General features: G+C 41.1%; 6 protein-coding genes across 11 annotated transcripts; 2 read left to right on the plus strand and 4 right to left on the minus strand.

The window, feature by feature from the left end:
• Nucleotides 1–345: 345 nt before the first annotated feature.
• Nucleotides 346–13,977, minus strand: kif11 (kinesin family member 11). 4 transcript variants are annotated; one of them, XM_029521063.1, is made up of 27 exons: nucleotides 13,843–13,977; nucleotides 13,590–13,673; nucleotides 12,776–12,905; nucleotides 12,011–12,108; nucleotides 11,736–11,814; nucleotides 11,222–11,407; nucleotides 10,974–11,098; nucleotides 10,797–10,887; nucleotides 10,500–10,645; nucleotides 7,703–7,799; nucleotides 7,509–7,604; nucleotides 7,298–7,386; nucleotides 6,376–6,463; nucleotides 5,586–5,659; nucleotides 5,131–5,245; nucleotides 4,663–4,734; nucleotides 3,759–3,894; nucleotides 3,352–3,524; nucleotides 3,080–3,205; nucleotides 2,731–2,886; nucleotides 2,238–2,377; nucleotides 1,928–2,088; nucleotides 1,714–1,832; nucleotides 1,228–1,447; nucleotides 980–1,122; nucleotides 757–867; nucleotides 346–653 (listed from the first exon to the last, which is right to left on the minus strand). In XM_029521063.1, the coding sequence occupies exons 2-27, from the start codon at nucleotides 13,661–13,663 to the stop codon at nucleotides 543–545; spliced, it is 3,156 nt and encodes a 1,051-aa protein (XP_029376923.1). In that variant the 5' UTR covers nucleotides 13,664–13,673; nucleotides 13,843–13,977; the 3' UTR covers nucleotides 346–542. The 4 variants fall into 4 exon arrangements, with proteins under 4 accessions (XP_029376923.1, XP_029376922.1, XP_029376921.1 ...); XM_029521062.1 differs by having other exon boundaries at nucleotides 346–656; XM_029521061.1 differs by having other exon boundaries at nucleotides 971–1,122.
• An 8,418-nt stretch (nucleotides 13,978–22,395) lies between these two features.
• LOC115055841 (E3 SUMO-protein ligase EGR2-like) lies at nucleotides 22,396–23,762 on the plus strand. Its single transcript, XM_029521866.1, has 2 exons — nucleotides 22,396–22,567; nucleotides 22,684–23,762. The coding sequence occupies exons 1-2, from the start codon at nucleotides 22,396–22,398 to the stop codon at nucleotides 23,760–23,762; spliced, it is 1,251 nt and encodes a 416-aa protein (XP_029377726.1).
• A 2,556-nt stretch (nucleotides 23,763–26,318) lies between these two features.
• On the minus strand, nucleotides 26,319–28,907 carry LOC115055418 (2-aminoethanethiol dioxygenase). The gene has a single exon (XM_029521203.1). It carries the CDS (start codon nucleotides 28,826–28,828, stop codon nucleotides 28,067–28,069), a length of 762 nt encoding a protein of 253 aa, XP_029377063.1. The 5' UTR covers nucleotides 28,829–28,907; the 3' UTR covers nucleotides 26,319–28,066.
• Nucleotides 28,908–45,006: 16,099 nt separating this feature from the next.
• On the minus strand, nucleotides 45,007–58,807 carry znf365 (zinc finger protein 365). 3 transcript variants are annotated; one of them, XM_029521890.1, is made up of 6 exons: nucleotides 58,675–58,807; nucleotides 57,045–57,736; nucleotides 56,556–56,865; nucleotides 56,102–56,273; nucleotides 55,309–55,358; nucleotides 45,007–51,185 (listed from the first exon to the last, which is right to left on the minus strand). In XM_029521890.1, exons 2-6 carry the CDS (start codon nucleotides 57,724–57,726, stop codon nucleotides 50,963–50,965), a joined length of 1,437 nt encoding a protein of 478 aa, XP_029377750.1. In that variant the 5' UTR covers nucleotides 57,727–57,736; nucleotides 58,675–58,807; the 3' UTR covers nucleotides 45,007–50,962. The 3 variants fall into 3 exon arrangements, with proteins under 3 accessions (XP_029377750.1, XP_029377751.1, XP_029377748.1); XM_029521891.1 differs by lacking the exon at nucleotides 58,675–58,807 and having other exon boundaries at nucleotides 55,309–55,355; nucleotides 57,045–58,189; XM_029521888.1 differs by lacking the exon at nucleotides 58,675–58,807 and having other exon boundaries at nucleotides 57,045–58,189.
• Nucleotides 58,808–58,979: 172 nt separating this feature from the next.
• sult6b1 (sulfotransferase family, cytosolic, 6b, member 1) lies at nucleotides 58,980–80,137 on the minus strand. Its single transcript, XM_029521219.1, has 7 exons — nucleotides 79,795–80,137; nucleotides 72,787–72,899; nucleotides 64,943–65,032; nucleotides 64,396–64,519; nucleotides 62,018–62,112; nucleotides 60,478–60,634; nucleotides 58,980–60,368 (listed from the first exon to the last, which is right to left on the minus strand). Exons 1-7 carry the CDS (start codon nucleotides 79,988–79,990, stop codon nucleotides 60,241–60,243), a joined length of 903 nt encoding a protein of 300 aa, XP_029377079.1. The 5' UTR covers nucleotides 79,991–80,137; the 3' UTR covers nucleotides 58,980–60,240.
• Nucleotides 80,138–86,468: 6,331 nt separating this feature from the next.
• Nucleotides 86,469–133,922, plus strand: slc30a6 (solute carrier family 30 member 6). The gene is made up of 15 exons (XM_029521238.1): nucleotides 86,469–86,652; nucleotides 87,194–87,240; nucleotides 88,177–88,263; nucleotides 95,633–95,717; nucleotides 109,375–109,417; nucleotides 110,235–110,300; nucleotides 112,266–112,346; nucleotides 114,039–114,074; nucleotides 115,832–115,926; nucleotides 120,192–120,240; nucleotides 127,282–127,401; nucleotides 128,618–128,720; nucleotides 128,813–128,860; nucleotides 129,175–129,243; nucleotides 131,974–133,922. Exons 1-15 carry the CDS (start codon nucleotides 86,469–86,471, stop codon nucleotides 132,595–132,597), a joined length of 1,737 nt encoding a protein of 578 aa, XP_029377098.1. The 3' UTR covers nucleotides 132,598–133,922.
• Nucleotides 133,923–144,179: the final 10,257 nt, after the last annotated feature.

The raw sequence follows: 144,179 nt of genomic DNA on the forward strand, positions 1-144,179 counted from the left end.
TTGTTTTTGGGGTTTTGCATTTTTCTGTACCAAATATGAACTGTGATATTAGCAAACCGGTTCACCCCTACAAAATTTTAATCTGGCCCAACATGTGTGTCTCGCTCAGAGTCTGGAAAACAAGCACGTGGGACCATCAGAGAACCCCTCAAAGACCACTGAACTAGTTAGAAAATAGGGGACATTCATTACTGCACCACTTACAAACACTTAACTTTTGATATTTGGAGAGATTCTGTTGATACTCATTGATTGTGTCAAATCCATGTCTTTCCTCTCATAAAAAAAAAAAAAAAAAAAGCCTGTTCGCACATGTCTGAATGGACAGTACACAGTGCAGTTTTCTACTCAAATTTAATTGCCCATAATCAAAACAAAAACAAAATATAACAAATAAAAAAACCTCTTTAATATTAATATCAGTTCCACATGTTGACATTTGCATTACTGAAACCAAAAGACAGTTCATGAGACAGCATCATAGCTTTTAAAAGAAAAAAAGATTAGCAAAATTAGAATGTAAGAATACAACAGTAACTGCTTTAGTTCTGACTGCGAAGCGGCAGTCTTGATTCCTGAGGTGTAGATGCATTTTCATTCTCCAACCCTTTTTGTCTAGTGGGGATCTTCGTCTCCTTCTTGCTTCCCTTCTTCTGCTTGAGGATGTAAAATTGGAGAGACAGCTTACAGTTACACTACATCAGTTATAACAGCTTCCGCTGTCAAAGTTGTGATGTCATATTCCCCCCTACTCACCTTGAAGAAAGGAACACGTTTGTTCTCATTGAAGACAAGGTTCTCATCGATGAATGACGGCTCTGTGGCTATGCTTTCTTTACACATACTCAGTTCTTCTTCCAGAGAGTCCTAAACATACATGTGAAGTTTCATTTACCAGTAAAAAGAAATAAAATCTAAATGAAATTCATATTTAAGCATGACGTTCTTTTAGTTGGGGTTTTGTATGTACATGGTCAACCTGGCTGTGTTTATCTTCATCCTCCTCCTCTTCCTCTTCCTCCTGCTTCTCCTGTCCCCTTAGGATCTCCAGTAGTTCGATGCGGGTCCGTGACTTCACCAGCTGCCTGGGGTACACAAACTCCCTACGCTGAGGAGTAGTACCTAATGGACAAAACAGAACTAGTTCACGCTTTGATACTTTATCTTATTAATAGTACAATCTGTTTAAAAAAAAAAAAAGAGGCTGACAAGACAAATATAATTCACCGGTGGGAACGTCCTGCTGCAGCTCATCCTGCAGGAAGCGGTTTAATAGCTTTCGACTCCTCTCCATGTGGTCCTGCATCTCAGATTCCTGCTGATCCAGGACGGTCTGATCCAGGATCTGGTTCTGCACAGCTGTCAGAGCCTGCTTAAGCGCCTTCTGTTGGCAGGAGAGCTCCTCCTTGGCTTTGCAGAGCTGATCGGTGCAGTGCGTCTCAACACTCTGGAAGAAAAAACAGAGGATTAGAGCAAGGTCTATATAGCAATAATCATGTAGGTAGCTGTGTTTTCATGGACTCATTAAGAGATCTTACACCTTCATGATTGATCAGACAACTTCCTCTACATTACATTTCAGTGGCTGTGAACACCACAATATGTCCAAAAGAGTCCATTTATTTACTTGGTCATTTATTGATATTGATGCCATTTGAAACATGCTGTGATAACTAGTAAAAAGGATGGCAAAATGCAGAAGTAAATTTTTACCTGTTGCAGGTTCTGAGCTTGAGTGGAACACCTCTTCATCACAGAGAGGAGTTCATGGGTTTGAGTCTCTGTGTGCTCCCTGGCTCTGAAGCTCCACTGGAGGTCACGTTCCACCAGATCTGCACTCAACCAAAGATAGCATTAAACAAGAACTTACACTACACGTGTTGCAGATGTGAGCTTAGCTTTTGAATAAGTGAAAAGTGATCAGTACCAGACACACAGCGGTGGAGGTGAGAGCAGCAGTCTGTCATCTCCTTCAGTGTCTGGCTGCTTTCGTCAGCACTTAGGCGCAGCGAAGAGGCGAGGGAAGAGGAGGTGGAGGAGAGAAGGTCTGCCTGGGTTGAGACCTGGCTCTCGACTACCCTGCAACCACTGCGCACAGGAGACATCGTTAAACAAATGGACACAAAAAAGTTTAAAATTTAGACCACTGTCTAAGGTTTGAGTTTGAGGGTTTGGCTTTATTCAAGCACACGTCTTGGTGAGCCAGTTGCCATTTTCCTGTCAAGTCTCTGACTCACCTGCTGAAGTTCTCCTGGAGGCTCTGGAGAGGTTTCTGTACAGTTGTGGAAGCTGAGTGCAGATCAGTGTAGTCCCTCTGGGTCTCCATGGTCGACAGGGTGAGCTGGTCCTTAAGGAACTGGATGGTCTGTGTCATACGCTGACAGTGCAAGTTTCACATACATTAGAAATGTCTGAGCCATATGGCAAAATTTTGATATTTATATGCCAATATGAACCTATTAAAATAAAATTAAATCCTTATTGCACATCTTTGTTCTTTAGTTTGTCCTTTCATGTAAGAAAGGCCAATTTCACCAATGGATTCATAATTTTTTACTGCACAGTCAAACTAGTAGCGAAAGGGAAGGATAATCAGTAATCAGTTTTTTAAAAAAAAAGAAAAAGAAAGAAAGAAAAAAAAAAAGACCTAGAATGTATAAAGATGAATTAAACTCAACTGTGACAGAAGCAACTTGAAGAAAACAAAGCATCAACATGAGCAGCTCTTACCGCCTGGTGTCTCTCCTTTGCCTGTTTGATCTCATTTGCCAGTTGGTCACGTTCAGCTTGCAGGGTGCTCAAACCTTCCATGGAGGCCTCCCGCAGCCGTGCCAGCTCCTGAACCTGGCTGCTGAAAAACACACCCATCTCCTTCATGGCCTCCACCTGAAAAGGGATGGAAAAGATGTTAGGCTCCATGACAACTTAAAAAGTGGAAAATATCAAACAAAAATAGCAAAAACTAAAAAAAAATCAAATTTATATACAAGTTTTTCCAAATGATGAAATTATTCAAATCCTAATAGCTTTAATACTAATAGTTCACTGTGAAATGTGTATAGAACTTATATGTTCTAACCTTGTTGGCCAGAGCTCGCTGCATCTCTAATGAAGTCACCAGAGTGTCATTGAGCTCCTTGATGGCTGATAAACCCTTCAGAGTCTGAACATTTAAGATCTCCTCCATGTCCTGCTGATGCTCTTCCTACAAAAAATAAAAAAACATTCAAACATTCATATTAAGGAGTGCAGTTACTTATACTTTGTATCCCTGTTAAGCATTAGACAACCTGTCAGGGTCATTAATACTCTTCTGTCAAGCTGTCCCTGTGTATTTGATGTGGTCCTCACCAGTAGCTGCTGCAGTTTCCCCTTGTCTTGTAAACACAGGGTCTCCTGCTGCAGCACTCTCTGCTGACATCGAGATACACCCTCAGCCACCAATTGCCCAATTCCGCCCACAAAGGACTCTATAGTCATCAGAGCTCCCTTCAGGGCCCCGTCGTTCATACCAAGCAAACCATCTGTGGGGAAAGGGCAGAGAGAATTTTATTGTTTGCCTTTTATTAAGTCGTCAATTGAGACAACTATGGAGAGGTTTCCAGCTACAAATTTCAGCATATTTCTACTCCTCAGAGACTGAAGCCTTTAGACCTTCACCACCAACCTAGGCCAACTTCACGTCTTCAGCTGTCCCACCATTCAGAATCTGAAAAGCTCAGCCTTCAGTGTGCCCTGAGTAAAGCCTAGCACCTTACCGATAGCCTGCGAGTAGCCGCTCAGCATGTCACGGTGTTTGGTCCCATGCTCCTGAACACAGCGCTGCATGTTATCAAGCATTCCCTCCATACGCTGAGAATAACTCTGCTGGATCTGCTTGTTGTGCTTCTCCACCTGTAACATGTATTTTGGTCCACATTAAGGCATGTCATTAGGACAAAAAAATGACACATACATCTGACTATTATTAAATCTTAATAATTAATGATGAAATGGGTGTTTAGTGTTAGACCATCTAAACACTGAATTTAGAGAAACAAAAGAAACTCGAAATACCAATCACAAGGTAGCACATCAATTTTTTGGTTTCCTGTTGATATGTACAATATTGTAGAGTTGGACTCCTGTTTATGGTTCAAAATAAAATCCCATCTACTTTGGAGAAGATGAGTAGTGTGTAATTTTTGGTCTGCAGCAATTGTGCGCAGACATACATGATGTTGTGTCCCAGCTGAGTGTCCTCCCTCCCTGATGTCACCAAATGGTTCATTAGCTGCGTTTTTTAATGTATAGGGAAAAAGGTGGAACTGGGGAGGAGTGAGGGACTAGATCTGATCTGCCGTGTAATCTATTCTGATTTTCAGGTGGGTCATATGTGGTACATTCAAGTTTTTACCCCCTTAGGAGTCAACACAATCCAACTTGTTTTTCCAATAAATGGGGTTGCCCCATGTTTGTCATTAGACAGAATGCAGGTTTAAGAAACTCCAGCTTCACTTTTCAAATGCAAAGTCTTTATCTGTTATAAATGTGTGTGTGTGACTGGCTCCACCCTCCTTTGTCTAGATGTGAACTTGTCTGCTCAGAAATGTGTGTGGTGAGGCTGCAGGAACTCATAGTATGCCAACATTTTTAGATCACACCATGCAGTTAATGCGTCACCTTCTTCTTCCTGTCCAACTTATCATGGAGACCCGACACATCACTGGTGCTGGAATCAACTGTGTTCAGCAGCTGAGAGGGGAAAACATAACCACAATGTTTAAATCCTCAGCTGGACAGAACAATGCAATCATTTTTAAAATGATGTTACCAGTTGACCATGATCGCTTTTTTAAACAGCTAAATACATAACAGTAAAACATCCCAGAGGGGATGTTAGGTCAAAGAAGGTATCAAAATATGACGCTACAAACTTACTTAGTGTCATACATTTATTAATATGAACAGAATCAAAAGTACATAATAAGGAAGGAGGAACTGCATGCAAAAGAAAACATACATATACATATGTATATATACATACACATATACATACATACATACATACATAAATACACACATATACATACATACATATACATATATATACACACATATACACACATATACACATACACACACCCATACCTGCCCAGCTGTGTTGTAGAGGCTTTCCTGGGCTGAGGTGAGCGCTGAGCAAATAAACTCCTCCTGGTTCAGCTTCTCTTTGGTCTGCTGCAGGTTTCGGCTAGTCTCCGCTAGCCTGAAAAAAAAAAAAAATAATAATAATAAAAAAAAAATTTAACAGTTTGTGAACATTGTCCCTAAGTTTACATGGAAGTCCTCAACTCCGAAGCTCTGTTGAAGATGGCGATATTGTTTTGCAGCAATTGCTGACAGATGCTCATACCAATTTAATGGTCTGATTTTGCTTTTACAGTGGAAGAAGAATCACTCTTGGAAAATGGTGCAGTATTAGCATGAAAAGTGTGCATGGTATTGGACTTCCACAAACACAGACACCTGATTGCATATTGCAGGCAGAATCAGAGGCATTTCAATGAAATCTGAACAAGTCTGGTTAAAGACAATGAGCCCTTTACCTCTGCTGCTTGTCATTCAGGTCGACAGTGCACTGCTCCAGTCTGGTTTTACTGTCCGCAAACAGCTCTGTCACCTGCACAGAGATTAGTGTGAATGTGGTAAATACAACAGCAGATCTGATGATTATGACCATCATACAACAGTTAAAAAACCTTCAGTGGTTTGTGGCTTTGAAATTAACTGTAAAGTTTATTTAGCCTTTGTAACAGCACCCACAACTCCCTGCTAACCCAAAAATGCACAAAGAGTAGGAATCAAGACTTCAGCTGGGCAGCACAGCAGCAAAGTGGTTAGCTATGTATTTTGTATTAAAATTATATTAAAATTCTTATACCGCAGAAGAAAGCCATTATTTATTCATCCACATGATTTACAGTGTAATGGTTTGATTGACTTTAAACTGTCAGATCAATAGATCACAGATCAATAGCCGACAATAACAGTGTTCAAGGCTTTGAGTTCTCCAAGAGCCTCTTTGAAGGTATAGGAATAATTAATAAGTTATAAAGATGTAGTTTACTTAGTAAAAGTTTGATAATATAGTAATAAATCTAAAATCAATTATATGATCATTAATGTTACATATATATATATATAGAAGGGCACTTTTACTTTGTTCTGTTTGACTTACTCGATATAATTAAGTTTACTTCTTGTTTTGTCTGATGATACATTGGCCTGTATGGTGAGTGTTTATTCAGTTTATTGAAAAGCTACTCAAAACACTGATTCCATCTTCATAATGTTTCATAGCTCACTCAAACTAATCTGGAAGCCAGACTCTCCTACCTTCTTCAGCTCCTCCTCTATGGCAGCAATCCGGTCTGTGTACTCTGCTATCTGTTCCTCATGAGCAGTGATCTGGCCCATCATACCCCTGAAACATAGACACAGACACAGACACAGACACAGACACAGACACAGACACAGACACAGACACAGACACAGACACACATACACCTGTTATGGAGCATCACAAACAATATTCAGATTTAAAGAAAAGATGCATTAAGCTTCTCTAAAGGTGAATGAACATCTCAGTAAATCTGATGCTCCCTTATGAATCTTAATTTATCAATCCCAGTTTAAACAAAGGCAGTAAAAACTGATGCTTTGAGGTTGAACCCAATTCGTCAAGAATTTTTTTTTTCCCCTTTTTGAATAAATCAAAAAAGTATAATTAGAAACTAGCCAGAATCTTTAAGACATATACAAGAAGTGTTAAGCGTGTTGTGTGGTCACCAGAGAGAGAAACCACATGTGTAAATAGAGCCAAATGCTGGAAGCATCCATTGAGAACTCAGAGCTTTGAGTACATAAATATTAGTATAAAGCACTTCGACTTTCTTAAACAGTCTATGTATTCTAATCTGGCATCATTCCAAGAAAACATCTGACATTTCATAAAATTTAATCCGTCAAGTCTACAGAAAACATTCAAAACTCACCAACTGATCAAATGACAGACAGAAATGACAGATTTTCCATCCTCATCCTTTGAGGCATGAGCATTTTCTACTTTTCCATCAGCTTATGCAGGTTATCACCGTTTAAAAACTTTTGCTGAAATAATTGTATTGATTAAGATGGCAAAATGTCATCTGGTCTTCAGTTCAGAAAAACAAATCTATTGTTCTTTCTCACATTGACATTAGCTTCACAGGTATTATTTATGGTGTGAAGTACAACCTGTACATGTCATGTGACCTACTCATAGTTTTCTGAAGACAGGTAAACTCCATTCTTATCCCTTGTGGCAGCCAGGTCTCTCTTCAGACGCTCAATCTCCTCTGTGTATTCCTGAACAGACAGACATTTGAGTTCATTCCCTGACAGCTGAATTCTGGCATCACAGAAACACAATATCTACCCATCCTGAGGAGCAGTGAAAATGCAGATACTCTGTACTCAGGCTTGTCTACCTTGATTAGCGTCCTCTTGGTGAGTTTCTGGTTGACCTCAGGTTTGTTCATGATGTTCTTGGCTCTGCTCGCATATTCTAGCGTGCTCAGAGTCTCCTGCACAGACAGAAACATCATAATGATACAAACAATTAACAGGTTGTGTCAGAAACCTATGCATTTCATCATGGGCAGTAAAAGCACATCAGTCATACTTCCAAGTTGCTGGACGATGGCGACACAGTGGCAATTATGGACGTTTTTGTACGTCCTCCCAGTGAATCCTGCAAGATCCTGGTCAGCTTGGACTCTCTGTGGGAAGAACACGCACAATTTACTGATCAGTATTATATGCTGTTGGACACAAGTGCAAATTTAGGGCACTTTCAGACCTATAGTTTGATTGTGTTGGTCGGCACTAGGCAGAGAAATGCTACAATGTAGCAAACAGACGCTGGTAAGGTTCAGTTTCACATATGCATATTTCTAAATGAACCAGAATAGACCAAGGACAACTTCCTCATAGAAAAATGTGCCACTTTTGGTAAGCTAGCATGGAGCGATTGCTTTGTGCTGTGCTCCTGGGGTTGATGCTCACCTATTAAATTGTATGTGTGGGTAATTTTGAGGAGATGTGTCTGATAATTCACTTCCTAAAGAATATTAACAAAGAATAAACTGTTGGAAAAGTTCCATATTGTTAACTGTTATTTTTCCTTTCAATAAACTTAATTCAAAACTATGATGACAGTTGGATTGTGGTAAAATTAATTAATTAATTAAATAAATAAATCATTCACCGGTGAACATCTTTTTTCACTGTTAGAAAAAAAAAATGATAAAATTGAATAAAATTGAGTTGATTTGATAAATAACTGGATATTTCATCATACAAAATAGATATTAGATTTAAAATTCAATTAAGCTGCTTTATTTTAGGGCTTTGGTGAAGGTGGGTCATTTTTCACCCATAGGACAAGGGGAGTATACAGAATATTAAGACTGCACAAGGGTTAATTCAGAATAGACAAGAGCATGAGTTTACACGAAAAGCAGTCGAGACTCATTCCATGGCTTCTGCACACTTTGTCGATGGGATGTCGACGTAAGCAGTCAGGAGAAAGCTGCAACTGAACAGCATGTGTGTACGGAGAAACAAAAAGGTCCTTGGTGGGATGGACGGACGGACGGACGGACGGACGGACGGACGCACACACAAAAAATGCGATACTTTATGAGCAGTTGAATGTACCTTTTTTTTTTTCTTTTTTTTTTTTTTACATGCTCCTTTGTTGTTTATACAAAAGGTTATTTAGGCTTTTTTTTTTTTTTTTTTTTTTTTAAATCATGTATGTTACCTGTTATACAACAAATACGGTGAACAAACAGTTTTTGACTTTTCATTAATATTTTTCATATTCAGCTACACAAACATCTTTAAACTACACAAAAGTGTATTGTAAATGACAGTATACTAGACTCCTATCTACACCGTAGTAATTTATTGAAATGCTGCTCTTGGTGTTATGGAAATGGTCAGCCTACTAAAGCAGTGAGTGTCAGATAAAGCTTGTGCTTTTGATGTTTTCACTATCATGTGATGATAGCACAGCTGTTAACTTTTTTGCAGGGAGTTGATGATCATTTTTGCATTGTGGAGGAATTGCTTGATCTTCGGAGTCTAAAGAGGACAACAACTGGGAAGGACATTTTTGAAGCTGTGTCAGATGCAGTTGGTCAGATTGGACTCAAATGGGACAATCTGTGTTGCCTTACAACAAATGGGGCTCCAGCAATGAAAGGGAAGTGCAAAGGAATGGCATCCGTGCTATGTGCCAAGGTGCGAGCGGAGGTGAGGCTGTCCAAATGCACTGCATCATCCACCAAGAAGCCCTTTGTGCCAAGACAGTTCAGCTAGGTGATGTTATGAACACATTTGTGAAAGCTGCCAATATAATTGGGGCACGGGGGCTCTACCACAGAGAACTTCAAGCGTTCCTTTCTGATGTTGATGGTGAATACGGGGACTTACTCTACCATTCTGATGTGCGCTCGCTCAGTCGTGGCTCCTTGCTGCAGTAATTTTATTCCCTGAGATCAAATAGACACATTTTTGCAAGAAAAGGGCACACCTCTGCATGAGCTCGGTGACCCGTTATGGTTGGCAGACCTGGCTTTTTCTGGCAAAGACCAGCTGGTACCACAGCTGTCGCTGGGAGAATGACCTGCCAACCTTTTTGTAAAATATAAAATGAAAATCTACCAATGCTGTGATGCAGCTGTGATGGAGGCTTTTTTCTTCAAACATGTTCCGATATCTAACGTAATTTACCTGTATTTGATTAATTTTACCAATATTAGTGCATTAGAAGTGAGGTCGTATACCTCAGGTCAAGTGAGTGGCCCGGTCCTTTGTATATTTTTCTGTATTCTGCCTTCAGGAAAAATGTTTTGACACCCCTGATTTAAGTCAAGAGAAATATTTACACATTCTTGGTAAATACTTTGAGGCACAGAGAATAAAAGAAACTAGCCACTAATTTACATAATTACACAATTCATCCAAAAAATACCTGGCCAAACATTTATAACATTAGTTGCAGTCTAAATCCATCTAGGCTCCTGAAGGAAGCAGGGATCAGAGGGCAGGCCCAGCAGAAGGCAGTCAAAGAACTTGCCATGCAACATGGGCTGCCAAATAACTAGGCGGTGCCACTGTGTGGCACACATTCAGGTCCAATCAGCCTGTGGTGGGCCAACCTCAGCAGAGGGTGTCTTGTGATAAGTGGATGAAACACCCAATGATGTCGGGCACGCAATTGATGGTGTGTCGTGCTGGTGGCACCACACAATCATTGCTCACCCCATCTCTGACCCAATTCAATTTCTGTGCGGATATTTAGGGATCTTTAACAACCAGTCCTATTCAGAGGTCATCCATGACTGTGAAACTAGCCTTTCTGTTTAATTCCACTGAAAGGTGTGACATCTCATCTCGTCTGCAAGTCTCACCTGTATGGGACATGTGGCCTCTTCTCCACCAGAGCCGTGATGACTCTGCCCAACGTCAGCAAAGACTGGTTGATATTTCCTGCCTCACGAGCTCGCTTGTCCACTGCACCTGAACGTCCAATGTTCTCACTGCCAGCAAGATCCACCTGCAGAGGTTTTAAGACCATTACGCCTCATAGATTAACTAATTGTCCGGTGGGACTATTTACTGTTATTTCCAGTATATAACCTCCCAGGTTTAAAAAAAAAAAAAAAAAAAAAACAAAAAAAAAACAAAACCCAACAACTTATTGTTACCAGATTGAGTTTGCCAATCTTCACCAGCTCCTCTCCATCCAGAGTGATCTCCTTCATGTGGATGGTGACCGAGAACACAGAGTGGGAGCGACTGCCCAGACAGAGGAAGCACAGGATTAAAAATATGGTGGGTGAAGCAGCCAAGAAGGTAACTACTGCTTTTCTCCAGATGTGCACCTGGAGTAGGCGTTCATGAGGGTGGAAGCTGTCCTCCTCTTGGCTGCCCCTCTCTCTAGGATCTGATACACCTCATCTTTGTTGTGAACTGTCACCTCCTCCAGACCCTTTACCACCACGCCCCGCTGCAAAACACAAAACTACAGTCATAAGGGGGCATGATAAACATCCCTATTTAGAAAAGATGCCATGTTTGAACAAAAACAGCAGATATTCAGTTGTTTCTCTAAACCCAGTCTGACAGCAACCTTGTTACGGGGGTCATCAAATAGTTGCAACCGCTCACTGACGTCCTCACTGGGGCTGAGCAAGTCAAACAGCTCCTCGTTGTAGATCTCCAGCAGGGAGACTTTAACTGAGAACTCAGTTCCATTTTCAGAGAGCTTCTCAAAGATCTGGTGCAGTGTTCTAGGGATGATGCCTGCCAGAGGGTCCTAACAAGGGGATAAGGACTTTAGTAGATGCCCGTTTTTTTTTTGTTTGTTTGTTTGTTTTTTTATAAATATGGATGTGCACTACTTTTTACCAACTTGTACATAAAATGCTTAACCATCTTCATTCTTCACATTTAGCTTTTTATCATTTTCTATTAATTGAAAATATATTTGTTATATGCCTATGGCTCACAAAGCAGATTCTGTCTCTCTGCTGATGCAGCACAGTTATAATCTGAATGGATTGGGTTGTGTAATATTTGTCTGACAGTTTCTCTAACTCATTTACATCCCTGTTCAAAGTTCCTGGAGCCAAGATTAAACTCACCTCCTCCCAGGTGAACTGCTCATCAGGGCTCCTCTCTCCCTCCATGGTGAAGGTCTTACCTGTTCCAGTCTGACCATAGCTGAACAGAACAGAGGCAGCACAGTGTTTTATGACAACCTAATCTTTTGTTTATACAAACAGAGATTTCGTATTAAAACCAACTAATCCAATTTAATCCCATTGCCATTTTAATGCTTCATAGATGTATTCAATTTGAACAGATAACCGCATCTCTTCTGAGCTGTTACAACTTTAAAGATACACAGAGCACTTACGCAAACACAGTACAGTTGTATCCCATAATGACCTCATCCAGAATGGGACAAACTACGCTCCTGTACACATCGATCTGCTTAGCAGCTGGACCAAAAACCTGGGGAAAACAATGTGCAGTATTGCGTAGGCTGTTGTGATGTAAATACAAGTTTGTCCATAGAGCTGCTATGAGTAGTAAATCCATCATCTGGAAATTAGGCAACTCCAACAAATTCATTATTATTTTGCAGATGTCGTAATTTCTCAGACCATTGAAAATGATGACCAGATCTGTTTTTACCTTTACCAAATAAACATGTTCCCTCACAATAAGGAAATACGACTTGTATGCAGGTGCCACTCACTGGCACCAAAAGAGTTGTAGTGCTAACAACGCACAACAGTGTGTATTTTACTTTATTCTTGCTTACTTTAATCTAAGAAAAATGGCGGCTCTTGTGATTGTACTTCAATCCATTGTGCAGCCCTAATTTGATGGATTTGATTTGATGCTTTCAGGAAAGTTAATACTTTGGCCTGTTGGTCAGGGAAACATGATGATCTTACCTTGGGCGATGGTGAAATTTTAAGCATCTTTCACTGGTTTCTGTCATCTTATAAACAAAAGATAATTTAACGAGTCGGATAATTGATATTTCTTTTCCTTGCTTGAACAAGGACTATTACGAGCAGTCTCAATATAACCTAACTGCTATATTATACTATTAAACAAATCACCAGAATTAGTTTGTCAAGTGTTAAAACAGCACCTTTAATCCCCTCACCATGTCAAAAGTGTAGGTCTTCCGTGATGCCTTGTCGTTGATCCCTCCCGTCTTCACAACCACCTCTCTTCTGCTCTGATCACAGTCAATGACGCCATAAGATGACTTCCTCTCCATTGTGTTAAAAGGTCTGGAAGAAAAAAGGTAGTAAAGACTTGTTGGATTAATCTTAAGTTTCATAAATCACATGTTTTAGGTACTGATAAGAGATCTGGTTTATGTTCAGAAGCAAAAAGTGAAGCAGTTGAGAAGAAGTGTTAAAATTACAAATGATTTCTCAAACTGCTCTAGGGATTGTTTGAAGAGTTGGGGAAAAGTGTAAAATCTCCCTCTGGGTTTTTAAAATACAACACATATGCTTTGATTGAGATAGCATTGTAACAAGAGCACAGGACTCGCATTAAACAGAAGCACATTGAGTTTGTAACAGTTTTCTAAATGTCACTCAAAAACCTTTGGAAGAATACATTTTCAGGACATGCTGGTTATTGACAGGCTTTCTGCAGGTTCCCAAAATGAAAGTTCAGACTCAGACCTTTTCATTAAGACTCTTCTACAGGCCAACTTAATACAGGTTTCACAGCAAAAGCAGCATTAGACACAACATGACTTATTAAAGTGCATAGATTCATGCATAATCCTAACAGATGTTTACACATCATCACAGTTATAAATCCAATTCCTCCACAGCATCTTCAGGGCTGAACCTGCTGATCCCTGGCAGTTTTGTTACCCAATCCACCAAATCAGTCACTGTCTGATTCCTCGGAGTGCGAATTAAACAAACAGGAAAGGACAGGTTTTGCTTATTTACCTGCATCTGACAACGACCTGGATGTTCCTGCCTTTCTCCTCCCGTTTCGCTCCACTTGTGTTGTGTGAAGCCATGATGGACGACCTGAACACAACGGGAACACAAATGTTCCTATTCACAGCCGACACACACAGTTACGAAGGGTAGTTACAGTTTAAGGACAGGAGAGACACAAAATGTGTCACCCTCCAACAAACGTCTTCATATTTTGTGCCAGCCAAATCAGAACTGAAGTGAATCCCAAATGACTTACCGAATAACGGGGCTGGTTTATGATCCTCTTCCTTTGCAGGGTATCCGGTAACAGTTTCCTGCACTAAATGATGAATAAATTGTATATTTACCGCCTACCAGGCGCATCGGCAGCTCGGACTCTGCTTCGCTGGCGCTCTTTGGCCTCTGACGAGAAACAGTTCAAACTGTACTTTTAAATTTTGACGAGCCAATAGCAGAGAAGTGATGGCCAAACAAACGATACCATTGGTTGATGAGAACCCACGTGACCGTTTTAACGCGCAGCATCAAGGGAAGGCGAAACATATAAGCAGACGTTTGAGCAGCAGGTGGCGCCATTGCTCTGTGAACGTTTCCACGCCGGAGCACCGAGGAAGGACCACTTATTTCAAAAGGCTAATTTTCTGCTTTGTGTACGTTGCAATATGTAATACATCTTATTCTGAAACTGCATTTGATAACAGTGGTGGGAAAGTAAAAATGCAAAAGTATAGAAACATGAAAATGTAGTTAAGGTTCCTTAAGTGAAGGTCAGCCTGTGTGTTATTTTTATGAAACTGAATGAATACATGTGGGAACAGCACCGTGGAGCAGCTACACACCTCACTGAAGTACATCGTTGTTTTCTTCTGGAACCTCACACGCCTGGATCCATAACCCCAGCCTGCACCATGACTGTGTGAAGCTGCTCCACCTCCGGACCTGTATCTGCCCCAGCCTGCACCACCAGTACCATGACTGTCAGAAGCTGCTCCACCTCCAGAACTGTATCTGCCAAGGATCCTGTCTCTGGCAGAGAATTCAGTTTAACTTTGCTCGTTGTACTGTTCAAATTATAATGTTAGTTTTTGGTGATGGTTATATTTGTCTTAATAATTCAAAAATAAATACAGGATCTCAAATAAATGTTCATAAAAATTGAAGTCTAACATAGCTGAAAATGGAAAGAGTCAAGCGCAATAGTGCCTCAAAATTGTACTTCAACATAATAGTAAAAGCATTTAGTTACCACAATAAATCAATTGTTGATCTGCTTTTGCAAGAGATGGCTGCGACTTAAAGAGGAAAAATTAGCTAATCTACAAAGAGAGTTTTTATAAAGGAATCATAGTCTGCAATGAAAGCTATTATCTTTCGAAACAACATAATTTTCAGATTCCACTGATACCGAAATAAAAACAGAGCACCCAGACACTGAGCTGTTGAGGCCTCAGGGGAGCTGTAGTTGTTTCATGTTGATTATTTTCTGATAAGGCATCATTTATGGAGGGTTCACATCTCAACATAAAATCCCTTTAGAATCACAGATGATTTTTCCCAGGGGATGTCCAATCAAATTAAATAATAGATAAATTACAACAAAGTAATACGATTTCTAATTTATTCACAGACTTTGTCTATTCTAGGTTTATGAAGTGATCAATGGTCTGCAGTAATCCATCTGGACGGTCCACCCACTCATCCCCCTGAGGATGAGGGGGATGCCCTTTTTGCTGTGACAACCACTTAAAAAACGCAAACACTTTGATTCATATATGGATTCAAAGACACACAAAAGTGAAAAGAGTAACATTACCATCTTCAGCAGATTTAAACGCCTATGTGAACTGGAGGTTGATTTGTTTTTTGTTTGTTTTTAAGTTTCTTATCTGTTTCCATCAATTAAAACACAAAGTAGAAGCTTCAACTCGAGCACTAGGTTGAGTTCATGAGTGACCTAATTCACTAATTCACCAGATTCTCATCAAAGTCAAGTCAAAGGCTTGGAAGAACAAACAGGACCTAAAGAAAGACGATGACATCCACTGTGTTTCCATCTTTTGTTGTTTGACTGTATTCTTAATTTGTAAATGAAAATCTAAAGAAAGAGCAGAAATTAAAAAATCTATATTTAAGGCTGAGGCGGAGAAGTAGTGAAAACGTTTATTGATAAAATCACAGTGGAAAGAGCAGCAGACACGGATGAGGAGCCTTCAACACAAGAATGAATTTCTCTGGTAAACAGGAAATAAATAGATTTATCAAATGGATAGATTGTTTTCCTTTGTTTGCCCTTGGCTGGAGCTCTTTTAATGACCTAATCTCATTTTGTCTTCTTCTTCCACGATTTAATAGCAACAACACAAAAGTGTAGCTGGTTATCTCAATGAGTAAGAGTGGAGATTGGACATGTTCTTGTTTTTTTTTTTTTTTTTTTTTTTTTTGGTCAAAATACTAAATTCAAAATTAACAAAATGTTGTCAACTGGCCTCTGCAATAAATCGACCATACATATTCAGGCTTTTGTCTATTAAATGAACTGTATCATAAACTCTGTTTTTCTAGTTCTCAAACTGTTACAGGCTACACCATTTACACCATTAAACCCCTCACAGCTAATAGTGGTGAGCCGTTGCTTCTGGCATAAAAACAGCAGCTCTCTGTTCTTTCCAATTTAGCTCTCTTTTTGGTCTCCTCCCGAGGAAACATCTAGTTTCACAGCTGCTAAGAGCTCCACCACGTTTACTAGCAGACATCAGACGCTGCTGTTTCCTGCCCAGTACAAAGCGGACAGTGGATTACAATGTTACCACAAGAGCAGTAACTACACAGAAGAGAGTACTGCTGATAATTCTCTACCTGCAGGTCAAGCTTGTCATGTCACCAAACTGCATGTTTAATTATCTCCGCTTTCACAAAAACTTCTAATTTCTCCTTTAAGGTATTGTTGCCATTATCAGCGTTGTCATCTTTGCTCCAGGGTGAAACAGGGCTGGCACGAACATCTCCAGCCTCCATGTCCTGTCCAAGAAACATCTCTCTGTTAAAATCTGCTGTCCAGCAAAAAAATCGAATTCATTACCATAACAATTTTACCAGAGAGAGAGGAAGCAAAATGAGGTGGGAACAATTGCATTGTTTCTCCCCCCTACACACTCTCTCACTCCCTCTCTCTCTTTTTGTCATTGGCAGCCCACTCAGACCCCGGGTGACGATGACCCGTTCCGGGGGCAAGCCAGAAACTCAGAGAGAAGAGTGGCTAACTTTGTGGCTCACAGACAAACACTACACTGCGTTCACCTCCGGAAGCTTCTCAGATCCTTTTCATCTACTCATTTGCTTCCCTTCTCTCTGTTTCTCCAGAGAGTGAGGAGACGGCCCAGTCCGCATCGTCTTGCTTGGACCCCTGACAGAGGAGAAGGAGGCTTTCTCTCCAGTTTAAGGTGATTTTGATGCTTCATACTTACACATCACTTGCACATAAGTCTGCATGTCTAAGAGTTAAAACTACAAGTAGTACTACAAGTAGTACAACTACTACTAACAATTTAATTTTTCAAAGACTCAAACAGATTCCTACAAATATTATAGCTTAATGGCATTAAAATGGAGAAAAATGGAGAAACACAAGTGAAAAACATTTATTTGATGATTTCCATTCAGATTAGTTGCTATGTGTCCTCTGACGATCAAGCTTTCGATGCATCCTATTAACAGTAATTATATTACATGTAAATATTTACATGTTTGTTCGAGGAGAGGAAAAGATCCAAATAACTGCTAAAATATCTGGAAAATGTGCTTTTGTTTCATATCAATTTAAAGATTTAACTATTTAGAGGTAAACAATGGGAAACTGATTCTGGTCAGGTTTGGTCACAGTCCTTACAAGTGTGGCATCGATTTGTGTAGTTGTTTCGTTCTTTCGATGCATGCTCTGTTTTCAGTGTTAAAACTCAGTGCCAACTTTAAGATTCCTAAACTGTGACAGTGGTTGGAGTCATCAAAAGGCCTGAAATAAGCCATTAGATGTGAACTTGAATATATATATATATCTTTGCTTAGCTTTGATAAGAAATTAGTTGAAACAACAGACCAACAGAGAAAGGATAGTGAGCAGCGGTGGTGTGGCCGTAGCGTGGTTTTCACATTGTACAACATTTCTGTAATATTCAAGCCTGTTTTAGTAACTTAGTTCACAATTTCACTGTGGCGTTTTCCATCAGTACAAATGAAAATTGAAGTGCAGCTTTACTCTGCATCTTCAATTCATTGTAAGTGTGACTTCTGACTGATCTACATCAGAACAGCATGGCCTCTTCCTCTGTGACTGTATCATCCTCATTTGATATCAGCTAATAACACATTCTGGCTCCTAAAGATAATGATGAAGCCTTCACTGGAGCTGCATGGTCATTGATGTGCCTGTCTATTATCCAACACTCAGGGGTCAATACGTTTCCCATGAATATGCAATCGCCTCTATTGACAAACTTGGTTAGAGAGTTCATCACATAAAACCTTCCAAAACCTGACTCATCCTCAGGCTGCTCAAGAATTTTATTCCAATATTAAAAAAAACCCATTAGTTTATGTGAAGCTGGTGAGCATGTCAGGATTAATTCTGGTGCTTTATTCATCATCTGATTGGAATTTCCCTTAACCAGCATTAAACACAACTTCCAGCTTCACATGAGTTCAGTCTTAAGGTACTTTCATAACAGAGTGTTGGGTAGTTTAAGGCTATGGTGAAAAACGCACCAAACATTTATTTGTGCAAGTGCATTGATGTCGATTAGTGCGGGATGAGCCCGGAGAAGCATTTCCATCCTAAATGAATCATCAGTCATTTAAAAAAAACGAGAGAGAAAAAAGAGGGGCAGAAAATCCAAATGATTTATGGCACTTATTTAGAGTCGAAGGGATTTATCCCACCTGGGCCACATCGTTCAAAGGGCAGACAGTTCTTTTCAGAAAGAGGCTCAGTATAGTAAACATTATAAAAAAAAGTTTTTCAAATGAATATACACATACATGAAAAGTAAGTATACATATAAATACAAAATAAAGCATATCAGACACATAGATTGAAAGTAAATAATTTGCAAATGAAAAGTAAAAATGTTAAATAAAAGCATGGAAATAGGGAAAAGTGTTGAGAGTGTTTGTTCAGGCTTTCACAGACAGCTTTGCAAATTTTATGACTAAAACGCTGTACTTCCCAGCAGGTGTTTATAAAGAGTGGGTGACTGAAGCAGCTAGCAATAGTTAGAATTGGATAAATATGAGATAAAAAAGTGAAGTGTAATTACTTCAATGTCTTTGGCTTTTACCGAAGAAGACCTGCCTATTGTTGTGTTATTGCTATAATTTTGATGATACAAATGTGACATGCAGCAGCAGCAGATGATGACCTCTTGAAACATTTGACTGGTAGAAAACACACTGAACAGACACTGAAAACAGCAGTTTGGTTGCCTTTGTTGTTTTTGGTGCTGTTTGGTTACAAAACTGGAAATGAAGGCGGCAGGCGGTTAGCAGGCCGATGGCCCAACCTGAACGTTGTTTGAGGATGAAGACAAAGATCCATATTAACAAAAACCACAGATGACAGATGATTAATCAGCGTGGTGGGGTCTGCTGAGCTGCCGGACCCCCGGTTGACACTTCCAGCCACCAAACACAAAACCAAAAAACCCCCAGAGTCTCAGCAGCCCAGAGGAGCGTGGGCGAAGGGTGCAAGCAGGGCACCGTCCCCACAGAGCAGTGCCTGTGTGTGTGTGTGTGTGTGTGTGTGTGTGTTTGTCAGTGAGTGAAGAAAAAGAAAGATTGTGTGTGTGTGTGTGGTTTTGTGTGTGTTTGATAGATTCTGACAGAGAAAGTGTGTGTTGGTTAGTGTATGTATTTTTTATAAAGACTCACTAAAAGTAGTGTGTGTGTGTGTGTGTGTGTGTGTGTGTGTGTGTGTGTGTGTGTGCGCGTGTGCGTATGCGTGTGTGTACATGGACCAACCAAACCCCCATCTGCCACAGGGTGGGCGGTTCGCCACACAACGACAATACACACCAACATTTTTGTAGCCGTGGGCGTTCAAAAGGCTGGAAGAGCTGCAGTCCTCCTGCTCCTCCCAGAAGGCTACAGCTTCATCAACTTTCTAATCAGCACATTAAGGACTCAAACAGACGCAGCAGCACCCTTTAAATATGCTCTGCTCACAGGACTCACTTTCTGCTATCCTCACACTAAACAGCAGAGAGGAGACAATGAGGTCCAGAGTCAGAAGAACATCCTCAGGCCTCTTTTAAGCATGAACAAATATTTGGCATAAAAGGGTCACCAAAGGCTTTAATATGTACCTGCGTGGGAACACAAATAGCCTCTTTTTGGTTGCAACCACCATATTAATTGGCCCAATCATGGTGTGGCTCTGCAGCTTTTCTCTGTTTCTAAAAGTTATCAGAAATGATGTGATTGCTCAGCGAAACTTCTATTTGTCCTCTTGATGGGCTGGCCTGTCCTCACCACACCCTAACACCCTGTTTCTTGTAGCTAAGCGTCAAGCATCCAAGGCTAACACTGACTCTGTCCCCCCAAAAAACTGTTCGAACTTTATGGCATGTTTAAAGCCTGGAACAAGAAGCTCCCTTCATGACATCTGAACAGGAATAAATGTCGATGTAATTCTTCTGTTGAGGGTTTGAGCCACAAACTGGGATGAACCAATGTTTTTGAAATGTGCACCCATCTTGTTGCAAATATCTGGATTAGCTGAGAGCTCGGGGTGGAGTCAGGCAAGGCCAAAATGGCAACAGTGGAGCAGCTTACTCAACATTTCAAACCTGCTCTTTAGAAACCTCGCGCACACACAGACATCAGGGAGGCTACATCCGTCTTTATTCACAGCCTAGTTGTAGAACAAGATAAAAAATGTTGCCGGATTTGAGCCAGTTCACTGAGACAAACATCCATGGCACAGTTTGGTCAGCTTCCAACTGTGAGCGCTGAGGCCGTGCTTGAGCACAAATGTTCTACCAGCTTTCAAACACTGAAGTAACACATGAATCAAACTGCCTGAGTCACTTGCTTACCAACACAATGGTTGGTAAGCACAATTTATCTGAAGCCCAGATAAATGTGGCATAAAAACTGTTGTCAAAGCAATTAAGTGAGCCACAGAGCTGAGAAATCTACAGTTTTTCTGCTTATTGCGTCAGGACTGTATAAATATTTAAGCTCTCAGAAACTTTGAAAACAAGTCAGAAAATGTGAAATCTCTAAATTTAAATTTCCTAGAAAAGTCTCCCTCCTCCTTTATCAGTCTGATCCGGCAGGGCTTTCTTTTTCATCATGAATCACACTTATCACATTATCAATCGGTTGTCTTCGTCAACTGTGATGAGTGTGTGTGTGTGTGTGTGTGTGTGTGTGTGTGTGTGTGTGTGCGTGTGTGTGTGCGTGTGTCTGTCTAACTGTTTGTGAATGTTGGAACAGAATAGGGGTCATTTTAGGGTCTATGTGATTTCTGTCAGCAGCTGATGTTAGACTGCTCCTGCCAAGCGTTACCAGTTACCCAGGGCTCTGCACAGACAGTTTGGGAGACAGATGCAATAATGAAAAAAGGACAGCCTCATCATACAATAATTACATTAGGTTTTTTCACATATTCATTCATTCCAATGGCTGTACACTTTCAGATGTTCAATGCAACATTAACAAAAGCACAGGCAACCACAATAAGGCAAGGTCTCGCACCGCTGCTGTAGCATGAAAGACAGAATTCAGTCAAGAACTGCTGCCATGAGCCAAATAAACCAAAAAAAAACTTGATATAAAATTAGTGGAAAATGAAAAGCTCTTTTATTTCTAGGTGCTCCTCTATTCAGAAGCCATAAGTTCAGCCGCTTGAGGTCCATCTGGCAAGTGCCTGCTGTTACTTGATTGGCTGTGTAATTCTTTATTTTTAACAAAAAGGCATGGTAGAATGAAAAAAGGCAGGGCTTCCCCACTTTGTTTTATGCTATTTTTAAAAAAGAGAAGGCGGAGGACTGCTGCTCTGCTGCCAACATTACAGAGGTGCAGGACAACAGAGGAAGTTTTAAAAAATCCTTTTCTTGAATTGGATCCTGAAACATCTGCAACTGCGTGTGGCTGTTTGTGTCCTACATCTTCTAAAGTCATCTGAAACATTGAGCAGCTACTCTGAATGAAATGCTCATTGTGCCTGTTGAGCAGCCTCATCTATGTTCCATCAGAGCTGTGACCTGCTCCTGACAAGGCAGCACAGAAAAGCAGTGTGGGCTCATCTGGCACAGAGACAACACAATGTAACACAATTTAGCCGGATACCGGCCATATAAGCAGACGGGGATCCTCACCGGAGAATCCTTTTAAGGAGACCAATCTTTCCGGTGTGACCGGAATTCCGAATGATGGCGCTTTATCTTTACAGCATCGTGGAGCACATGCTCGTGTTTGTGAGGGATGTCAACACAAAGCCACTCAACTCGCGATGCTTAAATGTACTCATCTTAGTGTTTTTATTCCGTTCTATTCTTATTTCGTCACGACCACCTCCAGGAGACCTATTTCTGGAGTTCCCTCCTTTTCCTTTTTTTTTAAGCCCAAGTCCATATTTGGTAAATGACGTAACAGGACACCTAGAGATTTCCCTTTATAACCAAAATGCAGCATCCAGGCGCTATTTTCCAGAGATGAGAGGCGGCACGCAGAAATGTGAGGGTCAGTCGGAGTCAGTCAGCGAGCCAGACTTGAAAACACATTATTCTAAACCAGCTGCCCCTCTCAGGACACAATGACCGCCAACATAGTTGATGAGGTGTCCGAGTCTCTCGGCGCTGCTGTGGATAATGTTCCTAAAGATGTGTACCCGGTGGAGGGGGGGGCGGCGGCACACACGCTTGTTTTTAAACAGGAGGCGGTGGGGGAGGACGAGCAGGACGGGAAGCCTGGTGAGAATGAAGTCGGTAAGAGTTTTTGTCATTTTGTGTGTGATCATCCCATGATGACAAATGCATCAACTGTCCAGGTGAGTGTGATGCCGTTTCTCCGGCCTCTCACTGACTGAACCTTCCTGTTTCAGGTCAACTTGTGTTCGAAGAGAAGAGTGCTCCTGAGTTGTCGCTCCAGGGAGATTTGGCACAGTACGTGGAAACTTTACGCACGCAGCCTTTGGCGTTTACAGGCAAGTTCTCTGTGGACTCCAGCGGCGCAGGGGGGGCGTGGGCGCAGGGGAGCGTCATCAACGTGGTCAGCGCTGACATAGCCAACCCGGGCCCGGCCGCCGTGTCCAGGTCGACCCCGGCATCCCCAGATATTTACTCAGCAGGAGGAGGAGGCGCAGTGGAAGCGGGGGACGGCAACATGGCACACGGACAGCCAGACATCAGTCACATGTATGCGGCCCCACACCCCCACCCACACCCCCACCCCCACCCCCACGCGGCACCGTCCTACACTTGCAGCAGTGACATGTACGAGGACCAGACAGCGGGGGGTTACCTGGCGACGTCCACTTGCGCCGTGTCCTACCATCCGCCTGCATCCTACAACACTGCGCCCAAACCGACACCTGACGGCGCCGCGCTGCTCTCCATCATGCCTGAGTACGGAGGTTTCTACCAGCAGAGCTGCCAGAGGGACATCCAGACGGCTTTCCCGGAGAGGAAATCCCTCCCGTACCCGCTGGACTCTCTCAGAGTACCTCCACCTCTCACGCCTCTCAACACCATCAGGAACTTTACGCTCGGCGCGCCCTCGCCAGCCTCAGAAGGTCCAATGGCCGCCGCCTTCCCCAGCCACCAGAACCTCCCTCTCAGACCGATCCTGAGACCCAGGAAGTACCCGAACCGGCCGAGCAAGACGCCGGTCCACCAGAGGCCGTACCCCTGTCCGGCGGAGAGCTGCGACCGCAGGTTCTCCAGGTCGGATGAGCTGAGTCGGCACCTGCGCATCCACACGGGCCACAAACCCTTCCAGTGCCGCATCTGCATGAGGAACTTCAGCCGCAGCGACCACCTCACCACCCACATCCGCACGCACACTGGGGAGAAACCCTTCTCCTGCGACCAGTGCGGGAGGAAGTTCGCCCGGAGCGACGAGAGGAGGAGGCACATGAAGATCCACCTGCGGCAGAAGGAGAAAAAGGCCTCCACGTCCTAATCCTGCCTGCTGAATGGAAACTTTCTGAGTGTGGACATGAGCTGGTCATCCTGGAGGCCGCTGTTCTCTGGAGAACAGGAGGGAAGCCATACCTTCAAAAGCGGGGAGAATCAGGCCCCTGTTGTGTTTTCTTATTTAGCACATTTACAAAAACATCAGTCTGATGACTGATGACAGTCATGACTCAGTGGTCCAGATTTTAACACAACTGTTGCCCACACGGGCCAATGCTCTTTAAAACACAGCCTGTTTCAGAATGTGCCCAACTGCTGAAGCTTAATCTAGTGCTCTGTGGCAAGGCATTGTGTGTCTGCTGTCTGTGCCTCGTGCTCTCAGGGATTCAACCAAAAGGCTCAGGAGTGTCCTATGCTCCAGCTGGGGGTGACTGCACTCGTGTTTTTGCACCCTTTGAGTTTTGTGCAGCCACTTTCTTTTTCTCTAAACACAATTTCAATATCAAAAGCAAATAGTTTCACAAGAATGTCTGCTCAGCATTCTGGGTTTGCAGTTAGTGAAATGTGATTAACTGGATCTTTACACCCTGTTCTGTTAATGATATAAACATAAACATGAAGGAGTGAAGTTCACTTTGCAGGTTTTATAGCAGACACATACAACCATTCTCTCCAGAACTTAGATTAAATGTTTAAATGAAATTTGACATTCTTCTATTTTTACACTGCAACAATGTGGCCCACAATGTGAAGATCTGGTGGGGGGAATGTCGATGCAGCAAAATGGAGCCATTTTTTACCGTGGTTTTTGTATCATGTTTGAGATGTACTTCATGGTCTGAGAGCTGGCCTCAGTTTTACACGAATCAGGCTGCTGGCTTGGGGTGGGTGAGAGTGATGATCGGTCTCCCTCCAGGAAAATGTTTTCTCTTTAAATATTTGCGGGTTTTCACACAGACCTGATATACTTGTGAAGAAGATCTGAGCAGCATTTCTACCCGATGTACGTGTAATGCACTGAGGAAGAGAGAGAGACAAGTGAAACTTCTGTTTTTGTGTTTTATCATTTTTATGCAAAAAAAGCTGAGCACTAAAGCTTTTATTCTGCTGGAATGATGCTTCTTGTTGCTGCAAATAAATGTTTTGATCAGTTGCTCTGCTATGGCTGCTGCTCTTTTTCTGTCAGTTCATTAACAAGTGTGAGCTCTCTGTGATGACACCCTTTGGTTTGTGTGCTGCTGTTTTAAAGAGTTTGAAATTTATGTGACAGCCATCTTGGCCGGTACAGCTTGTCAATCACACTGTAGCCACGCCCCCAATCCACACCTGTTTTCTGGTCTATTTTCCTCTGAATGGGACCATCATATAAAAACATCACATTGTATTCAAGACTTGAAACTAGAGACTGAGACTATAAACTGAAATGAGTAAATAAATCAAGGGCAAAGTAGGGGGAATTTTCCCTTAGACTTCCATACAATCTGACTTCTTACAGCCACTGGCATAGCCTCTGATGGTCATTAGATACAAGGCTTAAGGCTCAAAATGTATTCCACCTTAATGATCCAGAGTCTTGGTCCATTTCTCTGCATTTGCTCAATTATGTAGTTGATAAAACAATATTTACCCTCATGTCTACACACTTCTGGAGGTTTTTTTTAATCACATGACCTTCAGTTACAATATAGATGGAGTTTACACAGTTGCCCTTATTTGTGCATGTTCAAATTTACTTTTGATCTCTTGATGCTGTCTTTCATCCATCTACTGATGAAGATCATGTGGATGCAATCAAAAGTTCCAGTAACCTTACTAAATGGACAGAATGGAATGAAAATCTTTAACACCTGCACACAGAATCCTTTTTAGGTGTGTTTAAGACCCCCTGAGACTTAAACTATGTGGACATCCCAGATATTTTTAACTCTCGTTCCGAATTTACTTCTAGACTGCATGTTGGGTTAGGGCTACAATTAAAATCTGCAAACACATCTCAGTGCTCATGTAAATGGCATGGTGGAACACCTGCTCTCCATGCAGAGACCGTTTGTGTCTCCCATGGTGGCAGACTACCCACACTTACCCATAACACCCCTCATGAACTTCATACATCATTAAAATGAACACTTTATAAATCCAGCAGCATCTCTCAACAACTCACTAGCTGCTATGTCACACTTTGAGTTTTAACTGCCCAACAAAGTCAGGTCGTGACCTTCTGTTGTTATCATGCTTACAATAAAAACACATATAGGGCATTGCTGTCTTCGTGTACCTTGGTTGGCTGGCAAAAGATAATGACAGGAGCTAAAATAATACTTTTTGTTCATGGTTACAATGATAAACTGTTGTGAAAAATAGAAACAAGGCAAAATGCTACTTTGTGTCACTGTTGTGTTTTTTTTTTTTTACCTGTCATCCACCCAAACCTCCTTCTAATGTGAATTTTGTCACGCTATATACATGAATGCACTTTTCCCTTTGCTGCTGTCATCATCACCGTTGACCACTAGATGTCACCTAGCAACACGACCTAACTATGAGGTCATACTAATCTGATTGATGAGCCATGGACTTGCTTTTACTGGGGATAAAACTTTGGGTTTTATTGAAAGTTAAAAAAAAAAATGTAAAATACCAAACAACAACAACAACAACAACAACAAAAAAAAAACAACCTCAGTTCAAAAATCACAAGGGAGGGTCAACCTGCTAATTAACTATTTCTTCAGCTCATCATCACATAATAAAGCAAATAAATCTAATTATTTTAGACAAAAATAAACAGCAGATTCCTGAACAGAGAGAAAATACTCATTACAGCCAGAAGAGATGAAGACACAGATACTGTTCATCTGACCCCAACCAAGAATCAGACCACAGTCCCGGTCTGCTTTACAAGAGCATTCCAGTCCACTTCCCCACACTGTTCAGAGACTGAGAATAACCAGCTTTACTTTCACACCAATACCACTTTTAGAATGAGTGTAATTTAATCCCTATACATGTTTGAAATCTCAGAAATGAGGCACAATGTTAATTTTAGATTGGATTCCAATTGAATTAGTTTCTTTTGCTTCAACTACAACTAACAGAAGGTTTCGCACTATAAACTTTATTATAACCCTCCAAGCAACACGCTGACGTGTTACTTCTGATGAAGCCCCACCTCAGACTGACAGAAACATCTTTTGTGAATCCCACGTACACTTTGGAGCCTGTAGCCCTAACTGGAGAGGGAAAAGCAAAAATCAAATATTTGTGGTAAGAAGGTGAGTGTAGTGCAAATTTCAAACTAAAAAAAGACTGTTTTAGTGTTGTAGAGTGTTCGTCATGGGGCGGCAAAATAAAGGTGTGATGCAGGAAGCCAGTAAAACACATGGACACTGCCATTCCACAGTCTCAGCTTCAGGTGGCTCTGCCTCTAATGCTGTATTTAACATGCAGGCAGGAGTCTGCAGAAAGATTATAACTCCAGGTGTGATGTATCAGTGTTATTATGCAGCGCAGCCTTCACGTTACAGCTGATATGTCAAATAAAAGCAAAGGTAACTGTTGGTATGATTATAGTATAACTGCATTTACCACCAGCAAGGCCACGTTAAGACTGAGGGCTCATGCAACATTAAAAACTGCAATCTATTGTGTTTAAATGTTTTGTTGAACCTGCACAAATGTACATGTTGGAATCAAAACCTGAGGCAAAGACTTTGATTATGAAATGAAAATCAGCAAAAACAGACTTGTCTTCTCTCAAATGCAGCATTACGCTCCTGCACATTATCAATTTGTCATTTCTTGGAAACAGCCTTCTCTGGGGCCTCAGTTTACCCTCCTGTTCACATGATGAATACCTCCAATTTTGGTGATTTTCATGTCCTAACCCTTTCAGCTGCTGGTGGACGTTTGCTCCTTGCTGGAAAACAAAAACTGCCCACTTAGTCTGACAGAAAACAACCAGAACAGAAGAAAATGAAGGATTAAAGAACAAATACATGATGAAACCATTTGCGGGGGTAAAAAATCTCATTTCATTTTGTGTCTCTACCACACAGAACCAATTAGAGCATGAAGAGGATGAGTGAGTTCAGTCAGTGATCTGTTTCCTGACTACACAAACACTACACGCAGGATGTTAAATGTTGATTGGTGCCTCATTTTCTTTGCGGAGCTATCGCGTTTCACAGTCACCTACACCTGAGTGATGTCTCCCTGATGACGAGGAGCACGTCTCTGCCGGGACCTCGTCCTGCAAAGCTCCCTTTGGGTCCTGAGCAGAGCCCACCCGAACAATGCGTCCAGGATTTAGACTGACCCCACCATGTCAAAGCCTTGTGTCCGCCAGGTGGATCAGAGGGAGACCTCAGGGCCCGGGTACGGCTCCCCCCCGCACCAGAAATCTGCTGGTTGGGAGATCTCCATGAGCCAGACCTCCTTCTCCTTCTGCTCCGGGCCGTTAGCCTGCGGGTCGGTCAGAACTCTGTAGTAGTGACAGTCCCTGCCGTCCTCCGGGTCGTACGGCGGGGCCAGGATGTCCATGAACGCAGTCGGGCCGTCCACGGCATCGATCTGGTGGAGATTGTCCCGGTCGGGCGAGAGGACGCACGGGCCGTTCTCCTCCGTGTACTCACCGATGGAGCGGAGCACGGAGCGCCGCAGAGCGCCCTTCTGGGTCCCGGGGAGGGGCGGCGCTGCCTGCGTGCCGCCGGCCAGCCGCTCCAGCCGGTCGAAGCAGCTGATCCTGACCTTTCCGTACATGACTTTGAGCACGCCGTGCATCCCCGGGTGGTCGTGCAGAGGGATGGAGGCGCCGCTTTTCAGCAGGAACACCCCCATACTGAAGTGGTCCGTCTCGCAGATGTGCATGTAGGTGACCGGGGGCGCTGCGTGCTGGTACGGGCCTGGAGCGGGCGAGCTGTCGTCGGCTTTCCGCGGAACGAGCTTCAGGTCGGCGGCTCGCACTTCCGTCATCAGACTTGTGAGTTTGCTGTGGTTCTCCAGAAAGGACTTGGAAGCGTCCTCGCCGGCCCGGGGGGAACTCCTGAAGGTGAACAGGGCCTGTCGGGCGATCCTCTGGACGATAGAGGCCATGTTGCCGTCACCGGGCATCATACCGGAGCGGAGGGAGTCACAGCCGGGACGCGGCGGTCGTTAGCTGTAGCAAAGCGCTAGCGCCAAAGGTCGTCGATGAGAAAGATGAGTCACTCTGACTGGTATCCTCCTGTCTCTTCTTTCGGCCTTCCCCTGACGTTGCCTACGTCCTTTCTGACTTTCTTTCTGACCCCCCCCCTCCCCTTTGACCTCTGTATGATCACAAAATATAAAAGACACGGCCGAATAAATAAATTAACAAAGAAAATAAATGCCCACTTGTTCTTTTCAAAGGTGGTGGTTGTTTAGGGTAACAAAGCCATGAAGTGTGTGTGTAGCTGTCACTGTTCTGGTCGGCCGACACAGGACGGAGTGAGACTTCGGCTCTTTCCGCCTCTCTCTGATCTACCTAACGGCCCGTTGGTAGTGCTGGTTTCTGCCCTTCACGTGCTCATTCATTTTTTTTTTATTTATTTATTTTTTTGCTCGTGGCCACGTGACGTTTGTGTGCAAAAAATAAAACAACACAACAAACGGGTGACAGCATGAAGGCGTGCAGGTGATTTTCTACCCCATTTTGATTAACTGTCAAACACGTCCGCACTAAACGGCACTTTACAGTTTACACCTCGTGGATTGTGGGATATGTAGTCAGGGCGGCCGTGACTGGCGCGTTCAGTAACGCCAGCCGTTGTTTAATGTCGACACCGACCAAACAGAGTAGTTCGCGTTGTGACCGACCATCATACAAACACGTCGCTCCTTCTGTGAAACACCACATATATTTCAAACTCAAGCAACAGCCCAAAGACGAACTACAATACCCAGCAGGCTACCGAGTGTTAAACTGATTGAGCTTCCGTCCCAAGTTATTAATTACTCAAAGGGCAAACACACGTTGAGTCCCAGTGATGGGAAAACCAGACAAAAATAAAGAGTCGTAACAACAATGACAGTCAAATTAAGGGTTTAAAAATAAGGCCAAAAGAGATGAGAATAAACATCTTACCTGAAACAAAGCTGCTCTGTGAACTTTTGATTTTTTTATACCCATGTCTCTATACGCAATATCCGAAAAACATTTTAAAATACATTCTTTAAAAAAGAGACCGGGCTGATATAATACACTGATTTTCTGAAATTTTCAGGCTGTTAAACAAATTACAAGCTGGTTTCTAGCAGCAAATGAGTTGACTTCCTACAAATAAACATGGCAGATCATTAAATTCAGTCATTCATCAACAAAGCTGTCCAGTAGGGGAAGCACCATGAGGGATACTGAAGCATCAACCCTAAACCCTACTGCAAAAATTAAATCCATATCTGATACCTTCCACAGTAAAGGAAGAATCGCTGAGAATGGACAGTGTGCTGATCTTAACACACTGAAAAGTTTTCACCTACAGCCACAGTAATGATGGGGTGAGGGGCCTGAAGTCACAGAGAGGGTCCAAGTGATGTGTTTTTTCTCTGGTTAAAAACCATCATTATGAGACACATTGCAGTTAATCGGCAGCATGGACACTGAACATGGAGATTAAAACCTGCTACAGTAGTAAAATGGTGTTGCACAAAACTCTCTGTGGCATACTGTGATATTACTCCTGGCAGGTAGGTTGGAAAAAATATTTCCAAAGATCTTCTTTATAATAAGACAACATATTAACAGCAGTTCAAATGGCATGACACCAGATGCCCTTTCTGTCTCCTGAGTGGGCACAATTTTTTGTTTATGTCAAAATATATCAACACAACACTATTTACAGTCAACTGAAGGTCGAGTCGAAGAGGAGTCAGGCCTGGATCTCCCCTGCTCTGTACTCTATCCTGACTGGGTGATACAGTAGCCAAATGCATACCATGCTTTATGGTCTGTCTGGATCATTATGGATCATTATGGATCATTAAATAGGATCACCCTTTAAAGTGAAGATCATTTTGTTTTGAAGACTCTTTAAAAATACAACAATATTATAACAATCACTGTTGGTATTAACAGGTTTAATTTCAGTTTAAACCTTTCATCTGGCATACAAATCTCTTGTTGTTAGCGAGAGAAATTAATATTTGTTTTGAAAATGAATAATTGAATGAATGCTGGCTCAGCTGCACCAAGATGTTTGGTTTTGCTCCAAACTATTGTGTCTGTTTTTATGTGGCAAAATACTGTAGGACATTTAGAAGACGTTGGGTTGTGGTTCCTTAATGTAACAACTAAAAACCAACAAAATACAGCTGTAAAGTTGCCATTCACTGTTGTCCTGACAATGAATTGTGGGCAGCTAGACAGTATGTTTCTGTCCATCTGTGTGGCTGCAGCTTCCAGTGCACTCTACTACCCAAACAGAAATAACTCCAGCGCTTGTTGTCATCTGCAGCCCGATCTGTGGATGGATCAACTTTGACATGTTGTAGCGCAAACAGAGCCAGATTTCTTTAGTCCTGTTCACTGGGCTTGTCCACCACCCCTTGATGGCAATTTTTTAAACTTCACAATAAAGCTAGCATTATCTCAGAGACGGTGTGAAGGAGCTGCTGGTGGCCATAGGGACTCAAACATCCCACCTCAATCCCCATCAGCCCCACAATGCAGCCCACATCTGCTTCAATCAGAGTGACTCCCACCTACTCAAAATGTGACACAGAGGCTTGTTTGTGCACCAAAAATACTCCCCAATGTGTTTACAGTGAGAACCTGACGTCATTATTCTCCTGGAGAAACATGTTGTTTTATCAGTAGGAAGTGAAGGCGGGCTGAAAATAGAGGCAGTGATTCAGAACTTGGCAATTTTAGCCCTCATGTGGAGCCAAGCCGAGGAAGCCCTGCGTGGGTTGTCCTCCAAATCAAATAAACAGGATAAATTATTATTCTGCAACAGGCTGTCACATTCCTGAAACACTACATACACATACAGAGCCTTGTATATTTATACCACAACCGTAAACAACACTGTCTCTTTTGTGTTTACTGTCAACTAAGTCCTGTCACTGTCACCGAGTTGTGAAGAGCTGCTGATGTGAAACTCCTTTGATTGATCTCAGTGGAACGATGACAACTGTGCTCCAGACAATGTGGTTCTTTGGATCAAAAGTCAAAGCGAGACAAGTAAAAGGAAAATGTAAGGACTTAACTACAAATCCCAAGGTGCATTTTGGCGGTAAACATCCAACTAAAGGTAACAGAAAAAATGATAGATTGTATTTATAACGCACTTCACATTTAGAACAAATCTCAAAGTGTTCCAAATATACAACTGAGTTACATTTTCTTTGTTGTTACTTTGCATGTCATGGCAGTTAGAATCTCTTTTTTAATTGTTTGACATGTTTTGCATGTCTCTTGTTTTGAGCATCTTTTTGGAGTTGTTTTATGCCTGTTTTTTCTTATATATTTTTTGAAATATTTGTTCAGTTTTTGTGGTTGTTAAGTATCTCACAGCTGACCCGTGACCCCTGACCCCAGAGTGTAACAACTGGCCCTGCTCAGTAACCGCTGCATTCCTACAGAGAGGGTGTGTATTTCATTATTCCCTCTGTTTAAAAATACGTACACATAAACACGTGCACCCGTGCACACGCATATACACCCTGCTGTTTGCTCACCCTAACCCTCCTGAAGAAGAAAGCTCCAATATACTGTTAAATAATCAAATGTATATCATAATCTGCTGGAGCATGTCCATTCATTGATGTCACACTGTACTTCCATTCATCAGTCATATCAGCCTATGAGTGAAGGTGGAGGCCGCTTGCTCTCTTCCTCATGCATCTGTTTTGGATTTAACTGGATAACTACATCACTCAGATGGGATCACAAAAGCTAAACTGAGCTAATCTGAGGTTTGTATACCACTGTTCCTCAGGCACTTCAGTCTGAGTGGCTCCAAATGTGTTTTGTGACAGAGGATTTGGTCCACAGGGTATAGACAGGAAACTGGATGTGGAGGCCAGAGACTCTCAAAGGGAACCTTCACATGCAGCCACTGACAGCAGATGTAACCCTGAACAAGGCCTGAAGTCTGTCAGCATCAGTGCCTTTATTCTGTTGTGAGCAGTACAGTCACTTATCACTGCACTTTCTCTGTCTGTGACACAGCTCAGGTCTGTGTATGATGCTGATCAGCTGTGTGTCAGTTCCCCTCACAGCCTCAGACTGCAGATGCTTCTACAAAATAGTTCTCGCGTCAAAGTGCTGATGGTTGGGTGTGTGGGCTGAGAGCGCTGTGTGAGCCCCCGCTGACGTCAAAGCATCATGTTACTGTGTTTACGCTCTCCATGAAGGACCCACACCGGGGTTTGTGTTTATTGACACACTGTAATGTAGTTAGGAAGCATAACACATCAAACCATTTAACATTCTGCTGGGGCCTCACAGTTCAGCTCCAAGACATTTCTCTTCAATGAACAGATGGTTTGATTAATTAGATCAAAATACAGCTTTACTACAGATGAAACATTTTATTTTTAAAGGCACAAGATGACAGTTGCTGAACACTTGAAGACATGAAGACATCTCTGTACCAATGATTAATTATCTACAGTGTTTCTTAAAGGTCCACATAGTCAGATAAACCTCCATGGTCTAATTAAGATCAGGTCCAGGTTCTATATTAACCAAGTGAAAGTATCAAAGTCTCAGCCTACAGAGAAATGTTCACAGCCTGTATTCAGAAGCTCCTTTTATTTTGTCCACGTGTTTGTGTGTCATGTTTTGGGTTGTCTGGTGTTTAGTGTTCGGTCTGTGTCACTTCCTGTTTTATTTTGAAGTCCTGGTTCTGTTGTGTTCCCTGTTACTTTACTTCCTGGTTGTATGCCCTAATGTGGATCACCTGTGTCTTGTCTAGTCACTGTGTATTAAAGTCCTGTTTTCTGTTTCGTCTATGTGAGGTCCTTGTTGCTTGTCCCTTGCATTCTTGGAGGTGTTTGGCCTGCTTTCCCTCCCTTCTGACCTCTGCCCGTCTCTCTGCGCGTCTCTCTGCCTGTGTCTCTCTTCCCGTGTCTCTCTGCCCGTGTCTCTCCACCTTTCTCTCTGCCTGTATCTCTCCCTGTGTCTATGCCCGTGCGTCTCTGCTCGTCTTTCTGCCCGTTGTCTCTTCCTGTACCCCTGCCTGTTCACTTGTGTTATTTTGTAGCTTTGATTTTCCTATTAAAAAGTATTTCAGTTTCCACCTCAACCTGGTTCCTGGCTCCTGCAATTGGGTCTTCATTCCCACACCACCACCCTCAACACTGCACCTATTGTGTGTGTGCTTGTATAATATCTGCGCACTTAAATTATTTGGAGGTATAATTTCCTGTCCATCTGTAATGCCCCCTCATTTCTGTTATGCTCTCATGGTGCTAGAAGTGTTATATGAATGTGGTTGCTGTTAGTATAATTATTATTACTATTATGTTTGATCTTAATGAAATGATGAAAGATTTAACGGGTGAAAAATACTGGTCAGAGAAAGCTTTTTCAGAAAACTGCTTCAGTGTAGACGAGGCTGAAAGAAAAAAGAGTTTTACCAGATGTCTGTGTTTTCCCTCAAGAATTCAGGCTTTAGGAAAATTTGGACATGAGAAACAATCACCAATGCCTGGGGATAATCTGTGTTGTCATGGCAATCTCTTCCTTACGTGCTCACACAGCATCTCACTGATGTGCACACTTCCTTCATCCCTCCTACATCCAGAAACTGACCAATCGTCCCATCGTTCGTTGCCTGTCGCCCGTCGTCCGTCGCCTGGACGAGCAATCCACGTACAGTCATGCTGTCGAAAGCCATCCTGGTGAAATTTCCGTTTGGAGAACCGATTGAGCTTGATTCAGTGAGTGTGTCTGTATATCTGTCTCTTTGTATGTCTGTGTATATGTGTGAGTGCGTGTCTATATCTCCCTCTATTTCTGTCTGTGTATATGTGTAAGTGCGTCTGGATATCTGTCTCTGTGTGTGTCTGTGTATATGTGTGAGTGCGTCTGTCTATCTGACTGTGTGTATGTCTATGTATATGTGTGAGTGCATCTGTATATCTGTCTCTATTTGCGTCTGTGTATATGTGTGAGTACGTCTATCTATCTGACTGTGTGTATGTCTATGTATATGTGTGAGTGTGTGTCTATATCTGTCTCTGTGTATGTCTGTGTATATGTGTGAGTGCATCTGTATATCTGTCTCTATTTGCGTCTGTGTATATGTGTGAGTACGTCTGTATATCTGTCTCTGTGTATGTCTGTGTATATGTGTGAGTGCATCTGTATATCTGTCTCTGTGTATGTCTGTGTAAATGTGTGAGTGCATCTGTCTATCTGACTGTGTGTATGTCTGTGTATATGTCTGAGTGCGTGTCTATATCTGCCTCTATTTCTGTCTGTGTATATGTGTGATTGCGTCTGTGTATGTGTGAGTGCGTCTGGATATTTGTCTCTGTGTACATGTGTGAGTGCGTCTGGATATCTGTCTCTGTGTGCGTCTGTATATCTGTCTTGTGTCTGCATCTCTATATCTCTGTGTGTGTCTTTGAGAAGAAATCATTCAAAGTGATGGCCATAGGCCACAGACAGAGTGAGATGAGACCAGCCTGACAATTGATCTGTGATTGTGTAGTAAGCGTAGGAGCTATCATAAAGCCTATTGTCACAAACAGAGTTCAAAGTCTTCTGACCCGTTTAAACTTTGAACGGCGTTTCTGTGACAAAGTATGACAAAGCAGTGAGGCTCCAAAGTGGGGTGGGTTTGATCCACAGACCTGAGCTGAGAGAGATGCGGTCGTCACGGTGATTTGAGAATTCGTTCGGGTCAGAGCTCAGACTCTCCCGAAAACTCTCTGAAAAGTGGCTTTTGACCACGTCCCGAACTACTTCGAATTGCGAGTAAACTGTCTCCGGTCCGAAAAACGAAAACACCGTGAGAGACAGAAGAGTCTGGAGATTCCGAAAGTCTTTATTTGATTTGAAAAGTCCTTAAAATGAGCGTGTAGGGACAGTGCGAAGTCAGAGTGAAATTGTTTTTAGGAAAACCTTGATTTGCACTACTTCTACTGTGTAGAAGTAGTGCCCTCTGAGCTATAGCCCGTGGCACTAAATAAGTAGGGGCGAAGAATAAATAGTGCCTCTGTGCTTATAGCCCGTGGCACTAAATAAGTATGGAGAAGATTAAGTAGTGCCTCGTGCTATGCACAGAGGGCACTACTTCTACTGTGTAGAAGTAGTGGCCCCTGTGCTTATAACCCGTGGCACTAAATAATAAGTATGGACAATATTAAGTAGTGCCTTGTGCTATGCACAGAGGCCACTACTTCTACTGTGTAGAAGTAGTGGCCTCTGTGCTTATAGCCCGTGGCACTAAATTACATACGTTATGTTTAGGACTAGGTGGGACAATCCCCTGTTTAGTTTGTTTCGCTGAGATGTAAGTGAGTATCAGCAGGGATTCAGACAATCATAATGCCCCTTCTCCACACTAAAACTGTTGGCGACTGGCAACATGTTTCGCAAAAGCAGCATCTAGCATACGGTCACATGGTTCGTGTTCAGTGAAACATAACTTTGCTAAGCTGGACGCTTCAAATAATTCAACACCATTGCATAATTTACAATGAGGGGATAGTCAGAAAAATGTTACCGACAGGTTGAGGTTGATGAAGTCTCTCCATGCGATTGGCTGAAAGTAGGGCTGGACAATATGGAACAAAATCCTATCACGATATTTCATATCAGCTGTTATCACGATATAAATCAAATAACTATTTCTGTCAAGTTTAAAGGTTCCTTTTTACTCCTATGTGAGATGTAAAGATATCACATAAATATCAGTATAAATATTATTTATTTCTGATTATATAATAAACTAAAATCTTAACTCTGACCAGGCAGAAGCTTCAAGTGTTACAGGAGAACACAAACAAATCGACAACATTTTCTGCCATTTTCACGTATTTCGCTCCCACTCCTCCCGGGCTGACATGGCTGTAACTCTATCCAGCTGTGTGATTGGCTCGGAGCTGTGCTATTCTCATTATCATTGGCTGTTCGTGTTGTCTGTCAAAACAGGGAAATTCACTGCCTGTTTTGACAGACAACACAAACATTCCATCATGGTGTGAGTTCTGTCAACCAGGTTTCATATTTGTAGCACGGAAAAATTATTTTGCCATAATTATCGTTATCGTTTTATCGCCCAGCCCTGGCTGAAAGCAAACACACCTGATTGGCTTCTGAATCTGTCAATCAGAAACATACATTTGATTGACAGCTTTATCAGCCAATGGTGATGTTGGTTGACCTATGACGTCAGATCAGTCTCAAAATTCAACATACAGATTTCGTAAATGCACATTCAGTAATTCGTATGCTCCGTGAATTTATATTACAAGTGTGCCTCAAAATTATATTTGTGACGTTTAAAATAAAACTACGAAACAAAGCATGTGCATTCATGAAAAGCCCTGCGAGAGTTCATTCATTATGAGACTGTTTTGACTCCATAGGGATCTGTTGGGTTCTCCTAAAAATAATTTTATAAAGAGTTTGGTCTAGATCAGCCTTGATGTAACTTTGCTAAATAAATAAATCTGATTTGATTTGATACACTAGTCATTAGAGTTCTATATTTCTGCAGTTAAACAGCTATTCAACCATGTAAAGGAACAGGTTCTGTTGAGATAAATCTCAGAGCTGTAAAAATGGTGCTTTGATTTTAAAATGAAGACATACAGTACAGCAATCACCTATATATTTCTATATATTATATCTATATATTATATATACCTACATATTTCTTCATCTGCAGTCAAGCTGTCACTCATTTATTAGTTTTCATTCTCAAATGGTTTATGGGATCAAGTACTTACCTTGAGGTTAGGGTTAGGACAGCTGATAGACTGTTTTTTTTTTTGTCTCCAAGGTTTCTGCTGTTTCTCCCTCTGGTAGAGTTGTGGGTTGCCAGTTGATGTAACCATAGTTGTTAAGTTCAAATCTCTCCCTTTTGATGGCAGCATCACCGCCGCTGGCTGTCGGATTCAGCTGCTGACATTGTTCGTTTACCTTTTTACATGTTCAACTCTTGTTTAAAGTTGTTTGAGTAGGGAATAATAACTGCAGCCTACCTGCTCACTGTCTGCAGTCTTATCCACAAAGGTGGCAAGATACTTAGAGACATGTACTCACATTCTTGGGAAGCCATGCCACCTCGTGCCACAGCCTGTGAGAGTCTCGCCAGCATCTTCCAAAATGACTAATGTCCAACTATTTTCAAGACAGATCTTTTATGATTTATGACACCAATATATTGTCACCTTTTCTGAAGTCTTTGACTTTTCATTGGCATCAGGAAAGGCTTAATGTCATCAGATCTTCTCTGTTTCTGACACTGATAATTTCTCTTAGGTGCTCAGTAAGTGTCCCTGCTGTCTCTTCATCCAGTTCAGGTAATACCAGGTTAATTGCATGCTGTAAGCTGCTGTCATCCATATCTGATGATGATGATGATGATTATGATTATAAATTATTTAAGAGGAGGATATTAAAGATACAACGATCAAGTCTGCAGCGTTACACAATGGCAGAGGGTAGTAATTTTTTTCTTTTTTCAAAATCTTCCGTGTAGGAAGTGAAGTCCAAGATTGATCAGTAACACATACTGAAGCATGTCCAAAACAAAGTTTACTTGTTTGTGAATGATGAAGATCACTGAAATTTTTCAAAAGATGTGGCCATGTTCATTATGACCCATCACAACAAGCCCTTGTTGTGACATGCTGCTCTGACGTAGTTTCCTTTGTCAAGCCAGCTACCCTGACAGACTCCTGAATAAAAGCATTGTACAACTGCTCATCTTATTCACTAGCTTCACCAACTGCTTGAACTGCAGAGGCAAACAATGAGCCACTACTGAGGTATGCCTGAAGCAACTGGTGCCTTTCTGCCAGTGTTTTAACAAGATGAACAAAGTTCTGCAGTTTTTGGACGAATTCCTAAAATATGAATGCTTACTCTCAAACCTGAGAGTCCACAAATGAATAAATGGCCCAAAGTGTGAAATGAGGTCACTATAGTGAAGCAAATAGTGATGCCTGGGCTTGAGTGAGTGAATTCGGGAAGATTGTGTGTCTTAAATGCTCATACTCCTCAGTTATTATCTTAAGGTATGCAATCTGGTCTAATGGATTTTGGGAGCACACATGAGCTCAACCATTTCCTTGAACTGTATGATTTTTGGATTGGTGATACTGCTCTCTAACAAATGACTGCCTGAGGAGGGATTTTAATGTCTCTTTGATGGAAATGCACTGAAAAAGTGTTGCCAGATAAATCTGTGTGGATTGAATATAGTCAAAATACTGCTTGTGAAATGTTTTCATTGTTTTGTCAGATTTGAGTAATCCTTTGTCATAAATTGTGAGGAGATCCTCTTTAGAGAGATAGTGAATGATATTTTCTATCTCAGTTTGTGGTACGTTTAGCTCAGAAAGCTTGCCTTTCAACTTTTTAAAAAAGTTTGACATAGAAGAGCTATGAACATGCTGAAATCCGTCAGTGATGGCAACAGCACTTTTGCCTGCATTTTTAGGTATAAAAAATCCTCTACATGATCACATGAAATTGGAGTTTGATTCGCCTCAGGAGGCTGAGTACAGCCTTTATTTTCTGGCAGAGTTGTTACTGCCTGCTTATGTTTCCTGACAATGGATGAGCTCACTCTTAAATATTTGTGGCAGTCATCATGGGGGTAGACAACCTTCTTGCCATCATTAATATGAAATCTCAAGTGAGTGCATAGTGCTGAAAGATTAACTGCCACATAGGGACATGCCTCAGTCCCACTAGATTTCCCTTGAACTGACTGTGTTTAATCTGAGGCCTGCAATGGCGGTGGTTCCTGTGCATGTTGGACCTGAATGCAGAAAATGTTCGAAAGGAAGCAGGACATTGCTCTATTCCACATGTAAACCGATAATTAGCTATGTGCTGATCTTTCTTCACATGACAACTAACAGAACACGCTATAGATTTTGTGTTGCAAGCCTTTTGAGCAGTATCATTTTTGAGAGCACACTCAGTATGAAGTGGACAATAACATTCAAACACACACACACACACACACACAATCTTACTCTCTCTGTCATTCCCCATACACACTCAACACTCTTCACTGCCACTTTTCATTTAACTTTCCAGTTAGTTTCAGGACTCACAGCAGGAAGGCACCAAAGGATTCACAAGAGGATAAAAGCTGGAGACGGAGGAGGAAAGAGACTCATGTTTGATGATTGGAAATGGTATGAAGTGTAATGGTCAGTCCATTTATATTTTCATATGTGTTTAGATCTAATATATATATCTTCGATTTATGTTAAAGTGCCACCATCTACATCCTCCTATGTTTTAATCATTTAAGCAGTTGTTTTTTATTTAATAAATTTAAAAGCAGAGTTTGAAAATGAAGATGTTTCAGAATCTGAGTTTTCAGAATAGTGTGAAATCACAACTCAAGTCTACAGATTGCATTTCCTTACATATAGAGTTCATTACATAAAGTAACTAAACATTATTACAGCATACTTCAGAATTTAAGATTCTTGCTGGATTGATCAGAGGATTAAGAGAATATATCGTAATTTCTGGACTATAGAGCACACCTGAATATAAGCCGCACCAGCTAAAACCTGCTAACCTAACCCTAACCCACAAAACAACCAGTAAACCCACCTTAAAACATTTTTACGGTTAGTTACCGTAATTTGCTTTGCATTATGGGTATAGTGCTCTTATTTACAGGATCTTACTGTATTTTTTAAAATTGTGTTAATGTACTGTTAACACATAAGCAGTAGTACTGTAGTACTGTAATTATATGATTTGATTTGAATGATTGATCATAGGCTGTTTGTGTATTTTTACTATTTTAGTGGTTGGTTGCAACAATGCATTACATTTTAAAATATACAAATCAGAATTTACCGATATAATATATCTTACTGGTTGACATTGTTTAAATGTTTAAACGTAAATGATTTCCACCAACCATTAGCTTCAGCTCTTTGCAAGACAAGACAAAGCAGCAGGTAAAAATACATTGTTTTTAATCAGATTCAAAGGAAAACAAAAAGTTTAGAGACACACAAGGAAGGGCTTTGCTGATGTTATTTGAGTTAGCTCAGTATAAAATTTATTTTGAGTGTTTTCTTTTAATGTTAGTTTGATAGGCCCTCCCAAAAATGTCTGTTAGTGAAGTGTTTGAGGGTCTGTTATGGTCTGTGTAGAGGCTAAGCCATCGCTTTAAGCCACTGAGGTACGTCCGACAGGAAACCTATTGGATGTGCCTCCATTTTCTGATGCGAGGTACCTAATAAATTATTCATTCTTACATAAACTCAATTTATTTGTATTTACATTGTCAAACGTCTTTCATCTCAATAGACATCTTTCATAACACCAGCATCGTGCTGCTTTGCAAAAACTGTTTCCTCCTTTCCCTCGGAAACACACCTCCCAAACCAATAAAGGTTCCTAGATGAAATAGGACAGACCATCACACAAGTGAAATCAATTAACACCCATCACCACACTCTGCTCCTACAGTTTGTGTTTAAGTCAGTAACAGTTATCTTCAGATAGTTTTCCTTTTTTTGACACCATTTCAGCTATGAAGATACCTTATTGAATAATATAACTGATAATAAATTGAGACTATTTTTGTGAAACGCTGTTGATGTGTTTATGCCATGCAAGTTAGGATAAATTCAGACACATACAGGTTTAAGATTTAAGATTTCTTTTTTATCTAACCTGCAGTAATGCCTTCAACAACAGGCGTGGGATGTGCTCACACCCTATGAAGTCCATTACAACAGTGACTGTGCTGAGGATCTTGTGTGTTCATGACTGGACTAGTGATGCCTTTCCCATTCATTTCACAATGGTGTCTTCAGCTGGGAAGAGACATCCTTCCTGACAAGCTTGGGCTGAACCTTTCGCTGCTGGACTCCACTTTCACATTTTGATGCTCAATATCTACAGCAACGGTCTTTTCTAGCCACCAGTGGTCTTCATACGCTCCTGCTAGCCAGTCTCCGTTATTAACCCTCTCAGCTCAAAAGGATCTGAAAGGTTGCTAACAGTTGTTACTGTCATAGTACCCTCAGGACCTTTTAGAGGCTCCTCATTCCCCCTTCCTCCATTGCATCTTTCATCTCCATCTCATTTTCCATTTCCTTCACCAACATGGCCAATGGTCTTCTTTGCCCTACTCGTCACCCCTTATCGCTCTGTTCTGCCTCCAGCTCAGCCTGGTCATTGAACCTTTTCTGTGCCTCTTTCCTTTTCCCCCTGTCTCCCATCTCCTTCTTGGTATTACTTCTTGTCTTGGACTCTTTTCTTTCACCTGTGTCTTTCTCTGTCTTCTCTGTTTGCTCTCTGGGTCACTGTTTATTGTTCTTTGGTAAAATCGAGAAGTTGTAGTGTGTAGTTTTTGGTGACATCTAGTGGTGAAAATAAACATAATGGATTTGGCAGAAATTGAATATATCCTGATATCCATATGCATGTTCTAGTATAATTCCATGAAAATTTGAAATATTTCAATTTCCTGACATTAGAACTAGCATCTGTCTGTATATATACACAGAAGTGGAACTTTCACAGAGGCCACCATTCAATGTAATATTCAATTTCACAACCACATGCTGTGAAACTCTTTAATCTTCAACCGTTTATCCATTTCCATGTCTTCGGAAGGTGGAAGGAAACCGGAGTACCCAGAGGAAACCCATGCAGACACGGGGAGAACATGCAAACTCCAAATAGAAAGGCTGCAGGCCTGGGAATCAAACCCACAACCTTTCTGTGAGGAAACAGCGCTAACCATTATGCTGCTGTGCTTTATTGGATATACAGGTCCATGAAAATCACTTTACAATTGAAAAAAATATTACAAATGCAATTGATGAGACATCTTAGTCAGATTTGTTGTGTGGTTATCAAAGTTTGTGTATTTCAGGTACTGTGTTGATGTTGTTGTGGTAAATGCCCTAACACCAACCCTAAACCTTGGAGGGGATGGCCCTGAGCAATGCATGCAACTACTTTCTCCATACAGGAGGCGTTTGAAGCCGTTATTACCAATGAAGGCTTTTCTACAAAGTATTAAATACATTTAAGTTATGGACATCTAAGGTTTGATTTCTTTGCATGTGTGGGTTGCATCTGATGAAAATTTAATGTAGTAGCACCTTCAGAAACATATTTACTTATTTTACCGGCTGTATGTTGTCCTGACTCAAGAATAAGTGAGTTGTTCAGCATTTCTTAGTCGTTGTTTAGCGTCATTCACACCTCTTCAGTCTTAAAAGCAGTTCACCAAATGTCTTTGGACTGTGGGAGGAAGCTAGGGGGCCTTGGGGTGGACCACTGCACTGCCATGTCCAGTTTATCTGCAACAATCATTTGGAATTATTCCATTCCACACGGTGTTCATCTGGTTGTCATGTTTTTCTTTAATCTCCAATAGTTATCATAGTCCAACAAGTTTCAACATAAAAAGTATTCCAGGTCGTCACAGTATTGCATTTTGCACAGTGTTAAACAGACTACAGAATTTGAGTGAAGGCACAAAACTAGAGATTACTTTTGCAAATGAAATCCCTACTGTACAGACTAACATGATGAATTCGAACGGATCAAACTTGGTTGTGGAAACAGTTTCACACAAACATAAATCTTACTTCATCTCTACCGACTGACGGCAAGAAAGGTAGTAGTGTCATAATAATCAAAGTAACATTAACTTCGGTTAAGATACATGTTTGGTTATGTTTTGACCTTTTTTCTCTCAGTTTCAGAGGTCGTGGACATTTCTTGGACAAAACATTTCAAAACAGTAACACATGTAATAAATCTGATTTTCCAGACTTTCCCAGACCAGTGTGAAAACCCTGCTGATTGTCCGGGAGACAACACTCCCTCCATCTGAAATCCAGAACCTCTAAGCTAAGCGCTATTGGTTGGTTTAGTGCAACTTTCCTTCAAATACCATTAAAATAGACCTTGCTCTGCTACAAAAGTACACACAATAGTACAACATAACAGTATTTTAAATACTTAGCTTTTTTTTGCTACATATGAAGCATGCTTTCACAGTAACACAACAGCTACATATGTAGTAGTAGTAGTAGTAGTAGTAGTAGGTCTGCATCATGCATCTTCTACTACCATCCAGTGTCTGAGCATCAGAAACTCACAACAGCAAACTGTTCACCAGATGCAAACCTGAACGCTGCACACATTTACTCACACACACCTTTCAAGAGTTACGCTGCTGATAATAACCTCAGAAGCATCAGGCTGGACATTGTTGCTCAGGGTGTCATGTATGAGGACATTAGCTGTAGTCCAGATTGGTTTTGGATCAGGCTGTAAACACGGTTATTTCTGTGATAAAGTTGGACATTTTAACACTGATGACACTCCGCCTTCATCCTGTTGGTTCATGTTTGGCAATCCGTTCTCCACTCTTTCAGTTACCCAAGAGCAAAATGAGAGAAGGTTTTTAATTGACATCAGCAGTTGCACTCAGTTTTAGGTTGATCTGTTTAGTCAGAAACAGACCTCTAGAACACAGTGGGCAGATCAGCAGAGTTTACCCATGATGTTCAAGGGCCTGTGAAGCTATTAAAAACTGATTATGAATGTTTTTTTTTTTTTGTTTTTTTTAAGCATTATATTCAATATATATTCCATTTAACATTCAATGTGGGATATTAATATTTCAGTCAGACGTAGCTTGTTAAATCAATGAGAAAAACCCAAAGCACACCGTTTTAAAAAATGATGGGCAGTAAATATGTAACAAATCATGGCTGGCAACACGGATGGGTAGTCTTTGTGAGGGTGCCTGCAAACTCCCTTGTCCTATAGTCCTAGTTAAAAATGTAAACAAAATCAACTATAAAATGATTGGCACAACCATAAAATAATCACAAACACACACACACACACACACACACAAAAAAAAAAAACCATCATGGCGAAGCATCCAGAGGCAAACCAAATGTTGGTGGCCCCTCAAGGGGCCAGTGCCCTTTATACTGGCACATATTTGCAAAAACTATGAGCATCCTTAAACCTCATAAAGATCCTTCATGATGTGTGCTGTGGCTAATATTAACCCATCTCTCTTTTAAAACCCCCAACCCCTCCAGGGTTTAGGATTGCCATTGGATTTTTTTTTTTTTTTTTTTTTTTTTTTTTTGGGGTGGGGGGGGGTACCTCTAAGTTCAGAAATAACACACCAAGATGCATGTTTAGGGCTTTTAAAACAGATTTCCGTAACTTGGAAAGACTTGACTTTAGTAAGCATAATTGAAGAAATGTTAAAGATTTTCACAGGACATGCAGACACCCTGTTGAAAAATTTAATAAAGACAGGATTGGGGTTTTTTTTCTTTTGGCCAAGTTTAAGTACTATAAGACTACTACTTCCACTTGACGACACATAATAGCTTTGTATACAAAATATCTATTAACACAGTCAATAAAACTGAGACCATTATCAGAAACAATATATTTTACACTGAATATCATCCTTTACATGTACATTCTTATGACTGGATGGGTGCAAGAATGAGGTGTAAACAGATCATACGGAACGATACAGAGAGAGGAATGATTCTATTAAACAAGCTGTCGTGAGTTTGTTTAGTATACTGCTAATGAACTGTAAGCATTCACGGCACTGGAAATCACTTTGGATGAAAGCGCTGATACGTCATTCGTTTTTGTGATCGGAGAATCTCCACCCGTTTCTGAGTGAATGAGTGCCAGTTTAAGACATGACAAACGTCAGGTGCTAAAACACAGCATCTCTTTAGTGTGAGCTATGCATTAACTCAGATTACATTCGTTATGTGTGGTGTCGTCCATAGCTGGGTCAGGCTTGGCTCGTTTCATCTTGCAGTGTAGTGGAAGGTAAAACATTAGATTCCTTCAGTTTCCCCAAGCCTCACAAACAGGCTTTTTAAATTTTAAATGTCACAGATATCCTAAAAGGTAAATGTTTATGCCTTCTAATTTTTTAGAAGGTCTAGGTTGTACATTAATTCAGTGAAACCATTAAAGGTCTCAGCCTGCAGAGAAATGCTTGCAGTCTATATTGAGAAAATGAGCCTTTAAACCAGCTGTCAGGTCTTCTGGGACTGGATCATTAAGCCAGAAGAGTAACTCAGAGCCTCCCCTCTTATTTGCTGACTGATCTGTTACTAGATCTAGAGAGAAAAGCCTGAGAGAGGAAATATAAAACTACACAAAGATGGTTTTGGGTTCTTTAAAACACAGATATATCTTCTGATGAACACATGAGAAGAGAGAAATATGGGACCATTAAGAAGCTGTAATTAAATGATAAATATAGTGTTATATATTTTTTCTTATTGTCAACAAATCCAACAAAAAGGCCCACACACCAAAGTAATAAGAGTCTGCCCAGCTTATTCATTAAAAAAAAAACAAAAAAAAACCTGACTGGAGGGACTGGAGTATTCACCAGAGAGTATTTTTAGTGTCACACTACATGATGTGTGTAATTCATAAAAGATTGTACCCTCTGAGCAACAGCTATTCATTTATGGTATTGGGTTTTTATGAGATTTGTTGACTAGAATACAAATATGAATTCCCACCATTACCTTGTTATACTTGGAAATGTGGAGAAGTGAGAGATGAAACTCAACTATCTTTCAATAGGATTTAGACAAAATGGAAAATAAGCATTACGACTGATGCTGTACTGTCCCTTTAAGGAAAGGTTAAACGATTGTGTAAACTGTGTAAATCTATGTTTACCCTCCACTACACCTTTGGATTAGTGGGTGATAGGCCACTTACAGTATGATCACAACTGCCAGGAAAAATAAAGAAAGTATTTTCGGCATAAGTAAGTCAACAAATGCAACATTTCTCTGTATACAGTCTTCTGGCATTATCTGGTTTGGTCTTACTTTAGTTGGCAACACCCATCTGGCATCTGAACCGGCTCAAACAAAAGCCAACATTTATATGTAAAAACTGATCTGACCCAGGTCTGGTGTCTTCACAGTCTGTGCTTTACAAACCAAATCAGTGCAGAAAGTATACAAAATCTATCTGCATTACAGAAAGACACAAATCTACTATCATAGTGCATACAGCTAACAAGAAGGGCTAGTTGTGAAAAATCCACCAACGATGAATGGATTCATGGTCTTTGTTCTAGGTAAAAATATGCTACTTCTGCAAAAACGCCAGAACTGTGTGTCTGACTCAATAAGAGGAGGCTGCTGGTGAAGGAAATTCCAAATCAAACAATATTTCAGTTATGCTCAAAAACCCAAATAATTCAACTAGCAACACTCTAACCCCCATTTTGTTAATTATTCTTTTGTTACTTTAATTCGGCTGATAGAGCAGGTTTGATGTTGGAATCAGCTTCACAACTGGTGCAGTTTGTTGTCTGTTCACTTTGTCAAACGCTGACCACTATTTCAGACAAAGGTAAATAAAGCTGATTTGTCTGTAGCTAATTATCATATTATTATCTCGGTGAGGTGGATAAAAACCTTGTGTCTAGATGCTCTGCTTGTGTGCGTGTTCTTTAAACTGTAGCTGTATATGCTAATGTAGCATGAACACCCTTAGCCTTGGAAGGTGATACTAATGTAGATAGAGTTAGCCAGACACACTAACTTTTGTATCTTACATTAAGCGCAAGTACAATGCTTGGTTGTACAACTGTTATATACTGTAGGCCTTAAAACCTTCATATTACTCAAAAAAGAAAACAAAAAAAAAAATAAATAAATTGTGTTTAGGTTACTAGGTGACGGGAGCTGTGCAGGAACAGTTCAACAACTAACCCATTAAACTTAAATTTGGCCACAAAGTACCAAGCCTTCATAGGCCAGGTCCTAGAAAGCATGTGGCTCTGAACTGGAACATGGTTATTGTGCGAGTTGCATTAACTTTATTAGTTAACTTAGTTTAAATCCTGTCTGCTTCACCACAGTCTGTAACGTTTGTGCCTACTGACTGACCATAGGTTTGATCTTGTGTTGAACCAACCCAGGTAACCCAGGTAACTCTTGTTACCCTGGTTACCCTGCCTGCAGCCACAGTAGCTATGTTTACATAGACACAAGTAATCAGATCAAAAACCTGACTGGAATAAATATGCTTCATGTAAACACACCCATTGGAAGATTCTGATCCGCTCACACTCAATCAGATTTATTTCTTTACTTCTAGTCTGTATTGGACACAAATACGTTATTGGAAATATTAAAAACTTAAATTTTTTTAACAACTCAAGTGGTACGACTAGAAAGGCTAGAAACACTGAGTTGTTCATGCAAGTGTATGAATGGTTAAAGGTAGCCAGGAGCCATTGAACAGATAAAAGAAAGTTTTGTTTCCACTCTTGTTCTGTAAACTCTAAAAGTACATTCCTTTCCCATCAGTCTTTGCTTCTCACCTTTATCCAGTGGCTCTTTGTCTTTGTGGGAGGATTAGGGGTTTCAATTTAATGCAAAAGGGCTGAAACAAGTGTTTCCCTGCTGTGTCTGTTTGTCATATGAAGAAATATATACTGCTGGGATTGTAGCTTCTGGAGCTTATGGACACCAGCAGAAGCAAAACTACAGCCTGAAGAACACGGTACAGATCCATTTCAAAATGAGACACAAGGTGGTGTTTGTTTACATCAGAAGTAGCTTCTTCTTCTACTACTGCTTCCATAATCATTTATTCAATTCAAATGTGAGATGCATGGAAACACACATCATGATCGGATCAATTTTTTTAGGGTCCATGTAAAAAGTAAAGCTCTAATCTGAATTGTAATCAGATTGAAGAAATTTTGCGCATATAAACATAGCTGATGATGACAGACAAGAGGCAGCACTACTTTAAACAGAAAGTAGAAGGGGAAAAAAGAGTAATGTAAAGTAAGTAAAGCTGTAGCCGCCTAGCCTTTTGGTTTTAGCCACAAGATGAATGGAAATGAGGGTCATTACACTTCATAACAGACCTTTTATCAGCAGCCATGTGGCAGGTCTGACTGTTAAAGAATGTTCTGGTGTCATGAAATGATCTAACCCAGTTTTGGCCCTATTTATTATTATTTATGAGCCAGTTCAGGCCCAAATCCAGTCAGCATCATCTCTGCTTTAGAGCTGACCAACAGTTCAATCTATTCCTCACACTTTGTCACCTTTGTTTTTGGTTTTGGAAAGGGGCAAATTTGACAGACCTGCTGTGTCTAGTTCTGATCACTAAGCTGACATTAAACACATGCTTGTTTGGATGAGCCAGTGAATGGTGTCAACAATCAAGACAACTGATCAATGATCAACACTGTTTGGCCTTATAAGCACAGACAGAAGATAGACAACATGACTGATCAGAAGGTTTTGGGAACCCAGGCCAAGAAGGGAAGGTTGAACCAGAGGAGAGGACCAGTCATCAACATCACTGGGAACTATTTACATTCAGTTCATTTGATTCAGGAAGAAAACTATTGGTTTCCATTATCACAACTGAACTGAAACTAAACCTCTACAAATACAAAAATGCATTGTTACCTGAAGACTCTCCAAAACACACAGGAAAAAATTCTGAACATAAGTACCACTTAAGACTGAGTTCGTTTCTTCTACTGCACAAAATATTAAGAATTGTGCTGTCAAATCTGACCAAAAATTAAAAGCTGTTGTTCAGTTTCTGTTTGAATAACTCCATCCACATTTACATCCTTCTGAGAAGCACCCAGTGTAACTGTTTTATTTCAGGGAAATAATCTATGGAAAAGCACAAAATACAAAAAAAAAAACAAAAAACTGTGCTGACAATAAAAAATGTTCGTGCATTTATATCTATTATTGCATATTGTTCTCAAACCCTGTTACTCAGTTTTAAATTTTGTGATGTGTAAAGTTAGTCTCGTCTGTATTGATTCTCTGGCCAGCAGTCACTTAAGAGTTCTTGATTAAAATTATAGTTTCACTTTATCTTTTATTATCAGTGGTTTTCTTTATCATTTATTTAGGGCTGTAGATGACTACTTTCATTATTAAGTGAAAAATGTTATGTAGAAATGATGATGAAATGCATTAGATGTTCAAATCTGAGAAGTTAGACATATTATGGCATGCCGTTTGGGAAATTAGTGAATATATGGAATGAAAATTTGAATACATTGAATGCAAACTGGCGTCATCACAGCACTGGTGCCATCTTTTGTTCTGATGCCATTTTGTACAGCTGTTGCAGTGAGAGGTGTGTGTCAGTATGAACGAGTCAGCAAAAAATGTAATTGCTGTAATACTGAGCAATGAAGAAGCACTCAACGCCCTGGCGATTGCGTGTAAAGTTAGTGGCCGAAATACTAGCCCATACCATTCAACCAATGAAGAAATGAATTCTTTGTTCAATCAAGGCAGACGGAACAACCTCTCAGGCCAAGCAGTTCCTGCGTAGCATTATAATTATAAACCACATTGGCTATACATCCAATGCTGTCCGACGTTTTTGTCCTCTTTTTTTTTCTTTATCAAGTAGACTATACCTGGTGATAAGATTTAACTTAATATTTTCATATTTATTTTACATGCAGTCTTGTATTTTCTTTCAAGAAATGACTTACAGTATAATGGTTTTAGAGATGCATCTCTAAATGCACTGATTGATCAGACGCCGATCATGAACATTTTGCAAAACCAGGGAATTCAGAAGGGTATCAGTCTGATTTCATTCAATATATTCATTAATTTCCTAAATGGCATGCCATCTCACACACACACACACACACACACACACACACACACACACACACACAATTGAGGTGCTAGTTGAATGGCTAAAATGGTAAGAACATGAATTTTGAGGTAAACAGTTTTTTGTCAAAATCAAAGGGGTTCAGTGAGTTTTAGCTTTGTGTCAGAGAGGAGTTTTTATATATTTGTAATTTATATATATATTTTTTCTTTTAAAGCAATGAAGTGGATGTGTTTCATTATAGCTCCTTCACAGAGGCTTGATGTGACTGTCACCTTGTAGTGCTTTTCCACAGCTTACCACACTGGAATAAAGTCACTGAGAAAGAGATTTTACCCACTGATGTCTCCTCTCCCTGGTGTTTCCCTACAGTTCTAGGCCTCATACCCAGCAGAGCGGCGGTGCTGGTGGTTCCAGATGTCGTCTCTGTGTTCAGGTCTGCAGAACAGCCTGGATGACTGGGCCAGCCGCTCATGGTGTTCCCGTTCCCGGTCTCGTTCTGTGCCAGGTTTAGCAAATACAGGGCGGCTGCCAAACTGGGAAGAGTGGGTCCTGTTGTCATGGAGACCAGACGATGACAATTGACCTCCTGCTGACCTGGGTTCACAATTAAAACACAACTAGGCTGTAAATTACAGGAAAAGGTTACAACTGACAATTTGTCATTTTTTTGTCACCATTGGTCAATTTACTGATTCCAACCACTCCAACAACTCGAAATTTATATAATTCTAGAAATCTACAAAAGACAACGCAGGTTAGGGCTGATTTCCATGGACCTCTGTTTAGAGCTGTGGGTCTTTCACACTGAAATTTCAGTTAAATCCGTACAGAGGAAGAAAGTGTACAGTGTACAGAGGCCTGGGTGTAGCCATGAAATTGAACTCAGCTTTCCATAATAATATTATTAATCACAGTTACCTCATCATTGAACAAGGGTGGCAATTACTTTTTCACACATGATCATGTAGATTTGGATCGTATTTTTCTCTTGAATAAAATCATCACAGAAAAACTGCATTTCATGTTTAATATTTAAATTTGTTTGATGATCTGAAACAGTTGAATGTGACGCAGATGCAAAAAGTAAGAAATCAGGAAGGGGGCAAACACTTTTTCACAGCACTATATTGTCGCATGCATTATATTAGATGCATGACATCAGAGAAATGATTTGTAGTTTTTGGTTGATAACACTGACTGACATTAGATGTTCTTTTTAAAAATGTAATACTTAAAACTAAGACATTTTCAGTCTAATGGTGTTTTTTCTTCCGATAGTGTATGAGAATAGCTGTGTAGTATTATTACAGATTTGTAAGTTCAGTGAAATTTTTTTTTTCCAGAGCTATGTGGATTGCTTTTACAGTAATTACTATAAAGGTAAAAGTAAGTTTGTGGAATAAAGGTATATTCATAGTTTCCCTAGTTCTAATAAACCATTGATTGTATTTTACACTCTGGCCCGATCGATGTTGGTCTGTTAACATGAAGTATCTAAGGCCATTTGCTAGACTGGTTCATGAAGCTTCATCTCAAATTAAAAAAAAAAGGGAAAAGGAAATATGACAGGGACCTAACTGAGACAAAAAAAAAAAAAAAAACAATAACAGACGATCGAGAGGGATTTTGGGCCCCATGAAAAGAATCTTTACAGGGCCCCCAACACAGGCGAAAAAATGTGATGATATTTTACATAAAACTATGGATTTTGATGGTGTTTTTGACTGCGATTCCTATATTTGTGAATAAAGTACATCATGACAGTTGACACGTAGGGGAAGCATTGAGCACTCTGAATACAATGATATTTAAATATAAACTGAGTGATGCAAATAAATAGCAATTATAATCTGTGTATAATGCATAATCTCACCAAAAAAAACCACTATCAAAAAACAAAATGGCCATATATGATTTCTCATCATTTAAGTAGAACTTAATACATCAAAGAATGGCAAAAATATAACGTTGCTGAGTCAAGCTTCCTCTTGCAAGCCCATTTTCAATCACTGGTCGTTGCTCAACCTTTCTCACCAAAAGTTTTCTTGAGCCAACATGGGGAGAAAAGTGAGCTAGCTTACAGACCACAGACAGGAACAAAGTTTCCACCACATGAAAGTTGCACTAACAAAGCCACCTTTCTCCCTTAAAGAATACTGAATACTATATACTGTCGACCCTTTAATTCCTTCTGCTCTCTTAATTTCCTTTCTTTGTGTTTTTGGCTGCCTGATTTTTGAGGCATATTGCCTTCTCTGCCCCTGTGGCGCTGTCTGTGATAAACAGGTGCACTGCCTGCAGCTAATTCGGTCAGACTGAACCATTTTACGGAAATAAAGAAGGCGGAGGAGGAGTTTATCTTTCCAAAACAAATAAAGTTATTGTTTCCAGGACATTATAAATAAAATATGTGGGATCATACGTTATTTAATAGCCATTCTTTTTTCCAGTATTATTATTTTATTAGGGGCCTCTCCGGGCCCCTAGAATCCTTCTCCTTTTTCCCTTTTTGGTGCCCCAGCAGACGATCATTACGTTGAGTTGATTAATGCCACTCGAAACACACAGACACACAGACACACAGACACAGACACACAGACACACACACAGACACACACACACACACACACACACACACACACACACACACACACACACACACACACACACACACACACACACACACACACACACACACACACACACACACACACACACACACACACACACACACACACACACACACCAGTGACAGAGTGGAAGGACAAAGTATCATATGCTCAGGGATGCGCGCGCAGCAGTTCTCTTACTTTCTGGCTTTGATTCAAACAAGATAAGAGTTCACCTGTTAGTCCGGTCACAGAACCACTCATGCTGAGCAATAAGCCTTTAACAGCTGAATCTGATTAGTTCCCAGGGTGAGCTCTGCCAGCCTCTAAAACTGGAGGGAGCTCCCATAAACCCTCTCTAGAAAGAAAATGGCTTAAAAACTCAAACACAGATTTGAAATCCTAAATAGATGTTAAGAATGATTTGGTATCTAACATGGATTCAAGCTGATAAAGTAGTGCTTTTTGAGTAAGGAGAGGTCATCATAGTCGAGGGCCATCCACAACAAAGTAAGGTGCATGAGGTATAAACAGGTTTTTCTTGGAAGACTAAACTCAGTGTTGCTCAGATGTTAGAAGGGCAAATTGATTTCTCCCTACTTTCCCTCCACCGTGAGGGAATTTAAACCTCAGCAGAGCGAAAATAACATGGCTTCCTCTACTCTGGACTTTCTGATATGACTTTTTCACAGATAAGAGCTGTTTGTGTCTGTGTTCAATTAATTAAAAACAGACAAATTTCAATAATGTAAACAAAAAGACACAACAGAGATATAATCTAAAATTGAAACATTTAAACTCAATTCAGATTTATTAAATTCTGAGTTTGAGGAGAGGGTCACAATACAAGATGGCCTTCAGGTCAGTCCTTCGTTTGTCTGTTTGTCAATGTGTTTGGAATTACTTTTATTTTGTTATTTATTTTTATATATTGTTTTGTGTCTGCATTCATCGTCACAGTTAAACACCACGGGGTGTCAACATTGTATGAGATTGATGCAGTTATAGTCTTATAGCTAAATATTTTATTATTTCAGTGCACGTCTGTGACCATCACCAGCCCTCCCTGGAAGCTAGTTCATTGATCTTTTTTGTGTGGCAGTGAGGGCAGTGCTACACCTCAGCGAATACGGGGAATAAAGATGGACAGGGGAAGGGAAGCAGGTGGTGCTGGTAGGATCTAGTGGGGTGAAGGATGCTGTGCTTTTCCTCTTATCTCACACGGCATTAAGAGAGTCCAGAGGGTTTATGTGGAGAACTGTGGGGAGATGGAAGGTGTCCCAGCAGAGGAGCCGAGTCAAAGGTGGGATACATAGTGACGCAGTGAAAGAACAGCTCAGCCCATTCTAGGCAGCATTCATCAATTCTTCATGATGTGACCCAACCCGAGCTGGCAAGTGACACCACACACTGGAGTGGTCATTCCCTAAATATGAGTGAGACTGTCACCAGGTCCCAGCTCCCCATGCCCACCACCCTGATGCAGGAGTGAGTGAGGTATCAAGCCCAGTGCGCCACCGCAGCCACATGGTGCGCTGCAGTCACCTGTGTTCAATGTGGGCGACAGCAAGCATCCCCGGACTGCCCAAGCAAGTGTGCGCCATAGCGGAGCAGGAGAGCCCCATGCCCTTCCCACACCGTCTGCATCCGCCACCAACTTCACACACCTTGGACCCCACCCCACATCCCCTAGACAAGCCAGAGGTACCTAACCGACTGAAGAGATCCACCCAGAAGCCCCCATGGTGCCCCGGCAGCCAGACCCAGGCGAAGTGCCTGAAGGTGGAAGGACTACAGGGGTGGAGGGCCATGGTGCTGAAACCTCCATCTCTGAATAAACGCGAAGACTAAATGCCTCACTTTTAGTCGGACACATGATGCCTCCTGGTATCATTTATCTTAATAGTCGCTCAATCTTGATATGTGGCAGACAGTCATCTCATTAGCCTTCTGGGCACGACCAACATAAATTTTATTTATATAATAATTTCAAATGATGTTTATTCAGTTCACATTTGCCTTTCTTAAAATTCACTGTCTAGTGATTGGGCTGAGATCATTTCACTTCAGTCTTAACATGTGCTGACATGAATCCTGTTGTAACTTACCTGCTTTTAGCAATTCTGTGAGGTCCATTACTACTTGGCTGCTGGTGCTGCTGCGGAAACAGAAAAGGTCACAGTTCATAGTGTCATTTGATAACACCAACAGCTACTTCTTTAAGGTTCAGTATATATATATATATATATATATATATATATATATATATATATATACATACATTTCATTTGTTCATTTTCAGTAATTTTTTTTATTATTATTATTTTATTATTATTACAAAAGTAATAATAAATAAATAAAAATTACTGAAAATGAACAAATGAAAAGCAGGCATTGCTTATGAATTTCATTAGTTTGTTTTAAACGGAAGGGTACCAACAATTTTGTCCACGTCTAAAGATTATTCTCCCACAGTCCAAACACGTGCAGGCTTAAGTTAGTTGCTGACTCTTAGGTATGAGCTTGGCTGTGAATGGTTGTTTTTCTCTATACGTTGGCCCTGCGATACACAGGTGATTTGTCAAGGGTCCAACTGGGATTAGCTCCACTCCCTCCATTGCCCTGACCAATATGCAGTATGGATAATGGATGGGTGGATGTTGCTAATGCTAGCTGTCTAACTTTCAGTATTGCTGTGAAACATATTACAGCAACATAATGGAAACCATGGGCTAATCTCTGAAGACACCTTACTGACTAAGAACATGAAGGCAAGAATGGCTGGAAGGGTAGGGGGTTGTGGCCAAACAGAAGCAGGAGTGCGTCTGATAAAAAAAATTGTTACATGCTTGTGGGCTAGAGGGACAGCTCTTAACTATGTGAGTGTGTGTTCTGCTGTACCTTGTAGTTGTTGCACTGAGGCGAACTGCTGTTCACCTGGTAATACTCCACCAGTCTCTCAGCCAGAGCAATGCGTCTCAGCAAGTTTTCGATAAAGCGCTGGATCCGAACTTTGCCGCAGGTCTCCTGTCGCGCTGCAGCTTCTAGGAACTTCTGGATGGTAATCACCTCCCTAGAGAACGAACATTAATGTTAGAGAACCAGAGAAAAACGAGGTTGCTTCCAGCAATAGGAACCAGCAGTCTCCTGATAATCAGCTAATAATTAAACCAAGAAAATACTTCAAGAATAACTAAATCCAGCAACTATATCAAGTTAGCCCTGTTGGGGTATACGCCTCTATTAAACGCACAGTTGTGATCACCATTTCTTGGCTCTGTCAGAAGTTCACAGTTTTAAGATGCCTTGACATTTCAATGCACTGATGGTCATCTGTTCAATAACACCTTTTTACCTCTCTCGTCGTTCCAGTTCATTTTCTGATGCATTGAGCTGCTCCCTCAGCGCAGCAATCACCATGACAGCCACGTCCACCTGCCGACTCAGCAACCTCTCCCGCTCCGCAACCTCCTGTCTTTCCTGAGCCAGGTGCTGTGAGTGAGCGCGCTCACACAGGAGCTCTGTGTCAGTCTGGGCCAGCTCTGTGCTCACCTTGGCAAGGCGGCGCTGCATGGTGCTGTCTGCTGCCTGGAGAATGCTTGCCAGCCGTCGGCGCACCGCAGCTGAGGCTGCCGCCGTCTCTAACCCAGAGTAGGAGTTCTGCTCTGATGGTTACAATAAATGACTCTATTGTTAGATTTTGCATTCATCAGTATTGATCGCTGAACCATTAGTATACAACCTCAACCCTACACTTTCTGAAACTGTTACATATATTTCTGTCACTTACTCAAAACCAGCACATATGAATAAGCATGAGGTGAGTACATAAATCGGAACGCACCAAGTACGTCGAGATCTAGGTCCAGGTCCTGATCCAGGTCTGGGTCTGGCGAAGGGGCAAGTGAAGCCAGAGGTGGGAATGGGTAGTGATGGTGGTTGAGCTGATGATGGCCTTCATCTAATTTCTTAGTGGAATTTTTTATATCCTCCACAGTTTTTACTCCATGTCTCTCCTCACCATTGTCTTCCTCCTCATCATCTTCTTCTGCATCTTCATCTTCTGTGCAGCCTTCATCCTCCTCGTCATCTTCCTCCTCCTCCTCAGCCTGTGTCCCCACTCCAACACTCTGCGTGCGCCTCCTCACGCAACTGTAGGAGTGGAGGAATCCTTTGTCTCTGCTGTCACTAAGGGAGCGTGCATGAGGAGGCCGTCCTGTGTTCTGTTGTCCCTTGCGGGTCGGGAGGCTCATGTCGTGCCAGGGTATTGCTGCTGTCAAAGTGTCAGGCAGTTTGCCAGTGATGCTGAAAGCCCCAGTAACCACGTCTGGTGAGCGGTACGAGTGGCGGTACTCCAGGTGAGCACGGAGCGAGGCCAGGCTGTGGAAACGCTCCTGTTCCCCACAGCGGGGGCAGCGGAATGGGAGGTCACAGGAAGGGACGCAGTCCATGACAGTGCCACAGGCCTGGCTGTTCCTATCCATGAGGAAAGAGCCAGAACCTCTGGAACACAACTTCTGCTGCATCACTGTGCACCTGGGAAACAGACAAAGACAACTGGACCAACTAGCCGTGAAACCTTTAATTAATTAGACAACAAACTAATTGAGTTTGCTTTATCAAGAAAGGGGTCTTTAAGTGTTTTAGGGCCATTTTATGTCTTTATTATCTAATCAGACACTGTAAAGAGAGAGAAGAGAAGAGTCCAGCTGGTGTAGAATGGAACCAGCGACTCGTTTGCTAAAATAATACATTTCAGGTCATGTCCCCAGCCAGGTGGTGGTCCAGATTAGATGGGCTTGAGGATGTTGACTGTTACGTTGTGACATCACAAAGTCCCAGCTGTCGTGACAGCTGGTTTTAAGGTTCAGTTTTTGAATACCTGCTGTGAGAATTTTCCTGTGGACAGAGGCCTTTGATACTTTCACTGATTTCTTTATTTTTTTTATTTTATTTAATTTTTTTTTAATAGACAGTGCACAGTGCACTCTGCATTGTGATGCATTCTATATAATTTTGCATCATTGGCTTACACAGAATAACAACTTTAAGAATGATAAATCAGTTCCACAGTCTGGTAAGGTCTCATGGTAAAGTTTCTAACGCTGAACCTGAGGATGCCTCAGACATCATTTTACAGCGTGTGTGGGCCAGCAGCACTCACACACACAATGCCTCAAACTGAATTACATGGAAAGTGTATGACTGTCACCCTGAATTAAAGCCAAAGGGCTGACTGGAAGTCAGCAAATCAGCGGAGGCTTTGCTCCCCACACACAAACGCCATTGTTTGTGTTTTGTTTTGGGGTTTTATTTAAACGGGTTTTCTCTGCCACCTAACAATCTGTAGCATCATTAGCCGACTCCAGTTAGCCCCGCTCTGCACGCACAGCACAGGCTAATGTTAGCTAGCTGCGGAGAATCAGCGCTGAATCATCACCGGACATGAGCGGGATTTACCGAGCAGGTCTTACCGGGGTCGTCTAACGGCGGACCGCGAATACACGTCTAACGTTCACTGTCCGGAGGCGTCATGTCGCAGATGGAAACCGACAGCAGCCCGTATGATGTCATTCATTCAACAGAGGACCCCGCGTCAGGTTGGCGCCACTTAGTCACAGCGAGAACAACCGGACTTCCGGTCAGACCTTTCAGAATTGAAGTTTCTTCCCGTCTGGATGTGAAAAGTGAGTGAGGACACTCGCCAACATTTCTATTTAAATGGTCGTGTGATTCTAATACTGATTGTAAAATATGCACTAGACAACTGCACAACAAAGACAATTTCAGGGTTTTATTGAGCACAAAAATGTTAGTTTCATCACCTAACAAAGATGGACTCAAACGATCAGTCACCTGGAAATGCGTTTTATTTTCATCATGATACGATAGTGTTGTGATTTCAGAGCTTCACAACCGATTTCAGTCAAGTTCAGAGTGAGTTCAAAGAGAATCAGCATCAAACAAACTGAAGGCCAACATTCAGGTACTGATGGAACAATCTGACACTGGAGATTTCAGCTGACTGAAACTGCACTCTGGTTTGGCTGGAAACAAAATCCCTGTGATTCTTTGATAAAAAACAAAAAACAACAACAAAAAAAACCACTTAAAAACAACAACAACAACAAAACAATCATTAATCCTCGCCCGGATTTCTATTAAATGATTATTACACCACTGCTTTCCCCTGTATTTTACCATACAACCACAAGGGGGCACAAATGTTTTAGAAGAGCATGGTTAGGCTGCATGGTCTCCACGAACTGACCAGATGATCCTTCACAAATGTCAGTTTTATTGACTTCAAGAAATGTCTTTCTTTTTTATCTGCATGTGAGCATTTTGTTAGTAATTTTATCCCAAGAAGATTTCAAGCCATTTCAAATTGGACTACGTACAAGCTCTTAGAATGAAGTGTTGGACACTTTTGGAAATACAATCACTGACCGAGAAAGAGTTAGATGAAAAGACTAACACTACTATCATGTCTCAGCTACAGCCTGAAAACCACAGACTTTTCTTCTCACAGGTCTTGGAGGGAAAGGTGGGATGACAAAGTAAGGTGTCAGGAAGTTGAGGTGGATTGATTGGATGGATTATGTTTGACCATAAATCACTGTCTGTTACTAAACCTAAAAAAGCCACGCTGTTTTTACTTTCAGAGCTGTGTGTCAGACTGTTTCTGGGCATAAGAGTGCCACTGACCTTCTGGAATGCCGAACTATTGCTTTGCTTTTCCATCAACAAAAGGCTACAAAATGCACCTTTTCTCTTCTTTCTCACACTTCTTACATCTTTGCTTGGACTTAAGTGGGACCTTTGGTCCTGGGCTGAGCCCTGCAGATACTGTTGCCTGTCAGTTTCAGTATGTCCAACAACCTCCTCCACCGGTTCAGGCTCACATGGTTACATGGCTAGTTAGGGTCTGTCTCAGCTACAGGCTAAAAAAAAGCCTTTCCTCGCTCTTCCTCTATTTAATCCTCTTCCCTCACCTCCTTCATTTCCCTCCTCATCTCCCTCTCCTCTGACCCCGGTTCCTACTGACAGTACTTTTGATAGTTGAGTTTGGCTCCCAGCCTGGTTCCTTCCAGGTGTTCATTGAAGGCCTTGTCCATCTCTTGGCTCTGTTCTGGTGTAAAATGTTGCTTCCAGTCCCCAACCTCACCTGCTCGGGTACAAAGGCAGAACACAGTTAAATGTTCTGTTTTCCAGACCACTCACACTTATAAAGCATGAAACCAAAAGGTTCCTTGAAAAATAACTCTGTAATAAACCTTTTCTGAAGATGACGTTTCCCATGTTTCCATGTGAGTTGGCAGAGCTCTCCTTCATGGCATTGAAGGTGCTCCCCTCAGCGATTTGCTGGATTTGAGTCTCAGTCAAGCTGAAACCAAAAAAGGTGGCGATTTGGTGGATGCCCTTGCTGAGGTCCTGCAAGATAGGAACCGTGACATACAGAAACACTCTATCACTCATTTGTCCATATTGGTCGTTGGTTGCACTCAAAATGTAAAAAAAATACAGAATTAGATATTTGTGGTATTTAGAGAATGAGTCAATGTTTCCTAAAGTATTAGTACAGGTCAACACCAACTTCCTACGATTCTGTGGTCTGCTGGAGCAGTGGAACTTCAGGGAGGGACAGGAAGAGGCTCAGTAAGCTGATCAGAAGAGCCAGATCTGTCCTGGACTGCTCTCTGGACTCCATTGAAGAGGAGGGTGAGAGGAGGACAACTCCTCCCATCCACTTCATGACACCGTGGGAGAACTAAGTAGCTCCTTTAGCTACGGCAGGTCATTCATTCCAGCAGCTATCAGCCTATTTAACACCTCTGTCGCTCCAATAAAATCTGCACTCTGGACTAACTACAGCTACATTACAGTGTCTACTTCCGCTGCTTGACTGGCACTTTATCATTATCATTGCAACTTCTATTTTTTCTAGTACTTCTATTCAAAATTCCTATTCTTGTATTTTTTCTATGCCTGTGGTTGCTGCTGTAACAACGAATTTCCCATACGTGGGATAAATAAAATAATCTTAATCTTACTGTGACACATGCACTTCAACAAAAATCTCCACAGTTCTAGGGTTAAATTTCTATTGCAATGAATGGCAAATATCTTTGCTTTTTATTTTTTAACTGTTCTAGTTGTATTATTTATTTGTCTCCTTGTCAGTTCACACACTTTAGTGTTTTATTCAAACATGTCTGTGAATGTTCTCATTCATCCAGGTTAGAGTTATTAAAAAAATGTAATCGAGTGCAGCTGGACTTAGTTATAAATTCGTGAGGGATTAGAAAGGCACGAATTGATGAAGCCTCTTGGATAAGAGGTGACACATCTTCATGGCTATATAACCAAGTCCATTGGCATATGATTCAATCTCTTTGGATGTTTTATTCAAAGCAGCCCCGTATTCTGCTCTTATTGCCATTTGATTTTAGTTGTATGTCTGTACAATAACACGTGTTCTGAGGTTTTCAATAAATGAACCAAGGAAGAAATTATTTAGTTGGCAAAAACTATTAGAAAGCACACATGAAATTATCAATTTATAGAAGTGATATGATGAAGTGACTTATTTTCTTGAGCGTAGGCAAAAATTTCACAGCCTTGATGCATTATTTGTGTAAAGAAAAATACTTTCTCATTTAAATTTGGGTCACTAATTCAAATTCTCAAGAGGGTAAATGCAAACATTTAAATTGTAATGTAATTGTGTGTGTTTGTGTAATTCTATATTTTTTCCCCATATTTTTAAGTAATCACTTCACTTGCAATAAAAGCTAAATATCAGTGTGTAGACACCTCCTTTAGGTCCTCATAGGTGACAATCATGATGTTAGGGTCATCAATCCTCTTCTCCCAGGCCAGGGCGTGGTCAAAGTATGAACCCCAAGAAACTGATACACACAAACACACAGATGACAGCAACCAATCAACAAACAAGTTTACCCAGCGAAAGCAAAAAAGGTCTATTGTGACTAAAACTGAGCAAAAGGTCAAACAGTAAAAAAAATATCAGCTGTCAGTAACTTTTGAAAAGGTACAAGTATTCCAAAATACACTAAAAACACTGTGATGCTGTTGAAAACAAATGATTGTGGGTGAATTAAGTATTGACAACTCTTTTCTACCATGTTAGCTCTGATATCTTGCTATATACAAAGGTAATCTAAACATTTGATCAAACAAAGTGGGTAACAGGCGATGTGCTCACTGCAAGATGTTTCAATGTTTCTTTACAGTGGGTCAGACTATCAAAAGTTCTATCACTGTATCTGGATATTTGCATTCTCACACACACATACTTTCTGGGTTGTTGATGGTATGATGTGAATGTCTTTACAGCTCTATAACCTCTGACCAAAGTCTGATAACGGTTTACAGATTGTAGGAGTGAGTAAAGGCTAAAGCTACATGTTGAACTATACACTGCTTTGTACTTGACCACTTCTGTTAGGAATTGGTGTTCTATAAATGAACTTTGATTTGAATTGATATGACTCTTTTCCTCTTGACTTTCTACTCCACCACCTTCATATGACTGTCAGTGATCTGTATCAGTTTGATTCATCTCAGTGAAGACAGACTGCTAACACCAAGGTCACATTTTCTACTGCTGCCGTTTAAAAGAGGATTTTCATTAGGAAGCAGTCAGAAGACAAATGATGTGTTTGATATAATATAACTTTTTCTCTTGTTTTTATTATTACTAATATTAATTTTGAATTAAGTTTCTACACATGGCCTCTTCTAGTGACAAGTGGGTGATAGCTGATAGCACGTTCAAGTGGATTTTGAACCCTTTTTATTGAAATATCAGCTACTCTAACTTAACAAATGTTCTGATGAATACCGCTTCATAACTTGAACCTGATTGTACCCATAACCATAACCAATGGGCAGCACAGCGGGAAGCATAACTGGAGAAACGAGGTAAAGTCTGTCCTTGCCCCAGCTCATTATTCAGCAACAGAGCTTCAACGCTGCTATTCATTGCCATCAAATATATCAGGACTGAATTATTTAGGATCATATATCAAAAGAGTTGACAAAGAGAATGCAAACAAATATTATGCTATTTATTATCAGTATCAGTACTATGATTATCCAGTTCTACTGTCTTCTTAATGCTCTGTTATACTGTAAGCATGACTGAATCAGTCATAAACCCCAGCTGGATTAAAGTGTCTCCAGTGCTGACTTGGCTGGATTTGTTGTTTGTTGGACCATAAATCTAGTGGTGTTGCAAAAAAGGAGTTGGTGCTCTATGGTGGGGGTCAAAAAAGTTTTCCATGGATTTAATAAACAGTGACACATGGACACATGTCATGTATTGAATTATTTAAAAAGCCCCAAAAATCCCCAACAGTTCCCAACAATTGCAATATTTCATGTTAGTTTTGGATAAAAGCTATACAGAGGAGCTGTTTTAGGAAACTTCAGAGATTGATAAAAAAAATGCCTACTGACCTCTATGAACAAAAATTACTATCACTGTTAGCTTTGCTCTATGTTCATTCCATGCTGTTACTGAGTTTCTGTCAGGTCTGTGGATAAAGAGCCAATTACTTCCCGCATAGTTAAAGTCTTTGTGGGAACTGTTACTGAGTCTCTGTTGTGCATTTGGGTCCACATCTTTGTACCAGTCTGACACCATGTCTTCTTGTCTGGGACAACACCATTGGAGTTTTTAATGTGCTAATAAAAAGACGTTTATGGAACATCAGAAATTCATTTCATTCTAAACGTTTACATCTTCATGTTGTGACCCTGCAATGGACTGGCGGCCTGCCCGGGGTTAGGGTTAGGGTTAGGTTAATATGAGCTGGGATTGGCTCCAGATAAGCTGAAAAAGATGAATAAATACATTTATGAATCTTCATGTTGAAGAGAACTGCCAAATGAGAGATTTAAAAAGTACTGCAATAACCATACAGTGTCACAATATGACCAATAAGACAAATTATTGTGACATTTTGTTTTTGGGACACATTGTGTCAATTACCTCATTCAACCTTAGTTTCTATGTTCTCAGGACACATATGAATCATTCCATAAAAGCTATCAAATGTGATCCATTTTGACAGGTTCAGTGATCTAAGAATCAGCCATTAATTTTTTAATTATTATTATTGTTATTATTGTTATTATTTATTTATTTTTTTTGTCCATTGCTCTACCGTCTCCACTCAGGAAGCTGGAGTAGAAGGAGTCCCAGGATTGGATTGGGAGGACTGGGTTGTTGTTGCAGAAATGATAGTAGGAAACCAAAGTGTCTTTTGGATTCCTGAAGATCACCACCATCTGCACAAAACACATTACAATACATAAGACATATTTATTATGCACTGTACATAAACAGAGGATCAGTGAGGAACCATGTGGAAGACTACAGAAGTAGAAAACCCTTAAAAAAAAAAAAAGAACACATAGCACATTTGGAAAATGAAATTAGGGAAAACAATAGCCAGTCAATAAAATAAGAGCAGAAGAAAAAAAATGTTTCCAGCAATTACGAGGACATCTAGATTTTATATGTTGAAAAAGTAACAAGTTAGGTAGACAATACAATTTGTGGATAACATTATAAAGCATTATTTATGTTTTTTCTTTTACATGTCAGCAAAACAAACTTTACTTTCCATTTGGGACACTTTTGTTACAGCAGTTCTATGAGGAGAATCAGCTTGTTGACTGAATTAACACTGCTAAACACTGGAGACTTACTTTAGTTTTCTTTTCATAGAAGGATGTGGGGATGTTGTCAGGGTGTAGGTGAGTCCCCAGAAATCTTGGAGACGGAGCTTTATCCACAACCTGAGAAAATAAATAACATACAGGACACACGGCTTTAACTCACTCTAGTTATTTGAAACAAGTCAAGGTGCTGATGTATTTGATGTTGTAACATTAAACTGGTATCTTCTTAGCTTTAACCAGCGTTTCTGTAGCCATAACCACACATGAACATGCAGACTATCCCTTTATCTTTGCCACATGGGTTCTCTGAGTTTTCAAAGTGCAAAGTTCAATATATAATGACTGAGAGCATGGCAAACTGTTGACACATCCATGAACACACTTCCCTGATCCAATAGCTCCCTGTTTGAGTTTTGGCCATGACCATGTCTAAATTCCATGGAGCAGTTTACTTGGATAGGTGTGGTTGGAGACGTTTAGAAAAAGGGGACAAGAAGGAAGAGACATTCATTTATAACTGCAGCGTTAAATACATACTGAAAGTATGAAAATAAGGTTCTTAGATATTATTCAAATGGGATACAGAGCTGCAGTATCTGGCTTTGAGTGGGTGGTTAGCTGGCAACCACACCTTGGCTAATTTAGTTAGTAATGATTAAATCAAAATCAAATCAAATCAAATCAGATTTATTTGTATAGCGCCAAATCATAACAAAGTTACATCAAGGCACTTTACATATAGAGCAGGTCTAGACCAAACTCTTTATAAATTTATTTAAAGAGACCCAACAGATCCCCCCCTTCCTTTAAGAGGCAGAAACCTTGGGCAGAACCAAGCTCGGGGGGGCGGCCATTTGCCTCGACCGTTTGGGTTGAGAGAGACAGAGCGGGGGGAGACGGAGACAGAGAGGAGGCAGAGAGGCAGGGGTGGGGGGGGTTGTAGAGTAGGGAGAGAATGAGAGCCGGGATAATCAAAACAGGTGTAGGCAGGAACATGATGCTGCATGAAGTTCATAGAAATGATGCTGGATGGAGTTTATGAAGATATGAGAGCAGCAGGCAGCAGGAACATGTGATAGTGATGATTCACCACCTGCAGGATGAGGACAGGAGGAGGAGAGGAGAAGAGCTGGGAGAGACAGAGACTTTGGAGAAACATGGTTAGTAAATGCAGTACACATCCTTTGAACTGGGAAAGACAGGGATTTAGGAGAAGCATGGTTGTTGTCAGTGCATGTAAGGGGGGAGGGAGAGAGAGAGCTGCTCAGTCCTTCCCCCAGCAGCCTAGGCATATAGCAGCATAGCTAAAGAGTAGATGAACTATAACTTTTTTTTGTAATTCAAATTTTTATTTAAACACAGTAAACAAAAGCTCACAGTGGCCAGGAAGCAGAAAAACACATCTTTTAGTAGTCCCTGTCATAAGGAGTTTGACAAACAGGCAAAAAAAATTACAATAAGAAAATAAGAAAAGATCACAGAGAGAGGAGAGGGGGAAGAAAAAAAAAATTAAAATGATAATCCTTGGTAGAAGTAAGATGATCCATGAAATAATACCACATTCCCAGTTCCCTTTGCCCCTTAATCTAGCCAGCAAAACCTCATACGATGCATTCTCACTCATTAGGATTTTCCACTCTTGGAGTGTTGGGCATATGGGCATTTTCCAGTGGCTACTCCCACCCATGTCTCCAGAAATTTCAGCATGGTTCAACCATGGAGCATTTCCAACATGAGCTATTATTTATTAGCCCAATAAAAGCGTCCAATAATACCAGTGCAGGATTTTATATAGAACAAATCATCCTCTCACTTCTCTGACATATTTGCCATTTAGTGCTATGAAATGACTCCAGGTACCTTTACTAATTTCACAATTAAGGTCTCTCTGCCAGATTATTCTTAAGTTACTGATTAAATAAATTGAGTCTTTATAAAATGCTGATGCCTTGTGATTAAGAGGGTTATCTAGATAGTCAACAATTGGATTAGCTATTCTCTCTGATTGAAACCTTTTAGTTATACAGTGTCTAATTTGCAAGTATTTCCAGAAGTCTCCTTTTTCCTGTAACTCATAATGTTGGACAAATTCATTAAATGACATGAATGTCCCCTCCTTATAGAGATTGCTTACTGTATTTATGCCCTTGTTTAGCCACCCTTTCCAGAACACTGTCTGCTCCCTGTCTTCACCTCTGGGTTGAGCCAGAGTGAGGCATAAGGTTGTTTGTGGTGGGAAATCTTGTGCAACTTGTGAACCTTTGCCCAAACGTCTTGAGAATGCTGAATGACCGGGCTTATGTCCTTCTCTTTAGGGTTAGGGTTAGGTGACAGCATTGGGATAGTACATTTATTGGATGAAATGGTGCTGCCAGATTCTTCTCTATATTAGCCCACACTAAACCAGATATTGCTCCCCTCCAGTGATTGAATATCTTAGCCATCTCAAATGACAAACTTTAGCCGAACATCTGGGAGACTAAGCCATCCTTCTTTTTGGGCGCACACATCTTACCCCATTTGAATCTGGGCTTCCTCCCTGTCCATAGAAATTCTCTAATTACACTCTCATATTGTTTAAAAATGTGATCAGGCTTACTGAGGGGCAACATCATAGCTATATTATTAAATTGAGGCGTTATTACCATTTTAATGCTGTTTATCTTCCCCCACAGACTTAGGTTTAACTTTTCCCATTTGCCCAAGTTTGTTTTAATGTTTTGAAGGAGAGGTTCAAAATTAAGTGCCATCATTTCACTAAGCTCTGAGGTTAATGCCTTTGGGAGTCCATCTAAAAGTGTATTGTTTTATTATATGTGCGTGACAGTGCAGATATAGGCATTGCCTCTGATTTAGTCCGACTTATTCGACAGCCATATCTAATCTATTGTGTCCATTAGCGCAGGTAAAGAGTTTTGGGGATCACTTGTCAGGAAAAGAAAATCATCCACATAAATCAGTAATTTATGTTCACTCCCACCACTGTCCACTCCTTTAATGGCAGGGTTTGCTCTTATGGCCACTGCAAAGGGCTCCAGCACAATTGTAAACAAGAGAGGCGACGGGGCAATCCTGTCGCGTTCCTCTAGAAAGATCAAACAGAGGCGAGGAGAGACCATTTGTCAAAACCGACGCCTTAGGTTTGTTGTATATTATTTTTATCCACTTTGCAAAACCAGAGCCAAAACCAAATCTTGATAGGGCTGAGTGTAAAAACCCCACTCGACCCTATCAAAGGCCTTCTCAGCGTCAAGTGAGACAGGTGCTACAGGTGATATGCTGGAGCCCTTTCACCACATTAAGTGTACAACTCTTCTCAAATTATCTGCGGAGGACCTGCCCTTTATAAATACTACTTGATCTAGATTTATAATGTGTGGTAAGATCTTCTCAAGTCTTAGGGTCAGCACCTTAGCCTATATCTTCTTGCCAATATTGTCTATGTTAATCAGACTGATTGGCCTAAAGTTTGCAGGATCTGTATGATCCCTTCCCTTCTTAGGAATCAGAGAAATGAGTGCTTCACTGAGAAATGGTGGAAGTGAGCCACTTTGAAAAGCCAGTGTCGGAGTAATTATATCAATATATAATCTACAGGAAACCCGTCTGTACCTGGTAATTTTCCTGTGTGTTCCTGTGTTCCTTGTTCATCAAGAAGCGCCAACTGATCAAAAGATAAATTTGGAAGATTTATGTTTGAGAAAAAAATCTCTGCTCTCATTTACAGTACCAGATGATCTATACAGGTTCTCATAGAATTCTTCAAAAACATCATTAATACCTTGAGAAGATGTTACAAGAGACCCTCCTGCTCTTATTGCTGGTATTACATGTGCAGAACTCTGCTCTTTTAACTTCCTGGCCAAAAGTCTGCCAGTCTTTTCCCCTAACTCATAAAATCACGTTTTGAGACTGAACCTATTGAAGCCTATTCTGCTTTTTTATTGAAAATATCATGAATGACTTTAACTTTTTAACTATAAGCTCTGTCATACAGGAAAGTTTTAAGTCTGGTCTTGAAAATTGCTAAAGAGTCCGCCCCCCGGACCGATACTGGAGTTGGTTCCATAGAAGAGGAGCCTGATAACTGAAAGATCTGCCTCCAGATTTACTCTTGGAAACTCTAGGAACCACAAGTAAACCTCCATCTAGAGAGCGGAGTGGCCTGCTAGGACAGTAAGGAACTATGAGCTCTCTGAGATATGATGGAGCTTGGCTATTAAAAGCTTTATATGTTAACAGAAGGATTTTAAATTCTACTCTATATTTTACTGGCAGCCAATGAAGAGCATCTAACAGGAAAGATATGATCTCTTTTCCTAGTTCCTGTTAATATTCATGCAGTAGAGTTCTGAATTAACTGAAGGCCTTTCAGAGATTTGTTTGGACATCCAGATAGTAATGAGTTACAGTAGTCCAGCCTAGAAGTTACAAATGCATGGACTAGTTTTTCTGCATCATCCTGAGAGAGGATGTTTCTGATTTTCCTAATGCTTCTCAGGTGGAAGAAAGCTGCCTGACTAAGCAGTTTTATGTGAGGGACAAAGGACATGTCCTGGTCAAAAATTACTCCAAGGTTTCTTACAGTGGAGCTGGAAGCCAAAGTGATGCTGTCCAGACTGATTAGATGATTAGATAGTATATCTCTGAGGTTCTTAGGGCCAAGTACAATAACTTCAGACTTGAGAAGTAAAAAATGTTGGGTCATCCAGACTTTTATTTCTTCAAGACATGTCTGCAGTCTGACTATCTGAGTGACTTAATTTGGCTTCATTAATTGAATTGATTGAAATACAACTGAGTGTCGTCTGCATAGCAGTGGAAGTTGATGCTGTGTTTCCTGATAATGTTGCCTAAAGGAAGCAGATAAAGAGGATTGGCCCAAGTACCGAACCCTGTGCGACTAAGGATTTGAACCACCTTAGTGCAGTTCCTTTAATTCCAATTTCATGTTCCAGTCTCTGTAGTAAAATATTATGATCTATGGTGTCGAATGCAGCACTAAGATCTAGAAGGAGAAGTATGGAGGCTGATCCATTGTCTGAGGCCATTAGAATGTTATTGGAGACTTTAACCAGCGCTGTTTCTGTGCTATGATGGGCTCTAAATCCTGATTAAAACTGTTCAAGCAGACTTTTCCCATCCAGATGGTTGTGTAATTGGTTTGCTCCTGCTTTCTCAATGATTTTAGAAATGAATGGGTCTATGGGTCTATAATTGACCAACATATCTGGATCAAGATTCAGCTTTTTAAGTCTGAGTTTGATGACTGCAGTCTTAAGAGTCTGAGGTACATAACCCAAAGGTCAAATTAGGTCAAATTAATCAGATACAAGATGAACGGCTTAATTTCTTTTAAATCTCTAAAATCTCTTTAAAGAGGCTAGTTGGTACTGGGTCTAATAGACAGGTGGATGGTCTGGATGATGAAACTATAGAAGCTAGCTGAGAGATTCAGAGGTGAGAATGACTCCAGATGTAAAAGAGGCGTTGCAGTAGATTCAGTAGCAGATTATTGTCTAATGTAGGTAAGAGCTTATGGATTCTTTTTCTGATTGTGAGAATTTTATCTGTAAACAAAGTCCATAAAATCATCACTGCTGAGAGCTGAGGGGATCTATTTTTTTTCCTAAATTTAATTTTAATAACTAAAAACTAGAGGTGACCGCTCTGACTGAGGCGCAGAGGAGCGTGTTAAACTGCGGCTCTGCCTCCTGGTCTCGACTCAGGATTGTCAGGGTTTTGGATTTCTAATAAAATCGGCCATATTTCTAGAAATGAGAGCGGCCCCGTCCACGGTGGGATGGACACCATCTCTCCTAATCAGACCAGGTCTCCCCCAGAAAGACTTCCAGTTATCTATGTAGCCCACGTTGTTTTCGGGACACCACCTCGACAGCCAGCGGTTAAATGACAACATGCAGATGTACGTGTCATCACTGGTCCGATTGGGGAGGGGGCCGGAGAAAACTACAGTGTACAGTTAGCAAAAGTACACACCGATTCCACATTAATTTTTGTGACGACACTGAACGGAGCTGCTTTTGTGAGTCGCCGGCAGAGAGGACATGCGATCAGTCACACTCACTCGGAAGGACCGTCCCTTTCTGCCGTCACACAAGCACTGCTTCTGTTACCATAACCTCATAAAGTGGGGCAGATTTGAAACTTTGGGTTCTAAAAGGCTACTTTAAAGCTTAGGTTAGGTTAGATGATGATCAGGTAGTTGTAAATATGCCTCTGGCCGGTCAGTGGGATCATTTCTCCATGAAAATGAATACAAACAGAAGGGACAATGTCAAAGACCCACACAGGTGACTTTTCTCTGGTACCTCCAGAGCAAGCCTGAGAGATGTAAAACCACACTGAGAGGGTTTTTGGTTCTTAAAACTACAAATATATCTTCTTACAGAGCTCAACCCTTAAAATAAAACACAGGAGAAGTTAAAATAAGCACCTCTAAAAAAAAGTATATTGTAAATGTATGACTAATGAATTCTGTGCTGCTGTGCTCTTTCTCTTTTAAGAGATCATTTTAAGACTCTGATCATTTGAATACAGAAGGGATTAAGACATATTTGTGTTTTTTTTTATGATTTCTGCAGGTAGCAAAGCAAAAAGTTTGAGGCTGTTGAAAAGTGAGAAGTTCAAACTTTTACAAACTTTTTGCATCATCTGACACAACTGACACAAACCAGAGGTCTAGACTGGACAGGTTCTACTGGTCAAAGATGGTTTTGTGGAAAACATGAATAGTAATGTTAGACAGACGACAATCTTTGATGATGAAAGTCAAATCTAGCACCTATTGTTTTTTCAGGTTCACAAGCAGCAGACAGTGTTTCCTTTAAGCTTACTGTATACTGATCAGAGATATGTCATAAATCCATTATAAATTGAATTGTAATAAAATATCTTCAGCGCTACCCAGTCAATGACTGGCTTCTCTGATCTGACCAGGACAGTGTGTGTCCACAGTGTTTGTTGTTGTAAATTAAAAAAGCCTGTAACAGTCTGAATATGAATACATACAGCCGTGGGACTTTTCACTTTTAGGCTCCTGTGGATTTGATCAAAAGGGTTCCATTTTGTGCATCAGGTGTGTCCTTACCTGTTGTCTATATGTCTTAAAAGATTAATCAAAGGATAATCAGTGCAATCTAAAATTGTTCTGTGGTACTCGACCACATTCTGAATGCAATGAGACGTCACGCAGTGCAATCATGGCATTTTTAAGAAAGTCGATCCGATAAATGTCTATTGCAAATAATAACATGTTGGTTTGAGAAGTGAGCGCATGTGATGAAGCAGCTTATAGTCATCATATATACAACAAGATGTCAGCTGGTTTTCATTCTGTCACAGTTGGGTTTTGTTGCTAGGTAACATCTAGTAGTCATAGTGATGATGACAGGAGAAAAAACTGGTGATGTAGTGATGCAGTTTGTAGAACGACAAATGTCAGGTGGAGGTAAGGGTAAATGGATGGGTCAACAAAACACAGGCATATCACAATGTGATATTCACAGCGAGTGGAAGAAAAGGCCTACTGTATGTCAATGTTCAGGTTGGAACAAAAGCTAGAAATAAAGTTACACCCAGATCCTTGGGATTTTAGTGGCAGTGAAAACCGTGGATAATCCAGCATATAGTTTAGTTCCCAAGATGTTTGGGAAAGTGTTGGGAGCACCACTAACAAACTCCCTTCAACACTACTGTGAAGGGATGGAGGCAGAGTACACAAACCTCAGCTCGACGTAAAACAAGATAAGCTGCTCCTTCATTAATCCCATCGAGGGGAATATACCAGGAGAGTAAAGAAAGAAAAGAGAAATGTCAGTTTCAGCTCATTGTACCCCCCCAATAAGTACCTTTAAGACCTCTGGTCCAAAAAATTCAATAAGCGGTGGCATCTTGGCCTCAGTTTTTGTCCCTGTGGCCTCTGCAATGATCTTCCTCACCACCCCCACCATCCAGTTGAAACCTGCATACACACAAATAACAACATACTGTCATTTCAGGATTATAAAGTGCTACTTTTTTTCACACACTTTGAACCCTGCAGCTAATTTATGGATTTTTAAGGGTAACGAGCTTCATGCCGCCAATACAGTTAGCATCACATCAGACCAATGAAATTACCCAATAGGTCACAGTGGACCAATGAAATTGTTTGAATTAAATTAAACACACCCACACTAAATTCTTCAGATCAGTCATTTGTTTTGTGCTTCATGCACACACCCTTATCACGGAAAACACATGAAGCAACTCATATGATTTCAAGTTAAGTAATTCCTGCCCTATGCCATTTCCTCCCATATTTCCAACACCTGCGGCTTCTAAACAAGAGTGGCCCATATTTGTACAAAACAGTTTTTCTCTCTGAATTTAGCGCTCTATACTCCAGAAATTACGGTAAATTTGCAGCAGACAGTGTAACAAGTAGATACTATATACAAAGAAAATGTGTTTGTGTCACAGCTTGCAGAAAAATCATGCAAATGAGAAAATCCCATAAATCAAGGGGTTAAGGGTGTTTTCTTTATTTTGTTTCATTTTTGGGGTTTTTAATGCCATTATTCAGCCAATAAGTGTCAGAGAGGCTACCAGGAGAGGAAGAGAGAGGGGAATAACATGCAGCATTGGTGCCGTGGTTGAAGTCCAACCAGGATGCTGCAGTAAAGTGGCATGTGTGGTAACCACTTGACTCCCTGTGCTGCTGAGCTTAACCTTTACAGACTCCTTTTGACATTTGACAGCAGGAAAAATACCCTAAAAATCATTCTTTTGGCCTGAAATTTGACGCCTTTTCCTAAAGTGACCCAAAGCACCCAAAAAATGTTATACTTTTGTAGTGGGTGCTACAAATTTTTGCACACAGAGTCCAATCAGAGACTGCACTTATTCAGATGGATTAGTACTATTTTCACATAGAATCCCTGACAGTACCACCTGGGCACCTCTCTGGGGTGGCTGTGATGTAAAAATGGCATTATTTCCAGTAACCGCAGAAAACCATAAACATGAGAGTGTTGGGGTGAAGGCTAGGGTAGTTCTCCTCTATCACACTCATACATCAGCGAGATGTCATGGAGTCATTATCATCAGCAGTCTACCGTGTAAAGCTGATTAAACTGCCAGTAATGGCAAAAGAAGTCCTTCCACTGGCTCAAGTGAGGGAGGGTATGTGCAGTCTCAGATAAATAGCTCTGTTATCCCACATGGGCCCCATTCCAAATAGGCCTGTACAAGCATTGGTAATGCGGGATGGGCGTGTGTAGTGTAGCATTCCTCCAAAAGGTGATTAACTCGTCTTTCTTCATGCTGACTCTTTGCCTGCTAGTTACCGTGCAAAAGCCTTTTCAAAAACTAAACACTTCCCTCATCACATTCCTTGAATGCATCGTGGTGACAGCAGGAATGTTGTGCTCTTCATCCGTTGTCAGCGCGCTGTGATGCAAACAGGAAGATTCTCTGACATCAATATATCGATCTCCACATTCACTCAGGTGAAAATTTAAATTAGAGAAGGACTGATGATTCCTGACAGTTTTGAGATCGGTCAGTGAGGGAGGAGAGGTGCTGATTTCCTTCTTTCAACACCAATATTTCATTGAAGAAATCAAGGAGTTAAAATATTCCTATGCCGTCTGTGTGTACATGGCACCTAGAGAAATCAATCTTTGTAGAATTCATTGAATTATTTGCTTTGTTGCTGAGATTTTTAAATGATCAGTGGATGTCAGTCTATGTTGAAAGAAAGAGAAGTTTATTTAAATATAAATATAAATACATTCATTAAAGTAATGCTCACACATTTATCTTTTTGTGGCACATTTAGTTCATTAAAATCTGCACCAATCACAATCAACATTACGATGCACTGGATTTGTCATTTTCACTATAGCATTGACAATTATTCTTAAGACCACAAGAGGAGACATTGCAAGCTTGGTCATTTCCACTAAGACTGTCATGCGTTTTAGTTGCTTAATCTTACATTATGGATGTCTGAATCTCCTTGAATGCACCAACAAGAAAGGGGGGGTTTGAATTAGTCCCCTCTCTGGGCGGCACTGCCACAACACAAAAAGCACACTGAGTGTAACAGGTTTTTATCTCCATGCAAAAAAATTTAAACCAGTAGTGGCCTGAGCAGAAGGAAATCCATCTGAACATTGGTGGGTATGACTGGTCCATTTTTCTTTCTTGTTGCGTGTAAATGTTTGTTGGCAGTGCTGACTGTGGTCTGTGCTCATCTGCTGAGGTGGAAATTACAAAAAAAAACATGGAGGACATTTAACCACGTAAAATTTTGCATTCAGAGTTACACTGTGGTCTGAACTGTGTAGCACATGAGCAAAACTTGTGAGATGGTGATTTACCAAAGAAATAATTCAAGATATGCTCAAATGTTTGAATTTAAGGTGTGTTGGAGCTATTTTACATTTTGTACAGTGTATCCATCTGCCCAGTTTCTCTTCAGTGTCTACAGCTGAAATGTAGGTTCTCAATTAGTGCACCAGCTGTTGGCCAACAAAAAATAGTCCCTGCATCCAAGAGCAAAAATCTTATTTCCACTTCGGTTTTAGAGACATTTATACGGCTCTTTATAGTTTTTTTTAACTCTGGCAACGCTGCATTAGCTGTTTCCTGATGCTAGCCTAGGCTCTTTGTGTTCTAACTGTTAATAACACATGTGTCAGATTAATCACATCACACACACACACACAATAAAGCACATTGTGTTTTTGAGTTTAATTATTTCCGTGCAGCTGATGTACACATTTTCATGACAGCAGATGATTTGTTTCTGTAGTAGTGGGTTGTGTAGATTTTAAAGCTTTGTTAATATGAAAACATTCCTTTTGATATGATGTAAGTGACTTGTTTGACTGTCACATTACTATTGGAGGCACTTGAACAACTTGAATCAAACTTAATTTTGATAATGAACTTTATTACTTAAGTAAGGTGGATAATAAATCAAAACATTTTGAATCTTCATCCACTAAGGGAAATTTTTAAAGGTGAAAAGTGTCACGGCCCCGGCCATGGCTGTAGGCTTCCTTGTTTGTTCTCCCTGTCCTGAGTGTATGCATGGGTGTCGTTTAGGCGTGGTCTTGTTGAGGGAATTTTTGATTTAGATAGTCTAAGTATATTTTGTAGTATGTAAGCACGACTAACATATTTTATCTTTACACAAGAGAAAATATTCTGGTGCTAACTGGCAGGTTCGAGGAGGCCTACCACCCATATCTGTATAATGAGTATGAGAACTGGTACCATATCTGAATAATGACTTTGCCAAGCTAGCAGATACCTGAATGTGCCAAGTGGCCAAAATCTTATCAGTATAATGCGCTGAGACTTGCAACAGGGACACTGACTGAGGCAAATGGCCACAAAAAGGCAAAACCGACCTGATGACAGAAATGCCAACTATAGCCAGATGATTTTTAAAAAACCCACGGTAAACCACTTATGCCACATTAGATTGTGGAAACTTCCAAACTCATGAAAAGATTACGTAATGGTGGCAGACCAGCTCAAACTGTGGTCTCAGAGAAGACAGGAGGGGCCTTGGGGACACATGAATTTAAGCAGGTGTTTGACAGTTAGTCAATGTGTATTCTGACCACGGGTTCGAACCACTCAGCTGCTTGTTCAGAAACTTGCTGTATTTTGAATAAACTTCATCCACACCAAACTTTGAATACTCTGAGCTTTTTTTCTCCTGAATATCTGGAAGACATTAGTTGCTGATTTTAGAGACAATTTGTTCATGTTGGGCACTGCTGCCTGACCCCTCCAGGCCCAAGGGCAGGTAGTTTCCAGCCTGGCTCCTCATCTGGTTCTCATCATCTCATCAGCCTGCAGTACAACGACCTGGCTCTCCGTCCACTCATAGCCAGATGCATTGCTCTCCAGCAGTCTTTTCCAGACTGATCTCCTGGTATTGACTCTGCCTGTCCCAGCTCCTATCTCCAGCCTCCCCACCACCTCAATGCCAGCCAGACTCCAGCACTGACCCCACTTCAGATCAACACCCACTCGCCCTCGCCCGCCCCCATCGCTTTTCCCCTGAAGACACTCCCTTCATTGATTCTGTCTGCTTCTGGGTCTGTCTGGGTTTGCTCACTCCCTTTGCTCCAGTTTCCACGGTTCCGTTTCCTCGGCCTCAGCCTGCCCAGGGATTCTTATGTGACCTGAGCCATTTTCCAGACAGCTGGATAAGTGCCAGGGATTTCTTCGCCAATGCGCTATGGTATTCCAACAACAGCCCCAGACATTCTCTACAGATCAAGCTAAGGTACAATTTGTTTTGGGGTTACTAAGAGGAAGAGTGTTAACCTGGGCAGAGGCCATCAACTCTAATCAGCCAGTACATACTTGGTCATGTGCTGACTTCATTAAGAGGATGAAGAAAGTGTGAACATCCCAATTATGAGGAAGGTACAGTCGATCGCCGTTGAATCTTCTGCAGGGAAATGATGTGGAAGATTATTCGGGTGATTCCTTTATACCGTTTCTGCCGACTCTAAGTGGAATGAGGCAGCAGTGCAGGGAATATAGATAGATAGAATAGAGCCTGCCTCATTCCAGTAGAGGGCCATCACAGGATGATGGCTGGGTTGTGTGTCTATTGTGGCAAGGCTGGCCATTTCCTTGCTTCCTGCCCTTCTTTCCAGTGTGCCCAAAAAGTTAAGGCTCATCAGACAGAGAGGGTCTTGACGAGCCATACATCCATTTCTAAACTACATGAGTCCATCAGATGGTTTGTTCCCTCCCCAAGGGTTCCTTTAGTTTTAGGGCTCACCTGGTTTAAAGTCCATAACCTTCACATCAACAGGTCTGCTGGTACCATTATTAATTGGAGTGTGTTTTGCCATTCACACTTTTTGGGGGTCTTCCATTGCTCTTGCTCAGCTTTCTAACCTCTCTGTTCCATTAACCTTTCATGACCTTGGAAGTGTAAAGCAAACAGCGAGCATTATCTTTGCCCCCTCACAGACCCTTTGATTGTGCAATCAAACTGTTAACTGGTGCCCCTTTGCCTGCTAGCTTTCTGTACAACCTGTCACGCCCAGAGAGGGAAGCATTGGAAAAGTACCTCCATCATTTCCTCTTTCTGGTACAGCATTTCATCCAACATGTTCAGCATGGCAGGTTGGTGCTATGGTGGTTACTGCAGAACAAGTTATACGTGAAAGTCAAGAAATGGAAATGGGAAATGCGTCGAAATTAACAAGCCATCGCAGTTTCCACCGCACCCTAGCCTTCAGATATCTGAATATCTGCTGGACTGAGTATGCCCACAATCCTCTCACCTGCTCAGTGAGAGGGATGCCCGGTTCCCAGTCCAGGAGGAAGAAGTGTTTAGGGTTAGGGTTAGGCCATCTGTTCAGGCCAACCTTTGATGGTGTTGTCTGGTCCGGACGGAGGTTCGGTCAGCTCTCCGGTCTACTGCCTGGAATCAACCCTTCGCTGACATCAGCTGTCATCAGCTGTCATCAAACTCCTGCACCTGCCTACCAAGCCTGAGAGAAGGTGTGGTTTCATCCCGTGACCTGCCCCTCCAGGTGGAATCCTGTAAATTGCTACCTTGCTACATTGGACCTTTTGAGGTGAAGATTGTCATTAAAGATTAAAGTTCCCCCCTTCTTTGAAAATCCATCCTACTTTCCATGTTTCACTGTGCCAGTGTCTTCCGGCCCTTGTGCCTTCTTGCTGAGCCCTCACCAACAAGAGATGTGAAACTAGATTGGCATCAATTTTGGTTCTTAAAACCATAAATTTATAGTAAGTAAAGTAAAACACGGGAAAGGTATAACATGGGACCTTGAATGTGGTGCTAGCAGGATTAGATTATATTGTATGCAAAATAACTGCCTCTCTTTTTGTAAGATAGCACACGGCTTCCCACACAGGCTCAAAAGTCTGCTCACTGAGCAATCGAGCAACAGAATGGGAGCGACTGACTCCTATATCAGCACTGAATTATGACACAACACCCAATACAACACCCAAATAAAAAATAAGCAGGGAATAGCTTCCTTCATTTACTAAACAAACAGCTTATGGCTGCCCACACCTTTGACTTTTAAGGAACTTTACTAAACTTGCATCTAAGATGTCATTCGTTTTAATAGATCCAGTCTGTTCTTAAGCAACCACAACATGGTCATCTGGCAAACAAGATTCACCAGATTCAACTTCTGCATTGTCATGTTGACAGGTCAACATATCAGCCAGTTAGACAAATGCAATCACGCCTCTGTATTAGATTGCTTTGTCACGTGAAAACAAGATTTAGGCAGCTTACCTTGGCAAATTTCTGACAAAAGATTAACAGCTGCAATCAAAACTTTTCACAGCTGTAAAATGCCTCTTATTTGTGTGTTGCTATTATAGCTGATGAACATTTAGATGCATTCATCTTTTCTGTTTCTTTTAACACATTTGGCCATACAAGCTTTTCATAAGGAAAATAGATCTTACTCAGCAGGTCCTTCATATTCAACAAATGATGAGTATTCAAGCAAAACAGAAACCAGTGTCATCCCAACTTTAGTTCTGACCTCTGTGATGTTTCCACAAAAAAATCTGAACAAAAGTTCTGACCAGTGTCCTCTTATGCATGAGGCCCCAGAACTTGCATCTGGTAATTTTCAACAGAAAGTCACAACATCCTGAAGACATGTGGCCTTCAAACATCACAAAAAAAAAAATTATTATTATGAATAATAATAATACAACCAAAAAACAATTAAAAAGATCTAGCTTGATCGCTATTTAGTGTATTTTAATTTGAAGATTCTCTCTGTGTGGCTGAGCAACTCATAAAAATGTTTTGTAATTGCATAACCACTTACCACATTTGGGATAAGCCACAAGCATGATGTCACTCTCTCTGGCCACGATGTTTTCCACAGCCTTTAAATGTTCCTCAGGACACATGATGTATGGGTACAACACCCCTTTGTATCTGTACAGTTTCTGCTCATCATTCATCTCCTTTGCCATCTGCAGCCTGGACTGTAAATTGGCCGCAAAGTCATTGCTACTCATCCTGGGTCAGTACGGTGTAGCTGCACAGGTCAGAATGGAAACTCCAGCTCTTTTCAAAGACAATATTTCAAGAGTAGTTCAAACCTGAAGGCCCACCTAAAAATCACAGAGTGGTCTCAGGAAAAAGAGAAGCTGTGCAGCTGAGTGAGCAAGCAGCACTGACAGGAAGAAAGAGAGCGTAGAGTACTAATAGGAGGAGAACACACCAAGCACCTCCTCCTCCATACATAGATGCATGTGTGTGTGTGTGGCTGATAGGAAATGCCTGTACAACGTCACCAAACGGAAGGTAAATGTTGACATGTTGACTCCACACACCACTTTCTCCTTCTCTCTCTCTCACACATTCTCACATGGGAATTCTGGCTCTGTTTAGAGAATCGGTTCTTTTGGCACGGCTCACTAAATAGAGATGACTCTTTTGGCTCTCAAGAGGCTCCTCATATTTTTTGTTGCTTAAATTAATTTATTACTATAAATAACGTACAATTATATGTAAAAATAATTGCTAAATGTAAAAAACATACATTATATCAAATGTTTATTGTTCATATAGCTTATTAACATGGAGCAGAGTGATCCAAAAAATAAATATGTATAAATAAGTACAAAAACAAAGACCCTTCTCAATTAGAGAAAAGGTCCAATCAAAATTTTGCTTCTTTTTCTGCCAGCCATTTTCAATTCCCACCTGTTTGACAGCGTCTCTGTGTGGGTGTGCTGGGTGTAGCCCCTGCCTCTCCCACTCCTGCTCAGTGCTAATATAGCTGACCAATCATGTGTGGCTTGAACAGAAAAAAAATGAAGCGAGTCCAAGCCAGGCAGGATCCGGATCCCGACGTTCATTTCAAGAGCCGTTTCGTTCGCGACCAACACATCACTGTCACACACACACGCACACAAAGAATTCAGTACAGCTGCAAAAGAGCAAATAACATGAATTTAACACCAGTTTTTTGACCCTTCCAGAAATGTACAGCAGCAGTGGTGACCAAAAATGGGAAAGGATAAAAGAGCTCTCTCCAGCAAAAGGAATTAACCCAAACTGTGCCCCATTCCATTTTCTGAAGGTCTGCTCTATCATAGCCTTTGTAGACTCTGAAAGTGAGCCAAAATGACACTCTCTGGTCCACAAAGGATTCACAGCACCAAATGATACCACCTCTAAGTTATATACCAGCTTGTGTCACAAAGTGCACCTCCTGTTGCCCAGCAACCATGATTACATTTTCCCACAAAAAGCAAAGATTTTAGGTGCACTGATGGGTGAGCAGTCCTATGCTTATATTGGACTGCGTAATCTTCAGGATCTCTGCTGTTGTTGCTCCTGTTTTTTTTGTTGTTGTTGTTTGTTTGTTTTTCTAATGTAGTATTTTTGTTACCAGTGCAAAATGAACATATGCTGGGATATGGATCCAAGAGGAGTCGAACCTTTGGAGCCTTACGCTCCCAAGGATAAACAGGACAATGCTTGCATATGACACAGCCTTGGGAATGGGATGGTGAAGTCAAACCATCTGTGAGGCTATCAGTCTGCAAATGCAATCTCTGGAGGATGCAGCCCTTGAATTGAGCAACAGCTACAGTCCTGTTCAGAAGGACAGCAACTCATCATAGTTTCAGCACAAGCAACCATCATGCACAGACCCAGGTTTTTGGTTTTAAAAGTCCCTTTATTGACTTCCTAGGAACACACAGACCCAGGTGCTGAGCATGTGATCTGGGCATTCAGGACTCGTGGGCAGATGAGGTAAACACTCTCTCCTCCAATCAGAGCTCTGCCTTGCTGTGTGCACTGGGTGGCGCGAAGGGATAAATAGGAATAATTGCTGACTTCTCTTCAATTTCTGGACAGCCACAACTCTGGCTCTCAGCCTGGGGAGATTGTAGTCACAATAACAGAACTATCTCCTAAGGTTTCATTCATTCTTCAGAGTCAAGTTTGGTCGTCAGTGAACCAACACCCTTTCTCATAAGTCCAAATTGTTGTTGCTATCAGGTTATGAGGGCCAATGGACCAAAAAGGTGAATAAATTCTCTTGTGTTTGACCATCAAGTAAACAGAGTCAGCATTTGTTTTCAGTGTATTTCCTTCTTGGAAAAAAACTCTTTATACTGACTCTTGTCTTTATGAAGAGTTTGGTCTTGACCTGCTCTATATGAAAAGTTCCTTGATGTAACTTTGTTATGATTTGGTGCTATACAAATAAATCCAATTTGATTTGTTGTTGCACCTAAATTGGTGCAAGTATGTAAGCACTACAACACTGAAGTGCAATGTGATAACTGAACATGTGAATCCAAAACTACTGTATAGCCATATGTTCTGCTGTAACAGCCCCCACTCTTCTGGTTTCAGTCTTTTGACCAAATGCTGAATCTGAGATTTGTTCCCATTCACTGTTCCACTTCATTACAAAGGAAATGAATAACTACTTCCGTAAGCATCTGGCTTTGTGCAGTGGAACTGCATTATCTACAAAGGTGGAATATTTTCTAAAATGTCATTACACTGCAGCATCAAAATTTCCCTAAAGGGCCCAAACCGTAGGAAGCAGACCTCAGCAAGTGGCTACAATATATACAATACTTGTCAGCCTTTGGTGCATGGAAAATAGGCTGTTGGTGATAGCTGCGCCCTGAGGAGGTTAAAATACTAAAGATAAGTGACCTTTTGCTTACTCAGTTATTGTTACTTGAAACGAAAGGAATGTGCCTTTTAAAATGCATCGACTGGGTCCATTGTTAAACTGGAAAATCAAAGTATTCTAGGCAGAAAATGTGCATCAAAGTTTTCCATTTTTAGTGTTTCATATCTCCTCTGTAGTTTGATCAAAGTGAAAACTAAAATATTCTTGGTCCAATGTTTTTTTTTAACCCAAACAGAACAGGAACCACAACGCAGACCACACAACAACATTAGTGCAAAAACTGTTTATCTACAATTCTGGTGAAAAGTGTTGGGGGATCTTGGGCTGGGAGTGGGGAATTTGTGAGGGTATCCATGAAGATGAGTGCAACCAATAAATTATTGTGTTGAGGAGGGAAACCAGTGAGCTGGAAGAAACTGGTGATTCGTGGAAAATGTGGAAAGTAGGGTGAATTTTCATACTCTTAAGGAGGTTGAGTTTAGCTGCAGTATGACTGATTCTTTTTTCCCACAGGTAATGGATCTCAAGGGACAGTTAGCGTAGGTGGCATAGTGGTTAGTGCTCCTGCCCCACAATAAGAAGGTTGGAGTTTGCATGTGTTTGCATCTGTGTGATGGCCCTGAAATGTTCACAGGACTCAGTGAGAAGAGGCACCTTCTTAGCAGACAACCATATAAATTTGTCTGACTGGTATGCTTGTTGGAGGTCTGGTTGGCTTCCTGAGTGCACTCCAGGTGTACATCACACTAAATCTTCTTCTTCTGCGACAAATTCTTGGACAGGAGGTACCGCCAGGTCCTGCTCCTGGGAAAAGAGGAGGCTGATAGCCCAGTGTAATGGCCATCTCTGTGGCCTTGCAACTGGTTTAAATTGCATATGATGCTACTGCTGCTGCTGCTGCTTCCAAGGGGCATCTTGTCGGGCCTGAAAAACATGATCCACCTCCAAAAGCACAACCAGTAAATGGAGTAAGTGGCCACTTGTGCAAAACAAAGTGCCTGCCACATCATGGGTGTGGGGAGTTTTGTTGAGGAGTTGACTGTTTCTTTAGATTGTATTTGTTTGTTTATTAATTTTGTTAGTTAGTTGGTTAGTAGCTGCATATATTTTTACTGATAATCTAACTGCACCATTTTCTTCTGTTTTTAATTTAGGGTGCAGTGTTTATTGGTTTAATGTTAACCATGTTTTTTATGAATGGTCTGATCAGCCATTATGTGTTTGTCCTTTTGTGTCTAGTTCAGGAGTTCAATGAATTATTGAAACCCATGCTCCAACAATAAAGTGCCGCTTGTACTGTAGTTTGAGTTGCAGCAGAAGGCTAAGAACAAGCTAGCAAGGAGTGAGTGAGCAGGAGAGGCTTATATGCTGACTGGTGCTCAGGACCAGCTGTGTGCAGCAGGTGAGGGGAATAGTCCTGATCAGGTGGGGATGGCAGTGAGTTCAGGTGTGACTGTGACACCAGAAATCCTGACAGCTGGTTTTAGGTTCAGTTTCTGCATATACGCTGTGAGAATTCCTCTGTGGACTGACACCTTTAAGAGTTTCACTGTATTAATATACAAACTAGACCTTACTTGCAATGAAAAACCACATGGAGGTCAACCCTAAGACTTTTTAAATTTCAATTGCTTTGTTTGTATAATAGTCTTTTAAAAAGTATATTCAGGACCACATAAGAGGATTTGGCGTTGATCTGTGTTTAATCAGATTTGACAGCTGATAGTCCAAAGTGAAGGCAATTTACAAAATCATATATTAGCGATTGTTATGAAATCTGGGGAAACAATGTTGTCTGAAGTTTAAAAATATATGAAAAAAAAACAAAAAACATGAAGAGCTTTAAGTGATGGGTGAAAAATAGGCCTTACCTCTCTTGTGATACTGTAATTCTGAGAATCTACTGTGTGTATCACTGTGCTGCAGAAACATCCATCCAAACTGATGAAAAGATGTATGGCTTGATCTGCTGGGACACCACCATGGCTGCATGAAAACATTTCTCTGATTACAGCCTCAACGCTGCGTTCAACAAATTAATATCTGATAAATCTTTACAGTGATGCTTCCTGAAAGACCCAGATGTTGTCCACTGATATTAAACCTACATGTTTCCTCCACACACATTGAGGATCATGAGCAGAAGGAGTCTGAATGTATATGTTGGTGAAGGAATGGAACAAGATCCAGAAGACTTTAAAAGCAGGAGGCCAGGTGGCGAAAGAACATTAACTGTTACACTTAAGTATGAAAAATTTCCTCCATGAAGCAATAAATATCTAACTTTTCCATTTTTTTGTGAATGTCTTTTTATCTTGTATACAAGAATCACATTATATGATCTTTTTTTAGTCCAACTTCCCTCCCTTTCCCTGGCCCCCCCTTCCTTCAGTCTGGCTGCGTCTCTCTTTCTATACATTTCAGTGTCAGTTGGCCAGGGTCCCACTCAGCTCAGGGCCCCACACTGTCACTTGAGAAAAACTGTTGCAAACAAAAATCTCCATTCAGAGCCGTACAAATGAGCAACCACATATTCTACACACACACACAGACTGAGCTTTGACAGAAAGGCGTGCACACACACACACACACAATATCAAAGAGTTAGTCACTGCTTGCATTTCTATGGAGCTTCAGGCATAATGCACACATTTCCACGCTTGAATCTGTTACGCTTCCTTTTCTTTTTCTAATACTCTTTGGTTCCATTAATCATTTTTTGGAACCCTTCTGATTTCTCCTGCTGACCATCTAAACAGTCTGAGTAAAAAAGTACTGTGCAAAGGTTTCAGGCACTTTATCTTCATCCTTCATGACACATCATCAGAGAACGTCTGATTAGCCCCAGAGTCACTCTGCTACTGGAGTCTAAGCATTCACCCAGAGTCATAAAGAACTATCTGCAGTCCTGGAACAGATGGTCTGGCACCCACAGCATCACAAAGTCAATCTGGACACAGAGACAGATCAAAGCCACAGAAGAACTATGGCAGGTCCTCCAACAGGCTGGAACAATGTGACCAGTGTGTGAAGAACCATGCTTGTTTAAAGACTAAGGGAGATCTCAGCAAATATTTCTATTCACTGCACTTTGTGTGAGGTTAACTAATAAATAATCAATTTATTGTTTCATTTTGAGTGTTTCTTAATTTACTTTTAATTGGCTATGACATTTGCAGAGCAGTGGGCATTTGAACAAATTTGTATTTAAGCTATGAAATGGTAAACCTTTTATATCTGACCCATCAGTTCACTTGGAAGATGGCCTGCCCATTCTTAGACAAGCCCATTGATGTGGGTGATAGTCAGAGAACCACTGCAGAAAGAGAGAAAATGTCCCGACTAGCTCCCCCGCTTTGCCTCACTGGGGTTGGAACTGAAATAATGATAAAATTGTCAAAAAAATTTCTTTGCAAATTCTGACAGCTCAAGTGTATTACTTTTGCTTGAATTAGTGATTTATAATCTTACTATTTTATTAATATTATAGTGGCTCCTTCATTGTGAAATTTGCTCCATTTTCCTGCAAGACCATCCGCAACAAGACTTCTAACACTTCTGTGTTTGGTGACAGGCAGACAATGTGACATCGTTTGTCAGATTTCATTTTGGTAGTTTTTCATGTTTTCCCTATCAGAGTTTACCTACAGTGACTTGCATTGTGCTGTCACTCCTGGGATGCTCTTTTTAAGCATGTTTCCTTTAAAACCAAGTGGCTGATTGAACGCTGTGACCGGAACGTGAGGAAGCAGCACGATGAACGAACCCGTTTTGGCTCATGCGCAGTGGAACCAAAGTCAGAGGCTCATGGGAACAGGAAGTTCAAAATGGCGATGGACGGGATGATGTCCACGTCTTCGGGTCTGTCTTACCACAATGCCGGGGACTTTTACCCTCGAAAGTTCGGCCCGAAGCCGGACGTGGTGCCGTCCGGGGTGACCGAGAGGAAGGTGGGCCCGTTGGATAAACCGGACATGGTGTCGGTGGATGTGATTAACGTCAAGGATTCAGGTTTGTTATGCTAACTGGCTAACGGCTGAACGGTGTCAGCACCACCTGGAGTTTAAGGCCGGAGCAAACGACGCTGCTCTGTGGGGACGGTAATGTTTGTGAGTCCATGCTAACGGAGATGGACGGACTGCTCCGGAACGACTGGGCTTTTATCTGAGCGTTGAATGTCGACAAAATAAAATGAATTTCAGTCTGTTGGTTTTCATCGTTTGGTTTATCTGCTCGAACTTCCTAGACTACAATAAAATCTTAAGCAGTAGAAGATTATTCAGAACAACAGTATAGTCATACAGTGATGTACAATAAGGCAAATATCAAAAGTTTAGGCTGTCATGAATATTCAAATTAATTGAAAAGCTCTGTGCAAGTTCATCACAAGGGTATTGGGTTTGGTTCTGGTCAGGTCAGGGTTCTGAAGGCCAGTTGAGTTCTTCCCCACCAAAACTCCCTGAAGCCCCTGGAGTTCAGCTTGATGTCCTATTTAATACCTCGCTGCTGTTTTGTAGAACATGCTGATTGTGTTGTCTGTTGTCTTCCACAGATGTCCCCTTGCACAGGAAGAAACATGAGCATGATACATATGTTTTGGTGAGAGGCCTCTACTGCATTTCTTGGTTTTGATGGTGGCTTTGTCACCCCGTTTGCTCATGTTGTTGTTATTATTTAAGCTTACATTGCTTTAAAATGAAGCTCCACTGTTTTGTATTTTTTTTTTAAACACTGGCTGGCTGTTTTTTGAAATTGGCTTGTCTCAACGCTGCCAGACACAGGTTTGATTATCCGCTAAGGATGAATGACTTAAAAACCACAAAAACAAAAAAACCCACACACAAAAGATCAGAGTTTTGCAATCCACAGCAGTTCCTAATGTAACTGCAAGTTTCACTTTGGATTTTCAGTCCAGTGATGGTGGCTGAATTGTTACAAGGCTAAATAATCATTGTAATTAATTCTGAATTGCTCATCCTTTCCAAAGTATGCTAGCTCATTGTGTGGCAGTGCTGGTTATAGGATTGTAGCATCTTCCCGAATTCTGATTAATGTCAATAACATTCGTAATGACAATGATGCAAATCAGTAGAAGCAACCTTAATCAATGTATGCCCAATAAATGAGAGAACATTCACAAAAATTACATTATATTCAATCTTCATCAGCAGCAGGTATATATATATTATCAGCCTGAAAACCATTTACTTACCAGGCAAACATGTAGTTGAGATCGGTATTATACACGAACACACCACTTGGTGACACTGTAAGTCTAGTTTTTCTTCTTGAACCACTTGCCTCTCTGACTTTTTATTGATGCTGAAATTACATGACACACGCCCCAACCAACAACTCAACAACTTGCGCTGCCCAGTGCCACATATTTGATGAATCTTTCTCCAAGTTTCTCTTTTGTTCATGTTATTTCATGTCACCCTCCTTGTCAGCTGAAGTTTCAGAAACTGCTCCCACATAATACTTGGTTAATTAGTCTTAATAATTATCATTAATATGCTTGTGTTTTATCTGCAGGGCACCATCCATCCATTCAGGAAGACGCACAGATCAGTTTTGGGGAAACTTGTGCAAGAATTCAGACTTGTTGCCTCAGATAGAAGGGTAAGCGTGTGTTTGTGTATTTTGTCCTGAAATCTATTGTGATGCTTATATCTTTGGTATTTTTGTGCTCTCTCTTCAATCAGCCAAATCTGTGTGGTCTATGTGAGCTGAATACACTGTTGGTTAGTCTGTCTGGAGAATCCTCACTTCACAATCCCATTAGACTCTAAGCTGGTTGGATTCTGTGTCTCACACACAATCAAACTCAAAGACTAACAGTAATCCTGTTTCCCTAGTAGGTCATAGGGATCTAGTGAAACCAGTAGAGATGAAGTTCTCACAGTAAAACACATCAGCCACCAGCTCATTGCGGCTTCACTCTTACTGATTGACCTCTAATCGTCCTCCTGTAGTCTCCCACTCTGTGTATTCTGTGTTTATTTGCAGTCATTGACTGTTAGATGCTTTAACTGTGTGATCTGGTCCCATGCTGACTCTCACTATACCATTACTCGAAAATGTTGGTACCCCACATCTGAACAAACAACTATAAACAGTGCCTGGGTCAGATAATGCCTTTCAGAGAGCACCTTTTATTTTAATGAAAAACAATGAACATCGAGGATTAAACTTCAGCTTAGCTTTCTTTTTTTGACCACCAGAGATCATTAGTTGATCCAACATCCCTTCACTTTCCTTTTCACTGTTTCTGTTGTAAACCAGCCACCCATTTTCACACCTCAAGGCTCTACCATGGCGAGTACACTGTATGGTTCCTTTAAATGAAGGACATGCTGTCAGTACTTCACAAATAATTTTATTTGTAAAAGTGCTGCTGGTGGTAAACCCAGGTCTTCAGATGATCGTTTTACAGCTAACAGGTAGCGAGATTGTCTGTCTTCTAAGTGGCCACACTAGGAAGACACCAGTCGACACTTTTTGTCTTACTTGTAAGACCTGTTGGTCTGCTGGTCTGCAGCCGTCCTCTGGTTAGAAATCACTCATCCTCACATATGAGGATCATTGGTTCTCAAGCAATGCTTTATGTTTATAATGATGATAATGTTTTGAATACCACTATAGGTGCAACTGTCACTGAAGACTGAGATCTGTGAGGGGCATAAATCAATGAAGTCACTCCAAACAACAGTTTGTCCTAATTTCCCACAAAAATCATGTTTAGCTTGTATATTTTTTTCCTAAAAGTAAAGTAGACGGGGAGAAAAGTAATACAGTGAAAACACTGGAGCAATGACAATGAGCATGAAAGGAGCTCAGACATTGTTTTTTGTGTGCATGTGTGTGTCTCAGCATTATTGTGCAGTAATCCACTTTGACCACACACTGGCAGGGGGTTTCACTTCCCCACAGAGCCTAGGATTGGATTACATTGGTGTGATTGGTGTTGTGCACAGCTTAGGGACCAAACATAGTTCAAACCGGTGGAAGCTGAGAAGTGCTTCCTCAGCACCTGGATGCCCTCATGTCTCTTCTTACCCTCTGTGTTGTGAAATGAAAGTGAGGCTTGTCAACATCTGATGTCAACATTTTTTAATTTTTTTTTTTAAGGTTGATGTAGTTGTTCCTGCATAGTTTTGAGATACTAAGGGTAGGTTGTCTTAAATAAATTCCCCCCCACACACTTGATGTCCACATCATCCAAGTTAGATCTTTGATATTGATATTCTAGACATTGGTTGTTCAGTGGTGGGGATGCTCCCTAAGCCTTATTTTTAATGAAACATAATGTGCTGCTGTGCCTCTGAAATTATCTCATCTGTTGATCTGTCATTCTTTTCCTGTAAAATAGGGATACACAAAAATTAAACATTTTGTTGCAGAAATTTGAAACTATTTAAAACTATTCCAAACTGCACAAAAGAAGAAGTTTCATTGTGTACTCTGTTAATATTGGCCCTACTTCTGACCTGAATGATTGCCTCCGTAATTATTTTCCAAATGACTTTGTGTTTTTAGTCTGTAGTTTCAAGTCTCCAATACAATACAATTTCGCATGAGCCAGAAGCTAGAGTATAAACAGCTAACTAACATTATCAAGAGACATGTCCTCATGCATGTTGGACCAGTCCAATCTGAAGTGACACATGTATATGTTTCTCATGACAATTGAAAAGTCAAAACAATCTGGTTAATGAATACTGGGGTCATTAGCACTTGGCTGCTAAGCTACCAGTTTCTCATGCTTGTCCTACAATATTCAAACAGCCCTTCTCAGTGTATAGTCTTTTAAAATCATAGATCAATCAGATGCTCAATGGTTTTAAGAGACTACACTAAATTCCAAATCATTATGCAAATTATATTTTTCTCTGATTCTTCCTAAATAGTCAATGCAAATGATAGTCAGTATAATTTTCAAGTCAACCGTTAGAGTTGGCTACAGCCGACCATTTTTGCAACAAATATAGTTTGATATAGGTTTAGATGCTTTTAGTGCAAAATAACCTCTGGATATTGATATTTGGTGCCTTCTGAAACTTGTCTTATTCCCCTCGTGTGTTTGGGAATCAGTTTGCATGTTTTATTATGATGATGACAATAATGATACATTATTTTTTTTATAGACACCCTAGGACGTATACACATATGTACATACTTTGATCCATACATACACACCCATTTAGTTACAGGCGTACTCTAATACACATTTGATATGTGAGTAAATATAACCTGTAATTTGAGACATCTGGTTCTCCGCTCTTTTTATTTGTTAAAATGGCTCGGAGTCAAAAGGCTGGACACCCTGCACTTAAAAGCTTAGGAAACCAACTGAGATCTAATATTTAGCAAGTCAACATATTGCCATATTAACACTGAGACATTAATGGCCTTTTGCACCATCTGTTGTACAGTAGATGTTTGACACTCAGCTGTTCTCATTTTAACAAATTGTCCTGATTAAACTGGAACATCAGGCCATCAGCAGAGGAAAGACGTGACTTGAGGACAGGACAGTCAGAGGAACAGGCGTCATCTCATTTCAGCTGCGGCAAGCAAGGTTGGAAAACTCTGCTTGCCGTGCTAACAGTCTGTCGCCACTACTGCTGCTGATTCATTATGTAAGTAGGTTTATTTTGAGAGAAGAACATGGCTACCCTGGAGACACAGAGCCCTGATGGCACCAATCTGAGCAGACAAAGAGTGGGAGAGGACGTTTCTTATGCTACCATTGCCACTGGAAGTGAACCTCAGCAGGTTGCGGCAGTGATGTGCAGTTTTCAGAGTGGTTAAAAAATGACCTCAAATCCCTCCTTTTTCTTCAGATGGTCATACAAGTCACAGCTCTGCTCATGATTTTTTATTTTTTTTTTTTTTGCTTTGGCGATGCCGGATGATGTGTAATTTTTGGCAAGGTGCTTCATGATGATGTAATCAGGTCTGACATCAGCAGGAGCTCCTTGTTTGATGTAGTACCTGGTGACTGAGCCTTGTATAGCCACTGTGGCTCTGTCACTCCAATGTCCCGTGCAACTTCAATATGCTGGCACGCTCTGGTGCCACTGGTCAGCTTGGCAATGCTGCTGATGGACAGACGGGGGCAGCAGAGTACCGAGATTCAACATCCAGACAGTCTCCTCCGGGCTGTGTGTGCGAGTCTAAATGGGGGTTGGGAATGTTTTGGGCTCAGCGCTGTCACTCTGTTTGCACACACAGTCACATGCTTGCATGCGTATACACACACATGCGTGCGCACACACACTGTGGATCTTCCATGCCTGTCGTTGGCTAGTGCTGTCACCAGATGCCCCAGCGCTGTCATAACACAGCACACCACAGTAATTGTAGATTTCACAGCACTCGGCGCTCCACACCACGGTATATGACTCCAATGCGAAGTGACAGGCCAGGACACACACAAACACACACATACGCATATTCATTTCCTTGTTCCATCTATTTTTCCTTTCCTCCTGAAACACGCAAACCATTTCTCTCTGTTCAGAGGGTGAGTTTAGATTCAAAGTTTTATTTCATCGTCTTTGAAAATTCTGCTGAATTTCCAACCAGGTGGAGTAAGAGCAGTGCTGAAATTGCTCAGGTACAGACTGCATCAAGTGAAATGATTTCAAATAGCACTCACCAATCACCACGCCTCACCATTAGCAAAAAACTGTTTAGGTTTCCTGAAAAACGCCTTGTTGTACCAAAACCTTTTAGCAAGCTGATCCAACTCCAGAAACTGGAGTTGACACCCAGCCTCCTATCGACGGTCATCATTGGTTTTGATGAACCATGAAAAATTGGGTTTGGTTGCCCTCACATTGACATTATGTCTAATACAGTCCTCCTTTGCCACTCATAAGCAAACAGCAGCCATAGCTAGGAACATCTCACAAAACCAAGTGCTACCGATTGGACTGTGAGCTGCAGTTTTGAAGCCTTCAGTTTGCAGTTTGGCCATTGTCATTTTGGTTTTTGAAACCAGAAGAAACCATATTTGGAGGAGGAGTGAGCGCTGGATCTGATCTGCTCTGTACTCTATCCTGGGCTGCCAGTTCTACGATGAACTGACTCTGACTGTCGCTGACACGTTAGGCTACATGGCCAGGTCTTGCTCAGTCACAGGATTTACCCAAATCCCTGCCAGATCAGGTTGCCCACGGGGCATGAAACTCACTCTTTATCCAGCAACCAGAATCCAGCAGTTCACAACCAATTCATAGAATTGGATTTAGATTATCCAGAATGCATGCCACAGTACGTGGACTGACAGTCAGGGAAACTTTGCGGACCTCCGGAGATTCTTTTCGCTATTTGAGAATAAGAGGGTGGTAGTCATGATCCAGGTTTATTTGGTTATTTCGCCAGGTGAATCCTTTTGCCATGCCTTGCCAATGCCAACTCCTTTTCCCAGAAGGACTGTCCCATTCTTGTGAATGTGAAATATCTGCAACAAATTTGAGGGATTTTCATCATATCTGGTACAAACATTTACTGCCCATGCTCTGAGATCTTCATCTTCCGTGAACCTCACAGTGGCTCCTGCCTGTCAGACCACCATGGGCTTTAGGGCTCTCACCTCTGTAGCATCTATCTTCAAAACACACCTCTGGCCTTTTCCATTTAGTTTTGACCCTAATATAGATGTGCTAATTTATTTGATACAATCACAGTCTTGGTACTACTGGATTTAAGCGCTGCTTTTGATGCAGTAGATCACCACATTTTATTGAATAAACCTGGTGGGCCTCTCTGATACACACTTTATTTCCAAAATTTTTCTTAACAGCTGACTATTCCTTGCTAACCTAAAGACACTATGAACCCAACAATACTAACATACTTTCTGATTTTTAATGGTGGTACTGTTATTGTGAAAATTAAACATTTCAATGTGTTTTTTTTTTTTCCCCCCTTCTCTTCTTTGCTAAATTGTAAATGCAGTACCTACTCTACCTACTCCCAGATGAAGTCAGTGTTGCGCAAAACATAAGTTTAGGAATTGGGAACATCTCACTGTGACATCATAATAAAAGGTGAAGTAATCATTTTAAACCAAATTGTATTCCTCTATCACTTTAAATTTCACTTCATGTAAAATGTTATCATTATTATCAAACCACTTTACCATAATCATTGCAAACTGCAGTGATTTGTGCTTGTGATAGTGAGCCAAAAATATATTAGTCAACTCAAAATGTGGAAATAAATATACTCAGTATTTCTTACACTTTCTCACACTCACAATCCTTGCACTCATTCCTCTGAGCGTGGAGGCATTTCTTTTCAGCAGCATAAGGTCAGGTGTATTCTTTCCTCCACCTTTAGCAGAAGTACTTTGATGGATGACTGGTATTTTATTTTTTATTTTTTAAAGGGCCTGAGCACTCTCAAGTGCACTCTTCCCATTGTATCCCTTGGCGCTATTTGTCTTTCGTTCTTTCAACGGCCTTTTTGGGGACTTTAACATACCCCAAAACTCATGCTATTCAGGCAGCATGTCAGGACTCCATGAAATTTTTATATTTTATTGGTTGCAGAAATGTAAGTCAAAAAAATGGCTCAATGGGGAAATGGCCCTAAAAATGGCTACCTTCTGTTAAGCCTCTCTCAGGATTGACATACATGAATGAAATTTGGTACACATATGTATCATGATGAGTTGCACAAAAAAGTCTCACTCAAACAGGAATTTGGCCATTTTTAGATTTTCAGCTGATTCTGGCTCTAGTAGTAATTTGTATCTGCTTGGTGTGGCGGTGCGATGAGTTTTTGATGCTTTGATGCTTCGCCTGCATGGTTTCCTCCCACCGTCCAAAGACATGTATCTTTGGGTTAATTGGTGACTCTAAATTGTCCGTAGGTCTGAGTGAGTGTGAGTGGTTGTTGGTCTCTGTGTGTTGGCGGTAGAAGATGGATGGATGGATGAATGGATGGATTCCTGGAGGGCGTGGCGTGGTACCAATTTCGATGAGTTGCCATAAGAGAGGAAGTCCTCATAGCACAAGCATACATTTTCCAAGCTGCCACAGATTCACCACACATTATCAGATTCTCACCCTCATCCTGAACGCACCTGTTATTACCGAGTGACAGGCAGAGCACCACCTACTGGACACATGAAGTCGGCATGACTCTTAAATAAAAGAACAACTCCTCTCCACATGAACTCCACATGTACTGAGAATCAACTAAACGCTTTCAAGTTGAAAAGTTATTACATTCATTTTTGTCCACAACATCTGTTTGCTGTAGCAATAGCAGCAGTTTCAATTTGTTGTCATAAAAGAGGAAGTCCATGTAACTCCAGCATACATTGTCCAATCTGCCCCAAATTTTTGCGCCCAAGTTTTAAGATGGGGGCGGGTCAAAGGGCCTCCAAGTTGCACAGGTGTGTAAGGGCCTGCATCTTTTTTGTTTGTTTGTTTGCGGTTATATTGTTGGCAGTGTTAACAACACAAAGCACTTTTTAATTTATTTATTTTTTTATTTAAGAGGCAGATAAAATTACTCTTCTTTCCTTGACTTCCCCCACAAGCACCTCAGTTTCTGTCTCTGCGAAGTTGCGCTTTTTAGTCTCTCTCTCTCTTTCTCTTCAATCAGAACAAAACACTTTGCTTTTAAATCTGGATTTACTTATTTATATTTTGTGTACAGCATTTCAGGGTTTTTGTTGTACGTACACTTTTAGTATGAATCCCATTAATTGCTTCATAAGGTCCTTACTCTGCACTTTAACTCAGGAAGGGGAAATTGTGACCATGTTTCCTGACCAAATTGGGGAGTAAATGAAAACTGACTCTGATTGTTTGCAGTTTTCAAAAGAAGAAATTTCCCACCCTCAGCAGATGAAAAATTTGAAACCCACTGATGACAGATCCTCAATTGGACCAAGATGCAGAGATGGAGACTGTGTGACTGTTAGGTTTTTTTTTTTAATATTATTTTGATTGTTTGTCGTTTTCAGTCGTGGAGGATCCTGCTGTTCGGATCACTCAACCTGCTGTGCACCGGCTGTTTGCTGATGTGGTGCAGCTCCACCAACAGCATGGGTGAGCACACACGCGCACACACACACACACACAGATGTACTGACGGGAACACATGCACAAGAAAGGAAAAAAAACACTGAGATGTGGACACAGACATTAACAAGCGGAGATACCTGTCTACACACAGTAAAATAGATTGACAGATACACACCCTCTTGTATAAACAGGCACAAGTTGAGTGCTTGTGTATGTGCAAGTGTGCTCTGGCCAAAAACACACTCTGTGAACAGGTCTCTTAAGATGTGTTTGTGGTGTCGTCTCACCACAGGATCTCTGACTGATCTTGCTGTGTGTGTGTGTGTGTGTGTGTGTGTGTGTGTGTGCGTGTGCGTGTGCGTGTGCATGTGCGTGCGTGCGTGCGTGTGTGCGTGTGCGCTTCACCACAGTCGAAATATGGAGCTTTAAAGGGCATGTTGAAGAAACAGAGACCACCACAGCAGTTGCTTTTACCCACCGGTGCAACAACATAGAACACATCTGTCATATTGACATACAAGTTTTTTTTCTCCAAATACAATCACGACAGGGCAGCTCTGGGTAGATAACATCAGAAACAGTGTTCAGGTTCAACCACCATGTCTTCTTTGATGCTAAATCATGGAGGGTTCCATATTACTGCAATGAAGATATCAAAGGCTTCAGTCCCCAGAGAAATGCTCACTGTCTGTATTCAGACTCTGAGCCTTTAAACTAGTTGCCTGGACTTCTGGGACTTTGTATTACTACAACAAAATAGTCACAATTCACACCCAGGCTCCAAAGCCCTGCCCACCTTAACCCTGAGTGTTCACCTGAAATATGAAATTTATTGACTCACTTCAAAAACATTCAGGCAATTAGAAGAGGATCAGATAAAATTCTGTGGCTGAAAAAAATCTGTATTGGACTTTTATTAGGTATCAGTACGCTTTGTATCTTGAACTACCAGTGGATGATTTGAATTTGACAATGTGACTGGAACCTAATTGGACTCACTGGGGCCTGTGGGGGAGCAATGCATACAGAAGAAGGCAGAGGCCATCTTCATAACATCCTAGTCGATCAGGAAACCACAGCAGTGGACAATAAATCGGAAAACTTAAAAGATAAGCTACCAGTCAGCCAAAGTTTCTGAGTAATTTACTCATTTTATTTTTATGGACTGCATTGCTCATTGTCTTCATGGAGAGTGTTTGTGTCCAAGTGCTGCAGTTAAACATTTCTTTCATTTGCTGGAAACAAGTAGTTACATTTGAATATATGCACGAATTATTGGGTGTCACTGGCTCCCATAAATATCAGTGTTGGTCTTCAGTGTGTGTGTGCGTTTTCTCGTGGGCTGTGGAAGTAGAGAGGCACTTAAAACCATTTCTCTGCCTCAGCTCAGCTGTCCACTGGCTTTGCTCTGGATGCTGTGACAAGCTTATATTTTGGACGCTAAAATACACGCACACCCACTCAAACAAACACATCCCAACAAGCATCTATCAAGACTCTCACAAAGGGAGTAGCGCTCTCAGGTATGCAGGTTTAAAGTTAAATGGGAAGAAAGTCTTATTATTAAATTAATGACGTTTTAGTTACATGCTGTGTCAGGTCTGCTTCAGGTTGTGTTTAAGGTCAGTTGAGCAGGTTTTTTCTGTATGCTAAAGCAGGAACATGTAAACATGCTCATATTACAGTGATGTTAGGTTATTTATTTTAGTGTTTTTCATGAACACAGTGGTAAGAGTCTGGCACACAGCTGTGCAGTGTTCATGGTCAGTGCAGCCCTTGTTACCACCAACTTTAAATCCTCTTAAGGAACCCATTACTCAGGAAAAAAGCTGCAATGAAAGGAACAACATGCAACCTTACCCCCACTCACCCACTCTGCCTGAAAATACTGCGGACGAACACACACACAAACACAAACAGATACATACACACAAAAAAACGCCAACACATTGGTGGCGTCGGGTGTCGTGCAGACAGGAAACGGAGGACAGAGGTATTGAGTGCAGGGGGGAAGGTGACACCGCCATCAATACTGGGCCCCTGATGAGAACAGCAGGAGCAGACACTGGTCCAGTCTCAGTTCTGTCAGTCAGTTCCCTCTCCATGTCTGAAGTCTCCTCTGCTGACAGTATCAGGGAAAACACTGCTCATACAATCACAATGGAAGAAACAGATTCAACTGGTGCCACCTTTACCCTCAGTCAGGATTACTTTACTACTACAATTACACACAATGACAATCTGAACACAGTCACTTAGTTCACTCATGAACTTCAGCATTTCATGATGTTTAAGGTCTAAATACAATCAGCAGAAGACAGCAGTTAATCTTGGGCTATAAACAACACTGGGATCAACCCTAACGCCCACTAAGCTTCAGCTTATTGTTTGATTGAGCTTGGATCTTGCCTGTAAAAGCCTTTCCAACATAGCTGGGCTGTGAAGGTGAACTGATGTAGACAGTTTTCACGTTGAACCTGCTGACCTTGAAAATCCCTTGAAAACATTTATAACATCTTTTAATTACAGTTTAACTGGCCAATAATATCAATATGTCAATAAATCAGTCGGCTCTAGTTCAATAGAAGAAAAGAACTAATGAAGTTGTTGATGCGTTTAATGGCTCTTAGGTGCTGCTGACTCACAACGTTGCTCCTTCATTGACAAGTAAAAGCTGTTAATGTCAATGTGAACAAAACATACAAATAGATAAAATTTAGGATAGAAGTTCTGCGCTCTATAGCTAAGGTGCTCCTGCCTCTTAAATGTTTATCAGTGTTGGCCGGCGGCAATGAAAGATTAAATGCGTGTTACATCTTTTTCTACTGATTTTAAGATAACTTATTGCTTATCAAGTGTTTAAGCCCAATGTCTACAGCTGTTTCTGCATTTGTTTTTTTTTTTTTGTTTGTTTCTTTTGTTTTGCCCCACCCACCTCCATTCCAGGGCAACTTGGTCAGTTGGATTGTTTGGTACACATTTGATACACATTTGGTACACATTTACCAAACATTGTTTGGTAAATGTGTACATCCAATGCATTGAGTGCCTTTCCGCCTTTAGTTTGAATGAAGCATGACCCAGATAGTCTGACACACACACACACGTACACAAATATCCTTCTGACCCCCTTTCAAGTCCAATACTATGTTCTAGAGTAACTGCCACACTAATGTAGACATAGCCTCATATGTACGTACTGTACATTCCTGAACTCTGCTGCACCAGGAACACATGCATGGGAGCGCACACAGACGCTGCTGTGGCCCCATTAGCTCATGACTCACAGTTCAACACACACCATGGCATACATTCACAATCACACACACCCACTGCAATATGGGCCCAAGTTCTCCCCTTGGCTTTCAGTCTGTTTGCAAACACACACACACATACACACAGTAGTATAGAGTTCATAAGTTTGGTCAGGCGGTTAACTCTTGGTCAGCCTATAAAGCAGCAGAAAGATATAATCAGATTGTAGCTAATCCAGACCCAATGTTCCTCTTCTTATTTCCTGTGTGTGCACACACACAGGGCTTAAAGTATTGCAGCACCAAGATGGATCTCCTGCGAGTGCCGCCGGACTTCAATATAAAAAAAAAAACTACTTGTTGCAGGATATTGTCAGGTTCGAGCAGTCAGTCGAATTCGCCTACAAATGGGATGAGAGTAACGCAGCTTTCCCTCTCAACCAAACGAAGAACGCTAGCCAATCAGAAGTAGCGTGGGGGTGGGTTTTGGAAAGCTTCGCTGAGGTCCAGCAGCAGGTGATGCTACTTGGGAAAAATTAGCTCTGAGTTGCCAAACTCGGAAATTACTGCTTCCAAAATAAGCATAACCACAGCCCAGCCCAACACTGGTGCTGACGGGGACAGGGGAAGCAACACCCTACACCAGCTAGCTCCCCCATTCCAACATGGGTCTAGGTGCGTGTTGTGTGCCCCCGAGGCAGTGGCCCAGCCCAGTCCCTCCCTCCTGATCCGCCCATTCAGTGAGAACGGCCCGGGCCAACGCCACCACCCCCACTGTGGGCGAACCCTGCGAGAGACCAACACTATTGTTAACCTGGACAAACTGATGTCTATCTGATAAGTAGGATTTGAACCACCTTAGTGCAGTTCCTTTAATTCCAATTTCATGTTCCAGTCTCTGTAGTAAAATATTATGATCTATAGTGTCGAATACAGCACTAAGATCTAGAAGGAGAAGTATGGAGGCTGATCCATTGTCTGAGGCCATTAGAATGTCATTTTAATGTCGCTTTAACTAGCGCTGTGTCTGTGCTATGATTTGCTCTAAATCCTGATTAAAACTGTTCAAGCAGACTGTTCCCATCCAGGTGGTCATATGAATGGTTTGCTCCTGCTTTTTCAATGATTTTAGAAATGAATGGAAGATTCTATATGGGTCTATAGTTTGCCAAAACATCTGGATCAAGATTAGGCTTTTTAAGCTGGGGTTTGATGACCGCAGTCTTAAGAGTCTGAAGTACATAACCCAAAGATAAAGTCAGATTAATCAGATATAAGATGGACGGCTTAATTAAGTATAAAATATCTTTAAAGTATAGTTTGTACTGGGTCTAATAGACAGGTTGATGACCTGGATGATGAAACTATAGAAGCTCTGAGAGATTCAGAGGTGAGAATGACTCCAGATGTAAAAGAGGCGTTGCTGTATTCAGTAGCAGATTATTGTCTAATGTAGGTAAGAGCTTATGGATTCTTTCTCTGATTGTGAGAATTTTATCTGTCCATAAAATCATCACTGCTGAGGGGATCACTGGTTCCGTTTTTCACTTGTGCTGTGTCCGCGCACATTCCAAGTGACAAACCGTAATTTGTTCATATCTAGACTAATCTACTGAGTGTAAGTTGTGGTGAGTGGGTAGGTGAGTTAGGTGTGTGTGCATGTGTGTTTACGTGTGGCGGTGCTGGAGAGAAACTGCATATTTGCATTTTATATAATTGCAATGCGAACCATATAAACATCACATTCATAAATACAACTGGGTGACATAAATACATATTTTCGTTTGTGAGAACGGCATGTTTTACTGCGTGTGATATGCGTTTGTATATTTTTACATCATTAACACTGGCGTGAAAGAAAGAATGAATGAGAGAAATTGATGTTACTTTTGTTACCTTAACCATACTCGGGTGAATCCGGTCAGTCCGGTGAACGTCAGGTGGAGAGAAGAGACATGCTTTAATATAGCCGAGGGGTGATCTCCGGATTCCCGGAACAGCTGGCTGTTGACATATAGCTTGTCCACAGCGATGACAGCATGGGATCCTCCGTCGATGAAGTTTCTCCTGACAGGGAATAGGCGTTTGCAGCACCCCAGTATCCTCTTTGGGAATTGATCGTTCATGCTGAAGTCCCTTCCTCTCAGCTCCCTGCCCTGGTTCTTCACCAGCTCCTTCTGCTTGAAGTGTTCACACTGCAAAAATGGGTCTGGGGTGCCTGCTGTCCAGTCTCTTCCCTCCAAGGCGATGCACCCAGTGGAAGGTGGTGTTCTTCACAGTCTCAGCTGGAAGTTTCAGTTGTTTCTGGAGGAGGTTTATGATGGACATCTCAGGGTCTTCCTCCGCCTGCTCTGGTATGCTGGAAAATAACAGGTTGTCCCGCATGCTCTGAGCCTGGATGTCAAGGCCTCTTTCATCTGCTAGTTCTCCAGCGTGTTCATCGACCCCTCAGTAAGCGATTTAATGGAGGCTTTAAGGACTTGGTTATCAGCGGCCAGTGAAGCTACCTTTTGCTGGTTGAATTCCAGAGACCCACGGAGAGCCTGGAACTTTACATGGAGGTTTTCCACTAGGGCGAGTCTGGCATCAAAGGTTCTTAGTTTCCTCTTGATTGATTCCAAGATGTCCCCGATGGCTGTATTATAACTTTTTTTGCAAGTGAATGGATCCAAGTTGTGTTCCACCATAAACCAGCTGACTCTGACTGCCCGGTCTTCAAGCCGCCTCTCGTCTTAAAGCCTAATTTTTTCTGTTCGGCAGCTTCTAAAATTGTAGATCAGGGTTCTTTACTGTGCTAGTAGATCACCCTACCACACAGCAGATTTTGGGCATTTGTTTGTGTTTGCTGGCACAAGGACAGTGGCACAGAGACATTATGGACATATGTCACTGTGGAGGAAAGACATGATGACGAAAATTCTGTAAATGGTGTTTGTGTCCCATCTTCCACTTCTTTCAGTTCTGATTTGGTCTCCATAAACAGCTAGATGTTTCACCTCCCTCCTCTCCTGGTCTGTCACCTTATCTGCTTGGTATTGTTCAGATGCAAAAGGATTTTAACAGCTATTGGTGCAGTGCCGCTTAGTCACTGTGCTGCCACTTCTGGCATTCCTGCATTTGAATCTACTGTATTTTGATAGACTGTCCTATATTACACTCTACTGTTGTTGACTCAACTGAACATAGCTGCTGTGTGTGCTCATAACTACCAGGTTGTGTGTCTGTGTGTGTGTGTCTAAGTGCTGTTTAGGCAGAGTTGTTGTTGCACTGTTGCTGAAACACAAGCTGATGATGATTCTACAGAAGATTGTGTGTGTATCTCTGTGTCTGTGTGTGTGCGCTTGTGCGCTGCAGTCAGGATGGTCATCCCGTATCAAATTGTGCAGTGAACAACTGGATCGGCTTTCAGCATTTCGCAAAGGAAAGATGTCAGCTTTTGGTCTCATTGGGCTGAAAACACATGTGAACACGTGTGCGCATGGACAGACACAGCAGCCATTTTTCTCTCCTCTGACACACACAGCCCACCTCTCTGTCAGTTAAACCTATATCTTCCCCCTCTTTCTTATTCTCTCTTACATGCGCCCCTCAGCTCATCCCTCTCCTTATCAACTGAACCAGTGTGAGGAAAGTATGTGGGTGTGTTGTTGTTGAAGTTGTGCATTGATGTGTGAAAGGTAGAAGATAAAATAATTATTTCTACAAATGTAAACCATCTGGACACTGATACTTTGGGGGGAAAAAGATAGGGGGATGATGGATAGTCTCTTGACTATGTTGTCATGTTTTCCTTCAGCATAGGGTTCATGTACATATCCACGAGTTTGTTTGTTTCTCATCCACACACATTTAGAATGAAACCATTGTTGTGAGGACAATTTCTCTGATCTCACAATTTAACAAGGCTGAGGCTTGTTTCAAGGTTGAGGTTCATGGTTGGGTGCATTATTGGTATTAGTTAAAGATGTGGTAATCCGTTTTGTCAATAACTGCCCTCAGAACTACAGAGAAGCCAATTTCTGTTATTGTATGTGTGCGCATTTGTTTGTTTGTTTGTTCGCGCATGCGAGTGTGTGTTTGAGTGAGTGTATTTATGTCTCCAGGGTCTTGGTGTTCCTGTGTGTCAGAACACAGCTGGTGAAGCGGTCTGTCCCATAGGGCCTTTGGTACAGCCAACACACACTCACAGTAACACTATGTGTGTCTGTGTGTGTGAGATCAGCTCCACTTACTCCCCAGACAGCCACCACATCTGCTTTGCGCTGTGCGACCTAATCACCTAAGCACACTGATGATTTCTTTTTGAGCTTGTGTTTTAAGGGACATTTCACTGTGAAACCCTGAGAAAAATTCTCAGCAGTGACTCATTTTTTCTAGTTTATTTCAGGTTTATCATGAAAACACTTACTTGAAGAAACAGCTAGTGTCCGACCAAGACTTCAGCAGCCAAAAATATTAAATGATATAAAATAACTGCATATTAAGAAGTTTTAGATACAGAGACTAAAAAATGTTTAATGTGTTCCTTTAAAAACTGATTTTTAGAGCTATTACATAATAATTGTAATCGATGAAATGTAGTTACTTTAGCCATGATTGAATGCAGTATATATTATTGGTTGGATTTATATTTTTCAGTATTGTTGATTGTGACCAAACATCAATCTCAAGGGCTGAACACAAAGGAGCTAAACCCTGCACGTCCATTACAGAGCACTAGTCTGTATCCAGGAGTTAATCACTCTCATTCTCATCTTACAACAGAAATTAACATGTTTATAGCTTGGAGCAACCACAGCTCCATGCAGCCCTCCTCTTTGTTCTGTTTTTGGATAAGCTGAGGGTTGAGGTGCAGAGTCAGGCATTTCCACTGTGTCTTTAGAAACCCCAGGGGGACATCACAGAGGATGGCACAATGTGAATTCAAACTGAGCTTCAACCTTTAGTCTGAAATTTTAACACAAGTATATTCTGCTAAATAAGAAGGGAGCTGAGCAGGGTTAACACGACAGCGCTTTATTATGACTTTTGGACAAGAGTAGTTTTTTCTCAGCAGATGATGTTACATTGATAATCATCAGCAGAAGGGTGGGGGTCATCAGTTTGCAGGGTCAGGGCATAAGGGGCATCAAGATATGGGTGAGCAGGGGTGCGTTTGGTTTAACATATCATTGCCAGCTGCTGCTCAAATCCCATATGGAGCTTGGGTCCAGTTTCATATCAACAGAAGCTACTTGTCATATCTTGGGAAGAGAAGCTGCGTGAGTATGTATTAACCATTAGCATACATGGTTTTGTGCATACTTCCTCTTCAACTGGACTGTGGTCCTGGGCAGTTACTTGAGTATATTTTTGTGGTTGTATGGGTGTTTACTTTATGTTGGCATTTTAATATTTATGAACAGTGTTGTGATTGCATTTAGTGTACATGTCCTGAGAGTATTTGTGTGTGTGCGGCATGCATGCTTGTGTGTGTGTGTGTGTGTGTGTCTGTCTCTGTCTGTGTCTGCCCTCAGGTCCAGTTTCATATTTCTACCTCTTGATAGTCAGCAGTGTCAGCAATTGGCAGCATTCCTAGTCTCCTTTTCATCTTCTTCCTCCTCCTCTTACATCACTCCCATCTCACTGTGTCTGTCCCTTCTCACCTTCGTGTCTTGTCCCCTGCCACCCCGCCCTCCACAGGGATTTGACTTACCGTGGCAGTTGAAATGTTCGATAAAGGCTTTTAGTTTACATCTACAGCACAAGAGTTGAGCTGACACCATGACCCATAATGTGTGTGTATGAGTGTGCGTGCGTTCTATGTCTCAGATTACGTTTTACTGGAACCAATGACACTAAGCTGCTATTTGCTGTGGTTTGCACATCCAGCTCCTGATTCTGTGTGTTGCCAGAAAATATACAAAATCTTAAAATCAACAATATGATGATGCTTCTGCAGGATAACATGAAAATGAGGTTTAATCATAATCTGAAAACATTTCTTTTTTTTTTCTTTTAAATGATATAGTCCAGTAAACTTGGAATAAAAATTTATTTATTTTTTTTGATGGTGTCATGGTGTTATTAAAGACAGATATTGTAATGAATGCAGATGTTAGGGGCCTTGCCATTTGAAGACTGAAGAGGGCTCTGGCATCTGTGTCGCAGTGTGTATGTGTGTGTCCACTTCATCCTGTACAAACGCTGTGTGCTTTTTGTTTTCATGGATTTGGGATTTATGATTCAAAAAGTAGTTGACCTCCCCAGTGCTATCAAACCAGCTATTGGCGATTGATGTAAAACACACTTCATGTCACCATGAACAAATGAACAATAGCATTTACATTCTGATAGAATGCAAGACAGATTTATCCATTCCTGAAAGATTTACAGACCTTCAAGGAAACTTCATCTATATGTAAAAGTTTAACACTGAGTTTCTTTTACTTAAATGCGTATGTGTGTGTGTTTGGGCTGCTCCACTGCAGACAGCATTAAATATTCATCCTTCTGCTCATATTTCTCCTTTCTCATCTGTCTATCTCTTCCTCTCCTTGTGTCCTTCCTTCCTTCCTCATTGTGCACATACGTTCATTCAAAGGAAATTAAAAGGAGGAAGAAGAAAAGGGGAAAAAATTAAGCTAAAGAAGACCATTTGTTAGAAAAGAAAAAATGCTCTGGTCTCTTCCGCAATATCTCTTATTTACACCCCCTCTCCTCTCCTCTCCTCCCTTCTCCCTAATCTTCTCTTCCTCCTCTATCGATCACTTCTGAAAACAAACACAAGGATTTGAATCCCTCGTTCTGTTCTGGGTATTGAGTTCAGGCCCAATGGGGCAGCTCTCTCTCTCTCTCTCTCTCTCTCTCTCTCTCTCTCTCTCTCTGTGTGTGTTTTTCTAGTTCTGTTTAATGTGCATGTCATATATACTTGACTGTGTGTCTCATCCTCACATCTTTTGGGTGTCAGTGCAAGCAGGACATTTAGAAAAGAATTGAACCTGTGTGCGCGGTTGCCTGCGTGCACTTGCATGATGTGCTTGGGTGTGTGTTTGTATTGTTATTGCGGTCCATATGTAAATTTATCTGGGCATAGCAAGGGGAAATTTCAGCCCAGTTATTGATCTTGCCCTGGCCTGTTTCAGGGTCGCTGTGATGTCAACGTTTGTATTATTATTGCTTTTATTGTCTTCTGCTTTTAATTCAACACAACAAGACGACATCAACCCTCATCGATCCCTGTGGAGAGATGAGCCACTGCATATAAAAATAACAGGATGCAGCAAAAGAAAAATGAAAAAGAGAACTATATCAGGAGGCTTCATGAATATGTTTGGGGTTTTTTTTCCTACATTTCACCATGCTGCTTTGAAAACAAGTCAGTTCAATAGCGTGTCACCTTAAAACAAATCTAAACCGCTCTTTTTATTACAGCAGAGTTCTTTTAATTTGATATCGTAATGACAAATTTCACATAATCGAAAGAAACTACAGGATTGCTCAACCAACCATGTGAATGATTAAAATGAACTTAAAGATCTGGCAGACATCACATAAATTGATTGGAAATTGTGGTCCCTATATGTGTCATTTCATTTTGTACCATTCTTTCCATCTGAACTTCTGCTCTCATTAATGCTAAGTCCCCCGTCCTGCTGGTTTCAGAGAGTTCCGCAAGTCAGTTTCCAACATGCTGTACAGCTTAGCATCTTAACCGCACACAGCTCTGGGGAGATGGCATGCAGACACATGATGAATCTGTTTGGTCAAGGAGTCTGCAGCGACCAAAGCACCAGCATTTTTTGAACCTTTGAAAGCTTAATGGTGCAGACATCAGTGAGTTTATGTTAATGTTCGTTATCGCCTTATGGAAACCTGCCAATGCTGTAAATAACAAAAGGATGCATGTTTTGGGCATCAGGCGCAATAAGGAGGTTTGTATAGTTTTTGACTTTAACCTTTTTCTACGAATACTAGCTTGGAGACACAGCAAAAGATCTAATAAAAGCAAATTTCTATTTTAACTGCATGACAAGTTTATATTCGTGTTCACACGGAGACCACAAACAGCTACAAACACAAACTGTTTAAACTGTACTGTATCACCCCCAGGTAGGTGTTCTTGTGACCGTGTTGGAGCCTCCATCAGTCTAGCTGCTGTGTTTCAGGTCCTAGAGCATTATGCTGGACAGATCACAGATCTGTTGACACTGCCTGCGCTTTTAAAGGTGTCACAGAAGAGAGAGAGGACAAAAATTAGCATATTCCCCTGGGGTTCAATGCGTGCATCTACTGCTGAGACATTTGACATTGACATTGGGTCTGAATGCTGATTGCAGCCTTATCCAGCACCAGTTAACACCTAGTGTTAGTGGTTCCAGTGAAATAAGGGCTTCAGCTCTAATGATGCCAAGGATTAAGAGGCTGCTCGGCCATATTTCCTGTTGATGGATGTCATAGTTGGTAGGCCCAATGTATGCTAAGATGTCTGCTGTGACTATTCAAGTGATGTTGCTGTGAGAATAAATTCTCACTCTCACTCTTGCTGTGGTTTCCAGGGTAAAATCTGTGTTGCATTTCAATGTAATATTGAGATGAGTTTTTCACTCTTGACTTTGTTCAAATTGAGTTTTATTTTTTTCTTTCAAAATGTGGCTGATTTGATTTTTTTTTTTTTTTTTTTTAAGTTTTTGGTTTCCTCTCCTTAGTTTGTTCTTCTTTCAGCAGTGTTGCCTCTGCCTTGGCCTTACCCGTTCACTTTCCCTCTATCGGGCAGTCTGTCTACATGTCCATCATCCTGTCTATCTGCCTTCTACCCTTTCTCTCTGTCTTGTCCTCCTGCCTCGATCTCTCAGTCAATCCATCTGTCCTCCTCTTAGCCCCTGTCTCCCTCGCTTGCCTGCTGTCGCTTTGTCACTGGGTCTCAGTCCTTCTGTCTGTCTCTCTTTCTATCTTTCTGCTCATCTGTCTTTGTGGCTCTTTGCCGTGGGCCTCTCTGTCAGGATTAAATGGCTTCAGGTTGGGCAACATGGACACCGGTGGTGGGGAAACAAAATGTTCCTCCCAGCACAGAGCCCCACTAATCTGCTCTCCTCATCCCCCAAGGCAGAGCCTGATTACAGAAAGCTAGTTGGAAGGCATAAGGGCAGACAGACAGGGCGACAGAGAGGCAGGTTGGTAATGAGCGTTTAAGCCAGGCCAGTTGGAATCTCTCACTAACTGGCTAGTTTACTGACTGATTAGTTTATTGGCTTATTGGCTGGCAGATTAATTGGCCTACTAACCTGCAAACAGACCATTCAGTTTACCTGGTTGCTGCCAGCCTAGTGTCTGTCTAGGTGATTTATTCAGTAGAAAACAAACCTGGTCAGTCACTTTAGAGTAACCGCTGAGTCCTAACTAAGGTCCTGATCAGATCTGTTGTATTCAGACGTCTCCAGGTTGTGTGTCAAGCTTCATTCAAGAGGACCTCCATGTGGTCTTTGATGATAAACCAGGTTTAGCTTCTGGATGAATACAGTGAATGTATCAAAAGTTTCAGTCTGCAGAGAAATGCTCACAGCCTGTATTCTGAAAACTGAGCCTTAAAACCATCTGTCAGGACTTCTGAAGCTTTCTGATGTCACAACAAAACAGTCACTGCCCTTAGCCTCCCTCCCAAGGCCTGCCCATCTGGACCCTGATGTTTATCTGAAATGTGCTACTATTTTATTTCATTCATTAAACAGCCAGCGAAAATAAGAAGAGAGGAAGTGACATGTTGTTAGTAGAGCTCCAAATAGTAGCGTGGGACAGTGTAAAGTTGGCACTTGACACTTTTTCCATTCCTGGGGGCCCCCGGGCTGCTGGAGCCAATCCCAGCTCGCTCTGGATGAAGGTGGCATACACCTTGGCCAGGTTGCCAGCCTATCACAGGGCCAACACACAGACAGAGACACATGACCACTCACATTGACACTCAGACCTACAGACAATTTAGAGTCACCAATCAACCTAACCATGATGTCTTTGGACGGTGGGAGGAAACCCACGCGGACACAAGGAGAACATGCAAACTCCGCACAGAAAGGCCCCAGGCTGGGAACCAAACCCACAACCTTCTTACTGAGGGACAACAGCGCGGACCACTATGCTGCCATGTGACCCCCACTGAGATGATGAAAACCACAAATAAATCTGCTTTTGCATCTCAGTCTTCAGATAAGAACACTGGAGAAGAGAAAATTGACCTTTAAACTCAATGGCTTTATGTACTTTGTGGCTGAATCAAGTTGCAAATATAAACAATTATACAAGTAAACAATAATATTAACACAGTGGTTGTTAACCATTACCACTGAAATAAGCCATTTACTGATGAAATAATAGACCAGGTTTTTGAGATGAAACATCTCAACACTAAACACTTGTATTCATGATGGTCTGTGTATTTTTTCTTGTCATTGCAGCCTTAACTGCCTACACGTACCTCACCATCTTTGACCTCTTCAGGTGAGTAAGGTCTCCTCTACATGTTATCACCCATCCTCTTTGTTCACAAAATTATCTCTACATCAACAGAATCTCTTTTTAATAAACAGCCTAAAGTGAATTTTATCGAAATCCATACTGTCCTTTAAATATTTTATTTATATATGTTTTATCAGTGTTTTTAATAAATTGTAGCTGACACCATCTTTACACATTTCCATTAGAAATGAAAATATGAGTTTGCTTATTATTCAGGAGCAACAATTGAATTGAAAACAGTTGAATATTGTGAGGACTTCCTGCTTTATCTTTAAGTTAAAGTAAACTGCATCTCTCCGGGGTTTAAATTGTTTGATTATTTTCAGATTATGCAGTGTTTTACAGACCAATGATTCATTTCATTAATTGAAAATAATTCCTGATTATCTTTGCTTCATGTGCATTGTTTATTTAGAGCAGAGGTGTCCAACTCCGGTCCTGGAGGGCTGCTGTCCTGCATGTTTTAGATGTTTCCTGCTGTACCGGAGTTGGACACCTCTGATTTAGAGTGTGAGGAAGAAGGAATCAGATGAGTCTGGGTTTTATTTTTTGATGGAAGATATCCATTCGTGAAAAACAAATTTTACGGTTTTAACAACAAAAGATACATCAAACAAAAACTGAACTTCAGCTGACCCCTCTGTTGTGTATAATTCTATTGTCTTTCACTGACTCCCTTCCCCTGTCTATCCTCACTGTCTGTCTTTTTCTGTTTCCCACCCCTCCATCAATCACCTTATTTTCTCTTTCCATGCCATCACCCTGCCTTCCTCACCGCTCTCCTCCTGATGGGCTGCAGTTTGATCACCTGTCTCATCAGCTCCTGGGTCACCATGAAGAAACCCAGTCAGCTCTACTCGTTTGGGTGAGGTCATGACTTGCATACCGTTCACTGCACTGGGAGTTTAACAACTGATGACAAAATGCGAAGGACATATTTAGTGCTGAGCTGTGCAACAGGTTTAAATTTGGATGAAAGCTTATGTGTTGTTGTAACAATTTAACAAATGTCAGGCATAGGATGGCCATAGACACAACTCAATGCAGTTTATGAAAACCCATGCAAACAGACAAAACACAAGCCAGAAGCATTTCCAGGGGGCAGTGTTTCTCACAAAATTAGATTGCATTCAGTTGATCATATATCGTGACTAACCAGTGCTGCTGCACCCTGAAGGACAAAAAGTTCATCCATGTGCTTTAGATGTCAAAAACTAACACCAATCAAATGCCTGACATATTCTATGTATGGGAACTGTGTAAGTCTAAAGTCTAAGTCTAAAGCTCATAGAAAAACTTGTTGGGAGTGTAAGACTCACCTATAAGTGTTCAGAGCCTAATGATTGAAAGCAGGAGGAAACTACTTTACGTTAAGTAAGTTTCACAGTAAAGAAGCTCTGCTGATATTTGACAACTTTTTACAACTGGAAAAAACATTGATGATAAAGAATTCAACTTAAATTAATTTGAATGTCCCATATTGCAGGTTCATACAGTCTATAGGTAGACCTCCATGTGGTCTTTGATTATAGATCTGGTCTTGATTCTATATTAATCCAGTGAAAGTATCAGATAAATGCTCACTGTCTGTATTCAGAAACTGAGCATTAAAACCAGCTGTTGGGATTACTGGGACGTGATGTTACAGCAAAACAATCACTACCCTTGGCTATGCCTCAAGCCCTGCCCATCTGGACCCACCATCCAACCTTGCAGGATTTGGTTTCTCTGAGTGTTTAACTGACATTGGCTAGTTTCTGTTGGCTCAGTTCCCTTGATCACAGTCGGTTGATCAGAAGAAAGGATCACAGTAGCCCACAGGAAAACTTGCATATGCTAATGTAAAACCTGGTACGTGTATGTGCACACACACAGGCATTATGGGAGCCAAGTAAAGCTGAAAAGCTGATTACCATTTGACCACCTCTCTCCCACACTTAAATATCAGATGTCAGACTGTGTGAGGTATTTCATAAGGCTTTTCTTATGGGGAAGGCATGTGGATCATTTAATATTTTGTATATTGATTAAACTTTCTGAGCCCACTTTTAAGAACACATGTGCACATGCTTACCTATTCAGCTAATCGTATGGCAGCAGTTCAGTAGATAGAATTAATCAGTCAGTCAGTGGTGTTCTCAGTGTTCAATGAGAGTGTTTCAGGATCGGTCAAAACTCCATCTTTGTTTATCTATTCATGTGCATGCACACATATACACATACTCTAAACACAAATGTATGATCAACAGTAAAGCTTGTGGGTGTGCTTGTGTTTGTGCACATGCAAAAAATTTGCGAGTGTAAGAGGAACACTTTGAAATTGAAATTATTAACATGAGAGTAGACCAAAGTTGGGGATGTCATTATTGACTTTAGATAAAATTGCTGTTATTATTAAAAATGTTCTCTGCACTCAATTGGTGCAATTTTGAGAAAAAAAAAAGCCTCAAAACATTGAAACTTTCTCCACAACTTTGTAAAAAAGCTGTTGTAAAACTAGGCATTTTAGGCCTTAATAATGACAAAAAATGCCTGGAAAATCCTGGATGTAGAGTTACTATATTTACTACATTAGCGCACACATTCACTGAACTAAAACAATAAAATAAAATGTTCACCACCAAGCTCTTGCATGTAAAATGATCCAAATGACATTAAAATAAAATTATGACCGTGAAATAGCTTAACTCGAGAATCTGTGCTCACCTTGGAGCATTCCTGGTGATCCTGGTCTGACGTCTTTGTTGGTGTCTGTATGATTGGACCAGTGTATAGAGGGTGAGGAGTTGCTGTATGGTGGGTGTGACTTTGTGTGTCTTTCTCTCTCCAGGTTTGAACGTCTGGAGGTTTTGGCAGTTTTTGCTTCCACTGTTCTTGTCCAGCTGGGAGCCTTGTTCATCCTGAAGGAGAGGTGTGTATATCCCCCTACTGCACACATGCGTGCACACACACTCACTTTAGTGATGCTGACCCTAAAATAGTACAATGAAGTACAAACTATGACTAACAAATGAATCACAGTGAGATTATTGTAAGGACCACAGTCAGTATTTAGAGCCACATGAAGACCCTGTCTATGTCTTTGTTTTCCTCTACCTCTCCTCCTTTTTATCACTCACTCTGTCTCCCTCTATTAATATTTCAATTATTTTCGTTGCATTACTCAGCGCCACAGTGCAAACACACAAAATATTACAAGTTCTTGTTTTTCTCTGTATTACAGGTTCCACCACACAGGGTGACATTTTTTAACTCTTTTTACGCTTTTACTTCCTGTAATTGATCCACAACCTCATATGCATAATCTGTTATAGTTGTTATAGTTCACTGTCCATGATTTTGTTGTTTGTAATCTTCTGCTGTTGAATCTGCTAATTATGATAAATGAAATATAAAAAGTATTAACAAAGGACTTTGATATATATCTATGACTTGGCATGACTTAAAAAAATACACACATGTTCTTGTTAAATCAATGTTTTGGACCCTTTGGAAATTCAACACAATTTTAAAAACTCTAAATATGTTATTGGTAATGATTTTATGTTCCAATGATTTAATGTGCGAAAACAAAAAGATAACACCAGTAACTAAAATATGTGCGTGTCAGGTGAAATTTGTTGATTTTTGTTGACTTTAAGTCAAAGACCAATGCAGTACTGAAGAGACACTCTGGAGTGTGTCTGTGTAGTGCTGAAGTGTTTTAAGGCCTGGCTTCATCTGTCAATGTCACACACACACTTCCAGGCACCCTGTGTGGGGTTGTTTTGCGGTCAGTTATCAGTAAAGGGAGCAGTAATTCAACCAAAATAACAGCACACACTCGCACACATCCAGGTCAAACACTTGGCACACTGCCTGCAAACAACTTTCCTGCACACCTGTGTCTGTTTATGTGTGTTCATTCATCGGTGGCTCTAAATGTGATGCAGTAATCATAGTCTTTAAGTGGCAAACAGGGCTCCTAGACATTTTTAATTATATGTCAGGTTGTTGTAGCCTGCATACATAACAGTACTAATGCTCTAGATACTTAAAATAATCTAAATGACAGGTGATTTGTGTGGTAAATAGCCATGGATCTGTTTCTTCCTGCTGTTGTTCTTCATATTTTCCACACTTTGTAACCATGACAGCAGTGATAAATGATTTTCTGTGTGGTATTAAATATCTCTGATTTTCCCGGTGAAGCTGCAGAAACCCTGAAGACAAAGCATAAAAGTGAAAATTTCTCCCCTCTGAATTGTTGTCATTGTCTTGCCATTTCCCTGAATGAACGAGACAGTACACACACACACACACACACACACACACACACACGAGTGAGTTTGGTTGCCAGACTGTACAATAGAGTGAATGTCATGAATGGCACAGTAGGACAGCAGCGCAGAGGAAAGAGGCAGACAAAAGAATCTCTGTTTCTGTGTGTGCCATTTAGTTGGCAGGGTGTGCGTGTTTTATTTCTGTTTTTTTCTCCCTCTCTCTTAGTTCACTCCCTGTCTCTTTTCATTAATTTTATTCCTCTTGATCACACACATACATACACAGTCCTCAACACTGTCCAGGTGGAACCGCTCTGACTGTGTTTGTTTCTGTTTTTTAGTGTTGAGCGCTTCATGGAGCAGCCTGAGGTCCATACGTGAGTATTATCACTACCTACACACACTCCATTTCCCTCACCACACTCACAGACTCAACATGATACGCTCCTTTGTAGAAACACACACTGTGCCAGCTGTTATCAGAACAGAACATCCCAAACAACTGGGACAGACAGAGCCAGAGAGAGACAAATATGCAGAAAGATGTATAGACGGAGAGAGGCAGACAGCTGCAGACGGAGTCGGTGACAGTATGATGTTCACTGTTGCCTTCTCTCTGACAGTGTCCACAGCAGCAGAGTTAATGAAGCTCTCTAGCCTCAGGGTCACATCATCTCTGTCACTGAAACTACATTTATACAAAAAGTTCTCAGGACTCTTCAAACTAATATTTTGAGTGTAGGCAAACACAATTTTCATCACTGGGAATATTTCCTGTTGATGCTCAGAGGCTGAATCTGCCAATCCTCATCACCTGTGATGGACAAACACCAGTTCTGCCCCTCCCTCTCTGTCTTCCTGTCGTCCTCCATTATAAAACAGATTAGCTGCAGCTTTTATAACCAAAAACACAGTGAGCCTTAAACATGTCTCCTGTGACAAGATTACTACCCCCCCTTGCTCTCTTCTTCTGTGAATGGATGTGATTGGACAACATGAGGGACGGCTGTTAACCAGAGAGACAGGTGTCTGCTGGGTAGAGCAACAGACACACACATGCTCTCTCTCTTTAATCTATTCTTTGCACGGGGTGGCAGTAGGAGGGGGTTTATCATCCAGTTAGTGTGGCTCACCGTCGGGCAGCCTTTCGCCTCCCGCTGATTGTTTGGACCAATTTGTAGGCTCTTAAAAGGATTGTCCTGTGTGATTAGTGCATTGAAGAGCACAACAGTGTGTGCTTGTGTGTGTGCGCTTTTTGTACTTCGGAGCAGAGATCTGTATTAAATCTAATCCAAAAATGTGTCTCTCACATGATCAAAACAAAAGCTGAAATATAAATATTGCACATGTGTCCACAGTTCACCATCAACTTGTGATGTTAATCACATTTCCACAAATGTTTAAATGACAGTCCCATGTAGAGGAAAATAGACCATAAAGCAGGGGATGAATTCAGGGGCGCAGCTAGAATGTGATTGACAGATTGTACCACACAATCAGAATAGAATACAGAGCATATCAGATTCTGCCAACGCTCCCAATAGGGTCTCTTCTGGTTTCAAAAAACCAAGACGGCAACAGACAAGTTATAAGGTTGCTCGTTCATTTTCAGTTTCTTATCCAGTGTCCGGTTGCACAGACAGCAGTCTTAGCAGGGAAGCCCAGGCACACCTCTCCCCAACCACCTCCACCAGCTCCTCTGGTAGAATTATAAATTAGAGGCTTTAAAATAGCTGCTTACAAACCAACGGATAACGTCACAGTGGGTGATGCATGCTCTGTATTTAAAGGACCTTTTTGACATTGTTAGGAATGTCTTGATTCATTTATACGTTCATGCTGAGAGGTGTCACTGTTCTTCTCTCAAGGTGCAAACACCAGTGACCTCAGAACTAATAATAAACTTGAATCATTACTTGAATCATACAAGTCCACTACACAGCTACAGTCAGTTGTCCAAGTATGAAAGAAGACAGTTTGACATAATCTGCCTTGTTGTGTGTCCATCTGAACTTGTCCCACAAATGCACTGCTCTCCCACACGCTCACATTAGCTGTGACTGACATGCTCATCAACTGTAAATATGAAGCATGATTGCATCTTAGTTTGTCCTGACAAACTGTCTCTGTGCAGAGGTCGCCTGTTGGTCGGGACGTTCGTTGCGCTCTTCTTCAACCTGCTGACACTGCTGTCCGTGAGGAACAAACCATTTGCATATGTCTCAGAAGGTATGCACACCCCTTCCCATTGCAGCCTCACATTCAGACGAATTCCTCCTGCTGGTTGTCCTGACTGGTGTATTGACATTGCATGCAGCTTCAAAAAGAAAGATCACAGTACCTGATTTGTTTTTAAAGAGGAAGCATGGATTTAGTTATTTTTTCGTCTTTTGGGTTTCTCCTTTGGACGGTGGAGGTTTGTTAATCCCCACCCACGCTGGGGAATGGGGACAATTTGGCTTTTGTTATATTTTGGGGGGATTATAAAAGAAAAATTAAATGCTGGCTCACTGTTCTGTTAGTGGATAAATCACAAAAAGCAGCAACGGGATCAGAGGTTAGTCTCCTCCTAATTGCAAAAATCACTAAGTTATAAAACCACACTCAGTTGTTTGGTCTTATGAAATGACTGCAATTTTTAAATTGATTTCCAAAGATTATTCTTTCAGTGTTTTAGCAGCACAGACACACAAAAAATATGAAGCGTGAGTTACAGTGCAGCAAACAAGTTTCAAACATATGGCAGCTCATAAGAGAGCAATGTCTCTGCCAGAGTTGAAACTCCTCATTCCCTGTGTTTTTGATAAAAGATGTGATTTTATATAATTCAGTCCAGTGATCCAAAATAAGCTTTCAGTGCTGCTTTAGAAGTTATCTCCTTGCTGTTTTTTGTCATTTTGTCATTTGTTTTTAGAAAAACAAGAGACAGAATTAACATCACTCTTTTTTATTTATTTACCAATCACATGTATGCAATTAAGAAATTAATCCTTGTGTATCAAATTTGAACAGCCTATTTTAACCAAATCACTATTTTAGATGGACTTTGTTATGACATAAATGTAGACCAAATGTTGACTGGTTTCCTTCCAAACCCCAATTTCTATCTGCCCATAATCCATCTACGTCATGACTCTGAGGGCTCAATATGCTGCAGCTTCAGAAAACATCTTCATGGCAAAACGTGCAGCAAATACTGATAATGCAACACATTCAAATAGACAAATATGCTCCAAAATGACTCAACACAATGGAAGTGCTTCCAGAGAATATGTAAAAAAAAAATATTTACCACCGGGAATGCTCTTGTTCAATGATTTTAAAGCTCTGAACAGCAAGTGTGTATAGATATGCTTTTGTGCAACAGTTTCACACCATCTCATTGTCCCAAATCCTCGCAAATATAGAACAATAACATGAAAAAGTATACAGACTCACCAACACACCAAAGATGTACAGATAAATAGCAGATAAAGACCAGTCTGAAACTGCCAATTTATATGAAACAAAATGACCACAAACAGAAGCTAATTCACCAACTAACTGTAATATCACCAGTTGAGACAGTAGAGACAATTTTCTAGCTCTGGTTTTTTTAACAAATCAGCAGTACAGACCAGTTTAGTCCTCCAGTTCTTTAAGGTCAATGCCACTGGGGTTCCAGATGCTTCTGTCCAACTCTCCCACTCCAACAGACTTTGCCCCAAAGCGGTAGAGATAGCTCATGGAGTGGAGACCAACCCTGCAAGCAGTTGAACTGTAATCATCTTCAAGATGAATCATGATAAATGTTTATCTGCGGATCTTTCCTCACACTTTCTCTTGGCTGATAATTTCACCAGATTAGACACGTTTTTATTCACCTGTTCATCATCTCCGTCTGCAATACACAGTAGCTACGGAAAGTATTCAGACCCCTTTAAATTTTTCACTCTTTGTTACATTGCAGCCATTTTCCAAAACCGTTTAAGTAGATTTTTTTTCCTCATTAACCCAATACCCAATTTTGACAGAAATGTTGGACATTTTTGCAAATTTATTAAAGAACAAAAACTGAAATATCACGTGGCCATAACTATTGAGAGTGAAAAATTTAAGGTGTTCTGGATACTCTCCGTACCAAATGCATATGCTGACTTAATGTGCTAAAAAACACAGAGTATTCCTGTGTTCGACATTAGAGACACACAAGTCTCTAATGGTCTCTCTCAAGCCCTCACAGACACATATGTAGAGGCTAGGCCAGGCCAGTGTTGACCAAGGGACATGTTAACCTGTTTGAGGCTCAGTCTGCTGGATCCTGACAGACTGACAGACTGGATCAGGCACCCATCATACACACACACACACACTTGTTTGCACCTGTGCACACAGTTAAATAGAATCATATATGCAGAAACAGATGTGCAAACATTCATAGACGTACTTAAGGATGAACAGGAGCACAGGAGAATGAGGTAGAGGAAGAGGAACAACAGAGACTGAGTTTGAAAAAGAGAAGAGTATAATTCCCATCAAATCACTGACACATCCTTCTGTTTTCTTACACCCTCACACACCCAACTTTGTTGAACCTTTCCTCCCATCATTTTATATTCTATCCTTTCCTCTCAGGCTGACTCATTATCTGTGTGAACAGTCTACTGGTGAATGAGGTCAGTGTGTGTGTGTGTGTGTGTGTGTGTGTGTGTGTGTGTGTGTGTGTCTGTCTTTCATTTGGCGCAGTCTCAACATCACTTAACATCTGACATTTTGGGATGGGAGGGGGATAAGATTCCACACACTCGAACACACATAAGCACTTAACTTTGCTCACATACGCGCACACACGTACACAAAAACTCTGATGGAGCAAGACTAAAAGTGCATTATGCAACCATGTTCCAGACAGTGGTAATGTAATGTGCCATGGGGGCAGGCAGCATAGAAGAGACTTGCCAACACACACACTCATACAAATTCTTGTACTTAGTCTCAAACATTGTACGCCCTCCTCGTACGCACAGATCATAAATAAGTCACTCTATTAAAATGTTTGTTTGGACTGACTCACCCTACAAGCAAAACAAACAAGACACACACTCACACATACACACCCAGGTCTGAGCAGGATGAGATGTGAAGGGCCTTTGACCCGATGCAGAGCCTTTGGGCTCTGTAGTGTCATCAAACATTAAAGGTGGGGTGGTGCAGGGGAGCGAGAACACTTGTCTTTTCTTAAAGATGAGTAGGAGATCCATTCACCCCACCACCCTCAACCTTCCTAACCCACAACGTCTAAAAAAATATTTTTGTTCATGATCACGACAAAGATGGTGTTTTCATATTCTTTTCAGTTCTTCAGTCAGAATTTCAGCTGAAAACATCAGGCTCTCATGTCATGTTAGACCATACAGGCCGAGAAGGGAGCTAGCTTCTATGGAATCAATGAAATGAAAAATGATCCACAGTATTGACAAATAATTTGTCATTCAGGCTTCTCAAACTGTCTCACTTGTTGTCTCTGTAGCAGCTGTTGTTCAGTTACATTCTGTATTCTGACACTTCATAAAGTAAAGATTGAAGTTTCAGAAGTATAAAATTCATTTTCATTCATTTGTTCATTTGTTCTAGGTGATATTATACAGTTACAGCTACAGCTACAGTTTTCCACAATCCCTAATTAAAAGCAACAGGTTTTAAGGAGAGTGTAACATATGAATAAAAGATGGACAAAATAAATGTACCCCAATCCCCCACCCTTGTGGCACTCACTTTGATCCTCATTTAGCCTCAATGAGTTCAGATCTCTGCAGAGAAATGATACAAGCCTTGTTTCTTTTGGGCCACAGCTATTGCTTTGACTGTTTGTGGCCTGATTAAACATATAAGAGTTATCAGTTGCTCTCTTTTCCCACATGCATCAATGATCTGTGAGGAGAAACATGGTCGATCCACCTGGTTGTATGAATGTACAAAGATTACTGTTGGTCTCAGGAGGCTGGCTCAGGCTACATTCACACCATACAACAATACAACAATACAACAATTAATACACGGTTAATACAACAAATAAAACAGTAAGGACTAAAGTAAAATACAGAATGTAACTGAACAACAGCTGCTACAGAGACAACAAGTTCAGTCACATCTGTGAAGCTTTAAAATAAGAGGTTCATCAGGTTTTTCTCACAGTGTTTTTCATAGAAGAGATGAAATTTAAACTGAAACACAGTTGCCTGGATGCACCCTTGGGCTGATGGTAGAGAGGTGACCAGCCTAATTAAAGCCTAATTAGCTTTGGGGTTGCAGTCTCCTTTGACAACTGTGTTACAGTAATAATGGCAGGGTTCTGAGATTGTGCCCACAAACTTCTAGTTGTGTCATACGATTTTGTATTTGATGTTGTTAATAATTATATAGTAACAGCATCTTTCTTTCATTCTAATTCTCTCTCACTCTCTTTCTTACTCATTCTCTCTCCCTCTGCCGCCATCCACCCCTGCCTTTCCCAGCGGCCAGCAGCAGTTGGCTTCAGGAACATGTGGCGGATCTGAGCCGAAGGTAAGAGCTTCTCATCTTTCTCATCACTGTTTGTTGCTCTTTCCTTCATCAGCAAATCTTAGGTAGAAGCAGGAAGCCTCCACTTACACTGAGTCAACACACACGCACACACCATCCTCTGTGTTACTGATGACACAACAGTGTGTCCAGCTGTATATCTGCACAGGCCCATATGGCCCTCCTGAGAGGTATGAAGGTTCACTCAGTCAGTGTGGAAGACCTGAGGTCACAGGCTAAGGGCAAAGGCAAACAGATTGGCTCACACGACCAAGTCCACCTTGTCTGGAGGCAACAAGTAACTAGCTGCAGCACTGACATCAGTGATCCTTTGGAAAAAATTAATCCATAGTTTAGATCATCTGTCAGGTGTACACATGCGTTTACATCAAATAAAAATCAAATCAAATCAGATTTATTTGTATAGCGCCAAATCATAACAAAGTTCCATCAAAGCACTTTACATATAGAGCAGGTCTAGACCAAACTCTTTATAAAATGATTTAAAGAAACCCGACAGATCCCCCGATGAGCAAGCACTTAAGAGGCAGAAACCTCAGGCAGAATCAGGCTCGGGGGGCGGCCATCTGCCTCGACCGGTTGGGTTGAGAGGGAGGGAAAGATGGTGAGAGAGAGAGATATGGGAGCAGCAGGTGTTCCAGGAACATGTGTACATGCATGCATCCGTGTGCGTGTCTAGTCCAGTGGGACTCTTATCATTTAGTGTTTACGGAGCCAAACAAGCTGTAGTAAGGATTACTTTCATGACCAGCAAGAGTGAGTAACAGGGATCATATTCCTGTGTTTACTCATTACATCATTACAGGCAGATTCTTTTAACATCTCATAACACGCAGAAGGTCAATAGTTTTTCTCTCTCCATCTTCTATAGTTTCAGAGCTAAAACTATAGAAGATGGATGAACATGATAACAGAAAATTATGTAACAAATATGGAAACATGCATCAGACTTCATCATTTCTATCTTTCAAATTCATACAACAGTAACTGATGAATCAAGAAAATTATTTGCAGGCTCATTGATAACAATAATACTTGTTGGTTGCAGCCTCATAAATTTAAATGTTCTTTTAGATTTATCAAGATGATAACATTACAAAACAAGCCATTATAAAAACTCTCACTCACTCATCTTCTACTGCTGGAGCCAGTCCAGCCAGTGCTCCGAGTAGATATACAGGGCGGGGTACACCCTGGACAGGTCACCAATCCATCGCAGGGCCACTACATAGAGAACAACCACACACACACACCTATGGGCAGTTTAGAGTCACCAATTAATCTAAACAAGCATGTCTTTGGACGGCTGGAAGACACCCATGCAAACACAGGGAGAACAGGCAAATTCCACACAGAAATGCCCCAGGCCCAGAAATCGAACCCATGACCTTCTTGTGGGTTAACAGCGCTAACCATCCACCATTATAAACAGTGTAAGCCAAATTCTTTGACAAAGTATTGGAGCAAATGTCATGCATCATGGAGCACTGCTCACTCCTATTAGGGTAAATAAATCCAAACATGATCAAAATGTAAATATTACCAGATGTATCCAAGTCAGCACCGTTAAACATTTTTTAATAAAGGTAAAATGGGTTGATTCATTGTTTGCACCACAAGTGTGAGGGTGCTGTGCCGTGGCCTGCAGATCAGTCTCTTTTTTTTCTTCCATTACATTATTTTTTATAGTTTTTCAGTGAGAATAAAATACAAAAACAATTATTCCGCTACTCCGCTAAAACGATCACAATATGATTTTGATGTTATGCAGCCGTTCAGACCTCAGACCATCCAGTGTCCAGTATATGAGATGTGGTCTCCAGTCAGTGGTGCTGACTTTGTCTGTCAATGTGCAGAGATCTCACCTCACCCCCCAGCTCCTGTTGTTGGAGGTATGAGGACCACACTTCCACTTAGGTTTTTTTTTTTTTTTTATTCTCTTGTTGACTACAACCCTACATGTATTCTCTGATGGAAAAAGGTTTTCTGTCTGTTAATTAGTTTGCCGGGAAAATTAAGAAAATTAAGTCAAGCAAAGCAGGCAGCCCAGTGGTTCGCACTGTTGCCCCACAATAAGAAGGTTGCGGGTTCGGTTCCTAGCCTGGGGCCTTCTGTGCGGAGTTTGCATGTTCTCCCTGTCCCTGTTCCTCCCACCACCCAAAGACATTGTGTTTAGGTTAATTGGTGACTCTAAATTGTTAGTGTGAGTTGGTTGTTTGTCTCTGTCTGTTTCTGTGATGGACTGGTGGCCTGTCCAGGATGTGCCTCGTCCTCGCCTAGTGTGAGATGGGATTGGCTCCAGCGCCCCCGTGAGATAAGCGGTTGAAGAAGAATGAATGAAGTCAAGCAATGCTCTCCAAGTTTGTTATTGACAGAATCTTTCCGGTCTTAAAACGAGATTGCCACAGTCCTTTTGCAAGGCTCTACAAGCTGAAGGACCTGTCAGGAGTCCCATGCTTCTTTTATGTTGTCATAGCAACACATAGACTAACACACTGTGTGAAAACACACACAGTCAGCAGCTCAGTTAGTGCAGTTTACTTTGGGGAGACAGCCTGGGGAGCTGTGCAGTACGACTGAGTTGTGATTGGCTAAGAGGGCGGAAATGAACAGGACGTCCCAGCCTAGTTTCCACTTGTGTGTGTGTGTGTCTGTGTGGGAGCCTTGTATGCCATCACACAATCGTTGTGTTTATGTGTGTCTGTGTGTGCATTTCCTTGGGTGTGGGAGTATGTGTGTTTGTCTTGTCCCTACTTAACCTCAGCAGGGTCTGGGTTATATAAAGCCTGCTGCTCAGTCAGCCTCACCAGCCAGAAGCCTGAGCTGTATGTGGGTGTTTGTGAGATGAAAAGTTGCCAGTAGGGAGAAGAGACAGAAATCATAAATAAATAAATTAATAAAAATTTAATGACTAAGAAAGATACATTTACCATGTCTGAATCATTCAATGTCTCACATTTTAATCTTAATTAAGGAAATTACCAGATTTAATTATTAAACCTGCGGTTCCCTGTCCTCTTTTATCAACCTATCTGAATAAGGGAAAAGCCACTTTAATGCAGGTTATTTACAATCCAGAGATTTTTCATACCATCATAAGACTGAGGTGCAACAAGGAGGAAGAGAACCAAAGTTCAGAGTCTGTGCCGCAGTCAGAGGTTTTAATAATGGACAGCAAGGCAGGGAAATGAAACCTTTGCCACTGCAGCAAAATCAACACTGAGCTTCGCTCAATTCTGGTTTCAACAAAGCAAGATGGCAGACAGACAAGTTACAAACCAATGAGCGGCATCACAATAGATTAACACTGGGCTCAATCCCAAAGTCTCCGGCTGATGCTCAGAATGTGATGGGCAGTATTCAGAGTGTTAGTGTGGAGTCAACAGAGCAGAGTATCCAGTGTTTGTTTGCTCTCTGCTCTAATCCCCCACTCCGTCTGCATCGTGTCTGGATTAACACACACACACACACACACACACACACACACACACACACACACACACACACACACACAAGGTTACAAGTCAAATTATATCAGTGCATCAGTGGGGAATTATGGGATCTCTGGTAGAATCAATTTCAACTTCAATTCACTCCATGTTTCTTGTTTCTTTATTTTGTTAGTTTTGATTATTTAGATTAATCACACAAATCAGGAAGGCTACTATCTAGATGTATTTGTGGTGGTGAGGTGAGCCCAGTGGCTGCATCTGGCTCGTCCAACAGTGAATCATTATACAAGCTCATATGTCCCAGTAACATCATCGTGGCTACAGGGACTGTCTCTGATGACATCACCATTGTCTGTCCCTATCTGCTGTCCATTTAGAGGAGACGCTGGTTCACACTTACTAATATCGGTGTCAATTTCTCTGAAGTCTTTCTGAAAGTCTAGATGTCATCTTCAGTTTGGTAGTATCAGTAATACATGGTTACAAATCGTCATAGTTAAATGATCATTTTGAATTTAAGTCCAAAATTTAACTTCCGCAGGGATTTATCTGATGGGTTGATATCCATAATAGGATGCATTTATGGCTTTAAGAACACGTTTCTAGTTATAGTAACAATATGTTACAAGCCAATCAGAAAAGAGGATCTGCCCCTCTTTTATTTGGCTGAATGCTTCCTGAGAAATTCAATATAAATATGGTAGATTTCAGATAAATTGGATTGTAGGTCCAGATGGACAAGGCACAGGTCGTGGCTGAAGGCGGAGGCTGCGTTGCTGTTACATCCCAAAGTTCCAAGTCCTGAAAGCTGACTCTAAGGCACAGTTTCTGAACACAGACTGAGCAATTTGCTGTGGACTGAGACCTTTGATACTTGCACTGGATTAAAATAAAACCTAGACCTGATTTATAATGAAAGACCACATGGACAACCATTAGACTGTACGGCCCTTTAAGTAAAATGAATAAGGCATCAGTATCTAGTGGTGGGTCTTTGGTTGTTTTTTCCCCAGTATCCAGTTGAAAACAATGCCACTAGGTTATGGGCAGCAAGGGCAGTTTTCCCTCAATTCAATCCAATTCAATGGGACAGTGCCTGAAAACATGTTTGAAATCTCAGATCATATCTGGAAGTGAAACAAAGCTATCCTGCAGTCAGGAAGACACAGACATTTAAAAAACAGCCTAGCTAAAAGCTGGACATTGTTTTGTTTTTTTTTTTGGTTTTTTTTATCCCAAACAGGAAAATGCTATTACAAACACATTATAATTCTGTATTAATTCTTTTTCTTATCTTCACGTTACATCTCATGCTAATGGAGCGCTTGTGAGTCTGAATGACTTAATGAATGTGAAATATGTGTTGACATCTACAGTACAGGCCAAAAGTTTGGACACACCTTCAAATGAATAGGAAAGTGTGTCCAAACTTTTGGCCTGTACTGTATGTAACTTTTTAGTTTTTAATCATAATCTATTGACATGTACCTTGCAGCCAAGTCTTCATAGCTCCCCTTCAAGTGCTGGCCTTTGACGTATTGGAAATTGAATCTGACATGGACTGTGGGTCTGATGTGCCCAGAGACGCATTCATCGACCATTAATTGGTTCCAGGAAAACTAGGCTGGGTATGTTACCCAACGAGAGCATGAGGTCGCCACTGTGTGAAGTTTTTTGCCCGTGCTGGTCTGTTTCCCTACTGGGCCAAATGGGACTAACAACAGCAAAGACCACTGTTGTTGTTACTACACAGTCTTAAAAGGTGTCAAACTAAATCCTACTTCCCCCATAAATTTATCCAGATCAGACTGTTGAACTGGCTGTGTTTCTGTTAATTGGGCTTCACTTCAGCTTGTTCACTCATGACATTGAGTGTTTTTTATTGTTTACAGGCTGTTAGGCTCAATTAAGCTAACAGCAGTCCAGTCCCGCTGATGCTTTGTCACATTCTCTGTTTAATGTAGCATCATGTTGTGTTCCAATCACAAAAATTTGCTACTGAAGGCACTGAATACTTACAGCCCCACCCCAACCTTTGAACTTTTCAGCTTTGTTGAAGAAACTCGTGACAGAGTACAAAGAGATTATGCCAAACAAACGGATGCTTTGCTTTTTTTTAATGATCAGATATCTTTATGGCAACCTAATGAGTCATGATTTTCTCGAAAGAGCCTGTTTTTAGATCATCTGAGCAGTTGCAGAGTTTGTAGTGAGTATCCAGAGTGAAAGTAACTTTAAATGAAAGGTTCAAAAAGTCTGAAAGTAGACCTCCATTTGGTCTTTGATTAAAGAGGAGGTCTAGGTTAATACAGTGAAAGTATTAAATGTTTCAGAAACTGAGCCTTGAAAGCAACTGTCAGAATTTCAGGAACAAAGCAGCATCTGCCCTCAGCTACATCCCATGTCTCTCATTGTCTCAACGAGCAATTATGATTATTATGATCACTCAATCGCCTGGTTCCCCCTGAAAGAGAAGTCGAGCAGTTTGGTTGGAGTGGAGAGCTCAGATCATAGTAACAAGAAACAATACAAGAGTGACCCCATCAGCTCCGGTCCAAGTCCACTATAGCGGTGTGATCAGGTTAAAGACTAATCCTGAAGTTTAGGTCTTAGTCCTTGATAACAGGATGTGTTATCAAGGACTGAAGTAGACTGAAGTATAATAGGCAAACAGAACTTCTAGCACCAAGAACTAAAACACCACAACACTAACTTTGTTGAAAAACTTGTACAGCATTTTTTATTAATTTAATTTACTTTATTAATGCATCTTTGACGTTATGAAATTTTCTGCAGTTTTAACTTTGATCTGTGAAGGAATCTGATCTCTGTAAAGATCAGACTCCTTAGCTGCTTTATCAGAAATCAGAAATAGTCTTATTGCCAAGTATGTGGAAACATAGTAGGAATTTGACTCCGGTGTTTCTATCTAGACAAGAAATAATAAAAATGTATATATTCATACATACGGTGAGCGCTTTTGGCCCACAACAAGGTCACGGGTTTGGTTCCTGGCCTGGGGCCTTTCTGTGTGGAGTTTGCATGTTCTCCCTGTGCCTTCATGGGTTTCCTCCCGCCATCCAAAGACATCATGTTTGGGTTAACTGCTGACTCTAAGTGTGAGTGTGAGTGGTTGTTGGTCTGTCTGTCTCTGTGTGTTGGCCCTGTGATGGACTGGCAACCTGTCCAGGGTGACCCCGCCTTGAGCCAGATTAAGCTCAGATTGGCTCCAGCATCCCCACGAGCTAGAAACGGATAAGCAGTTGAAGACGAATGAATGATTGATATATACGTATATACATTGAAATTAGAAATATTTGTGGTGGAATATGGTACAATAGTACAAATGTGCCTGAGGTTGACAGGTGGCCTTATGGGGAGATCTGGGAGACAGCCTGGCGGAAGAAACTGTTTTTAAATCACTGCTGAGGTTTACTTTGTCTCAAAGATTATATTTTGAATTTAATTGTCATGTGATTGAATTAAATGTTATCTACATTTTGGACCTGGAGATGATGATGTACAGTGATTCAGTTTTTCATTGTGTGTGTGTGTGTGTGTGTGTGTACAGTTTGTGTGGCATCATTCCAGGTCTTAGCAGTGTGCTGCTGCCTCGTATGAACCCATTTGTCCTGATCAACATGGCAGGAGCTCTGTCCCTCTGCATCACCTACATGCTCATAGAAATCAAGTAAGTATTAATCTAACCCAACCCTAAACCAAGGCTGCTTCCCCCAGTGGCCGGAAATTACTGCTCCCTGCATTAAACCAGCTAATATGATACTGCACAGAAGATAACATGTTGTGGTGTCAGCCGCTCTGGTGGAAAAAGAACAAGAATTAAGAATGAAGATGATCATGATGAGGATAAATACTAGATAAAACTAGGAGATTCTTGAGATTTAGATTAAATGCAGTCAAACAACAAAATATGTCACCCAAAATACACGTATGACTGCAGTGCCACACAATTCCTTAAATAGACTTTGTTCATTTATCATGTATGCCAGTTATCATTTGGGTGTATAGAGGAAGGGTTTGAGCCAATCCTAGCTTACTTTATGTGAAGGCAAGGTTTAGCTGATCCAGAACTAATTCCATAACCGCCTGGATGTGATTTCACATTGCTAAGCACTGTTCCATTGTCACGGTTAGAAGTCATTTTTTAAATTTGAAAATTGCAAGCAACAGAACAGTCTCGATTTAATGTTGATTGTGTGGTTGCTCTCAAGATTTTAAATTGTGTCTATGATGGAGTGCCAATTTGTCATGAAATAAAAATGTTTAAAAGCATCTAAAACTTTGGTTTAAAATTTGAATTGTTGTTCAATCCTACTCCCAAAAGGCCTTTTTACACAATTTGGAATGTGATAATCTCAAGGAAGATAATCTGCTATTACCGAAAGCTTTTTAAAGTATTACTTTCAAAAACAAACACAGTTTAACAAAGATTTTAACATTTCAGCACTGTAGCAGAACTTAAGTTAAAAAAAAAAAAAAAAAAAATTCCAAATCTGTTTCAGCTTCAGTTGCTAAAATTAAAGAAGCAAACTGAGCCAGACATTTTCTAGTCAGGGACTAGATTTATATCCACTGGAAGGTGGTGGGAGAATCAGCGATTTGTCCCAGATTGTAAACCAACAAAGGACATTCAGCTTTTTTACCTCCACCACTGAAACCAACTCCTTGAAAACTCTTTCAGTTCTTTCAAAGCAGCGCTGATGACGATGTAGTTTTTCATTTCTGTTTTTTTTAGGTCATACAGATTTCTCACCTTATTAAAACTTTACAGTATAAACACCTCCTCTGCTTCTTGTTTGCCAACTGTAGATGATTTTAATTATAAATGCTGTTGTGGGTATATTATGAATGTTTGCGTTTTACCGTGTGTGTGTGTGTGTATTCAGCAACTATAATGCAGTGGACACAGCATCAGCCGTTGCCATTGCTCTCATGACCTTTGGTACCATGTATCCCATGAGTGTATACAGCGGCAAAGTACTGCTGCAGGTGAGATGAATCTGTCTCCCGTTGTTTAAACGACATAACATCATCTTATTAAGAAGCACAATTATCAATTAGTTTTTTTCACATATTCACAGACCACGCCCTCTCATATCATTGGCCAGCTGGACAAACTGCTGAGAGAGGTGAGTCTGTGACTTTCCCAAACATAGCAGGGACATTCATCTAATGAAACCTTTGGAAAACATGATACATGGGATTAGTCTCACTTTTAACAGCAAATGGAAATGTGAAATTGTCATATTCTCTCCTGTTTGAGTTCAATACTCTTAAAAGAGATTAAAAATTTGGGTATAATACAGATTTAAAATGTCTTCATTGCCAGATTCTTCACATTCAAAGAGTTTACGTCTTAAAGATGATATGTATATCTAGGCCAAAATAAATCCTATTAAGGCTAATATGAATTTTTTACAATACATTGTTTGTCTCCGCTCAGGTGTCAACTCTGGATGGGGTGCTGGAGGTTCGCAATGAGCACTTCTGGACTGTTGGTTTTGGGTCCCTGGTACGTTTAATACAGATTAAATCTAAATTCAAAATTATTTTTTTTTTATATATATATAATTTATTTATTTTCCATGTTAGAGGTTTGCCGTAGCCAGTGTTAGGCCCTCCCCTTGGGGGCAGCAGAGAACTTCAAGAGAGGTGCAGCATGTGAATAAAGTGTAAACATAAGGTTAGCTGAAGTCAGCTGTGTGTTACAGGTTATCAGGATGGTCAAGCCAGGTAATGAAAATATATCCTTGATCTGTTGACTACTTGGCTGCAATACTCACAGCAGAGAAAACCAACTGACTCAGATTTAATCCGTCAGTTTTGTCACAGTTTAAAAACACAGTAAACTGTTTTTTCTCTATATGTCGATGTCTACTGTCTCTCTCCATCATCACACTTTTTTCCATCACTGTCCTATAATTAGTTTGCTCTGTTAGACCCCAGTTCCCTCCCTCTGTCATTTGTAGGTTAGTGGCAACAATCTGCATCTAACATTTATTCACTTGGACAAAAATATGGCACCAGACATTCATGTGATTCGACTGGTCTCTCTCTCTGTTTTCAGAGGGAACACGGTTGTTACTGTTGTTGAAACATGCCTGGCTGCTGTTTTGTTTTATTTATTTATTTATTTATTTTTAACACACACTCAGCAGCATCTGTCTGAATGAATCAAATGACTCATCGTAGCTAATTCAAGTTATTAGTTGACTTGAATAGAAGAACTACTTCCTGGGTCATCATCATGTGACTCATTCTGTTTCCCATACCTCTGTATTCAGAGTATTTACTGTTTTTACAATCAGATTACTTTAAATGACTGATTTATTTTATTTTTTTTAATCACATTTAAAACTGGTGAATCCTTGTGAGGTGCCTGAACCATCACTGCTTTAAACATGATTGATCATTTATGGAGCACAATTTGTGTGCAGGGTAATTCAAAGTGCTTTACAGATACAAGAAAATACAAGAAGGCAGATAAAATCATTACATAAAACATAAAATAATCATTGAATGAGTTAAATGCTAAAAGTGCAGATAAAATACTTTCAGTTGTCATACACACACTCTAAATAGAATAGAATGATGCAATTAAAAGAAATGAAGCAAAGTGAGTGAAATTCATTGTATAGACATGACAGCTTTTAAAAGGCTGACAAAAAGTTATATCAGTGAAGAAGGAAGATCTTATTGTTAATAACCAAATATTCAGTTTAGTATCAAGGAACAAAAGTCCGCTTTGACCTCTAAATTTAGAGAGTGTGTGCTTCATGTTGAGGTTGATAGTATAACTCACTGACACAGAGAGAATCACTAATGTCCAGGTAAGCAGTTCCTTCAAAAAGTTGATGTTCCTTTTAAAAGAACTTCTCACTACAGATTGAACTCTATGAATAAGTGAACAGACAGAACCTTCATTACATGTTAAAAAGACACCTGTACTGTGCTTTGAGGAAATCAGCGAAATGTCAACACACATCGGTCATGTGAAAAGGGAAGGGAAGCTGCCATAAAGAACAGGTCATCATAGCAGAATCCAGCCTCATTGTCTCATATTTTTGTCTGAAAACAAAATATTACCACCACTCAACAAAACAGATTTATCCCTCCATTTAACTAAAATGTTAAAATCCAGACACAAAAGTAAGCTGACCCCTGTATTCATAAATAGGACCCTAATGTTTGTGGTCGTATCCAAATGCAAGAACAAAAATCTGTTTGTTCATATCATGATTGTAGTGTTTAGTTGTGTGTGCTATTCTCAGTTTATATGTTTGACATTTCCTCGTTTATATCTTAAAATGTAAATTTTCATCGGTAGGATGATGAGGAAAGCGTGTGAAGTTACATAATTTAATCCTTTTGTCTGTGGTACCCGCTGCTGCCTCCAGGTGGTGCAATGTCCTTTGTTTACCTCGGTGCTGATGCTGCTTTTATAGTTGTTTGTATTTATGTTATCGATGCTACTGCTCTTGTTGTTGTCTGATGTTGCTGCCATTACACAAATGTTGGTTGTTGGCCCACTGCTAACAGAGCAGCTGTCCAAACTGATTTGACCCTCTGACTGCACTTATGCCTCACAGCAAGACTCAGTGTGTATGTGCTTGTGTGTGTACAGTCTGTCCTTTTGAGGACTGAACATTCCTCTGAGGGCAGACAAATTAGAAAACAAGGAAAAATTAAAAGCTTCAGTTTGGTGTTTAAGGTCGGGCTAAAACACAGCAGTGAGGTATGCTGTTACACATTCATCACCATGACACGCACTTTGTAGTTTATTTTAACTCAGTCTAACAGTTTTAACACACCATCCTTCAGAGAAATGTGTCCTCATTGCATAACAATAATGAAAGAAGAAAAGCAAGCTTGATAGTTTTGGGCGAAAGCCGAGATTTTTTTATCTGAAGAAAAAGTTCCTTGTTGAGTCACAGTCAGGTCTAAAAGATATTGTGATTGAAAGCATATATGCTTTGCAGTCTACATGGTTAAAGCGAGCACACCTGTACTGGGACATCCAGCACCAGCTGGGCCCATCTCATTCATTTCCAATAGCAGCCACCTGCTCCTGGTAAGAAACCATATTCAGCAGCAAAGAAAATGTACATGTTGTCTCTACAGTCACCAGTGACAGATTTTACAGGAGCTTTTCAAGGCACATCTAGAATCCAACTGTAGAAGCCCGTTTTCAACTTATTTATGCTTCCTTTTGCCCCTCTTCCCGCCTTTCTTTCCTTTTCAGGCCGGCTCTGCGCATGTCCGTATCCGCCGTGATGCCAATGAGCAGCTGGTTCTGGCTCACGTCACAAACCGGCTACTGCCGCTTGTCTCTACGCTGACAGTCCAGATCTTTAAAGATGACTGGACCAGACCCCTCCTCACTGGCACCCTCACTGCTTCCTCCTCCCCCTCTGGTGCTGCCCTGACCTCTGCCGAAGGCTACCCTGCCGTCTCCTCCTCCAGTGTGCCTCCTCTGATGATGTCTCTGGGGAGAGAGTTGGACCCATTGACCTCCACACCCTACAAACCCAGCAGCCCACCTCCAGAGTTCTCTTTCGACACACCGGGGAGGAACGTGCAACCAGTGGTCCTCCCTAACCCAGGACACAACACTCACAGGCCCTATGGAGGGCTGGGACTCACTTATGGAGCGTCTCCCTACACAGGGATGCTGAATCAGGGCTTGGCACGGCCCAGCAGCAGCTTGGGACTGGGTATGCAGGGTGTGGGAACTGGGCTTGGACCGGTTGTAAGCAGGGTGCCTTCTTCTCAGACTTACAGAACTGCATTTGGAGGGTCCACAGCGCCTGCCCAGTTTGGAGCCAGCAACCCTCTGGCTTCACAGTACAGACAGTATCGCCCATGACAGTCCTGAACTGGGCCAGACGTTTTTTTGGTACTTTCAAATACTTGAAAACATGAGGTGGTTGATCTATAATGCAGGCGAGACACACCTCAGTTTAGATATTTGAAAATCTGTGGGACTTTCAGTAGACGCTGCAGCATTTCCCGTATGACAACACCATGATGAAAGAAGCCGACTTTGTTATCTTGTGTTGTAAAGTGGTGTTGTGTGAGTCTCTTCTGAGAGGATGTTGGGGTATATATTTGCTGACAATGGGACCAATCGGCAGACTGTGGCGAGATGCTGGGAAACTGACAGAGTAAGAAAAGCAACATGCGCACACATATATTCCAAGTTTTATTTCAAAGCATATGACATCAACAACTTCATGGACAGAGTAAATAAAACTATGATGAAATCAAAATCAGGCTTCATATTTTAAATGGGGCCAAAGTGATTTAAACCCCCAAGGGGTTGTGAAGAAAGGGAAAAGAAAAAGCTTCAGTTTGGTCATACCGTTCAGACATAAAGAAATCTAAACGGTTTCTGTAGTGCTGCAATTCACCATTTCGTCCAGAGACCTGCTGCTGAAACAAAGTGAAGATAACATTGAAAAACAGGGTTTGAAAATCACAACTTTGACTCTAAAATATTTCATGCTACAGCACATTTTGACAATGAAAAATTATCTGTGATTTCCAAACAACCCTTTGGTCTGAATTTTCTTTACTACTATTACTCCTGAAATTTGAAATTTCCTTTTTCTTTTTTTTTTTTTTCCGTGCAAAGTCTGCCATAGCAGAAACAAATCTGTATCCTCACTACTTCAGGCTTCACACCCGTTGCTTTGCTTCTTGTGCACAGCAGCAACTCTGCAGACATCGGTTCTCTATCTTGTTCATCTTTTCATCATTTCCCTCATAAATGTTCATTATTGTTAAGTCAGACTTTGAGATTTGTGGTAGCTGGATGAGGACGATAAATTGAAACACCAAGTGTGCGTGTGGGCTACGGTGATAACACCCTGAGAACAAAATGTGTCATCCTTGTCTTTGCACAAAATATCTGTCCTCTGTTTTGTTTTTTCTTTTTTGTGTTATTTCCTTTTATTAATACTTCATCAAAATAGGGCCTGTTGCCCGCAATTGTTCTTTGCAGGTTTCCAGTGCCTTTCTCAGATTTGAGCAAAAACCACAGGATAAGCAGCACAACTACAGATGCTCTTTCCTCAGAGAGTAGCTAATATGAATCTCACAGTCAAACCTGGCGCCACTTGGCCCTGTCGATGCATATTTCTTGAAGGCTTATTTTAAGGAAAAATTGCACCGTTGTCATTAAACACAGTTAACAAAAACTTTTTCTCAAGGTTTTTCCTCCTCTTTTGTTTCCTACTTGAGTTGGAGAAAAGGAATGATTTCTCTTTTTTAATGTTGGAAGGCAGAAAAATTCCAAGTTCCTGACCTCAGTTTCTAGCTGCTTTGTTCATGCGACACAAGGCCAAGAAGAGGATCATCCAGACTTGGACCCCAGAGCAACAGCAGTGGTTTGTTTCATCTCCTGACACCTCCAGAAACTAAACGAAGAAACAGATCATTGTTTAAACTTGCTTACAGATCCTCAGATATCACTCTCTCATCCATCTGCTTTTCCTCTACGAGGTTCTCTGCCCCTCGTTGCCTCAAGGCATCATGGGAAACCGACCTTTCATAGCCAGGCATGAACCCATGACCCCCTGAAATCAAAGCACCTGGTGTGAAGTTAACAGCTCCTGTCTCCATCTGAGCTCCCCCAGGGAACTCCCCTGGATGAGGTCACCCGCAAGCTTTGTCCACTCCACCACCCTGTCTGGTTATAGTTTCTCACTAACGATACTCATTTTGCCCCCTCTGAAATTACTCTCTTCAATCATCAAGTTGAAGTGTCATGTAGATATAAAAGCACCTAGGAGTGTGAAGTTCCCTCCAATGGGTATTATACATTTACTGAGTGAAGGATTTGACCTCGGCCCAGGACATTCATTTCATTGACTCTTGGGAAACGGTTCAAACCCAACAATGTTGCTTCCTCATGCCCTGGTTCAGCCACATGCACTGCCCTGCTTGCATAATAATGTATGACACACTTTAGCAACTTTGCAGTGTCTGGTCATTATTTTGTCCCCTGAAATCATGTTACTCTGTTGGGCTGCAGTCTGCCACCCTCACATCCTCATCAGGTCAGAAAATATTCAAATGAATGAGAGATGCTGGGGTGAGGAGACAGCTTCTAGGCCTACAAAACACTCTGTGTTAGGAAGCCAACAGGCTCCCAACCTTGTTACTGAAGGCCGGCCTGGTTTCTAAAAAAGGCGCTAAAAGACGCTCATTGATCATCTAAAATATAACGAGAGACAGAAGATTCATCTTTTTCCCATTGAGGTGAGTTTTCCCAGGAGTTTGGTCAGTTAACGAGGTGGATGTTCACAGGCTTCGGTCCAAACAGTGTTAGAGCCACAAACATGACTAGCATCTGATTGAATTGCTGCCTGTCCTTCAGAATAAAATGAGGCACAGTTATGTTCACTTCACACATTTCTCACAAAATTGCTTCCTGTGAATCCCTGAAGCCAGAAAATGTCTGAAATGCTTTAACCACTCACAAAACACTATCTAAAATTGAAAAAAAATATTATTTCAAAAATAACCTTTTTTCTCTGTCATTGACATTGACAAGATAATTTGCAGTAAAAGAATCTTTTTGATTGTGGAATATTTTAAACATGCGCTTCTTGTAATCCATGTTGTCACGAACTGCACTGGTTGCTGAACTCAAAGATTTAACTGGAGCTCAGATCAGACTGATCTGGGTTTTAGGCTGGTGACAAAAGTCTGTCAAATGAATGTTGTTAGTGTCTGATGGACCTTCACACTCACAGATGTGCTCTTTAAACTGCAGTAGTCACTTCTCCAGTTCTCCAGAGCTTTTAAGAAAAGAACCCTGCTACCCCCAGTGAAACCATCAGCATTGTTTGAACTCAGATCAGTTTTGATCTAAACACTCAACAAATCAGCTGTGGCTGAATGGGTGCAGATCGCTGCAGCCAGAGGAGTTGGAGCCTGTTGGGGGTGCAGGACCATTTCCTGTGGTGCCATCCACAGGACAAAGCAGTTTTAATATGTTAGGATAACGTTTAAACTCAGCGGTTCATGTGCCAAACACTTCTCTGATGTCTAATGGGCTTCACAACATGATGCAGGCCACAGACCTTCAGTGTCCTTAATTGTTTTTTCTTGATTAATTGAATGAATCATTGAATCGCATATTCACAAATTGTAAAGCAAACACACATATACAGAGAGCCACCCAAAAAACAAAACCCTGTCAGTCATCCAAAAACCTGTTTAAGTGCCTCGTCTGAAGAATTTCATTTCCTCTCCACAAGAGTATAATCCGCCCTCCGTTTTTGTCCTGTGGCATTTGGAAGAGATTTTGAACAAACAATCAAAGAAGTACTTTGCCCTTGAAGCTTAACAGGGCTTCTGCTCCCAGAGCGTCGGATGTGCTCAACAGCCCTAAGCCTCTAAAAAGGTCCCCTGGCATTTTGAAGTTCAGAGCCACAGCATTTGTATTAGTGTTGACTTCACATGCTTGTTACAAAACAAATGGGGTAGAGCCTTTGTAATCTGTGCTGAAAATCCCCAGAAAATGAATGAGATCTGTGCTGTGTCTTGCCTTTCTGGGTCAGTCCCTCCCAGCCGCTTCACACTGCTGAGGCTGTCCTTGTTCATGTGTCCGCTGTCCATCACATGTCACCTGATGATGAGAGGGGTCAGGGGAAACCACCTGAGGCGAAGAGGAAAGGTAATTTACCGCTACTTTTTGTTTTTGACTGCACCACATCAGGGCACATCACATCAGCTGCAATATCAAGTCAAGATTTGACATTAATAGACACAAGCTATAAATTATGAAGCAGCGTTATAAATGGTGGTCAACAGATTTACTAAAGTGACTGCTACTACTACTACTAATAAAAAGGACTGTAACCACTGTATAACAGCTTAATGATGTGCCGACCACAGACTATACAGAACAATGCAGGCCATGTATCGGTAAGAAATGATTGTTGGATAATTTAACATGGAGTTATGTTAGTAACTTAGATCTGGACTGGCTCATCTGAAAATTCTCTCTCTTCCTGTATTCAAAAAAGCCTTGTCTTTTAGAACTGCATCTTCTCCACACTTGAACTACCACATTACTGCACACGAGTCACTGAAATAGAATATGGACACAGGAATTGTTGCATTGTCATCAGCTCTGCACCGGCTGTACATGGTCCGTCCAGCCAAACATCAGAACAAAAGCAACCTAACTCACCAGTCACCAAATAATCAGACGACAGTTTATTGTCCTGTTTGTAGACGAGGTCTTTTAGAAGAGAGTCCAACTCCAAACTTCAAACAAACTAGAGTTGAGAGTTTCAGGTCTGACAGCTGATAAAATAACCTCCAACACATCTTTTGATTCTTTATTTCACAAATTCAAATAAGATTTTATTTGAGGCAGCCTCAGAAAGTTAGCTTAGCTTAGCTGGACTGGAGATACAGCTTGCTCACATTTAATTTTAAATCACTATTATTTGATCTGTAAAAATCCAGTATGAAAGCAACAGTATGGTATTTCATGTGTGGTGTTATTACCCCGACAGACGAGCAGCTGAGACACCCATCACCTCAGGCTGGAGAAAATGTGGATGTGTTAAAAATAAAGCCTCAGAAAGAGCAGCTCTATATTTAATCTTTGCTCTGCTGAATGCTAAAACATTCAACATGATCCCCATCCATCTTTGTACCAAAACCCTCTTAACGTGCAGCTCAGCCCACTGAAGGTTTTTATAGTTTTAGTTTTTTGAAGTTGCTTTAGTTTTCTTCCTCCTCTTCTTCCTTTTTCTCTTCCATCTTCCTCCATGGCTCTCTCTGTTTTGACTGGATCTGTCAGCCTACTCAAAACATCACATCAGGCCCAGTGGCAAGAAGCAAGATGCTGCATCTGAGAAAAAAGGGAACCTTTTCTTTTCAGGGATTCTCTGGTCTGGCATCGCACTGGTTGTTGCCTCAGATGTGGACTGAGATCAAGAGTCAAGATTTGAACCTTTAATTGTGCAGCCCTGGTCATTCACAATGCACCAATCACTTCCCTGGTTACTAGAGACCAAGGATTCAATCTTTTAATGGCAGCAGGTGATGCTGTCTAGTTTGACCCAGCCCTGGCGCTGTTGCATCTCTGTCTCTCGTACAATAAATAATTCTTACACAAGTATCTCTGTTGTCGGGCAGATTCTCCAAAACATAAAATTTTTGTAGCACAAAATCATGATAGATGATATGAGTTTGGATCATTTGTATGTGACTGTTATCGAGGTTATTGCGGTTCATGATATTAAATGTTGCAGATGTTCACCTATCTGACAAGTTGTGACACCAAAATCGTCCACACCCACACGTGGGAGGCATACTCCAAGTAAACTCCTCATGATATATAGATGAGGACAACTGTGTCCATGTGCACGTTGAAAAAGCAGAAAGACACGGACCTTAGGATGTCCAGATTAAACCTGGAACCTGCAGACCAGATATATTTGAAACACAAGAGAAGATTGTGCTGAGCATCCAAAGTCTGCTTCAGGGCCTTAATCTGACATTTTTTAGAGCTTTTAACAGATGAATGAGAGTGTTGTCGCTGCTTTTATCAGACATTGGGAGATACAGATCAATGAGGGTGTACCTTGTTGCTCCTTCAGATGTTTCTGATGGTGCTTCAAAAAATTGTTCTTAAAACTGAGAAAGTTTCCATCATTTTTTTGAGAAACATCTGACCCCGGGCAGCGCGGCGGAATAGTGGTTAGTGCTGATGCTCCACAATAAGAAGGTTGTGTGTTCAGTTCCTGCCCTGTAGCCTTTCTGTGTGGAGTTTGTGTGTTGTCCCTGTACCTGTGTGCGTTTCCTCCAGGTACTCTGGTTTCACTAGTAATGCATCTCTGAAGAATTGATATAATTTGTGTTCCGTTACTGCTGCTTTGTAAACGTAGCCTGGACCCACGTTGATGGTGTTATTGAGGTTGAGGTACGTTACTGAGGTTGATCATGATAAAAAATGTTCAAATTGCTGTCATGGCAACATGATGGCAACTTTCTCCATGAAATACATCATGTAGCACATGAATCTGAGGAAAGAGATCATACAAGATCATTTGGCATGAGGTTTGAGTGAAACGATGATCAAGATACATCCAAATATCCAGTCTAACAGAAGTTACAACTGATGAGGATGTCTCAGTTACATACTACTATCAAAGAGCCGGTCGTCCACCAGATCAGATCTACAAATGGGGAAGCCAGAAGATGTCTATCCACAGCTGAAAAAAGGAGCCAAAGTCAGAAGCTGCTTAACGCTGTAAAACCCAGAAACAGAGGAACTGAAGCCATTCAGCTGAAAAACTGGAGAATCCAGATCTGCATGGACTCCCCGAGGTCAGTGTGTCACCCATAACATACATATTACATTCTAGCACTGTCCATAGGAAATTTGTGCGTGTGTGTTGTATAACGTTGGCAATGAACACTGTGTTCAGACAGGATCACTGCATCTGTTTACAGAGACCTGCAGATTAGGGCAGACCTCACACTTCAAATAGAGACTAATCCAACACACACACACACACACTGCGAGCCCTGCGGGAACATTAAAGTCAGCGACTTAATCCTCTGAGTTCAAATAGAAACACTAACAATCATGGTGAGTAAGTGTGTGTTTGTTAATGTCAAACACATCTATTGTACATCCTCTCTGTCGTGGTTCTTTACTCCAGCAGAATTTACGTTTCCCTTTACAGATTGTATGAAAACCCCACATTTACCACCTCCAACTTGTTGCAGATTTGCAGGCAATGAGAATCATTGAATAAATGTGAAGGCTGGTGGGTTCTTTATCTTATCGCGGGGTTTAATTATTTTAATTTTGTGGCGCTTCAATTTATAATTCATGTCTATCAGTACATCTTATTTTGTTTAAACTAATTTAAAGAGAAGAAATTGTCAAAAAATTGTGGTAATATTGTAATACTGTCGATCTTTCCCTTTAGAGTTCAACACTCTTTAGTCATAGATTTCTTCCATGTAATTTTGTAAGAGGTTCGTGAATGCTTATTTTTATCAGTCAAAGCTTTTGTTTGGGATTTTCTGGCCAGATCCGTGTTGTTAGACAATTAAATGACAGACAGCATTTCAGCTGGAACAAGTCCAGCTCAACAGCATGAAAGAGAAACAGCGCAGTGAGGTAGAATACAGGATGACTGAGCTGACATTACACCGTCAGTACTCACGTCAAAACCACTGAGTACATTTCACCCAACAGAGCAACAAGCTGCAGACACATTCACACAAGACTCAGTGTCCGATAGTGGAACATCTGGAAAACAGCTGCACACAATCATATAGACACAGAGAACATAACAGTAACTACAGTCATGATGGTGCAGCCACCAGGGGGCCCCTCTGCAGCAGTTAGTGTGTCAGAGGTCAAAGGTCACAGACAGGCTCCAACAGCAGACCCGGGCCAGAGAGGGTGCAGTATTCCTGCTGCAGCAGCAGGGCGGCGATTGGGAGCTCGACTTATAATTGAAGCTGAGTTTGATGTTAATGCTGTTTGACATGTGGCCGCCTCCTCACTCACACACCGTCAAACAAAGAGCGCTTCACTCCCATTAACAATGTATATATAAGGAGAGTGTGTGTGTGTTTTACAGTATTTTTTGTGTTCATCATTGTTCACACACATTTATAAACATTTTGATTTGTTTATTCTAGTTTTCCATGCTAATCCGTATAAAGGGGTAGATCAAGGATTTTACTTTAATCACTTTTGTTGAGAGAGAAGACATTTTTCTAGATTTTCATCAGGATATAATTGACTCTTGCTGTACAAACATCTGATACATTAATATTGCACATACATTAGAGTAGAGACAGAGCGCAGTTCAGTAATGTGCATCAATGTTAATGTCTGTCACTCACCCTCACCTAAATTTAACTCATATTCTGAGATATTCCAATCTGGTCTTCTCCATGTTATCGAGCACTGAAAGATGGAAGGGCACAATTGGTGAAATATTTAGAGCCACATAAGTAGCAATTACATGATGCCCACAGCAAAATGTAATCTGTTAACTTCATGTTCAATTTGTTATTACGAACTTAAAAATTAGGAATGTAAACATGAATTATAAAAAGAGATTTACATGTTCATGTTTTTTTTAACTGAAAATCTGAGATGTTAAATGTTGAAAACAATTTTTACTGAAAAAAGCAAACAATGGCAGCTTGTTAACAAGAGTTAACACAGAAATAATAAAGCCACACAACGAAGATTGTCAGTGTAAAAGACAATACAAAAAATCTAAAAACGAAATGTTTATGTAAATATTTTTAAATGGAACTATTTTCCTTGCTAAGTTTTTTGAAATCATGTCTTTCAAAGCCGCTATTAACTTTTTCCAATTTAGTTTGATTTTCAGCTTCATAACATGGCAGATGATTTAAAAAAGGGCATCAGTCTGAGATCAAGAGGTTTGTCAAGAACAATAAGAATCTTTCACAATGACAAATCACAACCATTGTTGTGCAGGTTAGGTTCATTTTAACTGAATGTTTACAATTTAATTGTGACAAATTCAAGACTGTGAAGATCTCACAAAATTAACTGTCACCACAGTGACAAATCAATCAGTCATCAAAAACTGCTCACAATTCATCTTTTTTTATTGGTTAAAGAAACAATCACCCAACAAATCCACACTGATCACACTGAATTAGTGCAACAATGGAGAAAAAATATTTCGCCCCAAGCAGTATGGAACCAAGACACAGTTTGTCGAGGACTGCACTGAGCCAGAATCTGCTGAAAGTCAATCAATGTGTGTGTATGGGTGCGTTGACGTGGATGTGGATGTGTGCATGTGTGTGAGTATTGGGGTGCATATGTGTGTTCGCATTCACAATAGGTGTGGTATCGACTAATGATACACAGACGGGTTGGGTGGTTGGTTGGTTTAGCAGGAACACTCAAAGGGCAGCAGGGTTAGCTGTGTTTCCATACAACAGCAAACTGCTAGAGGGCTGAGGGGGGATGGTGTGTGTTTGTGTGTGTCTGAGAGGGAGAGCGAGAGAGAGAAGGGGGTAAACATGGCCCAGCGGACAGAAACAGGGACATGTGACCTGGATATGGCTGGTTTGAAGGTCGGACAGCCCATTTTGAAAAGAGGGGAAGGAGATGTGATAACGAGAGCATTTGTTGAAAGAAAACAAACAAAGACATTCCTTAAAATGTTGAGGTAGTCTGTCAAGGACTGAATATGATTTAAACCCACGTTAGGAAGACATGGCACAACGCCAGCTGTCAGCTGAAGTGACCCACAGATCCAAAGCTTTACGGCACAGACCCTGAGTTTTCTTGATCAGCATATCGATCCCTGATGGAAGATGACCTGCAACCTCACATTGCTGTCATTGTTTCAGTCATTATAGAGGATTAAATATTTGTCCTTTCTTTTCTTCAGGTAAAAACAGTCTCCAGCCTGCCCATTGGAGCATCTCCTGTCATTGTTTCAATAATAATCACGCAGACTAAACTGAGAGCAATGAACCTGACTTTGTTGCCATACTAGGAAAATATTGCGATGAAGTTTAAAACGAGCACCTCTTCACATTAGCTGATCTCTGTTGTCATGGTTACAGTAATAGTAACTTTGTTGAGTGATTGTGACATTAAAAACAGCATGAACTGGTATTTTCCTCTGAAACATCCTTTGTTATTGTTGTTACTGCTGCAGCTTCACATCACTTGTCTCCTGTGGAACACCTTCAGCCTGTTCACCACCAAGGCAAAGTAGTGAGGAGCAGGAGGACAAGGTTTCATCAAAAGGAACCAGGCTGGGCTGGGGGTCTGCTCCTGGGGTTGGTGGGCCCCTGGCTGGTGGTCTTACAGGGTCTGAGGTGCCCTGGACTACATCTGCACCTGCGGAGAGCTCGGCCCCTGTTTGGGCGGAGGAGGATGGGGGGGTGGGGTGATTTACCCCCCCCCACTTCCTGTCCACGCCTGAGCCTTGGCCCGGGAGCCAATACCATTGCCAATAAAGTTAAATGCAAATGGAGACAGGAGGAGTATGTTAGACTCCTCGCAAAGTAAAACTGTTTCATCACAACCAGGCACCAGGAGTAGTCATACTGTCTGCCCCAGCTGACGAACAGGAAAGGTAAAAAACAAGGACAACAACAGAATAACACCGCGGCAAATATGGAACGAATGTTAACCTGCCTCTGAAGCTGAAAGCTTCTATAGTCCATTCACTCCTTCCTCATCCTGAGGCATAAAGTCCTGCCTGGGTTAAGCAGGTTTAGAACGTAGATCTTTTCGTGGGGCTGTGCCCATATCGCCACCTCCCCTCCACCTGCAACCAAGTCTTCAGTGACAGTGGAGCTGTCACTGAAGTGTCACTGCTGAGCTGTAGAGTTGGAAAAATAAAAGAATGAAACATTATTGTGTTTCTGTTTCGTGTAACATCCTAAAGACGCAAATCTGAGAAGTTAAAGCTGCTTGTAGGTCAGTTATTGGTCCAAGAGATGGAGCCGAGAGACACACACACACATATTACACAAACCAAACTGCTCATAGACATTCAGCCAGCAACCCAAACACAGACACTCATTGCCACCCTTGACTAACCCCATGGGTAATTGTGTGGTTGTGTGTGTGTGTTTGATGGTCATGCAGACTGACAAGCAGGTCTCCAGGTCACTCTCTGGGACATCTCAGAGTTTCGGTCCATCCTGGCTACCCGCAAAATTGTCTCCCTCCCCAGACCAGGATCAGCAATAATGGCAGTCCCCTTGTTCCAACACCAAGCCCTCACAATTTCAACCTAACACGGCATGGTTTACTCTTTCTCATATTTCTTCTATTTCTTCATTAAATGTGTAACCTACTGTGAAAAGTAAATATAGTGCAGCACGTTCAGTGTGTATGTGCTTTACAAACCTGCTTCACACATATTTATATCTGTGATTTAGAAAACATTGTCACATCTGTCTATTACGATCTTTATTATTATACTACATTATTATTATTTAACATACTTGAACATAATAAAGTGCCCAAATATGCACTTGTACATAAGCTCCCATAGCTTTGATTATGAATGTGTAATAGTAGAGCTCAACTGACGTCATTTTAAATCAACATCAACATATTTGCTTAACATTTGATGAAACAACATTGAATTTAATTCAAACTGTGCCAATTTGAGCTTTTAAATTAGTTACTGTCATTGATATTTTCCTGAATGTATTGCTGCTCTCCAGAAGATGAACCATTTTGGTTTTAATGGCATTTACTGTGGTGCACCCACAGGACAATGTCTGCATCTTTAGCTACACCACTGGTTTGGTGTGTCGAAGGGCGCATTGAGGTCAGATCATGACTGTTGGAGTTATTCATTATTCTTTTGTAATCTTGTTTAAACATTAGTTTTTTATTTTCTTTTGTTTAGTTCAAGTTGAGACTTAAAG

The sequence above is a fragment of the Echeneis naucrates genome, chromosome 15 (assembly GCF_900963305.1).
Source record: "Echeneis naucrates chromosome 15, fEcheNa1.1, whole genome shotgun sequence".
Taxonomy (NCBI): Eukaryota; Metazoa; Chordata; class Actinopteri; order Carangiformes; family Echeneidae; genus Echeneis; species Echeneis naucrates.

Coding starts and splice junctions, on each gene's coding strand:
- kif11 (XM_029521060.1), bottom strand. CDS start 13,663: ATGGCTTCACACAACACAAGTGGAGCGAAACGGGAGGAGAAAGGCAGG. Junction 11,408..11,735: donor AGCAGTTCACCTGGGAGGAG/GTGAGTTTAATC, acceptor TCCCCTTGTTAG/GACCCTCTGGCAGGCATCAT. Junction 657..756: donor AACGTGTTCCTTTCTTCAAG/GTGAGTAGGGGG, acceptor TACATCCTCAAG/CAGAAGAAGGGAAGCAAGAA.
- LOC115055841 (XM_029521866.1), top strand. CDS start 22,396: ATGACCGCCAACATAGTTGATGAGGTGTCCGAGTCTCTCGGCGCTGCT. Junction 22,568..22,683: donor GCCTGGTGAGAATGAAGTCG/GTAAGAGTTTTT, acceptor TTCCTGTTTCAG/GTCAACTTGTGTTCGAAGAG.
- LOC115055418 (XM_029521203.1), bottom strand. CDS start 28,828: ATGATGCCCGGTGACGGCAACATGGCCTCTATCGTCCAGAGGATCGCC.
- znf365 (XM_029521890.1), bottom strand. CDS start 57,726: ATGCAGCAGAAGTTGTGTTCCAGAGGTTCTGGCTCTTTCCTCATGGAT. Junction 56,866..57,044: donor CCTAGATCTCGACGTACTTG/GTGCGTTCCGAT, acceptor TGTAACCATCAG/AGCAGAACTCCTACTCTGGG. Junction 56,274..56,555: donor GAACTGGAACGACGAGAGAG/GTAAAAAGGTGT, acceptor TTCGTTCTCTAG/GGAGGTGATTACCATCCAGA.
- sult6b1 (XM_029521219.1), bottom strand. CDS start 79,990: ATGAGTAGCAATGACTTTGCGGCCAATTTACAGTCCAGGCTGCAGATG. Junction 64,520..64,942: donor TCTATGAAAAGAAAACTAAA/GTAAGTCTCCAG, acceptor TGTTTTGTGCAG/ATGGTGGTGATCTTCAGGAA. Junction 60,635..62,017: donor CCTATGAGGACCTAAAGGAG/GTGTCTACACAC, acceptor CCTATCTTGCAG/GACCTCAGCAAGGGCATCCA.
- slc30a6 (XM_029521238.1), top strand. CDS start 86,469: ATGGCGATGGACGGGATGATGTCCACGTCTTCGGGTCTGTCTTACCAC. Junction 110,301..112,265: donor AGTCAGCTCTACTCGTTTGG/GTGAGGTCATGA, acceptor TTCTCTCTCCAG/GTTTGAACGTCTGGAGGTTT. Junction 112,347..114,038: donor TTGTTCATCCTGAAGGAGAG/GTGTGTATATCC, acceptor TCTGTTTTTTAG/TGTTGAGCGCTTCATGGAGC.